Below are 144179 nucleotides of genomic sequence, written 5' to 3'. Positions count from 1 at the left end.
AGTTAAGAGAAAAGTAATCTCTATTTTGGTGTGGAATCTGACAGCAGATGTCAGATCCACCTTTGCCTTGCTGAAGATATGACCCTTCAACTACCCATATGAGGGAAAGTTCCTTCCTGCAGTTAGTGTAGAAGTCTCAATGACTCTCTCAGATGAGACCACTGTGATAAAGATGTGAAGAAGGAGAAGTGCAGAATCAGCACAGGATCCCACTGTGAATTAGGGTCTAGTATGTGAAGAAGGACCTTGCTCCACCCTCCTAGGAATAACGAAGTAGTGGCAATGTGTCTGTGTCTCTGATATTCCCTTAGAAGTTATTCCATTGGGCATTAAGAATAGTTCAACACTATTATTTCAAAATAGAGTCATAGTTATTTATCTGTGACTACAGGAATGACCCTGAGCAAGAAGAAGCTTTTTCATTACATATTCACCCCCAAGAATTTTTCCAACCTCCCTCAAGTGTTAAAAATAAATGGGATCTCTGCTGAGTCTCAGAAGATCATTCCAGAAATAAGGAAGTATAATCTGGGTACAGACCCCTTTGGTAAGGGAAAACTGAGGAGTTGCACTGTGTGATGAAAAGTGCTAGGATGAGATTTTATTTCCCTTGTTAACCTCAGTAACTAATATAATCAAACTCTCAAGAAGTAGCTGTGCTTATACGAAAACCAGAACATCACACATAGATAGAAACTAAAGGTAGTTAGATTTTGTTCTTTTTTTTTATGTAAAAATAATCATGCCTTTGAAGATGGTAGAGTGGTAAAGATTTACCCCTGCTGACAATGTGTCCTCATGTGAATAGACTCTGTTTGGCATGTCACGGGTATGTGTAAATTGAAGGACCAGAAGTACATTCCTCTTCTCAGAATGGATACACACACTTGCGGTTTCTGACTTGCATGTCAGGATCAGACTTGTGTATGTAGGCATACTCTTCCTTCAGGAGACAAGCTGTCAGGGAGGATGGGTCAAGCTAAAAGATACAATTTATTTAATGTTCAGAAGGGTATCTAGTCTGGATTAATAAGAGTCCAGGATGCTGGATAACAGGGTGGAACATAACTTGTTACAACTGGTAAGATCTCCACCTGAACTTTCTTTGGAGCTTAAAAGTTACCCAAAAATTTATTTTTGTACAAATAAATCTACAATAAAATATGACAGCGAAGTACCCCTCCCACCACTCCTCACCAAAAAAACCCCAAACTCTGACTATGTTTTTTGCAGAGACTGATTGATTAAACAAATATGAAAAGTTAACCTGGTTGGATTCCTGAGACAGATGTCATGATAGATAGACAGGTGTCTATCCTCAAGTTAAAAATCTATATTGTTGATCAAAGATGTCTGAGCATATGGCTCAGTGGCTACACAACATCATCATCATCCTAGAAGATCAGTAAGACCTTTGTGCTAGAAATACTCTCACAGGAGGGAAAATAGCAAGGGTATCTTATTTTGGAACAACTGGCACAATACAGCCTTCAGCAACAGAGAGAGCACAGGCTTTACTGCTCTAGGTCACTCCTCCCAATGTGTCACAACAGATGTTTTGTTACTTAGCAGCTTAAAAAAAACAGTGACAGGACAATTGTTGTAAGAATTGCCTTCCGTAGCTTTGAAAGCAATGTAGTTTTAGAAAAAGCAACCTGAAATGTTGTAATAAGGTGAAACAGTTGCCATGTCAAAGAACTAACAACAGATCAAGTCAAATGTGCTCTACATCTTTACCAGTGTTAATATGGCTGCTAAGGAAACACGTGTACAAAAGCCACAGAACTAAATTTTGCTAATTAATTCAGCAGAAATTCTTTATTCTTTGTCAGGTTGGGGGATTTAGTAGATTTGGTAGTGTGACAAAGAGGATGACGGAAAACAGATGTGTTGACAGAAGGGCTCTGTATCAGCCATTTAAAAATGCTATTTCTGCATTTTGTAGGACAGAATCCTCAAACAGCTTCAGTGTTTATGGATAATTTACAGGTAAATAAAGCTTAGATTGTCAACCTAGAGAACAGAACTAGTACTGAGATTCCTCCAAGGGGTCATATAGTATAATTAGGAAAATAAAAGCTTCAGATACCTTCAAACATGAAGTAGGAACTAGCATTCAGTCACACAAACTCACTTCTCAACAAGGTGCACCAAATAGGTTTAAATAGACCACTCTTTGTGAGTAAACAGTCAACTAAGACACGTGGCTAAATAACAAATGTTCATTATTAATGAAGGCAGAATTAGAAATATGTCACAAAATTGATTATGATTAATGCAGTGCAATATTTGCACCCAAAAGAGCTGCTAATGTTTTTCACTTTTCTACTTATTCCAAATACTGCAGACTCACTGCAATGAATACAGAAGATATTTTGACATTGTAGATATCAGTTTAGCCTTCTAATCAGTGCAACATATGACAGATTTTGGTATGACTTTACATAGGAAAAAAAAATTTGAAAAAATTGTTCATACTGTTTTAGTTTGTTCCAGTTCGGAAGCATTTTAGGGACTGTCAGAAACAAAAAATTCATTTTGAAACTTTATAACCTTCAACCATAACAGAGAATGAATTGTATTCTCTTAATTCTTGTGCTCTTCATTAACTATTTTCAATAAATTCTAGTTGCAAGTGTAGAAGTATCTCTGCAAAGCTTTTCCTGTACGTATCTGCACAAAAGCAAATAAAGAGACAGACTAATTGGCAGAACCCACTGAAGCTGTTTTTACAGTCTGTGTGCTGCTAAAGCAGTGTGGAGGGGACTGAGTTCAGAGCAAACAATTGTAATGATATAGCTTTATGCCTAAATACTGGTTAAAATAAAAAAAAAATTAGAGCATCTAATCTGAACATCTATATGAGAAAAGCCCTAGAATTTCATTGATTTATTTTTTTAAGTCCATAATTTCTTAAGGGGGTATGTAAGAGCCTTATTAAAGGCTCATTCACATGAATAGGTATATATATAATGAATCCAGTGAAGGTCTTTATGTATTGAATTATTTGGGAGAAGAAGTTTTAGAACTCTTTCTTCACAAATGCACTGCACCCTGCTGAGAGCTGCTCCGCATTCACAAGGGAGCCACTGTTGATGCACACTGAAGACTTGGTAGTTCTACTTTGGCATCTGGCTCTCTGCAATTCATAAGATATTGTAGTTGCTGAAGACCACTTTGAGCTTTTACCAACATTATGGAAACCAATTCACATAGTTTTACCTTATTACTTAAATATAGATGGTATCTTTTTTACTTGACCAATGGAAATTTTAAAAGTAGGAATAAAATAATCAATCAATAGTAGATTACAAGATTAAGAAGTGCTCAAAGATAACTATTTGTGGATGGTTTCAATGCATCTTTTCATTTTCACTTTTATTGCCTCAAAACCATAATGTCAAGGACATTATTATTTCTCATATAAATAAATATAGTAGAACTAATTCTTGAGCATCTTTTTCATGTTTTTCATGCTAGAAGCATCCTGAAAATCATGAAAAGGTTCACATAATGTTATGTGACATCTACACAACACAGAACAGCTTAGTTGTAAAACCTGCAAAGGGTTACCCTGGGTACAGAGTTTGGCTGGAACAGAGTTAACTTTTCACATAGCAGTCTGTAAGGTGCTGTGTTCTGCATTTGGGTATCAAACAGTGCTGATAACACACCAATGTTTTGGTTACTGCTGAGTAGTTCTTGCACAGCATCAAGGCTTTCTCTTCTTCCCACTCTGCACCCCCCACACCAGACAGCCAACTCAAACTGGCCAAAGAAGTATTTTATACCATATGACATCGTGATCATAAAAATGGGGTAGAGGAAGAAGAAGAGTGTGGGAGGGTTGGGTTCGAAGGTGGTGGCTGTTCAAACACTGGCTGAGCTTTGGTCTGCCTGTGAGAGGTGCTGAGCAATTTTGCTTCCCTTTTTTTTTGTGGTTGGTTTTTCTCTCTTTTTCTTTCACTTATTAAACTGTCTTTGTCTCAAGCCATGAGTTTTCTTGCTTTTATTCTTCCTATTTTCTCCTTCCATCCTACTGGGGAGGGGAGTGAAAGAGTGACTGTGTGGGTAGCTGCTGACTGGGGTAAACCCACCACATATGCATAACACGAAAAAAAAATTACTGGTGGGGGATGTGTATGTGTGCATAATAGAGAAAGGAAGGAGGAATGGAATCCTGTCTTTCTGACCTAAAACGAGCAAGTAAAATTTCTAGTTCTGGAAGCAGTGGAAGGCAGAAACGGTGGTGAAAAAGAAGATTCTGTCTTATTTGCAAGAAAAATATATATTCAGTGTATTGCTGATCACTTTAATCCCTATGCCTCTTGAATGTCTCTTTTCTATTACAGATATTTTTTTCCTAGCATATTATTAGAATTCCCTTGGAATTTGGCAAGACTAAATAATTGTAGCCCTAAAATAGCCAAAGTATGAATGTGTTCACCTTACCATATCTTTCTTTTTTTTTTTTTTCTTACTGCTGAGGGGATGTACATTCCTATATATATATCTTGATCAAAACCATGTAGCCTTTATTTGAAATCCTAAGTATAAGTTATTACACGAAATGCTGTGCATTTGAGCACAATCGTCACAATGCTTTCACTGTCAAAGAGAAATAATTCATGGACCATTTAAAAGACTCAAAAGCAGAGAAGTAACCCAGAGATAAGCTTCTGAGAGTCAGATTGTTCCATACTTTCTCCCTTGAGTTGTTTCCTCAACAGTAGTAATAGTATCAAAATGCTACTCAGTATGGAAAAGGTATTAGAGCATCTGACCATACAATTATTTTTCATAAAATTTTAATAATTTTAAAAATACAGCAAACTCTGAACATCAGAATTTAAAGAATAATGTATTTTATTTCTCACTTGATATAAATTGCAATTTTATTATGCCCTATTATAAAATTGAAATGTAGCTTCACTACTCCTTTCCCCTCCCCACCCCAATCCTGTCGTTGCACAGCTTGTTAAAGAGTATATAGACAAACAGCAAACTTTACTTTTCCCAGGTTCCCCTAGGCAAATTCATGTCTGTGCAGTCCTTGAAGAGGAACGATATTCGGTGCTACATGGTGTTACACCACCCTGCTTTAGGGGGGAAATGACTGCTTTCAGGATACCTGCAGGATCTCAGCAAGAGGTATTGCGTCATGGCAAGGCAAGATACAGACAGTCAGCTGTCACTACTGGGTTTCTCCAAACACGGTAAAGCAAGCTGCCTCCTGTAAATGCAGAAGACCTCTGGCAGACATAAGCTCAACAGACACCAGGAGACTCTGCTTTTCCCCAACAGAAATATCACAGTTTCAACACTACACCTCTTTCCTGTTATCAGATGTGAAACTGGGCTTTGCCTATCCCCTATTTGCCCCACTGATGTACTGTAGCTGCTGTCGCCACGCATGCACTTCTTTTCCCATTCTCTTCATCCCACCACACACCTTTCACTGTGCAATGAATAAATAACATTTGAAAGATTAATAGCAGACAAATTAATGGTAAATGTTAAAGCTTGGTTCTGAAAATGCATATCTTTCAGCTCAGTTGCTAAATCCTCTTTCACAAACAAAAATATTACATAGTGAGATTATTAAGTTTATATTCAGCTGATTCTAGTTATCATTTTTTTCTGGCACAAAATAAAAGGTAAGTTTTGGCTTGTCATAACCATCAATGACAAATGCTTTTATTTTAATCAATCCTGTTGCAAGTTGTCTGCATCTACATATCTGTTCTCTAGCATATGTGATCATTAAATACATCTGAACTGAAATTCAATGATGTCTGCAAAATAATTTTTAAATTTGACTGAATATTGTGTTTTCCTGAGGAACAGAAATTTTAAAATATATACCTGTGCAATATGTTAGTGTACCAATACTACAAATACTAATCCTTGCTTGAAGAATATTAAGAAGTATAAGAAATAATGTGCAGTAATCAAGTTGTCTTGTATTGTGTTTTAATGCACATGTATTAGCATATTTTTTTTAAAACCAAGACCAGTACAACATAAAGCTATTGATCTACCAGAGTGCAAAGTACAGCATAAAACTCTATATCTACCAAAATGTAAAGTAAGATGATAACGCCATTACCTCATCTGAGAATTTTTCATTGGAAAATCACATTTGTGCTGGATTTCACGTAATCAGACAGTGGACAGTGCCTACTGGCTTGCTGCTTCCAAGAGCCCCTCAAATTCATCTATACAAAATATTATATTCTCCAATGGCATTTCACAATATCTCTCTTCTTTGAGTGTGATTTGAAGACATTGAAGACAATTAAGTAACAATCATAATAAATAATACGGCAATGTGATGTGAATTAGGTCCTTGACAAGGTAGAAAATGTGATGATGCTAGATATATCAAGAAGAAAAGAGTAAAACACAACAGAAGTTTATAGAAATTAAAAAAATAAGAAAGTAATGTAATATGATCACAATCTGTGATGTAATCATGCCTACCTGTTGTCAGAAAACCCCACACCTTAACCACTAGCACCTTACAGCTATTTTATTCCAAGTTACTTGACTCGTATTAACAAAATTATCCTGTTTATATTATGGACATGTGTATTTCCATTGATCCCAATGGGATACTCTCCTGAGCGTGATAAATCACACAGCTGTACTTACTCATTACAATTTTTAATTAACCACAATTCCATAATTTATTTCTCATTAATTAATTAAATTAATGAGAGTTAAAAATTCTGAAGGATGTACACAATCTTAAATTAAACATTAATGGCAATTAAAAATTATACGTTAGAACAGGCAAAATTCATACAAACAAATCTAACAAAGAATAGGAAATTCAAGTAGTTACAAATTAAACTGATAAACCAAATTAGTATTATCTCACAGTGAAACATTTTATCTGTACTAATCTCCTCTTCTCTAGAAGGTGATTTTCTTATTAGCAGAGGAAATTAACTCTTAATGAAGGCCTTATCAATCTACTGATCAGGATTCATTTTGATCAAAATATGTTACAATATATAGTACAATCATAAGTATTTCTAAACTAAGAAATTTTGATGGATTCATTACTGAAATAGAAAATCAGTTTCCATCTAGGTCGTGATAACTCATGGAAAAAATACTCTTTTCGAAAAGGAGAGTCAATGTGAAACCTTGCCCCGCAAAAGACAATGACACTGGCTGAGTTAAAGTTCTCAACCATACTTTAAAAGCAATATGACAACAGTCAGAGACAACTGCATTGTATATTTTCTCCTGTATTTGTCGTACTATTATCTCTTCACTACCCCTGGACCCTCTTCCTCAGTTTTAATGTGAATTCCACCTACCCTCCCTTCCTCTCCCCACATATAAAGGAGGAAAAATCCACCAATTTACTATTTTTTTCCTTAGTTCGTGGTAATGACTCATCTGGACAAATGAACATAAATGTTTAGGAGAAAAATCAGATCAGTCAAGTACTAGGGAACTAAAACAAGTGAAATATCAAAGACAGAATAAGCCACAAGATTGTTTCTCTTCTGACTTCTCCTCAACCTGTCAGAAGTAAAAGTCGGCTATGAAGTCTCTTACAAACTTGAACTCTCCCACTGCAACTTTACTTTATCAAGGCCTTGCATGGTATATGTGTTGAAGACAAAGATATTGCCTTGATGATGAGATCTGTCATGCAGTGTTAGCTTGTATGTCCCATTTACTAAGTAGAACATCTGTGGTGAAAAAAAAAGAGTTTCGGAAACCCTTGTTCAGAAGATACAGTTAGGCAAGTTGAAGAAATTTTTCAAAATAAATAAGACACAATTCAGCAAAGAAAATATGTAAAATGTTATGCTTGACTTTGTTAAGTTGAAGGATGGAGTGATTAAGCAGCAGTTCTGCTGAAATCTGTCTCAAATACTGTGGATGTGAGCCACCATGGGAGTCTGTGAAAGCAGTAGGATGCACCATTTTCCTTGGTGATGTCTTAGCAGCAGTATTATGTCCAGTTTTGTGTATCTTCCCATAAGAAATATAAAGAACAGTATGGGAGACAAATTAATAAATGACTTGTGAGAAAAAGTGAAAGCTCTTTTTTTTTTTTTAAATGTAGATCAGTACAGACTTAGATATTCTACAAAAAAGAACAAGGGAATAATGTGTTATCTGGGTTCACTGGGAATGAGAGGAGAAGTCAGAATGCAATGCAGAGAAGAAGATAATAATATTTGTACTGTAAAGTGCTAAAATAGATTACTTACAAGGGTTATCAACTTTAGAGGGTTGTTTAAGAACAGTTAGACAAACAGCTTAGCATAGTTTGCTTTGCCTGGGTATAGGTGCAGGGATTAGATCAAGTCTTGCCATTGATACTGGCTCTGTTTTTTATGGTCTCTAAGACGAGAAGTTCAAGGTCAAATGAATTAATGCAGAAATTAAATGTAGGTCAGATGTTGGTATTAAAACACAATCTGGAAGTTTAAGTACCTGAGTGTTTTGGAAATGAAATCCTCAAAGGCCTTTAGGAATATCTGAAGAGAAATAGTAGATGAAACCATTAATGTAGCTGTACATAAGTGATGCAGTAACTGTGCAAGAAAGAAACAAGGAAAGCCCACTTTTAGGAAGCTCAGTTATCAGTGAAATGGGAACTGCCAGTCTCTAAGTGCTCCTCTGTAAGAGGAGTCTCAGGATCTCCTGGAGATAATCAGATGAAGATACAAATGTAGCTCACGTACATGAAAGTGTATTAGCATCCAGCATGGACACGGTCATTCATTAGTAAAATGAATCTAAATTGGGCTTAGTTAATCTTAGAGGAAGAAAAGAAATACATATTAACTTCCAACCTTCGCTGATTTGTCATAGCTTTCCTGGACCGTGCTGCTTAAGCAAGTCTTGCATATAAAAACAATGCTCAGCTGAGAATAGAAAGAGACGGCTGGCTATTCTGCCTGAGAGAGTAGGGAAAGACTACTGTGAGGTGTCTGCATTTGCTGGTTTCTGTGTAGGATCATTTGGCAAGAAAGGAGGAGAAGAGAGAAGAGACAGAGAAATTCCTTATTGAAGATTTTGGTCAGATTTTTTTTTTTTTTTTACATTAGTGGTTACAGGATTAATTACATTATATTAAAAGCAAACAGACTATGCTAAACTCGCCAACCAAAAGTAATTGAATCATGGAAATGCTTTTTTTTTTTTTTCCCTCCATATAGATAGTATTAGTACTAATCCAGAAATAGAATAGTGAAAGTAAAACTTGAGGCAATCCATCTGTTAATATGATTCATCAAAAAAAAAAAAAAAAGAGAAAAGCCTGACAGATAAGAAGAGGAAACAGTGAAGAAAGAGAGAGCAGGTTCGGGATCATCTGAGGAACCTAAAGGTGCACAAGTCCATGGGTCCTGATGAGATCCATCCGCGGGTCCTGAGGGAACTGGCGGATGAAGTTGCCAAGCCACTGGTCATCATATTTGAGAAGTCGTGGCAGTCTGGTGAGGTCCCCGATGACTGGAAGAGGGGGAACATAACCCCCATTTTTAAAAAGGGGAATAAAGAAGACCCAGGTAACTACAGGCCGGTCAGCCTCACCTCTGTGCCTGGCAAGGTCATGGAGCAGATTCTCCTGGAAACCATGCTAGGGCACATGGAGAGCAAGGAGGTGGTTGATGACAGCCAACATGGCTTCACCAAGGGCAGATCGTGCCTGACCAATTTGGTGGCCTTCTATGATGGGGTGACGGCATCGGTGGACAAGGGACGAGCAACTGACATCATCTACCTGGACTTGTGCAAAGCTTTGGACACTGTCCCGCACGACATCCTTCTCTCTAAACTAGAGAGACATGGGTTTGATGGACAGACCACTCGGTGGATAAGGAGTTGGCTGGATGGCCGCACTCAGAGAGTGGTGGTCAACGGCTCAATGTCCAGGTGGAGACCGGTCACAAGTGGCGTCCCTCAGGGGTCCGTGCTGGGCCCGGCCCTGTTCAACATCTTTGTCGGCAACATGGACAGTGGGATAGAGTGCACCCTCAGCAAGTTCGCCGACGACACCAAGTTGTGTGGTGCCGTCGACACGCTGGAAGGGAGGGATGCCATCCAGAGGGACCTTGACAGGCTGGAGAGGTGGGCTTGTGCCAGCTTCATGAAGTTCAACCAGGCCAAGTGCAAGGTCCTGCACCTGGGTCATGGCAATCCCAGGCACAAATACAGGCTGGGCGGGGAATGGATTGAGAGCAGCCCTGAGGAGAAGGACTTGGGAGTGCTGGTGGATGAGAAGCTTAACATGAGCAGGCAATGCGCCCTTGTGGCCCAGAAGGCCAACCGCATCCTGGGCTGCATCAAGAGGAGCGTGGCCAGATGGTCGAGGGAGGTGATTCTGCCCCTCTACTCTGCCCTGGTGAGACCCCACCTGGAGTACTGTGTCCAGTTCTGGAGCCCCCAACACAAGAAGGACATGGACCAGTTGGAGAAGGTCCAGAGGAGGGCCACAAAGATGATAAAAGGGCTGGAGCACCTCTCTTATGAGGACAGGCTGAGAGAGTTGGGGCTGTTCAGCCTGGAGAAGAGGAGGCTCCGGGGAGACCTGATAGCGGTCTTCCAGTACCTCAAGGGGGCCTACAAGAAAGATGGGGAAAGGCTGTTTAGTAGGGCCTGTTGCAATAGGACGAGAGGTAATGGTTTTAAAATAGAGGGGGGTAGATTTAGATTGGAAATTAAGAAAAATTTTTTATGATGCGAGTTATAGAACACTGGAACAGGTTGCCCAGAAAGGTGGTGGAGGCCCCATCTCTGGAAGCGTTCAAGGCCAGGCTGGATGAGGCTCTGAGCAACCTGACCTAGTCAGGGATGTCCCTGCTCCTTGCAGGGGGGTTGGACTAGATGACCTTTGAAGGTCCCTTCCAACCCTAACCATTCTATGATTCTATGATTCTATGAAAATGAGAATTCCATTCTTCTAGTCTTTGTCATGATTTTTTTTTTCACCCTCTAAAGTCCATTATCTTATACTGCATGAAAATAATTGAGACTATTCATAAATACTAACCTTGCTCCTTCAATAAGGCACAGAAGCTCCCCTAAAATGTTTTACAGGACACTAAATTTAGAATTCTGCTTTGAATTAACCTCTAATTAACTCTAATATTATTCAGTGATTACACATAGTATCGGGATCTTAACCCAAAAATTAGCCTTCGTGAATAGCATGTGTGAGCTATTCCAGTAGTTATGTATAACTAAATATTAACAAAACTTATTTTCTATTGAAATACTAGTAGGAGATAAGAAATTAATGGTTCAGGCATGTACTTTTTGATTTTCTAGTACCACTGTCCAAAATATTTATTACAGTACACATGGAGTGTGTACAAAGTCCTAGATGGCAGTTTGCTACAGTTAGTGATCACATTGTGCTTTGTAATTCAAGCTGGAGAAAAGTTGTAATGTTGTCATTGTGGAATTTGTTCATATTTAGAAAAATATTTTACACAAAATATTCTGATTCATTTTAAGTATATTACAATACAAATCCCAGAATAAATTAATTGTACGACAGGACAAATAGGACTCGAGAAGCTGAGCTTGTTAGTAGTGACCAGAGATCACTATGGTTGAGAATACTACCCTGCAGCTTCCTTTCTCTAGCTTGTACTTACAGCTGAGAGGTGGAAAGTAACATTACTCACCAAATAGCTCTGTCATATATCTTAATTTTATAAGTAGATCTATTCTAATAAAATTCTGTTACATTGAGTAATTCCTATAGCACAGACTTGAAGGAGAAACATGATAACAACATCAACTGCAATTCTTAAAGAGTTGCATGAATTTCTCAAGTTTTGAAATGCAAAAGGTAGCATTTTATTTTTTAAAAAATTTTAATTGTGTAGATCTTTTATTTTTTCCCTCCTCAACACTTCAGTGCAATAGGATTGATGTTTGAAGTTTTCAAAATCTACTTTATCTTTTCTTGTTTTTAAACTTTATATGAAACATAGAATTCAAAAGACCTCATTGTTGAATTTCAGCAGAGTTCTGACATGTTACATCTGTTTAGGGTCTTTCCCGTAGTATCTGTTTCATTCAGTGACATCAATTACAATAAAGAAGGTGGAAATAAGAACAGTAATCTTCAAATTTTCACAGATCTGTATGTTTCAGAATGGAGGTTCCAAAATTTTAGAAAATTAAAACCCAAGCCAATGACAAAAGAAAACTTTTTTTCCCCCCATGATTTCTGTTGGGAAAATATGATTTCTATTTTCTGCAAAAAATGTTTTTGTGAAAATTCATCTTTGAAGAACATACCATCACATTTCTAGCCATTCATAAAGCCCTAAAGTCTCAATAACAATATATCTGGCTGCAAACACAAGAAATGTTCTCCCCCAGCTGTCATTTCCATAATGCTTATTTACAGATTTCCAGAATGTGTAACTCTATTCATGGTGAGAGCTTAAGCAAACTGTGCTGAAAATATCTGGTGAAAGACAGAACAGCGGTCTTTGGTCCCAGCTTTGGCTTTGCAGCCGACACTGAGGACAAGGCAACACACAGTTGCAAAGACCTCATAGCAAACCAGGTATTCATTCAAGAGTCAGGTAAGACATCTCTTTCCTCAACCACTCTCCTTTTCATTGGCTGAGGGAAAGAGAGCTGTACCAGTCTTGGCTGTGCTGGGCTTAATGTCAGCTGAGATGTCCCAGCAGCAAGAAGATGCGTCAGATAAATGGATCCTTTGTCTACCAATTCCCTTGTGTACTATAAAGAATGACATTTCTAATAGTGATTCTCTAAGGCACACAAAAAGCTCCGGTAGGCACTGAAGTGGTCTCCTCCAAGCACTCCTGCAACAGGGTTAACCATCTCCTTTAGCAGACTTCAGAGGCGATCTTCTATGACCTGACTTTTGATGCCTGCTTTTCAGCAAGGTTTTGGTGGTTATTTTTCAGCCATACTTGGTTTCTTCTGCATAGGCTTAATCTTTGTGCAGTTGCTTTCATTTCATTGATTTTGCTGCAGAACAAAGTCTGTGTTTGCATTTCTGCAGACACACATGTGCACACATAAAATCAAAATCCACAGAAAAAATGAAATTGCAAGAAGTTAAATGAGGAAAAAGGAATAACTTTCTAGGGAAGATGTCTACCTACACAATGAGATCAGCTTTTCAAAGAGAAATAATAGATCTTTTTTTTTTTTTCTGTTAATCATTAATGATTGAGAATAAGTATTTTGTAGGTTAATTGCTGATAAAGATAGAGACAAAGATAAAATGCATATGCAATCAACTCCTAATTCTCCAAATTGCTGTGGCAAATATTATTGATGTGGGAAGATTTGGCTCATATTTTTGCAGTACTGGAGAAATGTTGGCATATATAATAATACTAATTCCCATTGCTAAAGATGAGAGCATAGGGTAGAAATTATCCATTTTTATTTTTATTCTTTCTTGTAATGACAAAGAAACAGAGGAAAAAAGATTTTAAAAGGAATTGTCATGGTTTCTTTTCATATAAATTAAAACCTTATTCACATCACAGTCTCTGTCAAAGCTTGTATCTCTCTGTGTAGTGGCGGACTATTGATGAACATGTTCATTATTTTGAGAATTAATGTTTTGTCCAGAGTATTTCAACCATCACTGCTAAAATTATTATCTTTCTACTAAAATATGACATTTGAAAATGCACATGCAAACCAGCAACTCATTCTGAACACTTTGTACGCAATTAAAATCAAACACATTCTTAAAATACTGCCCATGTAGTAGCTTAAAATATTATTTCAAGGGAAGAACAAAGCAAAAATATGCTCCCAAGAAAGAACAAACATGAATTATTGGTACAAAAGGGGCCTCACTTAAATTGCAAATACTGTATAATCTCATCAGAGCAGAGGTATTTATGGTAGGCTTGCCTGCTGCTAACCATAATGGATCTTGGATAAAAGTTGCTTTTGAGTGCTTTTGTGACATAAATGTTAAGGAAATGATAACACTATAGCTTTGCAGACTAAAAAAGCAATTTTCCAAGTCAAAGTTTTGATTCTAGAAGTCATTAGTAGGTAGGACGACTCACTCAAAAAAAAAAAAAAAAAAAAAAGAAAATAAGAATATTCCAATAAGTTGTAGTGATTTATACTATGTGCATCTCAAGCCCCTTCCAGACATATACAAAAGGAATTCTTCACAGAAAGCAAACTATTTTTTTCCTTGTGTTTTCATTTGGATTTCATTTAATCTTGAATGACTACCTGTCAGCTTATTCAGAATTCCATGTTTTATTGAACTTGATTGCAGATCACCTAAGATACCTATGACGGAAGCACGGCCAGCCCTCATCTTATCTCTGCAGGAGACAGCTACATTTCCACCTCTTCCTCTTGCACTTCTCTGCCCTGACTCTGACAGTCTTCTTGACTGTAACTTCTTCTTCTACCTCCTCCCACCCTCCCTTGTGCTCACTTCCTGTTCTTGGTCACATTAAGGATATTTATTTTGAAGAAATGTAGACAGGGAAAAACCAGACCCCTAAGAAAGCTAGTGAATTAGAAACTCCTCTGTTGGCTATAAGTAAATGAACTCAGCTATAGTCATTATTTTTTACCTTAAAGATTGTATTGCTAATTGAGGAATAGAGTATTAAAAAAAAGATAACACATTAGGTTTAAATGTGTATAGAAGATATCAACGTAGTTTTGTAACCAGACATTTTTATAACCCATCTGGAAGGTTAAGCTGTAATAATAATTCTGCTATGGTCATAGGGTTATAACTGTTGAGATAGATTTGATATAAGTGTAAATTAGCTATTTTTCCATCCATGGAACATGTTTATGTGCTGACCAAATATGGGTAATAATGATTGGAGAATGAATATATGTATAAAGTATATAAAATAAGGAGTAGAAGGTTATTTAAGGATTTTGAGTGCATGTGTGCACCATTTTCTCTTGTTCTTATCTGTTGTTTTGGCTAAAATGTTAAGTTAAAACCACAAAAAAATGCTTCATAACAAAGTAAAGCAAGGATCACTCATCTCTGTTTTCTGCATTGATAAAAGTTCTTTTAGCAAATAATGATGACTTATAATTCATGGGTTTTTTTTTCTGGATTAACTGTGTCTCTCTATATAAAAGATTGTACAGTGAGTAATAGAGAAAAACCAACAAACAAACTAAAATAAATCCAAACTAATAAATGTTTGTAATTTATCCAAGCTGAATTAATCTGACCCACAGCCCAAATTCTGGCTCCGTTTTTCACTGTAGGGTTTTGTTCATGTTGACTGAATGCAGAAAAAGGGGACAATAGGAGCATAGGAAAGTTGAGATCACTGCTTCTGGGTCTTGTATCAGCTTAGTAATCCGTAGGTTGGAGGATCGAGTTGCAGGAAAAGTCCTGCACTGTTTCTGCAGTTCTATAATGGAAAGTGCTTGATTGCTGTGTGGAAATGATGAGTGCATGGATGGAAGGTTTGTAGGTACTGTAGTGGAAAGGACCACGATCTGTGCTGGCAGCTACACCAGAGAATTCATTACAAGATTCTAACCAACTTGTCATGGCCACAGCCAAAATAAATTTTTGTAAACACATAGAAATTTTCTGATAATGCCAGAATCACTTTGCTGTAACTGCCAAAATGCAGTTTTGGCAAGCTATTAAACAAAACAAAGTAAAGTTTAGGCAAAGATTAATTTCAGCAAAAGAATGCGTAATAAAGTTATAAACTCACAAGTGTGTATTATAATGGAAAATCTTATAATAGATTTCACTGTTTTCACCAACTTCAATGATAATGGCAAGTAACGCATAGAAACAGGGTAATTACCTTAAAATTCTGTTGACAATGCCAAAAGAAAAAGATTTTACCTCTCAGTTTTGTAAAAATAATGTTTATGTCGGTCTTGTATATGAAATATATTTTACCACACTATCATCATATATCAGCAAATGGTCAGTCCTGTGCTACTAATCACTACACAGAGTGCACACTCATCTGATCTTGCTGTACTTCTCGTTTTGAAAAGATTAAGTATTAGTCTAATAATTAATGTAGCCATGTTTATTATAATGAGACTATTAACGTGATTTAAGTTATTCACTTGCTTAACTATTTGAAAATTTGGAAATTAAAACTGCAAGAAAAGTGTCTTCATGCTGGAAAGAGGACTGAACAGCCTTTTTTTCCAAAGCTCACCAAGAGCAAAGTTGTACCAATGGTACTGTTACAAAGACACTTTCACTAACCTTAACTTTTTCCTTGCATCTACAGGTCATCTTTCATCTTCTACATAGGTTGTATGCAATTGTGTAGAATAATTGTCCTGTCTGTAGTCACAGGGGGTCCCTGGTCCATACCCAGGAGTTCTGTATGTTGTGGTTTGTTTTATATCGCACAAATAATGAGTGAAATAAAACTGAATGCAAGACACTACTTACCCCAAAACCAGAGGATTTACACAGGCAGAACTTTTTAAAGCAAAACAGAAATTCTTCTTGTTTTAGATGCTATCACAGATATCTGAGGGAGAAGCAAGAACTGACCTTTGCTACGTGTGTGTTTTACAGGCATGAGTATGTTGACCCCTTTAATCTTCTTGGTATCTGTTCCTGTCATAGAAATCCACTTGTGTGCCTTGCACAAAACATATTTGCCATACACATGCGTAACTTTATACACGGTCTATCTGACAACATCTAATTAAACTTATAACATAATCAGTTGGATAAGTGGCATTATTTCTGATCACAAAAAAAATACAGAGCCAAGTCCTCAGATATTGTATGTAAGGCCACAGTTTTCAGCAGAAGTATGCTGATATACACCAAAGAACCTGGCCCACAGCTTATGCTAAATGCTACATTCTGGTGCCACATAGCTATCTATTTCACAGCTAAGCAGTGTTTCATGTTACTATTTAATTATTGAGGAAGGATATTTCAAGCTTGTGGTACTTTTGTGAAATATCTGCATTAAACTACACGCTAGATGAAACCAGTCAGATTAATAGTTTATACAGGAGTCTTGCACTCTCACAGTGAATGGTAAGACCTCTCTTTCTGGGTAAAACTCCCTGTCAAAACTCTCTCATTGAGCTAATAGGTGCAATTCAGCCATCCATAAAGTAGTTGCAGAGGGACTAGCAGTGGTCAAGTATCCTGTGCTTTGTCCTCTTGCTTAGCAAGATGCTAACCTGCAAATGAGGTCTAAAGGGAATAAGCGGCAGTTTGTATCTGTCCTTCACTTTGAATATTCCTTAGGACAAAATCTGGTCCATGAAATGAGTATTGCAAAGCTCAATTATCAGCAATGTTTTCCCTCCAAAGCTATGGTTGCTTTCAGGTTCCATTTCAAGAAATCCAGATGATACATGTAATTAATGCACTGGGAAAATTAATGCTCGATTATGGTTTTCCTCATGTCTGTTTTACAGATGACTGAAACATAAATTAACTTCCTTTTCTTTTCTGATACATTTATATAGTTCAGGAATACACTTCCATCACAAGAAATGTACCCAAATGTAAGGCTTTGTTCTGCAAAGAACACATACGTTTAAAAAATAACAAAGATTTCAGATGCCAAGAATGTGTTCTGCCTCAGTATGTTAGTCTGTTAGATATCTTTTAGAGAAAAGACTGAAAACTGAAGAAAAATATGCATGCAAAGAGCTTTGTTCCTTAAATATCAGCTGTAGAGAAACACGAACTTGTTCAGAATAACTCAGCAAGATTGCACAAGTACAGCACCAGAGACAATAGATGGCAGTCTTAATCCATTGTGTTGAAAGTACTGCAGAGACATCAGCATCTCTTACCCCTCACCCAACAAGTCACAGCTATCTTTCAGCAGTTTGTAGGTCAATGCACAAACATATTTGAAAAGTTCATTTTGAAGATCTTTTCTTTCTACAAGTCTTGCTTGATTTACATCCGCCCTGCTATCCCTATAAATGGATACCAAGGTGAGGACTGACAGTATCAGGAAGCGGATGGTTTCTTTGCATTTAGCTTAGGAGGACACTGCAGGATTGTTGCAGCATGAATATAAAGTAATAGGCACTGTGGATATCCAGCCTGATGAGCAAATCCTTGGTCGCCACATAGATAAGCACATGGCAAACCTTTCTGGATATATTTGCCCTGGACAGTTCACAGAAAGAGGGAGAAGCCATGCATCTCATGTCCCTTGTCCCTTGCCTGGACAGCATTGCCTGTTGAGAAAGTCATATAGGAGGGCATATCTGCCTTCCTTCACTTAAGCCACAGCATTTGTGTAAACTGATCAAAATTAATTTTGCTATAGGCTATGACAAGTTTCTCTGCTTTCTCTCATGAAATGCTGACTAAAGGATGGGTCCCAAAGGCTTCTAAGGCTGAACAGTGATTTTCTTGTTTGTATGCAGAGAAAGGCTAGGGTTTTCTTCACTCCTGTGAAATGATACTAAGAAATAAAGTCCTGAAGGAAATTTCTTCCTTCCCCTCCACCTTGATTAGAAATCTTACACAGGATTGCTAAGGGGCTTAATTAGTTAATAAATCAAATAAATCACTGCTATTACAAGCAGCTGCAAGCTTTATCTCCCAGTGGTAGTTCGTTCTTCTGCCTTCTGTGAGTAGAGCTGTAGAGCCAGTGGTACAACTTTCTTATGCTTTCTGCAGTGCATCCTGCAATTTAATCCTGGAGCATTTTTGTCACTAGTGAAGAATACACTGAAACACAACGTGCCTCATTATCATAACCAAACTCTGGAGCATGGTGTAGGTCTACATGATACTTGCCAGAGATATCTCACTATCGTTATATCTTAGACTACAGTCTGTGTGGTCAAGTATCGTTGTAGACGCTGGATGGATGGGGAAAATGCTTCTCAACCACTGACAGAGAATAAAATTTTATAGAAAAGGTTTTGGAATTTTTATATAAAAAATTCCAATGTGCTTGGTTATTTTTTACAGGAGCTCCCTCTGAAACACAGCCAAGGGATTTCTGGTTAAAGAATTGCCACGGGAGAATATAATCTGGGTTGCTGTTAGCAAACGTAGATGTTCTAGAAATTAGAGGAAAATACATTTATACAATGTTGCTAATTGTAGTTGCCCTTGCTAACCAAATCTAATAAAAGCTGTGTAAGAAAAGGGGAAAGAATAAAAAATGATTCAGTGCATTTCAGGATTTGATTTAATTTTCTCGTGGCACTGCAAATCAGCTTAACTTGTTAGGCCCAATTTGCAGTTTCTTCTATTTTGTTATAGGAATTAGTAAATTGTTGTTTGTAACCAAAACTTTAATAGGTCATTCATAAAATGAACAGAAACAGATGTCTGACAAATTGGATTCTTCCTTAGTTTTCCAGATATAGAGTTTGATCTTTACTGTATCTCAGCTTGTAAGGGATTCTACATAAGATCCTCATCCAAGATTTCAGACCCACTGTTACTTAGAGAACACATTCTCTAAATTTTACGTGGTCATTGAAAGGAGTGCATGGCACTGTGATAATTTTTTCTCTCTAGAAAACAAGTGGAAAACCATTGAGAACACTGAGTTCAAGCAAGTAATGAAGAATGCATGGAAAATTATTTTTTACTTTCCCTTTTGACAGGCTTTATAGAGTACTTGCTGTGTCAAACACCTGAGCACTTTAAATACTCTGGCATTGGAATGCTTCAAGGTAGATGAATGACCATTTTGTGATGAGATTTGAGAGTACACAAGATTTGAGTGCAGCATATGAGACTATGCTCACAAAAGTCTGTGGAAAAATTACTTTCCTTCTACAGCTACTCAAACAATTCCAAAATGTGACATGCGTAACACATACTGTGTGCATGACTGTACAGCAGTCTTGAAACCTGCTGCCTAAACATTTTTCTCAATGTTTTCTGCAGAACACATTATTTTGCTGATTTCTGTTTGTGAAAACCAATATTTTTTTCATTACTCTGCCATGATTTACATTTCGTATATACAAACAGCAGCAACTTGCACTCATGTACTCATATGTGCTGGTTTGCAAGTATCTCGGGTTTCATTAAACCGTGCACAGGAGGAATAACTTATTCCAGAAATACAACTGGGAAGTGAGTACCTGGTTTCAAACCTATGAGAAATCAGTGATTAACATGTATCTCTCTAGATGATGATACCTACTGTGTCACGTAGAAAACTCTGCTTGTCATACTGCTGCCATTATATTCGGAATGTATTTCTACACATTGCAGTTTTTCAGTCAGTAGATTTAAAAAAACCTCTTAACTTTCTTCCTTCTACAGTTGGATGGTATGATACAAGCTGGAAGAAATTTATTTCTATTGAAATATGTCTTTAACTTTTCATATACACACTTTGATTTTCATATATGAATCAGCTTGTAAACAAGTCTTCTGGATAGCACTGCAGAACAGATACCAAAAGACAACAACAACAACAACAAACCCAAACAAAACATCTAAAGAAAAAGGAAAGGAAGGCAGCAAGGAGAAGCACAAGAGACAACGGAGGGAAAATGATCTTGAAAACATGAGAAGGATGTAGCTCAGCTGTGTTGCTCCATAAAGTGCAGAATCTCCCTGCTCCCCAGAAATCATATATCTCTATTTTTATGCCCTTTTTGCATCCCTTTAATTCCTAGGAAAATAAAGAGATCAGAATCTGGGTAGAGCATAGAATTATTTCTGGTCATGTTGGACAATGCAGGAAACCTATATGATAGACTGTTGTCTCTAATGACTGAACTGCTGCATAGTACTGAATAATGAAAAAAACCCGACTCTAAAATCAACTCTACTTTGTGAATAGTTTACTAACAATTAAAAGCCAAATTAATTGGCTCACTGTGTGTGCCCTGAATTGTTCACCCAGCTCTTTCAGTTCATCAGCACATTTGTTATTAAGATCTGTTTAGTTTCATAAGCATAATTCTTAATCAGAGAGTTTGGTTAATGAAAATCCAGTAGTAGAGCTGCTTGGAATTTTTCAGCAAAATATTTTTATGATAGAAAATACCAGTTACAGAAATAAAATGCCGGTTTTATCTGGAAAGATATGATGTTGATGAAAAATTCATATGGAAAGTCTTCTCAGGTTCAGGACAAATTTTTTATTCTACAAAAACGGAGAGAGAGAGAAAGAGAGAAAGAGAGAAAGTGAGAATGAGCCCTGAATAACATAGGACAAGGACTTTGCCTACGAATCTACCACATGCCAAAGCCACCAGCTGATTTATCACTCTGACTGGACTATTAAATTTTAAACAGAAAGTAATAACTTGATTGACTCTGTTGCACTCATCATTGAAAGGTAATGATACACTGCCTGACCACACACTGTATATGACCAAAAATAGGTTTTACATCTATATATATATATAGGTGACTGGCAAATTTGCTGGGGCAGGGGGGGCAATTAGTAGATAAAACAACCAAAACAACTAAACCACTCCTGAATGTGTTGCTAAAATCATTGTATCAGTATGAAATTACTAATCAAAATGAAAGGCAAAAAGAAACCACTACTATTACAAATTAAAGACTTAGCTTATTCCACCTACGGCTAATGAAAAGTAAAGACTAGCTACATTTATATATTTTTCAGGCATGTTAAAAAATATAATGTCCTGTTTTTTTCAGGAACAGCAAGCTGCTGTAGCTGCTGAATATCTCCCAAGGTTGTGTGGGCTTTATAACTTTACTGGACTTCTCTATACCCTAGTCTCATCAGAAAATATTCTCTATTATGAGTCACACCTATTCTGAAGTCTGGAAAAAAATACGAGCTGGATGATAACATGGTTAGCAGTGCTTTGTTTGTGAGAATGTCCTTCTAGCAAGCTCCTGTATGTCAGCATGAAAACGGAAATAACATTTCTTTTCTGTCCTTGAGACATAGATCAAACAATATTGTCAGAAGAGAGGTTTCGCTGTCAAACATTCCTGTGATCCCACTGGAGACTGCGCTGCTAAGCTTATGTATCCTTCGGATCAGAGAACATATCTCGCTATGTTTTGTGAAACTGCTCTGTCTATAGGTTTTGGTGCTGCAACCATGGCATTTATTAATGACAGAGTACAAGGAGAAGGTGAGAATGCTACTGGCCTTTTTAGCAGGTTTTGTATTCTTTCCCTGGGGTTTTTTTGAGGGTGTTCTTTTGTTTGGTTATTTTTTCTCAAGGATGAAATCTAGTTATTGGATAATTTTCAGGACCTAGTTCTATTTTTAGTTAGTAAGGCTTTTTTTTTTTTTTTCCTTGAAGGAGATGACTTGTATTTTTGAGAAATTAACAATCAGAAATATTTCAATTCTTTTCTGTAACAGGAACTATATACGTATATCTTGCAGTAGCTTAAAATAGACAGGTACAGTGCTTTATTCACAAATACTAGCATACATATTTATAATGATTTGACCATAGTCACCCAATTTCTTTTGACTTTTTTTGCCACATCACTACTAATGTGAACAAAGTGTGACAAGTAAACAATACACGTATGTGCTACTGATGTGATCATACAGTGAGAACAAAAGCAGTATTGTCTATTAAGCAAAAGAAAACAGCAGTGTTAGTGACAGAATAAACTGCTTGAGCTTCAGAAGGTAGCTGATAAGGAATGTTTTCAGTAAGTATGTAATACTGTATGTGCATTTGTGTTTCTTTTCCAACTGTCGTAGAAGAGTGGTGTTGCTGTGTCCTGGCATCCTGATGATCCTAACTGAAAAACTGGACAGAAAGTGTATGCCTTCTTCTCAGAACTCTTGTGGACATCTTGCAGATACCTATGCTGGCAGTTTGGGGCTGGGGAGGAGGTCTGCAAGGAAGGAAAGCGGTAGGGACTGTTGGCAGATTTTGCCTTGACATGGAAATAGGATGCAGTCGTATGACTAGTCTGAGCCATGGATGCTTGTGATCCACTACCTAGGCATCACCTTTGGGCTGATGCCCCTGTAAGGTGTGTAAGGCACACTTTTCATACTGGAGGATTCTGGAATTTCTCCAGTAGCTTGATGGCTTCCAAAGATTCCTGATACATGTTACAACTGAGGACGGATATAGAATCATGGAATCATATGACTACATTTCCCCAGCATAAGAGTGGCTGAAATACCTTTTGAGATATTTGCCACTTTCGGGATTTTATATTCCTAAGAGAGAACTTTTAAAGTCTGGAAAGCACACATAATGTAATTACCTGAATCATAGCAGTCTCTTCAATGACATCTGCCCAATTCTAGCTGTCAGATGTTTTAATGAAATAACAACGCCGTAGGGACAAAGAGCATTTCTTTGTCTTGTAACAGCGACAAAACAAAAATCTGCTTTAATTTGTAACTCAGACTGTGGTTTTTTTGTCATGGACCAGAGCTGACAACCTAAATTAGAGTCAGCTGTAATGCAGATGTGTGTGTAGAGTGACTCCAAGGAAGTCTATAGGTTTTTCTGCAGCGTGCAAGGATTTCTCTAGTGACAAAATTTTCTGGCTATGTAGCTCAGATTGGGTAGCCCCGCTGATTATGGCTGGAGGCTTGTTCCTCACTGCAAGAATACTAGCTGATAAAATTGTGCTCTGATAGTAATGCTTTTGTGTATTAGCCCTTGCAATATAATAATTCTCCATTTTGCAAAGAAAAATATATTATTAGCCATTATTTTTTCTTCTCAAGGAAGGAGAAGGAATCTACTGTGATCTCAACTTACTTGCTTTTAAAAAAATATTGTTTAGAAGGAAAATGAATTAAAAGAGAAGGGTGGTCTTTTTTGTTTCACAGACATAGAAAACTTCTGTTTTCCAAAGAAGATCATGTTCAGTCTGTTCCCATTGAAAATGTTTAACTGTATTAATATGATCTCATAAGTAACTTCTTTTTTTAAGGAAAAAATATAATTCAACTTTTTTTTTTTTTAAATCGTCTTGTCACATTTATCAGCCAATACTTCTGGTATCGGCTTATGAAACTAAATATGCTACTTCAAACTGCTTTCCGAAACAAGATAACTTCATTTTTGCTCCTCAGTTACTGAGGTGAACATTATTTGCTGCAGCATGGCTCACCAATTTATTGAGTACTTACTTTTTCAATTGCTCTTTTTCAAATTTGGACAAAACTGTGTTAACTAGTGTTGCTGCAAGGGCCTGCAGATCTGATCTAGTATATTACGTACTACTCTGAAAATATTTATAGTTCTTTTGAAGAAAATTGCCTACTAGAATGCTTGGATTTATTTGCAGTAATGCTTTCCTTGAAATTGTGGATTTGCTCAGCGTTTCTAGCTACTGCTTTTGACCACCCTATGTAGGCAATAACTTTTATAGAGAATGTTATTTTCTCTATCTAAGGTCAGTAAGAGGTTGTTGATAGAGAGTCTGAGCTCTTTTTGGCACGAAAGCCTGTTAGTCTTCTTTGTGCTATACCATCCTGGAAAGTATATCCTTAATCCTCTTTGCCATCAGAATTAACTATTACTGCCAACATGCATCTGAACTCTCAACTCAAGCGAGCTCAAGCCATTGCCAGAATAGATAACAGAAATCTGTGTTCTTCACATGTGCCAGACAAGAATGAGTGACACTGTGGCTCTGCAGCTGCCTGCATAGGCAGCCCCCATGAGGTGCCTGGCAGTGGAGGAGCACAGTGTTGGCACCCGGGTTGCAAGCTGACACAGACGGACATTGTGGATACAGCAAGGAAGGATTTCAGATACTGGGGTTGCCAGCAAAAGATATAAACTGAAAAGTGGGAGTCATGGGGAAAGAAAGAAAATGAGGTCTTGTCGTAGTTCAGCCCCGATCGGACCAGACTACGCAGTCTCTCTCTCACTCCCCCCACTCTCCGAGAGAATAGGGAGAGAAAATATAAGGAAAAATGGCTCAAGGTTTGAGATAAGGACAGGGAGAAATCCTTAAAGTTACCGTCACGGGCAAAACAGACTCGACTTGGGGAAAACTATTCATTTATTACTACAAACAGCAGGATAATGAGACAGAGAACAAGATAACCTCCCTCCACCCCTCCCTCTTCCCAAGCTTAACATTATCTCTACTACCTTTCCCCCCCGAGCGGCACAGGGGGGAAGAGGGAATGGGGGTTGCAGTCAGTTCATCATACGTTGTTTTACGCCGCTGCTTCATGGTCGGGGGAAGAACTCCTCACATTCCTCCCCTGCTCCATTGTGGGGTCCCTCCCACGGGCCACAGTCCTTTGTGGAACTGCTCTGGCGTGGGTCATCTCTTCCACGGGTGCAGTCCTTCCAGAACAGCTGTCCCAGCGGGCCCTCCACGGGCCACAGCTGCCTTCAGGCATCCACCTCCCCCGGTACGGGGTCCTTCACGGGCTCCAAGTGGATCTCTGCTCCTCCGTGGACCTCCATGGGCTGCAGGGGGACAACCTGCTCCACCATGGTCGTCACCACAGGCTGCAGGGGAATCTTGGCCGGGAGTCGCATTACTCCTCGCCCTCCTTCTGAACTGACCTTGGCGTCTGCAGCCGTTCCTCACAACAGGCTGGTAGATGTCTCTCAGGATCTTTTTTTACATCTTATTCACTTCTCATCTCCTCTCCACTTCTTGCAGCCGGGCTGGACCGAGTCAGGCCCAGTCGGCTGCCTGGCGAGAGGCCAGAGGGTGAGGCCTGCAAGGCCCATGAGGCCTGCGCCTCCCCCTCTGCGCCTCTGCCCCCGCTCAGCTTCTTCACATCTTCTCTTCTCTCTCTTTTTTTCTGTTTTCCCCTTCTTAAATATGTTATCGCAGAGGCGTTATCACGAGACATTCTGCTACCAATCGGCTCGGCCTTGGCCAGCAGTGGGTCCACCCTAGGCCTGGCCAAGTCCCCTGAACAAAGGGGAGCGACTTCTAGCAGTTTCCTCCAGAAGCTACCACCTTAGGCCCCCCCCTCACTAACAAAACCACGACAGGTCTTCAGAGGGAGGAGTGATCTGTGGGAGGTAAGAAAAGTAAATTTTCATCCAAAGTCTCCAGGAGATTCTCATCTGTCTTCAAAGTTTTCTGTTCTCCCAGACTAGCTGCTGTCCCAGCTGTAATGTCTCCCGTCTGCTCGAATAGAAACTTCATTTCAGGCTTACTGTCTTATTCTGCTCCACCACCAGAACTGAATTTTGTCTACATGGTTCACAAACCTTGAACTGACACTGAATGTGACTTTCAAGCCATTGTATCAGCAAATCTTGTTCAGTTTTGGTATTACCATTGGTGTACTCAATTTAAAACTAATCTTTTAAAGTAATATTTAAGTTAGATTTGCTGATTATTTAGACTGTTACTGAAGTCACTATATCTATATTTGTGCATATTCATACTTGTACAAACAGAGAGCTTTATCTTCAAACAAGGATGCCCGTAGTCCCTGTTGTAACATTTTGTAGGTCACTAGAAAACTCATTGAGTTTCTGCAAGCACAGTCAGTATCAACTGAGTTTTCATATTTAGTAACAAACTAGATAGCATATCTTTTACAAATGTAAGTGTATTTTGTTTCCTATATACCTGTTGAAATATGCAAGGCACAAATAAGCCTGTCTTTGGAAACAGCACAATCTACAGATGGTGAGTCTTTCAGCTCAAGTTGAGTTTCGTGACACTGGCTGTCCTTGCTCTTATTAATAATCTTCTAAAAAAGTTGTTTTCATATGCAATTCAGGCATCTGTTGTTTGTTTGTTTGAATCTAAATATGACAATTAATTATTTGAAATTGCAAATACAAAAAATTCTTGTAATATTTTTAAACTGTAATCATTGTTTTAATAAGTTGGTTCTCACTGTAAGAGAAGTTTTAATTTGATATGTAATAGTGGGATATTACTTTGGAATCACGTGAAACTGGAAAATATGTCCTATCTGCTTCATCAGTTATTCAAAGAACTTCAGATAGTCTCTAGTTACTTTCTCATTTGCATGTAAAAAGAGCACATAATCCAGTCAGTAACCAGATTGTTTTCTTAAACACTATGGCATTTAGTGTATTTGATGCTGTATTAGCCCCTTCAGAAATAAATTTACCATATGAAACTAATCACTTTAAAGGTTTTAGCCAGTGAGATTTTCATGTCTCTTGCTTTAATTGCTTATTTAGTTTATCTTAGAGTGCTTATCATGCTCACATATGGGCCTCTCAACTAGTAAATATGACAGTAATCCAACTGTACTGGATGTTAAAATTTGAACGCTAGCTTATATTTAACCAGTTGTCTTATAATCTCAGTCAATATAGATATTACTGTGATTTACTAAACCAAAAATGCATTAATGGTGGTACTATCAAAATACAACATAATTGAAAACATACAATCTCTTGAGATGATTTTCTGTTCTTAAACACAGGTGAATTTTTCTTATACAGGACTAAGGGGACAGAATTTGGCTTCAGGAAGTTAAAATATTTTTGTCTTTTCTGAATCTGTATTTGGCATCTCACATACAATGACCAATTTTACAGTTAGCTGCTCTATGCTACCTACTGGTTTCCTCACTGTTCTGTGTGGTAACATTACACAATAGCTGTTTTATCACAGTGAAACTACTTCTGTGCCTTTAAGATGTTTACCATAAATTTGGGCAGCATTTATTACCTAATTGTTAGTCTAGGGTTACATATATATCGATGCCATTAGATTGTTGTTCATAGGACACTCAAAAGCAGGAGGGAGTAGCACTGAGCAAAGAAGAATGCAGCTTTTAGTCAACTATATATTTGCTCTGAAGAAAGTTTTGCAGTCTTTATGTCTTGATAATGTCTTTGGGGATGATTGCTTTATTGGCTATGCTATAAGTCAGTTGGAGGAAGGACCTTTTTTGTAGTTAATTGCTGTATGTTTGTACAGTGACAAGAGCACAGAAATGGTGGTCCTTGGCATGGGTTCAGACATTACTGCTGTGATAGAAATGTTTAATGGCAATTTATTATCCTTATAATTAAGATATTTAGGAAATTACTTGTTCACAGGTTTGAATATTGAAAACCGTAGGCCAGTCATTCTTAGTTGTACTGGAACACACTTATTTGCTAAGTATAAAGCAATACAGTTTCCTGCATACTTCTGGGTTTGAACCTTGAAGATGCTTTTGTGATTTTTTTTTTTTTACTTAGTGAAAAAAACTATTTTCTGCTGTGCTGTACTGTCTAGAAGAATATGGGAAATTGGTTGTTGGTGATGTTCTTTTGAGGAACTCCATTTAATCAATTTCTTTTTTAATACAGCTACAGCTTCAGTCTGTTAAAAATGTTACTGAGATTGGGATACACATATGCACACTACTTAATGACTAATTCCTACATATCACAAGCTCACTTTTGTTACTTAAAACTCTGGCTTATCTTTGCAGATAGTTCAGCTTCTTTAGTTTTTCTCTTTATGTAGAAAAGTTTTGAAATTCCTATGTTGTCCTGTCTCAAACCATCCTATTGTAATTTCAGATGCTTTCTGCCGGTTACTTTAAGCTGACCATGCATTTCAAGGCAGTTCTTCTAATTATTTTTTTTTCCACAACAGTAGACAGAAAATTTATTTTAGAATACTTTTCTGTATATAAGAATTTTAAATAATTAGGAAGCTCTGATTTAAATCTCTCCTTAACTTTCTGATTTGCAGGGTAATCCTTCTTATCATTACATGGCCTTCTCTTTGCCTTGTCCTCTTCAGTTTGCTTTCTTTCAATACAGAAGAATATTTGAATGAAGTTAGGAAACATAAGTTCAACTTATACCTCCTTTGTCTGTGGGAAGTGATTCTCTCATTCAACATTTTTGGAAGTTTTTCAGAGTAAAATCAAGATTAATATTTGTGTCTTCCCCTTCTGAAGAAGACAGGGTGTCTTATTTTATACTGGAAAGATTGAGTGGATTCGTTTCCTACAAATAGAGATAGACAGACTCTTTTTCTTATCAGCACTTTGCTTTTTCATTTCCTTTCCTTTTTTTTTCCTTTCTTTTTCTTTTCTGTTGTTTTTTTTTTTTTTTTTTTTTTTTTTTTACCTGCTGTGGATTTCCACAATTTCTATAAGGACTTCTTAATTTGACTTCCTCCTAAGATGAGAAATACGGACTCCTCAATGTTCCTTAAAAACAGTTTTCGTGACTCAATATATTGCCCAAAAATTCCATATTAATGTTCAGCTGTGTTCACTGTCATCAAAATTAGTCTTCTACAACACCAAAACCTTCACAGCCATATCAAACCACTAAAAAGACTTGTCAGTTTTTCTCATGAGGGCTTTATACATAGATTTTGTTGGGAAAGCTGATTCAGTAAACAGTAAGCTAGTACTTTAATAGCATCTTCAAGATTCCAAGACTTGGAAAACCAGTTCTGAATCTAACCAGTTCAGAAAATATGTATTTTACAAGTAGGAAGGTTCCATTTACATTTTTTTTAAATAAACTATGAAGGATTACTTCTCATTTTTATCTCCATTTTAAATACATTATCAATATACTCTCAAATGAAATTGGGGCACTAGACTTAAACACAATAGACAGATTTATAATCTGACTCGATTTTTAGCAAATTACTTCATTCTTTTGTGCTTCAGTTCCTATTCTGTAAAGGATCTTGCAATGCTTCTGTCCTTAGAAGTGTATTGTGAGGATAAATTAATGAACACTAAGAAGTGTTCATAAACAAGGAGATGAAGAATTTACAAATGGATAGTGTGATGGATGTGGATAACAGGAAAAACTTCATAAGTGATGAAATTAGTACCTGATATATAACAGCAGATTCATAGGGTATGACCAAAACATACTTTCCATTATGAAAGATAAGCATAGCAGGCAATTGTTTATATACAATTATGATAATTTTAATTCTTTCTTTTAAGTTGAGTGTGTATCAGACATTTGCATCCCACAGGTAAGACAACTTTTAAATATTAAGTGTTTGTAGCATTAAAACTTTAATAGGATTTGATTTGATGCGTAACAGGAAAGTTATACAAGCTCGGTCATCCTCTTATGTGACTATTGTTATTAAAAAGCGCACAGAATTTATGATAGAGTATTTTTTAGATTTACCAGTTACCAGAGCAGAACAAACCATTTTCTGTGCTTTATAAATGAAAACTATTTATCTTCTCCCTTGTATCTAAACCATATTTCACAGCTCATGAGACGCAAATGGGTAGATGCTTTCGATAAAATGTTCCTGGGATTTTCTCTGTTTGGAAATAAAAAAAAAAAAGGAAGAAAAGAACATAGAAAGAAAGAAGGGAGGTTATGAAAATAATTAATCTTGGAAGAGAATAAAAATTAACAATTCTGAGTTTTACAACTGGCAAAAATTACATAGAGTGAGGGTTAACTGGCAAAATACCAATATATTACACTGAATGCAATGAAAGTGAATTCTAGCAGATCAGAATCCATGTTTTTAAAATGCAGTCCTTTTTTCTCTCATATATTTATTGGTATATATTTGCTGGTAAAATATTTCATTCAAAGATAAATCTGCAATAGATATGAAACAAGTGGTAAGTATAGACTAGAAAGTGAGAGGATCTGGAAGAAATGTATGGAACTAGCAAATTAAGAGAATTTTAGAATCTTCATAACTCTGCAAAAGAGAGGAGGTCAAATGCTTCTGGTGAGTAAAAAAAGAAAAGATGCAAGTACTCTAAAAAAGAGAGAATAGTATGGGAGTAGGGAGGAAAGAAGGCAGTAGAAGTGCTTGAAGAGCTTGAGCCACTTTGGCAACCAGAAAAATGGTAAAATTTCCCAGGCTTTATCCCATCATTCCATGGATTCTAAATGAGTAGCTGGCTTTTACCACCTACAATAACAATTTTGTGAGGAGTGTACCAAAGCTGCCCAGGCAGAGGAGAGTTGCTACCCCTACCATTTCACACTATTATCAGGTTTGGGATATGTGAGTCATGGACCTGCAGCTGCTCTTAGGTTTGCTAGGGACTGCATGCATATCTGTAGGTCTCTGAAAGGCACAGTCTCACTTTCCCCAGTATTTCCTAAAATTCTATTCCAAATGCAGACATGAGGCTGTCATTCTCAAAACACAAGTGCCAAACTGCTCCTCACAAAAGCTAATAAACATGATGATTGACCTACTAGGCAAAGTTCAGGTGCTCAGTTTTATAAATTTAAGTCAAAGTCATTGAGTGAAAAAAAAAATACAGTGATACAGTTTGTATCACTTCGGAGTGCCTGGAGAAGGAATTACAACAATAATAGTGCTGGTAAGGTTTAATTTTAATTCATGTGCCAGAGGGCTGCATCTCTGAAGCAGATCACAGTGGATGTTTTTCTTCTTTTGTCTGAGTTCAGCTGTGTTTCAATGCAGATAGGATTTCTTTTGTGTTGTTTGGTGCAAAGAATTGAAACAAATTCAGGGGATGAGGGAGAGAGAGATTATAGCTGTTAAACATAGGATTTGGAGTCAGGAGAGCTGACTTTCTGTGTATTACTTCCTTTGGTCTCTGTTGTCCTTCTGTATAAAAATGCAAAAGTGCTTTGAAATCCTTTGCTTGATGAATACTTATGTCATCTACAACCTATGTTTGAGTTTCTTCATATTACTTCTGCATTCCTAAGCATGCACAATAATTCAATACTTGTAGAAAGTCAGGTGTCCATGGTTGCATTTTGAAAACTATTGGGATACATATTTTTGGGCTGATTTTTAGGTGTAAGAATAGCCATATAAAAATCTACAGATAAAGTTCAATAAAGGGAATTATCTGATTTACTTTATTAGAACTGAGTGTCATTTGGGTACATGTAGGTTAATGACAATTACAATTATTCAGGTACAAGCTTTTAAATTAATTCCATCCACCAACTGTACTAATACTTCAGATACTTACAGCTTGAATGCTCTCCGAGAGGATGAAAGTTGTCCGTATAGGCAGTTGATTGTTACAGACAAAAAGCGGCTTCCCCTAGACGGCCTGCATTAATTCAATGTAGTTTTCATTAGTGAAAATAAACAGAAGCTAGAGTTTGAGATGACAGGTTTTTTGGTAGTCATGGGTATTGCTAATGCTCAAAAGGAGGAGGATGAAATTCAGTATTCTCAAAGTGAAACAAGAAAAAGCTATAAAACAGTTGTCTGGAAGCTGGCTGGTCCCTTGATTATTTAAATAGGGTAAAAGATAAGAAGTCCATACTTCTCAGTAGCCTCATTGCGATTGTATTCTAATGTCTCATTAAAGAGAAACCCAACATTTTTTCCATTCTTATTTGCTCTTTATTTTTCTCTAAATCTGTTGCCTATAGGGCTATGCTGGTAAACCTGCTGATCTGATTTTAATTCCTAATGGACGACACTCTATATTAAAAAATATTATTTGTATTACATGCTCAGTATAGTTACCAGAGCAGTGCAGGTTGTAATTTGAATGCTGGATATTCCTATAGTTGTATCTTTTACTTCAGATCTTCCTTGAAAGGGTGTGAAGTCCCTCTTCTTTGCATTTAGTTCTGGTTCACCTGTGAAACTTCAACCCTTCTTTGCAGCTGGGCTGATCTCTTGGAATCATTTGGGCTCAGCAATTCTTGCAAATTAAGCCTTTATCATGCAGTGTAATGAGAGCTGCATCTGTGGAGAGAAGTGAGTATCCTGGGAGTTATGGATCTCATCCTGGGCCAGCTAATTGCACTTCTGTTCTATCTGAGCCTCTCTACATGAAGAAATTTTACCAGCTACATTTACAAAGTGCTGTAACTACAGCTTCCTTGGAAGACACTCTGGTTTATCCATTAAAATGGCTTTACACAGTTTAACAGAAATGAATATTTAATATAAATGAACTGAAAAATGCACTTCTGAAATAATCTGTACAAGAGGTGCAGTCCCCTTCTGAGCAAATTCTGTCAGATGTGCCAGTTAAGTGTGTGAGTTCACATTCACACGTTTGAATTTATTGTCTTCCTACTGTAAACAAGGTTTGTAGTATATTTATTGATGAATTTTAGCAATAATGCTGAAGACAAATGCAGGTTCCTAATTTTATATTTTATTTTAATTTTTCTGTATTATATAAGTGCTGGTTTACAGCTTATAATAACAAGACTTTAGCTCATGAATAAAACTCTTAAATATGGTGTTAAAAATCTTTTTTTTCCCTTTCATGTTCAGTGCCAAATATAAGTAATACTTTTCAAGAAAATATATATGTGGGTATAGCACATAGCTGCACCATGAGGGTTATTAAAGACCTTGTCTATCCATTAATAATGATTTCAAATTTAACAGGATGACGAAGACCTTACTTAGTCTCTTAAGTTTTCAGTGTTCCAGAGAGAGATAGCCATAAATCTTTTTTCTTTGGAGTGCAGCAGTTTTGGCTTAATCTGATGAAAAATACTATCACTATCCAGTCTGACACAGGCCAAAACCCACACTCTCCTCAATGTAGCACTTACTTTAGCAATCAAATATTTTGAAAATGAGGATCACATTCTAGAGCTAGATATATCAGTGAATTCCACAAAGGGTAAGTATTTACAAGAAATTTAACAATTATTCTGATAAAATCTCTATCCTGCATTTAGTCATGTAACTGCAGTATATTTCCCTGTCAAAGTTACCAAAAATTAATCTTCAATGCAAAGGATACTTGGACAAAGGCTTTACTTAAGATGAAATAAAATATCTAACTAAAAAGTCCTCTGTAAACCAGGGAAAACTCCTTTTATAAACCAAATTTATCTTAAATTATTTTCTCTGTGTTTTTGCTAGTTTTTTTTTCTGAGATTGATATCACAGAAATTCAGAAGTTCAGTACTGAGTGCTCCAGCACCTAGGTTTTTGATGTTCACATTCAAGTAGTTGTTGTGAGGAACTTTATGCATCTGGATAGCCTTATTATCTCAAATAAATATCACAGTTTTAGGCAAATAAGGCTTGTAGAGGGGATAATAAGCTGGTGCAAATATGCTGATTTCCTCTGAGCTCATAGTATCTGCCAGAAGATAGGAAGACAAGGGCACAAGAAAACAAAGGGGCAAATTTCACTGCTTTTAGTAGCCTAGGCATGGTACATTCAAAAACAGCTTTTTTTTTTCCCTAGTGCCACTTGACCATTGATAAAATTTTAGTTATATTTTCTGTCTGATATCCCTATATATTAATACATATTACTGCTTTTCAAAAATATTCCTGCACCAGTGCTACATGAGGTTTAGTTTCTCATTACGCTGTGCTCTCCTTAAAGTTTATACAGTTGGGAAGAAATTTACATTGAGTAATTATTCATAGGTTTCACATTTAAATGAACTCTCATTTTATCATCACTTCTTTACCCATTATTTTCCTACATCTTCAGCATTGTTACTTTCATATTTGATCATAACACTTCAACTGTGATTGGCTAAACTCTTAATACACTATTTAGTCTTATTTCCAAATGACTGAAAGTGTTTAATGTGATACCCGATGACCCTGTTTGTTTCCCATCACATGTTTTACTGCAGTGTGAAATGGTTGCATATTACTGCTATAGCTTGCAACAAAATTCTGATTAGCTGTAGCACTTGCATTTGTAGCTTTTCCTACAATGTGCATAATTTAATTATTAATAGAATATTCTTCATTTTGTGTTAATGGCAAGGTTTTAGTACTGGTGAGAGAGTTCATTCATTGAAATAACTGATTTGGCATTCAGATTTAAAAAGTATTTGATTCATGCAACTAAGCAATGTGCAACATAATGTTACACGGTCATGTTAGTTCTAGCAGTTTCCAGTTTTGAAGGTCTTTACCTTCCTACTTTTCTCTTCTTTTTTTTTTATGGAGGCATTTTGTACAAAATGTCAGATGTTGTTTCATTATTAGCATGTTTATTAATCTATTTTTTCCTTCTACATTTCTCTGTTTCTTTTTTTTCCCCTCAAGAATAACGATTGCTGCAATTGGGTCACAGAAGAAGCTGTTATTGAGGGAGGCAATTTTGCTTGAACTCATTTAAAAATAGAAGTTCATGCTATATAATCGCAGGAAAGTTGCATGTGGTAAGCTCAAGCACCAAACACAAATCAATGCATTCTAATCAGTTCTATTGGCCCCTTTGAAAAGCTATTCATGACGTCTGTAAATACCTAGTGGCTGAAAATAAATTATAGCTATGCTATCTCACCAAGATAATACACGGAATAAAGAGGCTCTTAAATGCCAAAGCAAAATTGAGATTGCTAGGTGAATTGTTTACAGTGTATTTTTATCTTAAAGACCTTACAGAATTTTAAGGTCAGAGAAAAAATTCCTTTGCTTCCAAGTACCTTCATGAAATGGTTTAAGTATCACACATTCACAGGTGTACAGATTTTCTGTTCATGTTGCCAAACAATTAATCTTTTTTTTTTGTTTAAGTCAAAGAAATTGGCACTTACCCTCAGAAAGCAGCTATGAAAAATTACTGTTAAATGCAGAATGCTGAGGAATAAATGTATATTTTGCAACTTTCTGTAAATATCTGAAACTCAAGTAATTTTTTAATATCACTATGAGAATCAGAAAGATGTTCCTCTCAATTTCTAATCAACTCAAGGAATTATGGATTCATGCACCAAACTTAAAATATATATTAATATTCTTAATACATATTCATAGTTATAGCAGGAGCTACAGTGGAGCTTCTAGACTAGATTAAAATCAGTAATGAACATCTTTCATCCTGCATGAGAAAATTTAAATGCTCCAAGTTAGTCTGCTTTACAAGAAGGAAATTTCTATTATTTTATATTATTACACAGGTCAGAAAACAATGCATTATATAAATATAAAGATACAAAAATTAACTCGAAAAATGAATTGTGAATGTAATGGAATTAATCAAAATGCTAGGAAGTACTTCAGAAAAGAGATCTATTTATTTTTGATTTTTTTTTTTTCTATTTTCTTTGTAACTTTGACTATCTGGCCTATCAAACTCAGTCTACTGTATATTAATGCACTGTTCATATAACACTCAGAAAGAAAAAGGAACATAATCCAATTTCTGCCTGGAATAAAAAGCCCTAATAACTGTCACATTCTGATCAGTTCTTTAGCTGTATTTTGTTCTTTCTGTATTTTACTTGTTCTGGCAAGGATACACATAAATTTTAAGCTTTCCTTAAACTTAAAATTTCCTGTATAACCTGTAATGATCTAACATATTTCCTTAACTCCTAAATTCTTACCTTCATTAAAATCTGTGTTCTGTATTAAAAATGAACTCCTATTAAATAATTAATAAGCTACAACAATTCTTCATTGATTCTTGTTAAAGGTGTTTTTATACTAAAAAAAAAAAACAAACCCCAAAAACCGAACCATAAAGACACTGCTTCACTTGCATGTTTTTTCATGTACCTAAAGCAAGGAAAACTACCTTTCAAAAGTTCAGATTATCTTTTTTTTTCAGATTACCTACATGATTATTTTTTTTTTAGTATAGATATATAGGCAGTTGCTTTCATTTTGGATAACGAAAGCAGTCAATTTTTCAATTCTACACCTCCAAGAATTTAAGCAAATACGGGCATATGTACTTAGCAAAGAAGGTGTGTGAAATTATTTACACTGTTATATTTCTCTTTTCAGTACACTTTGACTTGAGTTGTTATTCCCTGTAATGCACGCTTTCTTTCAGAAACATAAAAATACTGCATAACATAACAACAAAGTTTAAAAAGCTGAAATGTATAATGAAATTTAAGGCAAAATTTTTTTTTTTAGTTATTGCACTACAACTAAGAAGAAAAAAAAAGATTCAGATTATACCTAGTGTTTTTAGGATACATTTCTACTTTTAACACATTATTTAGTTGGCAAGTAGATAACACTAAGTAGAAAATCTAAAGAATGTGAACCTTCTCAAAGTCAAATCTGGAATATGTCTTGCATGGCATTACAGTAATAGCAACAGTAATGACAGCACCAGGAAGAGTGGCATAGAAAGTTGCATAGATTATTAACTTCCTGTTTGTTCTACTTTGTGACTTTGCACAAAAGTTTTATCATCTTCGCATAAAGAAACACTAGGTCTTTGACTATGACTATTGCACAAAACACAAATGGAAAGGTCTATAACATTGTTCATGTCTTGTTTCCTTAGTGTGAACAAAGGGGAATAGGAATTCCTGAGCATTTCCAGTCACAGAAAAGGTGCAAAATATTTTTTTTTTAATTGTTGTATTTATCTCTTGAACTGCACAAGGAAGATCATTAGCACTGCTAAAACAATGTTTAGTTCTTCAGTTTTAAAAGCATTATCCAATTACAACCAATTAATTCTTACAATAGGCATAGCACAGAGAGGTATTTTCATAAAAAAAAAAAAAAAGTGGAGTTAATTAATTTAAGGATATGTAGCTAATCAAAGGCCTTGACAAACCTGAAGATTCTCTGTTGTGTTTGTATTCTCATTATTTCTTTGTAGATATGTTGAATAATATCTTCAGGTTTCAAATAAATATAAGAAAATTTACATTCACTGAAGTCAGCAATCAGAATTAATGGAAACATCTCTTCCTTTCATATAAAAATAATTTTACTTCAGTTGTAGATCACATTTATCATGAATCATGCATAGCCTCTAAGAATAAAATTATGCATTTGAACATAGGAGTACAATTTGATGTTAGTTATGTCTTATTTCTTTCTAATGCAGAAGGCAGCAGAAGGTGAGATTGTGGGTTTTAGGAAAGTGTATGATGAAGAAAAATTTGCAATAAACTTTCCTGTTTAGAGAAAGAATTGTTCCTTGAGAGGCTATACTATTCAGAAGAAATAGAACAAAATATATGTATCCATGTAACAAAATGTAAAAATATATTGATTTTTTTTCCATCTTGGAGAACATCTGTGGCCAGATGGTATTAAACTATAACATACATGGAAGTATATAATTTTATATAATACATGCTATTTTATTCAAAAGAAGTGACCTCAAAATAATCAAATGTATCATATATATTCATTAACAGTTAAATTCTGTCAAAGCTGGAATTGGCAGATTTCTTCCTATATTGTGGCTTCTATTCTTTGACTGGTGGAGTCTGCAAATTCTATTAGAGACACTAAAATAAGAAAGCAAGCTCGGTTACCGTAGTTACTTACAATTTTTTCTTCAATTTTCACTTCGGTCACACGTGTCAGTAAAGCACAAGCAGTCATGTGTTTCTGAAGAGTGGTTTCAGGAAGAAAGTGATCAAATCTTCTGTGACTGGTGTTGTAAAGATCCTTAATTTTTTTTTCCCATATATTTTCATTATATGTGACATAAGTGAAATATGGTACCAAGTATTCTACAGGTCTAATTATTTCCTTTATATATGACACTAAAACTATAAAGCATAAAGAAAAAAAGAAAACATAAGAATTAGATTCAGAGTTGCTGTTCATTCTTATGGAATGGACAACTATTGCTTTAATACTTTCAGGTGAAAGAAAAAAGAAAATATTGACATTTAATATATTTTCTTTCTATTTTATATAGAATATATTAAAAAAATTAATGGATTAATATATGTACTAATACAATTATATAAAACAACATTTTGCAGAAGTAGATATGGATTCAAACTTTTGATTATAGTATTTTACTGAGTAACTATTATGAAAGATATGTTACCTATCAAAATATAATTTAATTTCAAAAAATATACTTGGATTTTCAGTCCTTGTGTAAGATTCCTGACCTAATTGCTCCTTGCTAATTTTTCTCTTCTATAATAAGTACAGAAGATGTTTTGACAGGTTTGTGAAAGACTGAGCAACACCTGACATACTTGTGCTCAGAATATTTCAATCTATACAGCTTGCTGTAGGGAATAAAAGCCCATCATCTTCCATATACCTATCTTCCATATATGTAAATATATAAAACACACACATGTAAGTGTTTATACTTCTTATATAAATATACACATGTACACATATGAGTGTAGTTTTTGATCCATCAAATAATAGATCTAGACAGTTTTCATCTTCCATGTGGTGAATGGAACGTAAGCAAAGAATGGACACTCCTGTGAAAATTTGAAATGAAAAGTGAGAGCGATCTTCAAGAAACCAACCCAAAATACATATCACCCAGTTCTAGTTGTGAAGTTATTTGTACGTGGGTTTTGGTGTTACGGAGTCATAGAATCATAGAATGGTTAGGGTTGCAAGGGACCCTCAAGGGTCATCTAGTCCAACCCCCCTGCAAGAAGCAGGAACATCTCCAACTAGATCAGGTTGCTCAGAGCCTCATCCAGCCTGGCCTTGAACGTTTCCAGAGATGGGGCATCTACCACCTCTCTGGGCAACCTGGTCCAGTGTTCTACCAATGCAGAAGTGTTATAACCACACTTCACTATTTCTACCCCTTTTATGAAGCTTTAAGACAAACACTTAGGAATTAAAATTAAGATAAAATATCTCCTTTCTGAAAAACTTCCTTTCCCTAGAATGTCTTTCTTTCTCAGGCTTCCTAAGGCTCAGTAAAGCACGTTGCTGAAGAAAACAGAAATTCTGAAACTTTCATAAGTTCTGTTTATAATGATAGAGAGTGACACTACATGACCGTTTACCCATGAGAGGAACAGTGCCACTGATTGGATTAGAGTAGGAGAGACTAATGCAGTTATGTCCTTAAGGGTTAGATGAAAAATGAATCTTTCACCTCTGCAAGTGAGCACAAATAGCAATTCAAAAGCATTATATGTGTGAGGTAGTTTGCAGGCTCTGTTCTATTTGTCACTGGAATTGGCTTTAGAGCATTTGGCAAAGTCTAAGTTGTTTCAACCCTGCATCATTATTCCAAGGTCCCCTTCTGTGCTTAAACTTTAAAAGTAGTTTGGGGGCATCTAGAAAGAAAGGAGAAATCATAACACATTTCTACAGTTTACAGGGATACTATTACTTCTGAAAACAACTGCTACTTACAGTTCCATAGGACTTCAATACTATGCGATTCACAGTAGCATGTATGAAAAATCTCTCAAGATTAAGGAGAAGATTTCCAAGACACCTAAATGAACAAGCTGTCCAAGCCTCAGTGATAGGCACCAGACCTCAGGGATGCAAATAATTTTCTTGTATAATTTGGTAATTGATGAGTTTACTGCTGTATGGATGAGCATTTTTTCCAGAATGTTGCTACTTGTCCGGAAAATTATTTGGAAGATTGGATTTTGGATATTTATAAAGACAACCTTAAATGATAAAAAGGAAATTCACCCCTCTCAGTCCATAATCACCTGAGGGAAATCTTATCATGAGATAACATGGATGATTTCATTATTTATTTTGATGAATGGTAGCCAATTTTTTTTTCTCCTTGTAAGTTGTTTGCTAATGAAAGCTTATCTATTTAATAGTATATTATTTTCATTTGCAAGAATGTCTTGTTTAAATCTATACCTCAATTGTTTTGCCAACAGTTGTATTTTTATTTTTAGTCTATCAAAAGTAGATTGGCTATCACTAGTCACCTATGGTAACAAAGCAAACTGGCCAGTTCTTTGAGGTTCTAGAATCTTTTTTCCATTTTCTTAAATTATTTTCAATCACAGATTAATGAATGTGTAACAGACAAAAAAGTTCATATATTTTTTTTTTTCAGTGCAGTATATGGGCTTTCACAGATGGTCTGTCTTCAGCAAGGGTACATTTTCACATAACACACAGCTAAGGTGACTCACTAAATTCAGGGAAAAGATCACAGTATCCTGTGGCCTGCTTCATTGGCTAGATTCCACTCAGAAATGTGCACATATATATAGTCTCATTAATTTTTTCTATTATTACATAAGTAACAATCATCCGGTACCATTACTGACAACAAAAAAAAATTCTCCTTAATTTTCTCCTGCTCATAGAGAACAGTCAATCAGGGCTCAAAACTCAGTAGAAGCTTTCATCATGAGAATGGTTAGCAAACTGCACAAACTGGAACTAGCTTCACAAGTTGACATGTGAAAGGGAATCTGGAGTGGTGGTTGTGTTGACTTAGAGAAATTAAAGCTTCTTGTCTCCTAATGCCCAAGAACCACTCAAAAGGTGGACATGACGAGTATGTAAATGCCACAAAAGGCTTACATCCTTAAAGAGGAGCTGAGAGTGTTTCTGAATAGTACCTAATAATGAGTGTGAACAAATTTAATCAATCTGGAAGAAAAATAACAGCTATTGGCGATGCAGGTTATGAGACTGTCAGCTCAGGACTGTTTCTAATATAAATCAAATACTTATGATCATTATATTAGTAGTTAAAACATATGAATTCCTATGATCTTCTTCTTATTTTGAGAGCCTTACGTATTGATTGCTAAGTTATTTTCATTTACTAGGGTCACCTTATTGTTTCCCAATTACTTTTTCTCTCTTTTTATCTTCAGGAAAATACAGTATGATCATTTTTGTCACTATTTCTGGAAATGGTTCTGTTTTTTGTTAAATTACTCTTGATGCCTTTTCAATAATTCTACTGTGTTTTGGTTCTGGTGCTTTTTTTTTTTTTTAATCTTACAGCTATCTGATTCCCTAGATGCTGTGAAGGTTCATGAACAATACAGTTGAATTCACAGGACAGATTCTCATGATTTCTTCCCAATTTTGTCTAAACAGAGACTATTCCCATGTAAGCATATTCTCTGACGTACTGTAGTCCTGATTAAATGTATGTGCTTGATTGTCACATTTTTCTCATTAAATAGCAACAGCATAAGATCATTAGACACATCAGTATTCTCATTAAAATGTAGTTTAATTTCCATTCTTATCTAGTAATCAGTCTTATTGCACCCTTTGTTATGAATATTATACTTAATACTTTTTTTTAGCTACTTTGGCTGTTTCTTGCTTTAACAGGTTGCTTCTATTTTTGGTTCTTCTTTTATTTATTTATTTATTTTTTACCAAAAGTACTAAGTCAGGTATTAGAACAGCAGACTCCAGAACTATATGGAATAGACTGCAGCTCCTGTCTGTGGAAGTATAAAAAATATCCATCAACTTCAAAAGTCCCCTTCTAGCTCTTTCCTTCCAGAACCTAACTCTAAGAAATGTGTTTAATTTGTAACTTACATTTTATTTACCAGTATCTATTTTTCTAGTCTGAAGCAATTCAATTAAAATAATTAATTTCATAAGGTGCTAAAAGACTAATACAACTGGTGCTTTTATGAGTATCAATTTCTTGAAAGATCCCTGTTTATTTGAATAGAAGAAATAATATGTGAATAGAAATAAATTTGACATTAAAATCTAGAATTTTAAGGACTAAAAAATACAAACCAATGTAAATTAAATTTTACAATTGTCTCAGTAACTTGCTTTGAAGCCTAAGAACAGTTCCTAAATTGTTTAATTTTTCTAAGCCATTCTTTAACAGTGCCTTGCAGTCTTTGATTTTTTTTTTCCAGAGGGACTGGCAGATGCTGAAAGTTTCAGAAATCCAGGCTATTAAGAAAATAGTTCCATATTGTGACCTTCCCTCCCTGGACCATGTTAGGCAACTCCTACCATGTACAAAGTGACTCTGCAAACTGGACATACACAGTCTAAGAGTGCAGAGCAATTATTTTTCAGTAATACACAATATAGATAGCTGGGACTAATAAACTCTTATGCTAATACGCTAATATGCTCATCATCCCCAATGAGACAGTTAATGAGTCTCTGCTCACCCAGCAGGCATCAGCTGGGTTAGAATGGGTTAGCCTCCCTTGTCCCTGGGCACGGGCAGACCCTCCATGTTGCTGAGCTGTCAGCTTTCAGTTCCCTTTTTTTCTTTATGTCTTACACTTGTTCATGTTGGCATTTTTTCCTTGAGCAGCTAAGTATCACTGTCTTGACAAGGATACTATTGTCTGGGCTTTTATACATCTCAGCTTGCCTGGCTTTAGCTTATGTATGTTCAGGTCAATAGGCCTCAGATCACAAGCAACTGAAACCCTCGGCTGAGGGTTACAATATTTTTTCAAACAGATGATGTTATGGATGAGATGGACTATGTGTTTATAGGGATTTAAAGTCTCAAATCCATGCTGACAGCCGTAACATGTATTTTGGCCAATAATTCCATCTAAAGTATTCTGAGTTCCCCAATATTTTTTCTTGTGCAAAGACTGCAAATCTAGCAAAGGGCTTAGATGTTGCCCTTAGATGTTGTCAGTCTGACTTTCCGTAGCATATGTAAAAAATTGGTAAATATACCTCTCACCATTAGGTCCCAGATCTAAATCTTTAATTGCTATTATTAGATGTTGTTTATTATTTTCATACATGTCCCCAAAAAACTAAAACAGCAATATTGGAGAAGTGTATTTGTATGCACTTCACACACATAAAACCTTAAAGTTACCATGCAAAAGAAATGAAAAATGGGCTTTGGTGAGCTTGAGCGCCATTTGTAATAGATAGATTGTGGGCTAACTGTATAGTAAGTCTAACTCTACCAGGAAGAGGTACTAAGGCTGTAGGACTAAAATGCTTGAGTAGGATATTTGCTTCCCTTGGAAAGGACTCTGCATGAAAAGGATGCTGCTGGGTCCACTGCAAGGTGCTCATAGAAAACGTTCCTCTATATCTTTCCGTTCCAGGGAAGGATTGTGCTATTCTATGAGGCAGGAACACTTTTTATTTGAAGGATAAACCCTCTAGATTCCAAGAAACCTGATCAGTACTGATTGCAATAGTCCCAAAGTAAAAAATTGTGCATTTTTTTTCTTCTCTAAAACACTTTTCTTTTTTGCAGATATACTTAGGGTGAGGGGAAGAGAAGGATATGAAACTGTGCCCCACAAACTTGTGCCTCACATACAAAAATTCTAAAAAGGGGATTAAGATTGCTTAAAGTTTTTTTTTTTAATAGAAAATAATTATTTTGTAGTATAACTCTGCGTATGAAACAATAAAAGATATAACTGCTAGATTTCTAGTACTTTCTGCAATTTTTTTGTCTTCCTTTGGACATCATTACATAAATGACCTATAACGCTATTTCAGGGAAGCAGACTAATGATTTAGCCTCTTTTTTGTCAGTTCCTAGGTCTCTGGAAATGAGTAACAAGAATATGACAGAGTATTTGAAGGTCTTTTGGGCTCTAATTACAGTTTAACATGCTTTTTCTGTGTTCTCAGATTTGCTTAAAATGTTGTTCTTGTTGGAAACAAAACCTTTAACAGTTGAAATCTGTTCTTCCTTTAAAAGAAATTGGGTAACATGTACAACTCAAGTGACTAGGAGTAACTTGCCATACTTCTATAAATCACACATCATTTTTCCAAGAAAGGAAAGAGTAAAAGAAAAAGCAAACCTTCCTTTGTTTTACTACTGGGCCTAGAAATTACTGTACAGCTGCAACAGAGAAATGAACGAGAAGCAGATGATTAATGTGTTCAGCTTAGGTTTTTTAATATGCTGTATGTATTGGAACTTTTACTTAACCACTTCAATATATGCTAATCAAACTTTGTGACTGGATGCTCACCGGTGGCAGCTGCTTGTGCACAAGACTGAGAACAAAGCAGTCACTTAACTCTATGCTAGTTCTTTTTCTCTTACATGCACATTGGTTCTCCTGCTGATTTTGGACTGTCTAAGTTCTGGCTTCATGTCAAAACAATGTTGTGAGACCTGATTATCTCAGGTCTCAGCAAAAGGAAATTTGCTATATAAATTGTAGGATACCTGTTTGCACAGAAATACAGTGCTACATTTTCTGCTAGAGATTGCTAGCTTTCTTCAAAAGAGAGTGAGGCAGCTCACTAAGGACCATTTGCAACAGGCACCTAGGGGTACCTTGCGTGCCAGCCCCACTCTTACATCTCCAAGTGCAGGAGATTTAATCCGTACCACGCAGCATGTCCTCTATCAGTGTTTGCTAGGGCAAGGTGCTTTCTGATCACTGCCTTTCTTCACTTACATTTTTGAAATCTCATTTGGAAATAACAGGGAGCTGGAGAAAGACAACTCCCCAGCCCAAATTAATTCCATTTGAAAGCTCCTCCTGGCTTTGTCTTTTAGAAAAATAATTCTGTCATCTGCAGCAGGAGAGAGAAAAGGAACTGAGCTATAGAGCACCATCTGGTCCAGTGGGTCACTGAAGACCTTTTAAAAAAATCCCCGCTGTTATTTTGTGCATATGTTGGTTCAGCTCTGTCTAACATGATATTTAAGGTACTAATTAGCTAGTTTCTTCTCACTTGCCCAAAACATCATTAAATTAATCTTGTCGCTATTGTGGTAAGTGTGAGTAAAGACTAACATATATTTCAAATGTAAGAGATTCCTATTCATTTACAAAGGAAATGATACTGAAATGATACTGAAATGTGAATATTCCTGGGTATTAAATATTCTTTTACATGCAAGCTTTTTAATGAAACATCTTTGATATCTTACTATGTGACAAGTCAAAAATTCTGTTCACAGCTAGGATATCCTGCTGATATTAAACTTGAGTATCTCCAGTAGCCTAGCATCTCCTACCCAAATGTAAATTTGCTTTTAGTGTCTACCATCATTTTGCCTCCTAGTTACACTTTTTTACAGATCCAAGAAAATGAATTGTTAGTTTACATATTCTGACATGAAAACTGGGTTCCACTGCCTCCCTGTTTCCCCCTAGCTGAGTAATAGCCCCCTATTTCCTGGACAGGCAGCATCACCGGAGGAGATGCAAGTGTCTGCGAGAGTGTGGATCTGCATTACCAAAGTAAACAGCTCCTGGCTACCATTTTAGCAAGGAAGCAGGGAACAAAGCTGGAGAACTACTGCAAACTAAAATAACTCTGTGTGTCTTTCACAATTTATTTATTTGCTTGCTTGTTTAATTTAGACCCATTTCCCAAGCAAGTCTGTCATGTGCTACAGTAAGCAGTTGAGCTGGCACAACCGAGCGCTTTCTCTGAGATTGTTTCCTCTGAATTGCAGTCTGCACCCTGCTGAGATCAACCAGGAAGAAACACAGCAGCGAATCTCAGCTGATTCTCTGCCTCCATCCAGCCAGGCTCATCAGTGAAAATTGAAGGGAGCCTAGTGAGGCACACACTTTCCTTAACTGAACAGGCCCTCATGCACTTCTACAGAAAGAAGGAGCATTATATCCAGCAGCTTTGCTTGTTTATTAATAATGAATATCTGGCAATATATTTGGTGCAGATTCTGAAGGAATTTCTTGTCTCTAATGTGCTGCACTGATCACTGTAAACCATAACACACTGTTTTTTTTTTTTTTTTACATGGGAGATTGTCCTTAAACATTTTAAAAATGTAATAATAAAAAAAGACAAGAAAGTTGCTTTAACGTCTGCAACAACACCACTGGTTGCACATCCCCCTAGATGATTACTGATGGCATGATTAGAGTATCTAGTCATTGTTTTTAGGTACCCTTCAGTGGTTCTTAACAACACTTAAAGCTTTGCTTATTTAGTATAGATGGGTAAAGTCTTCTAAGGCACAAAGACCTTACTGGTCTAGAGAAGCAAAAATTACAGAATTGGATTAACATAAAGATCCATTTTTTACATCTTCTATGTTTATGTGTGTGTGCATGTGAAGGAAAAGAGGGAGAGAATTATATTCATGATTTCCTAAAATTATTTAGAAATCATATTTCAGTTTATGGTGAAAGCACAGACTATTCTGGCAAAACTCTCAAATTTACATTGAAGTTTTGTTGGTGTGACTATTATCTCTTAATCTTCTAAATCCCTCTGGTTTTAGTTTTCATATTTGCATCTTACAAAAACTAATTAAGAAATTCTAGCAAACTCTTCCTCTTTGACTTAAGTGGATTCTTTATTCCTAAAATACTAAATTAAACTGTACTAAACTAAACTATATTCAATTATATTAAATTATTCCCGTATTGCGTAAAGGCCAACTCTCTTGTCACCTAAGTTTTGAGTTACAGAGCTGGAAACATCGTGAAAAACAATAGTGTGCATGACTGTTCAGTTAAATAAAAACGGTGAATTTTCTTCTGAGAAGTTTGAAGCAGAGAAAGCATTAGGATGACTTTGTCTACATCGTCCTGATGTGGGAACATCAGAAACAGTTTATTATTAAGCAGTGGGTAGGAACTTCACTAGTGATGTCTTTACAGTTCTCTTAATTTAATATTTAGCTTGTTTTCTCTGTTGTTCCATACTAGTGACTCTTTCTTTTAATGAACAGGCATGTTTACAGTTCCCCAAGTTCCTTCTGGGACCTTACTTTATCATGGCCTCTTTCCTAATATTATCTTCTTGAACACCATTCTCCCTAAACACAATGTTACTGCAGGACAGGACAGGACAGGTAGGGAAAAGAGAAATAACTATGAAACAGGCAAACCAACCTAAACAGAAAACTTCTCTATTCAATGTTCCCTGCTAAATAACACCAGGCTATCCTGGTCGGCAGCTGCCTTAGTTGTGAGACTAATAAAACCAGGGTGGTTGACAAATTTTGGAGAACATGAAAGGAAATTAAATTCTGTGAGGTAAACCAGCTGGTACTCTGTTCTTGTTATCATACTGTGGCACTGTCCTTCAGCACAGTCCTAACTGTGATAATAGAGATGTAAAGTACTGGTAAAGGACTTCTACGAAAATACCACTTGGCTAACTAGAAATAAAGAATTCTGGAAAAAAAAAAAAAAACTTAGAAAAATCTGGTTAATTAAAGAAACCAGTAAAATCTACACTAATATAATCTTCTTGTGTTAATAATTCTCCTGGCTCCCACATTTCAGTTATCTGAAATGCATTTGACAATACTTTGACTCTTCACATTGTAGCAAGAAGACACACAAACTTGGAGAGCTGTATTAACAAATATATATTTTATACCTGTACATTTGTCAATAAGTAGGTTGCTTTCCTGTCCTAGTTGAGATAATGAGTCTTGCAGAGGTCTTCTAGAACCATACACATTACACTGAAGAAATAGCATCTGCGATTCAGAAGGGCTAAGTTTGATTGCCAGTCATCTGTTATTATGAGTTGTATTTTTTTAAAATGCCTTCAGATGATTTTGTCTTCTTTCATTCAGAATGCAGATGCCAAGAGAGTTTGATGTCTGCTTCTGCCTAAAGCAACAAGAGCCATATTGCAATATTTACAATATAGTATATATATTATTTGAAGCCAAACTTGTCAATTGCCCATATAAACTTTTGTTACTAATTTTATATGAAATGGAAGCACTCAACTGTATTTAAGTGAGTAGAGGAACCTTTTTATTTTACTGGAGAGGACAAATTTAGATTCACTTACAGGTAGCCCTTCTTTTGTAACTTTTAAATTATTCATTGTGCATCAAAAGTGAATACATCTGAGGAAAGTCATTTACAGTGACAAGGTATGTAAAGTAGTATCAATGTCCATATAAATTTTAAAAGCTAACATCCTACCCATTACTGCAATGAAAGATAAGAGAGGGGAAAGAAAAAAAAAAAAAAGAAAATCTTAAAATCTTTGGAAAAGAGCTACAAACTGACTCAGTCTTCATCTAAAATGACTACTGGAATAACAACTTGATGTTTACTTTACTCCTCTTTTGTTATTCCGAGAGGTACCTTGACAGGCTGGAGAGGTGGGCCCGTGCAAACCTCATGAAGTTCAACCAGACCAAGTGCAAGGTCCTGCATATGGGTGGGGCAATCCCAGGCACAAATACAGGCTGGGCAGAGAATGGATTGAGAGCAGCCCTGAGGAGAAGGATTTAGCTGTGCTAGTGGATGAGAAGCTTAACATGAGCAGGCAGTGCACACTTGCAGCCCAGAAGGCCAACCACATCCTGGGCTGCATCAAAAGGAGCATGGCCAGCAAGCCGAGGGAGGTGATTCTGCCCCTCTACTCCGCTCTGGTGTACTCTACTCCACCTGCAGTACTGCATTCAGCTCTGAGAGCCATAAAGATGATCAGAAGGCTGGAGCACCTTTCCTGTGAGGACAGGCTGAGAGAGTTGGAGCTGTTCAGCCTGGAGAAGAGAAGGCTCCAGGCAGACCTTATAGCACTCTTTCAATACCTAATAGAGGCCTACAGGAAAGACGGGGAAAAACTCTTCAGTAGGGCCTGTTGCAATAGGACAAGAGCTAATGGCTTTAAGATAGAGGGAGGTAGATTTAGATTAGATATTAGGAAAAAAATTTTTACGATGAGGGTGGTGGAACACTGGAACAGGTTGCCCAGAGAGGCAGTAGATGTCTCATCCCTGGAAACATTCAAGACCAGGCTGGACAAGGCTCTGAGGAACCTGATCTAGTTGTCCCTCATGTCCCTGCTCCTTGCAGGGAGATTGGACTCAATGACCTTTGAAGGTCCCTTCAAAACCTAACTATTCTATTATTCCATGATTCTACGATTTTATATGAGTTGTTGCTTATGAGACTAAGGACATTGTACAGCTTTTCAGGTCTTGCTAATGTGCAGGGACAGGAAGCTGCGAGGTATATAGCCAGAAGAATTGAGTCAAACCAACCAAAAAGAGTATTTCATGCCATAAACATCATGCTCAGTATATAAGCGGGGATCGCCTGGGGGAAGAAGGCATTGATCTCTTTCTCCCTCTCGCTCCCTTGCCTGCTGCTTGGTTTTGTTTCTGGATTGCTGCTTGGGATGGGCTGTATCGGTCATTGGGACATCGAGTAGTGAGAAATTGTGCATTGTTCATTGTCTATATTTTAGTATCCTTGATTTTGTTATAATTGTAATTTTCCTTTGCTATCCTTTTAAACTGTCTTCATCTCAACCCAGGAGTTTTCCTTTCTTCTCAGTTCTCTCCCTGATCCTGCTAGGGAAAGGGAGGCTGACTGAGAAACTGTGTGGTGACTAGGGCTAAACCACAACAGTCTTTTTTGGTGTCCAGTGTGGGGCGTGAAGGGTCCTGGCTAGACTAGTTGGGAGATCATCAGACTTTAATCTGAGAATCCAAGTTTCAAGCCCCTGGTCAGTCTCAAAGGATTGAGATAAGAACAGGTTTGAACAGTGTGTTGAAAATAGATTTTTTACAAGCATTCAGTATGCTGGTTTGGTCATCGCTGGATACAATGTTGTTTATTTGCTCCAGTACACCTGGAATTGACTGCTCCAGGAGTGGAAACACAGCCATACCATTTGCCATGGGCTGATCCAGATTGCAGGGGAAAAGGGTGAAGCTCCAGAACACCTGTAATACACTGAGGACACGATGGTATGGGAAAGCATAGCAGAGAATTTTTTTTAAAAAAGGGAGGAAAGTAATCCAAATCCTTCTGAAAGCCATTTTCACCATAAAATGAAGCAAAGTCAACTGGTCTAGATATCCAGTTTCTAGGAGTGAAATAGCAAGATGGACATTGTCACATTCCAGTGGATGCAGTCAACAAAATAACAGCTATGTCTCCACCAACTAACAAACAGGAAACACAAGCATTCTTGGGCGTTGTGGGCTTCTGGAGAATGCATATGCCAGATTACAGTATGGTTGTAAGCACTCTCTATGAAGTGACCTGAAAGAGGAATGATTTTAAGTGGGGCCCTGAGCAATGGCAAGCCTTTTCAACAAATTAAAAGGGAGATTGTTCATGCAGTAGCCCTTGGGTCACTCCAGACAGGACAAGATGTAAAAAATGTGCTCTACACCACAGCTGGAGAGAATGGCCCTAGCTGCAGTCTTCGGCAGAAAGCGCCAGGGGAGACCTGAGGTCGACCCTTATGGTTTTGGAGCTGGGGATACAGACAATCAAAGGCCCACTATGCTCCAACTGAAAAAGAGATACTGGCAGAATATGAAGGAGTTTGAGCTGTTTCAGAAGTGGTTAGTACTGAAGCACAGCTCCTCCTGGCACCCCGACTGCCAGTCCTGGGCTGGATGTTCAAAGGGAAGGTCCCCTCTACACATCATGCAACTGATGCTGCATGGAGTAAGTGAGTTGCACTGATCACACAGTGAGTTCAAATAGGAAACTCCAGTTTCCCAGGAATCTTAGAAGTAATCACAGACTGGCCAGAAGGCAAAGATTTTGGAATGCCACCAGAGGAAGAAATGGTGGTATTTATAAGAAATATAAAACGTATATAAATATGTATTTGCTATTTATAAGAAAGAAGTCAGAGAAAGATCATGAGTTCCAAATGACTACGCACAGAATTTTCCTCTCTCATTGCATTTAAAATATTTCTGAATATATCCATGATAAATTATTTAGTCTGTCTGTGGAATGTAAAGAGAAAATGAACTGCTGGGCAGATTTAATGACAAATTTGTCTCTCTGTGCTTAGTTTTTTTTTAGGTTACAGTGAAGTTAAAGGAAAAACATATGTGGTACAGTAACAGCTTGAGCATTTGCTGCCTTGTCAATCAGGCTTGTAGATGATTAATTATGAGTGTATGCAGAACCTTTTAATATATTTGACTGATACACGTTGCTAAAAGGTTATAGAACCATTTAGCAGAAGATTTGTGATATGTATTGGCATAACACCAGTTCAAAATTTAGTCAAATTGCCTCAGCAGCATCCGGACAATCCTCCAAAAATGCTGTATGTTTAGCTGCATCAATTTTAATGGAAGTGAGGTTCAGATGCACTAGTGTGTGTGGCATTGTAATCTGTATGAATCACTGAGAGTGTCCTCTATGGATACTACTAGCCTTTTGTTTAGGGTTTTGTTTTGTGGGTGGAAAGTACTTGATCTTGGCTTGCCAAAATGCAATTTTGCATATAAAAAAAAAAAAAAGAAAAAAAGTACTAAACTTTAAACTCTTTGCTTTGAATTACATTGCAGACTTTTGAGGTAGGGTATAGAAAGTACTAGAGTAAAACAAGCAAACATTTATGAATTCCAGTTTAAATACATACATGAAAGTAACAGGGAATTAAATCAATGCAAAAATATACATTTGATTTCAACTTTCTAGCACTAATTGATCACATAACTTTTGTAACTCATAAAGCTTTAAAGTGCTATCCAAGGAAAGAATTAACAGTGTTAGCTTTACAGTAGAGAAGAACTGAGGGACTAATTGTCAGCAATTCTCTCTAAATTACACATGCAATTGAAAGCATGCTATGAATAGAGCTAAGATGTTCTAAGGAGTAATCCCCTGGCTAAGCTAGCATTAACACATTTTATTATCTACCTGAAGGCATCAACTGATGCCTCAGTCCAATGACAGAGTAGTAAGTGGGAGCTCAGATGGTAGTAGTCTATCTCTTCTATTGCTTTTATCACTTTTATCACTTTTCCTCTAGGGTGAGAGTCATCAGCATACAAAGTCCTGAGAATCTGAGAAATCTGGGAAAAACAGAGGAACTGCAATACCACCACTACTCTGCTTTGTGGTTGTGATGGAGGCGCTTGCAATGCTGACAGTGTAGTGATGGTGGTTGGTCACAGGTTTCACATCCAGGAACTTCTCTTACTTTTCATTTACTTCCTTCAGTTTGCAAATCTCCTGCACACTCTCCTCTAAAGGAAAAGAATCAATTAAACATTGAACTGTGGAGCAGATAGAATAGTGACAGAAACAAATATGGGAAAGGAGAGGGACAGCTACAATAAGACAAACTCATCCCTTTGAGTATTGTGCTTTCCCCTGCATTTTAACTACTAATAATATTGCATAAGATTTTATAAAACCTTAAACAGCACACTTAGCTCCTCGTATAGAAAACAAGTAAGATATTTGGTACAAAACACTGTTATTACCTTCTATTTTAAAACTTTCAGACTTTCTTTTTCTTTTAAGTTACTGAGTGAAATATAATTTTAACATACACTTCTGATTTTGTGATGCAAGATCCTGTCTCCTCATTTGGGGCTGCAAATGTTTTGAATTTAGCTTTTTAAGCCTAGAGATAGTACATACCATAGACAAAAAATATTTTGTTAAAATAAATACGGTTGATGTGCAAGGAATAAACATTTAGATTCTTCCAGGAAGGTTCTGAGATGTCTAGTCATCTAATGCTACTTAACTTTCAATATGTTATAATTTCTACCTTACTAAAATAACTTTTAACATCTCCAACTGCTACTGAATACATATGTCTTTTGGTATAAGACAGATAGTAATAACAGAGTTTATTGAATAAAACAAAAAGACAAAAATAGAGAATTCTGCCTGCTTTAAGTTAAATAAAGATGGATAATATAAAATAAATAATAATAAATATAAACAAGAATATTTTATATATTATTAATATATATTACACACATAAACTATGAAATAACGTAATAATAAAACTTGTAATGATCCGAAACTAAACCAATTAATGGTCTTATCTAAGAATTCATAGCAATAAATGCCCCTGCTCAGCTTATTCCCTTTCTAATAAAGAAAAATCTCTTCAACATATTACAAGTAGAAAAAAAAAAAACCGAAAAAAAACCCCAAAAATATTCACTCGGCTTTTCTATCTTTTCTTAAAAGGATAAAACTGCACTTTAAATTAAGCACCTAAACAGAAATCTAAACTGACTATATTACTAGAAATCTCCATCTGATAAAAATCAATACAGTTATTTGAATCACAGATTCATCTATCTTCTTAGTTAAAACCAAATAATGTTTTCTCTTTCCAAACTGTTTGGAGTTTAAAAAAAACAGAAAACCTGCACTATTTTATTTTTCAGTGACTACTGCTCTCAACGCTTGGTAATAATATAAAAAAACTGAAAAAAAAATCAGTTTGTGATCCTTTTTTTTTTTTAACGGATTAGCTCATGAAACATAAATCAAAGGAATGAGTTACACTCAGCAGGATATTTAGATTCCTATATATGATTAAGTCACAGTAATAGTTCTGTGGATCTGTGTCTAAGCACGTAGGATCAAAATGGCAATACCCTTGCCACTACATTGCTTCTCAGAATGCATTACTGAGTTCCAGACCACATTGGTTTTACTTAGAGTTTACTTTCAATGGAGTCTGCTAGAAAACATTGGAAATTACTCTTAGAGATGAAATTTTGTTAAGTGTAACAATGTTGAATAATTTTTATTACTTTTTTTTTTGCTTTGTTTCTGTCCTTTCCTTTTGTTTCTCCTAATTTTCTTCTGCAAGCTATAGACCTAATGAACATGAAACCAACAACCCTTGCATCATGTTGTTCCACCTTATAACAAGCCTGTTCAAGCTGTTTTGTAGCTTGAGGTAAACAAAAAGTTAAATGCTGTGCAGTTATTGTAAGATTAAGATTTATATCATTAAAGCAGAACTCTGAAGATTTAGCATTTCCCATTGGGCCCATTAAATATCACTTTGTTAATGCATTAATCATGTCCGTAGCTGCTGGCATGATTACATTCTTCCCCATTTTCCCTTATAACTCATGAAACTTTTCAGTGGGAAAGAATGCATTCCAAAATTTACACCCTGAATGGAAAGACAAGACATCTGCATTTAAATCACTTTGTGCGTAGCCTGAGATATTGGCAGACTGAGATAACGTCAGCAACTAAACACGAAGGATAAGAGAGCTTGTGTGTGCCAGTGAGAGACAGAGAGAAAAAAAATATGTTTAACTATTTTTAAAAAAGAGTGAATCCACAGAACCCAGGGCTTATAGGAAGTAGCAGTAAGAGCAGAAAACCCAATTTACACAAACAACAGATATATAGCATCTTCTTTAACCTACTTAGTGTTTTCCTGAAGATATTCAGAAGTAAGTGGGTGGCAGTCATTTAATCAAGGACCAGTGTAACTGAACTGTCAGAGACTGGGAATTTTTTATTTATTTTTTCCCCCTAGGACTGAGTATGCCCAAAGTTTATTCAACAGTACAGTTGTGGCTTATGAACTCATTCCCTAAAAGCTACCAATGTTTGACCTTTAAAAATGTTGGGGGTCTCAATTTGAGAGACTTTTTATTTTTTTTTTCTGTAAGTATGTGAAGTTTACAGTCTTCTGGAAATGTTTTAAAAGGTATGTGGACTGATGTCTAGGAGACAGAAAGTAGGTGAGGTTCCCACCTACTTGATGTGATGTGCAGGACTATTGATGTGCAGGACTATTCAGTGATTTGGGTGGATGGTTTTATTATTTACATTTAAAGGAACAAATATGTCTCACTTCCATTTCCATAGCTAGAAATAATTTCTCCACCAGCCTGCAGAACAACACAGATATTTGGGAGTCCAGTTAAAAACTTATGGATTTGTTAACTCCATTTCTAGCAAACTGATTGCAACAGATATAAGATTATAAGGTTCACTGCCTCTTTAGATGATTAAGATCTAGAGTACACCTTTTGGGCCTGAAGACTTGATGCCTTACAAAATCACGTTAAACTTCCTATTAGCTTAACGGAAGACTTAAAAGTGTTGTCAGAACTTTGATAAGTTACAAGGATCTAATCTAGGCTATGCAGGTGCCTAAAATTCTGTTTCATTTTTTTTTTTAATTCCAGAAAGCTACATAATAAAGAGGTGAGTAGGAGACAAATAAAATAAACAAAAGAAATAAAGTTAGAGAATACAGAATTAGAAGCAAAAAGCAGATAGATTAGGATATATGTATACGTACATCAGTCTTCCATAAACGTGGAAAAGTACTGCTCGGTTTCAGTCCTATCTTTCCTTTTTCTGAAAGGTGTTGCAGCCATTTTTTAGTGTTTTGATCATCTTTCCAGTAGAGGGCTACTGAAGTATTATTAGCACCTAATTGAAACATACAGGCGAGCTATATTTTGGCAAAGCTGGTAGAAAGATATGAGAGGAAATAGTACAAGGAAGAATGGATGTGTGGATATGAAGGGACAGAAGGCATTGCAGAGAAGATGTTACAGAGTCTATACGTCATGAGTATAATACTTGAGAAATCAGAAGCAGCGGAAGAAGTAGATACTGAAAAAACTAATTATTTATGCAGGAAATCAATATAATTAACTGTTAACCAGTGTTCAACAGAACAATGGATTAACTAAGCAATCACATAATCAAAGACTAAGGAAACAATTAAACAGACAATTCAAATTATATAAATCACAGCTAATTAATCAGTCAGGTAGTAGATACATTAGGTGAATGATCAATAAATTAATCTATTCATTAAGTAATAAGCTAGTTAGAGATCTGCACAATTAAATAAACAGAAAATGTTGAGCTCAAAGAAAAATATCTGAAGGAGTCAGACAGTTAGAAGCATGCTAAAAGGTGAGTTAAAATGTCAAGAATGGACAAAACTGTCCAGGAAAGGAAGGCCGATGTAAAAGATGCATGGCAGCGGTGGATGGCATGGACAGGATGCCAGCTTTAGTAAACATGCAAGTGAGCTCTTTCCTGTTGGAGAACATTGCTGCTGTGATCACTGACATTAATAGGCCATGCTTAGAAATAAGAAGCCACATCCTTATTTCTAGGATTTTGTGAATGCTTAGAGCAATTTCCAAACTTTTGGTCCAGAGTAATATTCACTTGTGCGGCAGTTTGTTTAATAACACACGGTCTTGCCAGGAGAAAATATATGACATGATCAGAAGGATCTTTCCATTAAGTGAGGAACAATGACTTGACTACTGTGATACAAATGTTCTGTAACATTAAATTTTAAATGTGGAAGAGATTTCTAGAGTTTTCTTCCAATGCTAGTATCTCTAAAAAGTTCAATATTCTACTTTGTATTCCAATAAAGTAAAAATAATTTGTGTATTAGGTGTGCATGGCAAGGTTTTGGCAGTGTGGGGGGCTAGAGGGGTGGCTTCTTGAGAAGCTCTAGAAGCATCTCCCATGTCTGTTAGAGCCAATGCCAGCCAGCTCCAAGATGGACCCACCACTGGCCAAAGTCAAGCCCATCAGTGATGGTGGCAGAGCTTCTGTGGTAATGTATTTAAGAACGGTGGGTGGGGGGGAACCCCTGTGCAACACCAGCAGCAGTCAGAAGAGAGGAGTGAGAATGTGTAAAGGAAACACGTCTGCAGAGATCAAGGTCAGTGAAGGAGGGGGAGGAGGTGCTCCAGGCACTGCAGCAGAAATTCCCCTGCAGCCTGTGGTGCAGACCATGGCAAGGCAGGCTGTGCCTCTGCAGCTCATGGAGGCCCACGAAGGAGCAAAGATCCACCTGCAGCCCATGGAGGACCCCATGCTGGAGCAGGTGGATGCCTGAAGGAGGCTGTGGCCCCATGGGAATTCTGCACTGGAGCAGGCTCCTGGCAGGACCTGTGGACTCATGAAGAGAAGAGCTCATGCTGGAGCAGGTAGATGTAGCTGAAGGAGGTTGTGATCCTATGGGGGACTCACCCAGGAGCAGTCTGTTCCTGAAGGACTGCACCCCATGGGAGGGTCCCCACACTAGTGCAGGGGATGAGTATCAGGAGTCCTCCTCTTGAGAAGGAAGGAGTGGCAGAGAAAACTTGTGATGAACTGACCACAATCTCCATTCCCCATCTCTCTGTACCACTGGTGGGGGAGGAGATAGAGAAAATCAAAAGTGAAGTTGAGCCCAGGAAGAAGGGAGTAGTGGGGGAAAAGTGTTTTAAGATTTGATTTTATTTCTCATTGTTCTACTCTAATTTGATTGGTAATAAATTAAATTAATTTTCATGAGTTAAGTCTGTTTTGCCCATGTCCGTAACTGTTGAACAACCTCCCTGTCCTTATCTCCACCCACATGACTTTCATTATATTTTCTCTCCCCTGTCCAGGTCAGGAGAGGGAGTGATAGATCAGCTTTGGTGGGCACCTGGCATCCAGCCAAAGTTAACCCACCACAAGCTGATCGAACTTGCTTTTTCTTAAACACTTTATTCACATGCACCACTACTTTTCCCGTTGTGCATATAAAATTTCTTCAAATGTACATGGAGGTGCAAAACCTGTTGATTGAGTTAAATACTAACTGTATTGAATCACAATATTTGAAATATATTTTTTTCCTAAGAGAGACAAAATTCAAATATATTTGCTTTTACAGTATTTTAATGATTCTAAGCAACAAAAAGCCTGGTAAGTAGCTCAAAAATCTCTGTAGGGATAGTAAATTTTAAAAAACAAAGTAGTCAGAAAAGTTCTTGTCAGGTTTATCTGACGAATTCTTAACATCAAGTAAAGACGTGCCTTTAAAAGAATAAAGCTAACGCTTTCTTCAGAAAAGCCTCAGTAGTAGATAATCAGGACTTTCTCAGCTAGACATCTATATTTTGTCATAGTAAATTTGATTGTACTGGTAAGTCTCTTAAGAACACTGAAGGAAATGTTCGTAACAGAAATTAAAAAGAAAATTGCAAAATCCCATGGTTCTCCTCAGCTTTGAGCCATTCTGCAATGGGACTTCACACACTCCACCTGTCTACTCAGTTCCTTCTCAAAAAGAATCCCTCTAAGCTGTGCACGGATAAGGGAGTTTGAATAACCTCTCTGCAGTTAATTTCTTTTTCTAGGCTGTACAGATCTCTTACTGAAACCTTATTTTGTGAAGTGAAACATCTGAAGGAGATTAATGCTGTTTGGAAATAGGGTAACACATGAAGTGGATGCTCTGTTATGTAATCTTCAAAATTAAAATATAAAATTTTATGGTATTAGCTAGACAATTCTATTATTTGGTTTAATTTTTAAAAAGATTAAATAGCAATTCAATGAACTCTCAGGAAATACAATGTTTTGATGGTCTAGACAGATGGCCGCAAGATAGGTATATAGTTTGACTTTGTAGTACAATAAAGCATAGCTGTATAAGATACACCAATAAATGCCTTATTTACTTCCTGTGATTCCATATGACCATGAGTAATCTCATAATCTGCTTTATATGCAATGAATTAAATTTCTGGTAGTTTCTGTGTATGCTGTTTTTGACTGAGAAAAGACAATACATTCCTCTAAACGAGCTAAAAAGTACACTTTTTTTTCTGTTTTTCTGTTGCATACTTATTTGAGAGGAAGGTTGAATATCACTTCTCTATTTATGATATTAAAACATTTCTAACTTTGCTCACTACGACAAGATATGGTTTTACAATTGACGAGTTTCATAGCAGTAAAACCGCTAATTAGAATAGAATAGAATAGTAATTAGTAAAACCACTTTACACTTTACCATTAGGAAAATGACTAATAATTTTATGTAATATTACAGCTTCTTATAAACATAACTATGGTAACTAGGATACTGTTAAGGGCAAGAAGTGGTGACAACTCTGGTGACACTTCACAAAAAAATTTTCAGGTATACAGATTATCTAAAAGAGATTTAATTTAAGAGAAAGAAATACCAAAACCTAAACATCTAGTCAGTGGAACTATACTCTTTTTTGGTGTTAGAGAACAAAATAAAGTTATGAATAATTGTGGCAGAAATGAAAATTTTCCCCATTACACTCAAAATGTTCTTAAATAACTTTTTGGCAGATAAGATGCCAGCACTGCATAAACATGTAGCAATTGGATTCAGTTAAAAAACAAACCAAACCAAACCAAACCAAACAAAACAAAACAACAATGTTGCTTTGCAAAGATAATCTCAGCTTCTATCACTCGCTCGGATCTTTCTTTCTGGAGGAAAGCTCCTGAGAAAGTTGTGGATACGCAGCTGGAGAGTCCTTTCATTTTGCTTTACATCTGGGTATGAAATAAAAATTAGTTTGCTCATGCTGATTGAAGATTTCTAATATTACAGTAGGATGCCAGATAACCATGCTGCTTCTCTTACATCTGTCAGCAGATTTTTGGAGTTCATTAACTAGGAGCTTTTGTCGAGACAACTTTCATCTTTGAAGGCGATGAACTGACACTGGCTTGCATGTCATCGCTTTTTCTTCTCTGTGGGGCTGCAGTTGGAAATGCTTTTCAACTGCGCTCACACTCAAGGATTTCACAGTTCCTTTTCTTTGATGCCTTCTATGCGAGAGGACAGGGCTCTGTCCAGGCTACTCTCCAGCCCACAAGCAGTGCCTCAGTAATGTCTGGAGTGTGCACTGATCGGATATGTATCCAGAGGCCCACAGATTCCTCAAGATCAAGATTGTTGCCAGGGCTATTCAGGCAGAGTGTTTGCAGTCTGCCCACATGCTGGGGACATGTGAGGGAGACAGAGCATAGCATCAGGGATCATTTTTTCGGGACAGAATAGACGGAGTCTTTGAATTTGCTTGAGCTGTAGCTATCTTGCTGAGAACTGCTAAGGGAAATGTTGAAAGTGAAAACTCATTCCAAATGATCCATGATATAATCACCTTGTTCAGTCATTGTACCATCATGCATTTCCAAAGGCAACATTTGTTTCTGTTCTTGTCTGTAATCTTTATCATCTCATCTCATCTTTTAAGACTGTTTGCAGGTCTGCCCTACAGGTTTCCAAACTTGCCATTGATTTTATAGAATTCACTTAATCTCTAGACACTTTTCAAAAGCAGTATGAAATGCCCTGCTCCTACAGATTGTTTGGGTATTTTTTTCCTGATATTTTAATTAAAGAAATAATTGCTGAAACTTGAAATAATTTTATGCTGGAATAAAGCACCAAATCATAACCAGGTTCTGTTATGCCTTGCTCCCAAATGCACTAGGATACTAGCTGACCTTGCTGGAAATCTATCTTTATTAGTTTTAGCCATAGAGTTTTTAAAAGCTTCCTGTACATGTAGATTCTTTGGGAATATTGTCACAATTATTTATTTGTAAAATACGGACATATTCCCATGCAATCATTTCTTTCTCTCTAGTTTTAATCCCACATTCAGTGAATTAAGATGGATGCCATGAGACACACGAGAATTCAAAGCTAGAATTACAATTTTTTAAACTCTGAGTCTGAAAAGTGTTGAGAATCACAAACCACCATGTAAAGTGAGTAATTCTTCAACAAGAACTGGCAGATACAGTATGTAAAGTAGCTTATGAAAATGTACAGTGTGTTGCAGGGTACTCGCTTGGGGACATTATTGGTTAAAATTTTTTTCATTAATAGCATTCTACTGGAAGATATAATGGATATTGATGCAGTATCTCCTGTTTCTTCCATTTCAACAGGTATTGAGGGAAAGACCAGAGGCAAAATGTTTCACGTCCTCTTTTTCTTCCTGTCAGAACTGTTTTCCTTGAAACCTTACAAATACAAAGGAAATCAATGCAGAGGCTTGATGTGAAAGTTTGCAGAAACCTTTGCACATTTGAACAGTGAAAGAGGAATGCAGGAAGCCTGATTTCTTTTTTTTTTTTTTTTTTTTTTTTTGCGGAGACAGTGGGATAAATGCACCGTCTCTATAAAAATGTATATCTTTCAACTATTTTCAAAAAACTATATTTACTAGGCAGCTCTGTTTCAAATATTGCATAGTTGTTCCCTTTTGGTTTTGGTCAAAGGCAGGGCAACTGCAAAGTATTAATTTTACATTTCTGAGGATAGTTTTGATGGTTATTTTCTAGCTAGCTAATATAAAGGCAAGTTCATCTTCCTTGTGAATTTAACTTGTCGCCTCGCATGTGCACATACTCATTGTATGTACTCAGCAGCACATACCTACATAAAATGTGTGACAAATCATTGCCATTCAGGAATCTCTCTCCATTTAACATGAAAATAGTTGGTTTTGATGTGTAAAGAAGAAACTCTTCTTCCATCATGCCACATCGTATGAGGAAGCAGCTTAAAATAAGGAAAAGTCTAAATGGTTACTAAAATTAATATTGTCAGATATAGTGCAGATAGTGCTTCAAAAGGTTGTAAGAAAACAACCAACAGTTGTTCTGAAGCACTACATTACTATATCATCGTAGTTTTGGTTAGTTTTATTTTTTTTTCTTGCATAGGGAATAAATATATTTTAGAAACAGAAAGAAAACCTGTATTAATGTAAGAAGGCACTCCTGCTTTTGTAATTCCCATTGAAAGGATAATAAAATCCAAGAGGAGCTTTTTGAAGATATAAATGTTTATTCCCCTTTACAATACTGATATTTCTATTACAGGTAGGAGCGTATTACTAGCATTATGTAGTGATTCATTCCCATTCAAAATATTGTAAATGATTTGTTAACTATCACAACAAAAAGAAATTGAAGCTAAAATACTAGAGCCATTTTGGTTTCAAAAATGTCATTAAAATGATTGGCAGAAATGGAGAGGAGACAAAATAAGCTAACTTGCTTTGTCTAACAAAAGAAGACTGAATGGAATATCACTGATCTATATGGGTATATCATTATGGCAAATGTTTGAAGCAAAGAAAAAATGTAGACATAGCAAAAAATGGCATAAATTTTCAGTGAACAAATTTAGGTTGGAAATTAAAGGAAGTTTCTAGCAATCAGTGGAATGAGGATCTGGAACAGCCTGGGGAAATTCAAAGGAGCTGCAGGAGCTAAAAATAGTTGATTTTAAGATAAAGCTCAATATATTCTGTAGGTCATTAAATGAACTATTTATGTACAATAAGCAGGGTGCTCAATTCAGTGACCCAAGACATATTTTCTTGTATGAAGGTTATTAGTCATGTAACAGCTGTCCTGTTTTCTTGAAAATCCCCTACAAATGTGTTGCCACATTACAGTGGTAAGTAAGGATGCTCTAAGACTGAAATGAAGCAGCAAAATCAGATAGAAAATTAAATTACTTTTATACAAGTTACTGTATTAATGTATGTTTTATCTTGAAGCATATTCTTCCAGTTTTACAGAATGTGTATTTTTTAGTCAGAGGAGTCATTTTAAAATCTGTTTAGGATTGTTTACTAATTTGCACTTCAAATCTGCTGCATTTTCTACAGTATATGACAGTTCTAGTTTCAGGGGATTGTAAAAAAATCATGTATACTATACTATCTTAAAATAAAAGTGGCATTTAATTCTCAAATGAAAAAAATCTATTTTTAAAGCTTATTTCCTATAACCTGATATGTAATAATGTTGAGATCAATTTAATATCATTTCTTCTACCATCAGAGTTTTCAAAATGTAATTTCTTAATGATCTTTTATTTTCATGAAGAAAGTTAATCTGAATCACAAGGCAATCTAATTTCAAGGAAACTTGCAGATAGCTTTGATCTGAAATGTAGTATATTATTAATAACAATCCTTTTCCTCTCATCAAAAGGATAAAAATGCGCACATTGCGTATAATTTAACATTCATTTTCAGGACCAATATTATATAGTGCCCTTTTGATTCAAGCTTGCTTGTTTTCTTTTTGACTCATTGACTAGGAAAAAAAAAGATAGAAATGCAGAAGCTAAAAAGGTAATTTTCTTTAAATTAAAAGACAAGATGTTAATGATCTCAACTAAGTGTTCTCAGCAGGGATCTTTGTAACTAGAACTTTCATTACTGAAGAAGCGTTTTAGACATTCAGGCTACTAGGATAAGTGAATAAACCAAGATTACAGAAATTACTTTAGAGTGGTGGCTTGCAGCCAACAATACGCATCCCAGCAGTTATTTACTGCCATGATTATTCAACAGACACTCTTTCTTATCTCTTTTTATTTTACTGTAATTATCAGGAATGTCTTAATATTAGAATTATTTTTTCTATTTATCTGTATCTCTTTAAAAATCTAGATTTTGTAATAAAAATACTTTATTTTAAATTTTCATTACAAATTTTAAAATCGATCAGCTTGAGATTGAGAGATGTAACACTGAAGCTGTATTACTATTGACCCTGTTACAAGGAGACTAGAAATGTCAATGATGCCATGTAAAATCAGGAAATGAAAGGATGAACACACATTAATATTCTATGTAATCATCAAGCAATTAGTTCCATAAAATGTTATATAGTATATAAAAATGTAACTGAAAAATCACATGTAAATACTTCTTTAGTATTTCATTATCTTGATTTAGTAAATTAATTATCTGTAATGTAAAAATGGTTATTTTTAATCATTTAATCCATTCTTTGCTATTTTTACTGAGTATCACCCATTTCTTCTTTATTAAAAACTTGAGTCTAGCTAACTTTATTCCTACCATTCATTTGCTATTATATGTTACATATTCTTTAAATGGTTGTTCTGCAAAATCTCTTTTCAAGCCAGTTTTCAGTTCAGATCTTTTTAGCAGTTGGGCTGTTCTAGAAAAAGATTCCACTTGTTTAAAATGAAGGGAGGGGTACTCCAAACTCTTCTCTGTCAATCATCAAAGCCATTTTACCCAAAACTTTAAACAAATTAAATAAAATTTGAAAAGCTGGCCTATTGCCTCATCTGACAGAGCTCATCACATCATGGGATGTGATCTTCAAGCTCCATCTGAGGTCCTTATGCTTCTGAATCCTGAGATTTTTTTCCTGGAGATTGCTGACCTCAAACTAGGGATGAGGTGCATACATGTGAGATCAACAAGTCTGTGTCTGTGCACGTGGGAGGGATGTAGATATACTATGTGACTATACCTACTTGTGTTTGTAAAATCAGATATATTTACTGTAGACTTTCATGTCTTCTTCTGAACATACTCCAAAAAGTAAACATGTGGGTAGCACCAATTATGTTCCATAGATCTGACAAAAGTAAAAAAAAACCCTTTTAAATGCACACATCATTATAGGCATGTCTTAGTTTGTTGGTGTAAGCTTTCCAGTTTCTTGAAGTTTTCTGAAAAGTAATAAATGTCTGGTTAAAAAAAAAAATCAGCTAGGGACATTTGGCTTATTTAAGCCTCAAGTTTATAAATGCCTATGATATAATTGTGATGTTCGATGCTAGCGCATTTGGAGCTAAAAACCCAATATTCACTATGTTTTTCAAAAGAAGATATTCCTTTATACACCCTACATGCATTAATTCCTTCCATTGTTTTGGCAGTACAACTTGATCCTATAGATAGTATTGACCCTCAAAATATCGAAGTCCACTTTATCTAAGAAACTGTTGAATTTCATAGGCAGTAGTCAATTTGTGGTTCCCAAGATTCAGCTTTATAGTACCTATAATCAGACAAGTACATGCTTTTGCTGATTTAAGTATAGCCAGGTAAGGTCTTCTGTTGGTTTGAATATGCCTTTTTCCCATGCTTCTAATCTCTCTTTTTTCTGCCTAAGTACATGTGAGCTTGTATCTTCTGTCTTTTTTTTTTTGGAGGCTCCACTATTACTTTTACAACTCCGGTCACATCTCCAGTTAATTTTTTTAAGATAACTTAAGTGAAGATTTAGTAATGCTTTTTCTCCCTTTTATCCATGCTTTCTATTTCACGTAATCTGAGGAGCATTTAGGGCAATTCTAGAAATTAGTGATCTTTGTGAAATAGGCCACTTCAGCTATTATTTTTTCATTGTATATGACTTAGTAACTAATTTTTTTTTTTTTTTGGCAATTCATACTATTTTCCTCCTTTCAAAACCAGTGGCAGTGATCTGAAGTCTTAAGAATTTCAGAAAGAATAAAGATTTTAGTTTCTGACAGGATTCTGTTGAAATTCTGAAGATATTCTTTATGTATAAAAAGTCCTGCAGATATTATTTATATACATTTTATTACAGACATTCTTTTTGTGTATCTAATATTTTCATTGTGTATATGAGCCACCATGAACGATTTTAGAGGGACTTGAATGAACTCGGCCTACTATAATTTGATCACATGTTTATGTTCAGGCAAAATTTTTAATAACATTGGTTTTACGCATGAGAAAATATAGTACCTTTTCCACTAAATGAGATTGGGATGCATGGTATTACAGAACAATGTATTTTCTCTGCTTTGGGGCAAGGTGTTATTGCACCATAGAAATTTGAGATTTGAACTAAAAACACTAAAAACTCAAGTATGGGTTTTGGTTTTTGGTTTTTGTTTTTTTTTTTTTAACATCTCAGAAAACAACATTTTAATTCATTTTAAACCTATGCTACAAACTATGAAACCTGAATTTGTCTTTTCACTTGGAAACACCATTGTGCCCTGTTAATCCAATGGTAAAGCAGCAGGCTTAGAGGGCTTTACATCTGTGCTCTTTTCTATGAATAAGTGTCCAGTATGATGCAGTGATTCTATTTCATTTTCTAAATTGTTCAATTGAATTTTATTGCTGTAGCACAAGCTGCTCAAACAAAAACTAGCAGAACTTTCCACTCCTAAGTTTTCCCATTTTTTTCTCTCTCCAGACTTTACAGCTCAGGCTTTGTTGGTCAAGTGGATAATTATGAACCTTTTTTCATGCTCCACTGAAGTAATAACTCCATTCTGTAGCTGCTGTAGGATATGTTTGCGCAGACTTGTCTTTTGGCCCCTTGCATGTGTTTGATCATCTCTTGAAATTAGTCACAGAAACGAGATCTGAGTATAGAGAAGATAAGCAGCTTTTGATCTTGAAAAGAGACCAACTTTATGGTCTCTTCTCTTTTATGACTTGCACAGTTGTACTACTCCACAGGAACAAAAATAAATGAATTTCAGATAAAAACTCTAAATCAGGACCATTGATGTAAGACTGCAAGTTTCCTAAAAGAAAACTTATAAATAAAACAAAGACTTATAATCCAGGAGTCCAACTCACTACAGGTCTATTTATTTAAGAGCTCTTTTACGTGAAGATTTCTTTTGAACCCATCTTGCTTTGTTGGATATAACAGCTCATAAGTATTGAGTACAACAGAGGCATTTGCTAAACACTTCTTCATAGGCAAATTCTCCTTGACCCCAAACATAAATTAGACAAGGTATGCCTATTTGAAAGGTTGTATCCACATGTGTTTCTCTGAAGGTAAAACTGAAGTTGCATATAGGGTACATAACTGTTGGCTTTGACATAGTGGTAGTTTTCTTTAATTCTTAACATGCTCTTTCCACTTTATTTCCACTTAATATTAGTTTCTGTTAGGTAAATATTTATTTTGTTCTCTTTATTGGAGACATAACTGGTTCTAAAAAGACTCACTCAAAATGGATGCTAACAATACATTGTGATGTTTGAAATACACAAATAGTGATGTTACATCACTATTTGAAATCTAAATCTTTGCCATCTTAATTGGTATGCTCCTAATACTTTATGTTACTCTTCAGAAACTCAAAGTAGTTACAGCAGCAACATAAGTTAACTCAATAAAAGTATGTAGTTACAGAAAATCACAAAATGTTTTAAAAATTGAATCACAGAATCATAGTCATAGAATAGTTTGACTTGGAAGGGATCCTCAAAGGTCATCGAGTCTAAACCGCTGTCGTGGTTTAGCCCTAGTCACCACACAGTTTCTCGTTCACCCTCCCCCTCCCTAATAGAACATAGAATCATAGAATAGTTTGGTTGGAAGGGACCTTTAAAGGTCTTCTAGTCCAACACCCTGAAAGGAGCAGGGATATCTTCAACTAGATCAGGTTGCTCAGAGCCCCGTCCAACCTGGCCTTGAATGTTTCCAGGGATGGGGAATCTACCACCTCTCTGGGCAACCTGTGCCGGTGTTCCACCACCCTCATTGTCAAAATTTTTTTCCTATTGTCTAATCTGAATCTTCCTCCTTCTATATTGAAACCATTACCCCTCATCCTGTTGCAACAGGCCCTACTGAAGAGTTTCTCCCCATCTTTCCTGTAGGCCCCCTTGAGGTACTGGAAGACTGCTATAAGGTCTTCCCGGAGCCTCCTCTTCTCCAGGCTGAACAGCCCCAACTCTCTCAGCCTGTCCTCATAGGAAAGATGCTCCAGCCCTCTTATCATCTTTGTGTCTCTCTGGACCTTCTCCAACTGGTCCATGTCCTTCTTGTGTTGGGGGCTCCAGAACTGGACACAGTACTCCAGGTGGGGTCTCACCAGGGCAGAGTAGAGGGGGAGGATCACCTCCCTTGACCTGATGGCCACACTCTTTTTGATGCAGCCTAGGATATGGTTGGCTTTCTGGGCTGAAAGCCCACATTGCTGGCTCGTGTTGAGATTCTCATCCACTAATACCCCCAAGTCCTTCTCCTCATAGCTGCTTTCAGTTCATTCTCTGCCCAGCCTGAATCCCTGATAATGTCAACTTATGATATCAAGATTGAGCGAGTTGATGCAACATATTTTTTTCCCTTCCTCTAATTTTCATAATCATCTGTTGCTGGAGGTTGATGTAGCTTCTGGTTTTGTTTTTGTTTTTTTTTTTTTTTGTGGCTGCTCTCTCCTGCTCCTCTTAACAGTTACATCAAACTGGCCTGTAGATGAATGCTGTGTTAGTCCATTTCTTCTAGAGTTTAAATTAGGAAACTGTGCATTTTGTCTGGGCTTTAATGGTTCCTGTCTCCAGGTTTCCTTTCCATGCAAGCAGGATGCATAGGGAAGTTGGAAGGAATTATGATACAGATCGGGAGCATGTGGGTGTGGAAGGGTTCCAGACCCTCTGCCCTCTCCTACTCTGAATTTATGCTATTGAGAACAAAGGGACATAAAGCTTCCAGAGAATGGTTACCTAACTCAAGAAACATAACACCCTGTGAACAGAAGTTTTAGAAGTAGATTTTTGTTGGGTTTGCTTAATGTGGATTTTAACAGGATTTGTGAACTTCCTTTTACATGTAAGATATGGCCATGGGAACTGTGCTTTTACAGGGTCTAGTGTACTGAACTGAGATGAGGAAATGCAAACTAGGTTTTCTACTTTTGCTGTACAATGACTTGAAGCAATAATTTGCATAATTTGATTTTCAGTATTTTATAAGTGTGTGTTCATTCTGAGATAAAGAGATTTGTTTTATTTTCATCATTGTAAGGCAAAGATTAAGTCTCATCCTGAAATTTTTGTGTTGATAACAGTTCCTATAGGGTACTGCCTATATTACCATGACATAGTGTTCAACCTACAGAAGGTGAGTGTATGGGAAAGATGTATCTGTCTCTAGCTTCCTTGAAAGGTACCAAGGAATCAAACTGACCCAAGAATACCACCAAAGATATGATGTCTCTGTGGGTTTGGTCTTGATGTCACTTTAAGCTGTGAACTGTTCGTTTATCCGGAGTGGGTCTGATATTTTTCTCACAAAACTTTATTGAAAAGGAAATGTAGCATTAGCTTCCTTTCAAATCCTTCTAGACCTTCCATGACTCCGTTTTATCAAGGAAACAACACCTCTGGAAATCCTCCATCTGCAAGGAATGTTATCTGAGCATTTTTTTTTTTTTTTGTAACAACTAAGCAATCTGGAACAGATTCATTATGTTCTCCTTTACTCTGTACACTCATGCAATGACCATGCTCCATCAGGTATAAAAAGGTTCTCCATTTTCATTAATATAGCTCTTTATGCACACTTTAATGGAATTTGTAATGCAAATTCCCTCTCCCACGGTACCTGTTCATAATTCAGTCATATTCTCCATAGCTTTAATTATTTATAGCCCACCAGGATTTGTTCTTTGAGGATAGGAGCTTTAACAGAGCTATGTTCACTTAATTACATACAATTAAGCATTACACTTTATGGAGAAATCAAGGATATAAGAGATCAGGATAAAACATATTTCCTATAAAATGTGGGTTAAGAGTTTTACCCATAACACAGATTGTTTCTATGAAAAGTCTTTACAGTTATGTTACTTATATTGATTTTAACTGCATCTTGTCATTGTTAAAAAAAAAGTATACGACAGTGTCACGTTCCGATTTTGGATGAGAAGAAGGCCCCCTTGCACTCTAGCTGACCTCAGACAAGTCTGGGTGGCTAGGGGCGGCTGGACCAACCTCTCACACAGCGGCACGTGGTTTTGCTTGTATTCTTGGGAACAGAGTTAAGACTCAAAACGGAGTCAAGAGCCAGGTAACTTTATTTACCCAAGAAAAAGTTCGTAAATGCAAGAGAAAAGAGAGAAAGAAAGGAAAGAGAGAGTAAAGAAAAGAGTTCCAGTTGCAATAGCTACCACCATGGAGCTGCGGCATCCCAACAGTCCAGTTCACTCGGTGAGGGAACGTTCCGTCCAATGTTGATTCCATCGATGTGTTGTTCCCTTCATGTTTTTTCCCCCTTTCATGTTGGTTGTTTTTGTCCTTTTATTGTTCTTTTCGTTGCATATTCATTGTATTCCAAGAGCTGGTTTGCCTAGCCGCACCCCTCACCTGGCAGTGATACGCATGCCCATTACCATCTCTGAGCCCCTCTGTTTTTTTCTTCTGGCCTCGGGTTTGGGCCTATGCCGGGGTCGTAGGGCTAGATTTCTCAGAATCAGCTCTGCATTAAGGTTTGCAGGACAACAGGAGTTGGCTTGCAAGATAACAAGAGTTGGCTTGCAAGATAACAGGAAGACTCTAGTCCTATGGTTTAACTGAAGTTCCATTGTTCGGGTGGTGGTTTGATGTTTGGATAATGTTGAGACAAATATTTAACACAGTCTTTTACAGACAGACAAGTTCATGCTTTTGAAGTAGTGTATTCTCCCCTCTAAAAGCAGTGATCTGATTTATTAATTAGATCAGTTGGCTGCTAGAATCTACTTGTTCGCCAAACAAGACTTTAGTGGTCAAAGATTATTAAAAAGTCTGTTTAAAATGTAATCATCAAGCACAAGTCACTCACATACACTATTTGATAGCAAAATAAGCTTTTGAATGGCAAAAGAAAATTATGTAAAGTTGGAAAGTAATGGTGAGAACAGTTCTAATGTAGACAGGTTTTGAATAGTCTTTAGATCACTAAAATATGAGATAATTTCAGAATTACCTGAGGATCACTATGACACTTTTCTGGACGTTGGTTATTTTGCAGACTGTGTTCTGGGAGCCTTTGGTATAATAGGTTAAACTACTTATAAAATAAGTATTTACCTATGCAAAAGTTAAGTCTTTTATTGAGAATGGTAATGTTATCACTGAAAGTGCAAAGAACTTGCAGGCACTTTGTAGCAGGCTGAAGACTGTTCAAAAGTTTTTAGGATCTATTGATTACATCTATGGAAAAGGCAATATATTCTTCACTAAGTTGTAATTTAATAAGGCTAAAGCATAGGATTCATAGAATAGTTTGGGTTGGAAGGGACCTTTAAAGGCCATCTAATCCAACCTCCCTGCAAGGAGCAGGGACATGTCCAACTAGATCAGGTTGCTCAGAGCCCCACCCAACCTGGCCTTGAATGTTTCCAGGGATGGGGCATCTACCAACTTTCCGGGCAACCTGTTCCAGAGTTTCACCAACCTCCTTGTAAAAAATTGCTTCCTTATGTCCAGTCTAAATCCTTTTGTTTTGAAACCATTACCCCTTGTTCTACCCCAACAGGCCCTGGTAAAAGTTTGTCCCCATGTTTCTTATAAGCCCCCTTTAATTACTGAGATGTTGCAACAAGACCTCCCTGGAGCCTTCTCTTCTCCAGGCTGAACAACCTCAACTCTTTCAGCCTTTCTTCATAGAAGAGGTGCTTCTATATTTTATAGAATATTTGATAGAATTCTGCAGCTTATAAAATTTAATTTTGATGGTATCCCTGAAGTTTTATGAAACATATTCTGCAATCAGAACATCATATTTCTAGCTGTTGTACCATTTAATTATTTGAGTGTAAGTAAAAAGTATAGCAGTTTTTGCCCACTTATCTTTGAATGTGTTTCCAGTCATTCAGTATCAATGTCATATAAACCAGAAAAGATACTTTTCACTGAAGAAATAAAATATGTTTTCGGATTTGTGTTTTTGTTTCAGAGAATAACTGAAAAAGAGCTAAATTTCATTAGAATATTCCTGCGACTTAAAGTACATGTCATCGTTGATAATGTCAGTAGGCATTTTCCTTATATGTAGAAATTTCACTGATAACTATTCACTTCCTTGTTAAGAAAGGAATCTAAATCCAGTCTTCTGATATTAAAACTTAAATAAGTTTTACTTATTTAACAGTTGTCCAAAATTCTGCATGTTGGTGATTTTCCTTAGTGTCATTTAAAAAATACTAAGGAATTTGAATATTATGTTGAGTTTTTAATATACAGAGTAAGAAGTCCAATATTTAGTAGCTCCTTTTTGACAACCATGACATGGCAACCACCTGACATGATGAATATATTACATTGGACCTCTGACCAGACCACAGCAAATAATTAAGTTAAATTAGTTTAAATATTAGTGATTGAACTTTGCCTATTTTACTTAATATTGTAAAGATATAAGACTTCTTACAATAAAAAAAGATTGGGCAGATGTGCAGTACAAGTTGGAAATACTCTGAGAATAGTTTAGCAGTAAGAATATGGAATAAAAATGTAAAATAGACCTCAAATACTTTTTTTTTCCATGCATGGATGAAAGAACCATTAAAGCTACAATAGCTCTGGATGGAGGAGTGGTGGATATGAACAAACAAACAGCAGTGCTCCTAACTTTTATGACTAAACTACATATGTAGATGTTATTGCTACTTCATCCAGAAAAGTGTTTGTTTTCTTGTTAAACAATCCCTGCATTTTAAAATATTATTTTGACTGTAATAACTTTCAACAAAATTAGTTATTTTTTTTTAATTTCTGACACAAATTGAAAACGGAAATGCTTTAGCTACAAACCCCTCCGTTGAGAATTGTAACTGTTTCCTGGGATGTGTGTGTCTTTTGTAGAATGTTTCATGATCTACTTTCAGATACAGAATGAGCCTTAAGTTCAGAGAAACACTCTTGAGGTGTGCACGGCTCCATTTGCTGCCTGCCTGTTGAATGAAGGATAGTTTGAGTCCATTCTCCAGACGGTTTTCCAAGGAGTTGGGAAAGGAGGTCTCTGTAGAGTGCAGACACTTATCCCAGCACAGTACATGACATTAAAATGTAAACAGACTGACATTCTATGTCACCTATGCAAATGATTTCTTCATCAACAGCTACAGGCTATATCAAATTAACTGTCTACTACAGATAAAGAAAGATACTGCTGAATGAGATTTCATCAGACTGCATACATCACAGAAAGAGACTTCAGGTTCTGCTACTGCTTCTGCTGTGCTGGTGCCAGTCCTTCACAATGTTAGGTCAGTGCCTTCTTTTCTATTGTTTTCGTCTCTCAACTTTCCTATACCACCAGTCACTTTTTATAAAGCTCCTAAGTCATATGCAAAACTAATTTCTTCTATCCATTCAAGGCTTCATAACATTCATCACAGAAACTTCACTCTCACTTCATAAGTCTTATAGTAGCCTTCAGAACTTCTTCAATCTAGTTTGTGTTATCATTAAAATAAGTTCAAGAAAAACAACACATTCTTTGTCACAAGGTCACTTATTCACTGATTACTCCCCAACAACTTACCTAGCCAGATACTTCAGAAGGAAATTTGCAGTTGCTGATAAGTTGTAGCCAGTTTCAAGAAACTTTCACAGAAGATGCCCTTTTCCCCCCGCTTAATTTCCTACTTAGTACTACATGAGAGTCAGATGCAGTGTTCTGCTAAAAGGTGCAGAGTATAGGTATGAATTTTTAGCTATCATGGCTCCTAGGATATGTAAAGTCATTTTCTTGTATTGGTATCTACATCTCTGAAGCCACCTCTCTTTAGACTGTATCTTCTATGATGCAGCTGCTAGCCCATGAACCAAAGTTTCCTGAAAGTTAGGCGTCTAATGGTATCTTTCCTCTTTCTTTTAGAACAGAACAGAACAGAATATTTTTAATTGGAAGAGACCTACATGATCATCTATTGCAACTGCCAATTGGATTCCATTCCATCTTATATTTCTATTTAATAGCAAGTTTGTTTTTATGTACACATAAATATCTATCTATATATGTGAAATTATTTAGTATATATATATCTATAGGTTGTGGAATGGTGTCCTGGTTTGTTTAAGCATCTAGGCTTGTGATCAAATTATGTTGGCTTAGCAATAAGAATATGGGATAAAAATGTAAAATAGACCTCAAATACTTTTTTTTTTTCCATGCATGGATGAAAGAACCATTAAAGCTACAATAGCTCTGGATGGAGGAGTGGTGGATATGAACAAACAGCAGTGCTCCTAACCTTTATGACTAAACTCTAGTGACCAAACTCATATCCAGACCCTTTCAGAAATTTATGAAGCCCTAAGACATCCCCAATATCCATGCAAGGTCGTGGTTTCCTATACAGAATGTGGAGAACAGGTGGTACCCACAAGAAGACTGATTTGGGCACTACACATTTTATCTGCTTATACGTAAATGTTATTAAATTCTATTTAGAATCGTGGAATCATAGAATCATAGAATGGTTAGGGTTGGAAGGGACCTTCAAAGGTCATCTAGTCCAACCCCCCTGCAAGGAGCAGGGACATCCCCAACTAGATCAGGTTGCTCAGAGCCTCATCCAGCCTGGCCTTGAATCTTTCCAGGGATGGGGCTTCCACCACCTCTCTGGGCAACCTGTTCCAGTGTTCTACCACCCTCAGTGTAAAAAATCTTTTCCTAATATTGAATCTAAACCAACCTCCCTCTATATTGAAACCATTACCCCTCATCCTATTGCAACAGGCTTTCCTGAACAGCCTCTCCTCATCTTTCCTGTAGGCCCCCTTGAGGTACTGGAAGACTGCTATAAGGTCTTCCCGGAGCCTCCTCTTCTCCAGGCTGAACAGCCCCAACTCTCTCAGCCTGTCCTCATAGGAAAGATGCTCCAGCCCCCTTATCATCTTTGTGTCTCTCTGGACTCACTCCAACCGGTCCATGTCCTTCTTGTGTTGGGGGCTCCAGAACTGGACACAGTACTCCAGGTGGGGTCTCACCAGGGCAGAGTAGAGGGGGAGGATCACCTCCCTTGACCATCTGGCCATGCTCCTCTTGATGCAGCCCAGGATGTGGTTGGCCTTCTGGGCTGCAAGGGCACTTTGCCAGCTCATGTTGAGCTTCTCGTCCATCATCACTCCCAAGTCCCTCTCCTCAGGGCTGCTCTCTATTCATTCACCTCCCAGCCTGTATTTGTGCCTGGGATTGCCACGACCCAGGTGCAGGACCTTGCACTTGGCCTGGTTGAACTTCATGAGGTTGGCACGGGCCCACCTCTCCAGCCTGTCAAGGTCCCTCTGGAAGGCATCCCTCCCTTCCAGCGTGTCGATGGCACCACACAGCTTGGTGTCATCAGCGAACTTGCTGAATGTGCACTCTATCCCACTGTCCATGTCACCGACAAAGATGTTGAACAGGGCCGGGCCCAACACAGACCCCTGGGGGATGCCACTCATGACCGGTCTCCACTTGGACATCGAGCTGTTGACCACCACTCTCTGAGTGCCGCCATCCAGCCAATTCCTTATCCACTGAGTGGATTTCATTATTTCTAAATGGATTGTTAAATACTTTGTGAGTATATTTGTATTATTTGGTAAATTCCTTGCATAAAATAGATTCTCAATAAAAATTTGAACAATCTTTTCCCCTCAACACTGAGGTTCAGAAGAAAACATTGTGAACCCACAGATCATTGATCTTTTTAATAGAGACTGTTCTTTGGAGTGATAGAAGCTTCTTAATAAATTGCAAATGCATATAGTTAAGTTAAATAAAATATTTCCAGTGTGCAGTAATCTGGCTGTAAACAGAACTCTATTCTTATAAATCAGACCTAATATTCATGGCATTTTCATTAATGTGCTTATAATAAATACAGTAAGGGAGACATAAACACATTAATAATACATTTTACACTTAATAGCTTTTGCCCTTGGAATTTCTTATCCAGTGCTTACAAAAGTCAGTGGAAAACCTGTAGTTGAATATATTTGAAGAAAACTTGAGCCAGTGTATGAACAAACACATTTAACGTAAAATAACTAAACTGCTCAACTATTGCTCTTCCTACTCTTCACTGCCTTTTGTTTCAATATCGTGACATACCAGTTCTTGTTGCAGGTCTTTGGAAAAATAACAGGAATGATACACTCTATAATTCAGATGTGATATCTAATGACGAATCCTTTTTAAAAATACACAAACAGTATAATTATATTTGTTCAGTATGCTTCAGAGCTATACATTAATAGCTGATGGAAAATGTCTGTATCAAATTACTTTAACCCACTTAAAGCAGCTGTATTTGGTGTCTTTCCAGCTCAAAAAATACCTAACCAGATTTATTTTAGTACAAGCTCTGAATTATTTTTTTACTTAGCTTTCTATGAAAGTTTAAAAGCATCTTTTTGCAAGCAATGATTTCTACAAGCGCACAAGCACACACATATGATATAGCAGAATGCACTAAACTTTCATAAGGATATTGCATAGCTTCCAGCATTTATTTCTACAGCATTTTACTTTTTGTAAGAACCGTTAAGAACATTTCTTAATAAGAATGTGTACAATTAGACAAGACGGATTAAAAATTATAGTAGTTAAGAGCTACTTAGATGTTCAGTAAGTGCTGAAGTATTTTACAAAAATTGCATGGAAATTGCTGCCATTACTATGTCTTCATCAAGCCCACTGAGGACATTTTAATCATATCTCCTATTCTCTACATAAAGGGTTATTCCGACCAGCAGCAATGTGACAAGGAGAAATTTCAAAAAGAACATGTGTTACTTTTGAAAAGAAAATGAGAGCTGGAAAGCTGAATAAAAGGCAACCTGATTTTTTTTTTCCCCTGGAGGAAACCAGTGGAGCAAATAAGAACTCAAGACCTAACTCTAAACTCTTGTCAACTCTAAATGAATTTTTTTTTAACCACCTCTGAAAGCAAACAGCAAGATATTCTTAGTCTCAGTGATAACTGCCTGAAGTAAGGAAACAGACAGTACAATATGATTCATTTCATACCTCGGTGACCTTGAATATGATGATAGACTATATAAATATAATGTAAATGTATTTCAGTGTCTGACACCTACTAACTCAAGTTTACTGGATGAAGGCAGCCTCACGGAAAAGAATACTCTTTGCTATTTCAAGGTAAGGAAGATAAACATGTTGAAGAAAGCACACCTAAGGAGTTTTGGTATCGAGTATCAAATAACAACACCAGCAACAGTGCTGTAAGATAACACAAAGAACATGGACATCATAATAGGACAACAGAAACGTGAATAACTTACACTGATTGTTTACATATGATTTCAAAGCATGCTAGAGAGCTTTTCCTGCAGAAAGGAATATATTTGCTTACTTTCACAATGTGCCATTGTTTTACTTAGCACAAGCTCTGTCAGAAATGTCAGAAATGAACTTTGCAGCAAAATTGTGCTAAATATGTTAGAACACACTAATAAGTCTATCTTGCCCTATTATGTACAAAACCAAAAAATAGATACATTTGAGAGGGAAATCATAGTCGTTTTTAGTAAGAGAGGACAAGGGGCTAAAGCTCCTATGATCATTGTCAAAAACAAAAACAACAAAAAAGAAGACATTTAAAGATAAGTTATGTATTCACTTGTAATGGTATCCCTTTAAGTTGTTGTAAGCTATTATCTGATCTGTATCTTATAAGAAATGAGCCTTGCAAGAAGCCAGGCAAGTGCAACAGTTGGTATACATGAATGAGATTTTAAGGAAATTTACATGAATTAGTTTTTATAAAATATTCCTTTAGGCAAGGACAATTAATAACTTGTGAAAAAGAATCTGGCTTGAGCAAGCTGAGTTACTTTGTATAAACAATGCATACCCTGCTAATGACTAGACCCTTGAAGAGAAGCAGAAAGATTGATAAAAAAGGAAACATCCTCTCCCAGAAGGTGCCGAAAGCTGGATGAGTATCAGAAGAGCATGAAGTAAGGAAGGATCTGGATGGGAAAGGGAGAACCAAGATAAGCGAAGAGTAACACAACAGACATGGCCCTGAAAGAGCAGGATGATGCCGTAAATCTACCAGAATGAAGAAACACCAAGATAGGCTCAAGGAGAACAGACCTGCTGAAGAAGCCCAGATAAGAAGAGATTTGGAGCATGAAAACATTTATTAAACTAAGGGGACGTATATCTTTGCAGGTGCATAACATTGATAAAGGTTGTGAATGGTCAACCAAATTCTTCTAATTAGTGTCCTCAGAATAAACTCTCTCATTATAATATGAAAACCACACTTCTAGAGCTAAAGTCGCTCCATTCTCAAAGACCCCTACTCACTGAGCATATATAGTAAATTTAAGAAGTATTGTATCTTTACTATAAGAACTAACCAATTGTAGTTAAGTAGGTGTGACTGAAAGGTGGAACTGTTATCTGAAATGTTTAAACATGTAATGCAATTGTAACCAAGTGTGCTCGCTTCGTGGATTTACCACCTAGCACCAATCTCTGTACAGAAATGAAATAAATAATTACCTCTGCTCTCTGTATTAAGATTGGTGTACTGCACACCAGGTAAAAGAACCCAGAGTTGGGACAACACAGTGACCCAAAATGAGCTGACTTTAGTGTCCAATAACTCAACACAACACATCACCTCTTCTCTCCTGAGCACCTGCCATAAGAGGTGGAACCCAACTCATGGGCTGAATAGACTCTGAACATTTTCTGGACATTTTACAGGGATGTTTCACAGACTGATGGAATGATATCTGTGTATACATCATAAGATGGGGAGGGAGAAAGTGGTTGATGAGGATGTATTGGATACTGTGCGACCCAATAGTGAGTGCAACATAAATGGTATGGAGTAACAGGTGGAGACTGGAGAGTTTGTCTGTGATAATTTTTGTCATAGCAGCCCATATGGGGCTGCATTTTGGATTTGTGACTAAAACACATCAAAGGTTGACAACACACTGATATTTTAGCTATTGTTGAACAATGTTTGCACAGCACCAAAGCCCTTTCCATTTCTCATGCTACCCCCACAGCAAGTGGGATAGTGGTGTGAAAGTTGTTCAGAGGGGGAACAGGGAGAACAGCTGACCCAAACTGATGACAGAGATGTTTCATGCTATATGACCTTGTGATCAGAATTAAAAGCTCAGGGAAATGAGGAAGAAGGAGGGACATTTGAGGTTATGGCATTTGTCTTCCCAAGTAACCTTCATGCATGCTGAGGCCTTGTATACCAGGTAGCAGTAAACATCTGCCTGCTGATGGGAAGTAGCAAACGAATCCCATTTCTTCACTTATTGAACCATCTTTATCTTAACTCAAAGTTTTTTTTTTTCCTTTTAGCCCTTCTGATTCTCTCCTCTGTCCTGCTGAAGGGAGGGTAGAGGGGAGGACAGTGAGCAAGTGGCTGGGTGGGACTCAGCTGCTAGCAAGGGACGACACACCACATCACTGTATATATATTTTTAACTCAATTTGAAGTGTGGAGAATTGTTTTCGTAAATCCACCATAAGACTAGAAGCGGTGTTTCTTTGGTGTAGTATTTATTTCCAGGAAATCTGTTGTGTGGGGTTTTTTTTTTTGCAGGGGAGAGGGGTTGTATGTTTAAAGATTTGAAGTCTCCAGATGTGCTACTTGCTGCAGAAATAAAATGTTCTTCCATGTCATTAAGCTTATTGTTTTAATTAGCATTATTTTTTCCTCACTTTCTGCAGTTGTTAAACTGATGCTGAGAGTAATTTTCTAATCTCTTTATAGGTGACCTAGGGTAATGATAGAAAATATATTCAATTATCACTTTTTATATGAACTGTACAAGGAGATAGACGAATTTGAATGCTGACACGGAAAACATGCTGCTGCAGGAATAAACAAGCTCCAGCTTAAATGAAGTCAAGTGTCACATGTCAATATTGACCCTGTTTCTGAAAGAGCTTTTTGACCCTAAAGTCGTCAGACAAGGCAAACAATAGTGATCTGCATTATTAAAGGCATAAGAGAAAATGGAAGAAAGCAGGTGGAGATATAGTGGAGTTTACAGAGAAAAATAAAACAACAAATGTGATATTAATCTGAGATATTAGTGTTAGATCTCTGTGGTTATTACGCACACAGAGTGCATTTACCTACTACATGTTTTACCATTCTAATAGTTTCTATGGGGCATCATTTTGTATCGAACAGAATCTGAAGATTAAAATTTGGTACTCTTGAGGAATGTTGAAATAATTAAGAGAAGACTAAGTCATTTCTGAGGTAATTTTTTTAATTGATATTTTCTTTAAGCAGATATGGAAACAAAAGTCTTTGTTATAAGAAACAAAGATTACGTGATCCAATCCAAATGCAGGAAATTTAGATTATGTGATCCAAATCCAATGCAGGAAATATACCTTCTCTAGAAAAAAATCTTCTATCCTGCAAAAATACCCAGCTGTGTAAATAGACTGATGATCTATGCAGCTACATAATTTGTTTTTAAGTCAATATGAAGAATTACTATACTTCTAATCTCTCCATAAAATTCAATTAAAATTGAAAACAATTCTGTCATAACATTGGAATTTGTGTAAAACATAGTGATTTTGTTTGTGCTTATTGATGTTGGTGTAGATTTAAGGATTTATAAATAGGAAGAAACAAATACACCAAAGTCAAATCTAAAGATTGAATTACCTTGCTAAACTGCATCTCCATAACAGAGTACATAATTTTAATACAATACATTCATACTGTGTAAATGCTGTTTATGGAAAATGAAAATGTGCAACATTAGTGGTTTTGTTCATAAAATATTAGTGAACTTGTTTGTAATGTTACTGTATATTATTAGAGATTGAAAAATAGGGAAAAATATCACATAACAAGTAAAACAGGTTCCAAATTTATTTAAGTATTCATACATTTCTAAATCTGCATGCATTTCCCTCACGGTGAAAATTTTAACATGAAAACAGTGGTCTAACCCAGTATCTCTTAGACAGCAATGAAAAACATAGGAATAGAAGAAGTGTATATTAATACTTCCCCAGAAGTGTCTTTGTTTGTAATCCCAAATGGTTTATTCTGTACAAATTTGTTCAGCCAAATAAAACCTTCTAATTTCTGAGCCAAATAAAAGCTTCCAATTTCTATAGCCCTTTGAGGATAGGAGTTCCAAAACTCTGTAGAAATATTGTTGTGTTTTTTTTTTTTAATCTTTCTGCCTGTTGGTTTCATTTGCATCACATGACATTCTGCATAAGAAAAAATCATTCTTCTTGATATCCAAGATTTAGTAGACATGTCTTAGTAGAGCAAAACAATGCTCTGCTAGTGTTTACCCTCCTCTGTGAAAAATTATTATTTATTCCAATCCTTTGTTTTGTACCTTTTACCCAATATTTTTCCACATGAGGATTTTCTTTCTTTTACTCTGGCAATTTCCTTTTGGTAGATCCCGTTGGTGAGGGATGCTGCTGAGTGTCTGCAGGAAACTGCCACAGCAGCCACCACCCAGACTCCCCTACTCACTAGCACCTTTGCTGGCAGATGCCTCCAGACAGCATGCCTCTCCATGGATTGTTTGGCATCTCTACCCTTAGCTAAGCCTATTTTTACTTTTCCCCAAGTCATATTTATCCAGGTGACTGTTACTTCTATTCTTTATAACATCTGCCACTAGTTTACCGGTATTGGCATCTGACTTGTTCATAATTCATAAAATCAATAAATAATGATGTCTTCATAGGGAAATAATACTGACATTTTCCTCATTAAGCTTGCTATTTCAGCCCAGAGGGCATCTAAGTTACTTGTTGACATGATTACTGTTATCAAAACATATAAGGATTGTATTATAATAAAAATTGCAATGTAAAATATACACACTATACACAATACATAACTGTAAGATTGTTTTAATATGTATCATCTCTTCTCTAATACCATGATCTATTCTAACGTTCATAGTAAGATTTTACCCTGTTATTTCCATTTCGTACTCACTGCAGGATCTTGGTGGGGGAATTGTTCCTCCCATTTATTTCTTACACTTCTAGTTTTGGGTAGAAGAATTCAGCTAGAACTCTATTTCTAAGCAAGTCTTGCCATATCTTTTCTTCTTGAACTGAATAAATGCTCATCTGGAAGGTGGAACGTGTCTTAGTATATGTGGGCAAATCTTTTCAATGCAGACCACAGTCAAGCAAAATTTTTAAATGTAGGTAACTTTTAATAGGTGGGTAATGCCAAATGGGCTTAGATGTCTTTTTGAAGTGTCTTACATATTTGGTTGGACAAGGACAGTTGTGGCTTGCTCCCTGCTTTAAAATGAGAGTAATAATATTGCCAGTCTCACCAGACTTTTATGTCACAGTAAATGAGTTAATGTTTAATGCATTCAGATACTATAGTAACATCCTCTCACCTTCTGGCTGCAAATAACCAGACTTGGAAAATATAATTTGCTAATTAATTCATATCATATTTCCCTCAGGAAATTTGTACAATAAATCTTCCTTTATGTTATTGTGTGGCAAAAAGTGTCAATCTCTTGCCTACAATTTTTTTCTTCATTAAAGGAAAGAATTAAAAGTACATGGTCAGTTTGAGTGACTTGGAAGGCTTTTCTAGATGTAAATATTTCCAGCATACTGTCTTAAATCTCTGTAGTGGTTTTGGCTATGTTAGAGTTAATTCTCTTCAGAGTAGTTCATATGATGCTATGTTTTTGGTTTGTGACCAAAAAAAAATGTTGATAACACAGGGATGTTTTAGCTATTGCCGAACAGTGATTACCCACAGTCAAGGACTTCTCTGTTTCTCACACCACCCTGCCAGTGAGTAGGCTGATGGGTGCACGAGAATTTAGGAGAGGACACAGCTGGGACAACTGAGCCCAACTGACCAAAGGGATATCTCATACCATATGATGTCATACTCAGCAATAAAAACTAGGAGGAGAAGAAGGAAGGGAGTGGGTGGGGGAGGGAGATAACAGGCTGGAAGTCACGGCATTTGTCTTCCCAAGTCATTGTTACATATGATGGCGCTCTGCTTTCCTGAAGATGGCTGAATACCTTCCTGCTGATGGGAAGTAGTGAATGAATTCCTTGTTTTGCTTTGCTTGCCCACACAGCTTTTCCTTTATGTACTAAACTGTCTTTATCTCAATCCATGAGTTTTCACACTCTTGCCTTTCCGATTCTCTCCCCCATCCCACCGCAGGGGAGTGAGTGAGTGGCTGCGTGGGGCTGAGCTGTCTGACAGGGTTAAACCATGATAATCTGTTTGGAAGAAAGGAAGGAAGAGGGATACAAATTATTCTGGCTCCTTTGATATCATGGTGCATCTACAGGATGTACAAATCTCAGTAAGCAATGACTTTATAGTGTTTTGCCAGCAGTTATCCTGCAGAAATATGGAGAAAACAGACTGTGATATTTTTTAAAGACTTATCTTATTTGTCAGCCACAACTATATGGCTTAAAGGATTTCCACAGGATTGTGATAGTTTAGCTTTCCAGGATAGCCATTAATATTATATTATATATAATATATATATATTTTTTTTTTTTAAAACTGTACTCACTTAGGGTTAATCAAAATTTCAGATCTATCCAGGTAACACATAAACTGAAAGTAAAATTTGGAATAAAAAAGGAGTTTGAAATGTAATTTAAACTTGTTCAGACCCTATCATTTACAACAGAGGCTCTTCAGATGCTCAGTATTTTAGATGCTGTACTCTTTTGATGCTAGAGCTTGGAAGTACATATAAAAGATTCCTTCCTAAGGAACAGACTTTCTTCTTTCAATGAACTATAAAGCATTGGAAATTTTACAAAGTGAGCTGCTTTATAAATAATAGCAATGAAAGCAAAAGTTTTTCTTGCAGAAAAATAATAATTCACATCCCTTATAAAAGTAAATGTGATTATTAGTCTTATCATTTGAGGCATATTCAGCAGAGATAGGGATTTTTAAATTCTATTGTATTAAGCACTGGTTGACCTAATTTTGAACACTGCAGAGTTTTGATTGGCTGTTTTAAAAAATTATTAACTCTTGCTGAAACAAGAAATTGCTTCAAGGATCATGAAGAGAAAGAAGAGTGTATATAATTAAAGAGTACGCAGACAGGCTTTAATTAGCCCAGTATGTTGCAGAGGAACTTGATTATTGTGTATACATACAATGAGGCATGGTAGGAATATGATGCAAACCCCAGGGAGAAAGAAGACCAAAGTCATGTTGGCACAAAAAGAGACGGATAGAAACAGATGGTAAATAAATTCTGTTTAGATATTAGAAGGAAACCTCTAGAAAGTAAAGCAGCATGTTTCTGCAGATGTAATCAAATCAGAAGGTCATGGAGAAGAATAACAGAAAAATTCAAAATTATTTTCAAAGTGAAGCCCATTACATTTGTAAAAGCAACTGTATAATACAATAGCAATCATACAGACCTGGAGGCCTCCCAGTCCTGTATTTCCCTAGTTTTGTATAGTGATTCTGTCCTGAATTCTTTGTTCTTATGAAATTCATGCAAACATACACAGAAAAGAGTATTTGTCTATAAAGAGACTTGTATGCCAAACATTATTAGTATTTTACTAAAATAATGTTTGCTTAGAGGAGTAAAATAGTTAATTCATCTGTAAAAGATGTCCCAAATTTAGAAAAGTGTTGAAACACAAGCATTACTTAAAGCTTACAAATAAGTCTTACAGATTCCAATGTTACCAATCTTGTCAATAAAGTGTGTATTTGCATTTTATTCTGTGATATCCATATAGTACAGAAATAAAATGAGTGAATAAGAAAAGCTTATTGCAATAGAAGGGAAAAAGAGAAACTGTTTCTGTCTTTTCATCCACATATTTCAATTTATTCTTATATATCTGAACTTCTGATAATATTTTTATTTTTGTATGCACCTAGTGATTTGAATTGTTTCCTTTTTAATTATATATCCTTAGAAAGACTGTTTTCTTGAGTTACCAGAATTTATTCTGCTACCTTTAACTTCAGGTTAATAAATACATTTTTTAATTTGTGGACAAAATCTTTTTTTATTTTACTCTAGAAACATTTTTTTAGGGTCTTACTTGGTTTTACTTGTTATGCGGTAGTGGAAACAATGTAGATTTAAAAACTACAGAACTCTACATATTCCCAGGCTTGGAAGAGCTTCCAGCTTCTCAGCCACTATAGGACTGAGTCACTTGTCAAATAAATTCTTTTGCTGTTACAGAAAACTGTTGCTTCTCTTTTTAAGCAGTTTTCTCTACAGAATCACCAAATAATTATATCTAAATACTGACAGTATGGGCTGAGTTCATGACAAGAAATGACCCAGTATTCAGCCATTGTAAGAAGAAAACCTTCAAGAAGATTCAAATGTTTCTTGTCAAAAGATTTGAGTGTCTGCTCTATTAAAAGTTTCATCACTCTGATATCATTTTGATATCAACAAAGAATTAGCATAAACTAAGAAAACAGCAAAGTTGAGCACTTACAGGTCTGAAGTCCTACGATTCTGAACCCAAATGATGCTTGAGGAGGCAAAAATCCTAAATCCTTTCTAAAAAGAGAATGCAGACTCCTTAGTAATTTTACAGCAATTGAAATATACTTTTGGAATCCAAACATACACAAATTTTGATCCACAGTAAGCTTGTGTCCTGGTTTCAGCAGGGATGGAGTTAATTTTCCTCTCAGTAGCTGATGTGTTTTGGATTTTGTATGTGAAGAATGTTGATAAAAACACCCTGATGAGACGAGTTGTTGTTAATAAGACTAAGGACACTGTCTGGCTTTACAAGTCTCGCTAATGTGCAGATGCTGGAAGGTGGGCAAAATACAGACAGAATAATTGATCCAAACTGGCCAGAGAGAGTATTCCATGCCGTAAACATCATGCTCAGTATATAAGTGGGGGTTGCCCATGGGTGGAGCATCTTCTTCCACCTCTTTCTTGCTCACTGGCATCGTTCCTTCTACCTTGCTGGTTTGCTTTCACTCCTTTGCTTACTGCTCGGTTTCGTTTACGTGATCGCTGCTCGGGACAGGCTGTATTGGTCATTTGGATATCAGATGGTGAGAAATCGCATTGTTCATTTTGTGTATATTTATGTCATTATGTTTTGTTATTATTGTAGTTTTCCTTCACTATTTTAGTAAACTCTCTTCATCTCAACCTACGAGTTTTCCTTTCTTCCCATTTCTCTCCCCCATACTGCTGGGGAGGGGGAGCGAGAAACTGTGTGGGAATTTGGGCTAAACCATCACAGCTTGGCATGAATTTGTGCCTACTCAGAAGAAGCTAACTGGAGTCAAGAGGCTAAATAGTTTTTAAGGGAAAAAGTATTTGTAAGTATTGGTGTTACTAAATTGTGGTGGGTTGACCTTGGCGAGCTGCCATAGAATCATAGAATCATAGAATGGTTAGGGTTGGAAGGGACCTTCAAAGGTCATCTAGTCCAACCCCCCTGCAAGGACCAGGGACATCCCTGACTAGGTCAGGTTGCTCAGAGCCTCATCCAGCCTGGCCTTGAACGTTTCCAGAGATGTGGCCTCCACCACCTTTCTGGGCAACCTGTTCCAGTGTTCTATAACTCGCATCGTAAAAAATTTTTTCCTAATTTCTAATCTAAATCTACCCCCCTCTATTTTAAAACCATTACCTCTCGTCCTATTGCCAGATGCTAATCCAACTGCTAGACATGAAAAAGCTCCCGGGTTGAGATAAAGACATGGACATCACTTACCAGTTACCATCGTGGGTAAAACAGACACAACTTGGAGAAAATTATTTTAATTTATTGCCAGTTAAACATAAAGTTAAATGGTGAGAAACAAAGGCAAAAGCTAAAACTACCTCCCCCTCAACCTTCTTCTCAGGTTGAACTTCACTCCTTCGCCCAGAACTCCTCTAGCTCCTTCGTGCCAAGCAGAGCAGGGGAATGGGGAATAGGGGACTGTGATCAGTCAGTAACAGTTGCTTTCTGCTGCTCCTTCTTCCTTGCACTTTTCCCCAGCTCAAGCATGGGCCATCTCCACAGGCTACAGTCCTTCAGGAAAAGCCTGCTCCAGCATAGGTCCTATGCAGGACACAGTTACAGCCAGAAAAGCTGCTTCTGCATGGCATCCTCTTTGCAGGCTGCAATTACTGTCAGGAACCTGTTTCAGTGCTGATCCTCCACATACCTTAGCTTCCTTCAGGAAATATTCACCTGCTCCAGTGCAGGATCCTTCATAGGCTGCCACATGCATATCCACCCTTGTCCTCTCCATGGGCTGAATCTCTGCTATGGTGCCTGGACCACTTCCTCCTCTTCCTCCTCCTTCTTCTTCTTTTATATATAAATAAGTATACTATTTTTAACATTGTGGGCTTGAGGGTGTTCATTTTGGGAACTGTTTTTTTTATATTTATCTTGTTATCTTTAAAAGCACATGCTAAAAAATAGAAATAGGAGCATATTGTTTGATTCGGCAATTGTTATCTGAAAATGAAATTTATTATGTACGGACATGGAGGTTGGTGACAAGTGGTGTCCTTCAAGGGTCCATACTGGGACCAGTACTGTTAGACATCTTCAACAATGACATAGACAGTGGGACCGAGTGTACCTTCAGCAAGTTTGCAGGTGGCACCAAGCTGAGTAGTGTGGTTGACACGACTGAGGGATGGGATGTCATCCAGAGAGATCTAGACAAGCTTGAGAAGTAGGCCAATGCAAACTTCATGAGGTTCAATGAGACCAAGTGCAAGATTCTGCACCTGGGTTGGGGCAACCTCCAGTATCAATACAGGCTGGAAGATGGAGGGATTGAGTGCAACCCTGCTGAGAAAGACTTGAGGGTACTGGTAGATGAAAATCTGGACATGAGCTGTCAATATGTGCTCACAGCCTAGAAGGCAAATTGTATCCTGGTCTGTATCAAAAGAAGCATGGCCAGCAGGTTGAGGAAGGTGATTCTGCCCCTCTAGTATGCTTTTGTGAGACTCTACCTGGAGTACTGCATCCAGCTCTGGAGCCCTTAGCACAGGAAAGACATGGGTCAGTTGGAGCAAGTCCAGAGGAGGGCCACAAAGGTGATCAGAGGGCTGGAGCACCTCTCCTATGAAGAAAGACTGAGAGAATTGGGGCTGGAAGGCTCTGGGAGACCTTATTATGGCCTTTCAGTGCTTAAAGGGGGCTTAGAAGAAAGACGGGGATAAACTTGTTAGCAGGGCCTATTGTGATAGGACAAGGGGTTATGGTTTTAAACTAAAAGAGGGCAGATTTAGACTAGATGTAAGGGAGACACTTTTTATGGTGACAGTGGTGAAACAGTGGAACAGGTTGCCCAGAGACGTGGCAGATGCCCCATCCCTGGAAACATTCAAGGCCAAGTTGGATGAGGCTCTGAGCAACCTGATCTACTTGAAGGTGTCCCTTCTCCTTGCAGTGCGGTTGGACTAGATGACCTTTAAAAGGTCCCTTCCAACTCAAACTAGTCTATGATTTCATGACTATATGACATAAAACCCACAAAAGACCATAGGAGACTTTTCATTGATTTAGTGGACTTTCATTAGGCTCTCTGTAGAATTCTGCACATAAAATTATGCTTTAATTGCCTCTTGATACAGACACAGAAAAGTAAAGACATCTTTCTATAAGTAGCCTTATAAGAAACCTTGAAAGAAGTAGTAGAAGTGGTAGATAAGAGATGTGAAATTCAAGATTTTTTTTTTAAAAAAAACCTTGTCATTCTTACCAAAGTGTTTTGGCACTATTTTCATTCCACTGAGTCACTCTAGCAGGTTGGCATCAACAACAGAAAAAAACAAGAGACATGCATAGAGACTAAAACAAATGACATGATGTGAATCATCCAATTTTTTTTTTTTTTAAATAAGGATTTAAAGAAAGTCAGGGAAGTTAAGTAAAGTACAGTATCAACCAACATACAAAACAAAACAACGTTTATTTTAACTACTGGATGTGAAATAGTGTAACACATAGAAGCCATGATAAAGTTAAGAAATTCTAATATTTTACATAGTCAATATGTATGTTTTTATTGGCATCAGAATAATTTTCATTTTTATTTGTTTAAAGAAGAAATGTACCCTATTTTAGAAATGCTTTGTAAGATCCCTTAGCACCTTTTAAAAAGAAAATGGTTAAATTTAACCACATAAATATGCTACTTGATTATAGTAAATACATTTATTTTAAATGTGTAAATACCAAGTTCTGAAAATCTCTTAGAGACTTTCCATTTGTTTTAACAAATTGTCCTAAGTTAAACAGAGCTAGAGTTGACTGCTTCTTGTGCTAGATGTTGTATTGATCTCCAATCAGTGCATCAATACTCCTCATTTCAAAGAAAGAATTGTCATCAGATTTGTTTTGTTCCTTTTCCAGTCACTGACACTCCACATATAGACAGATTTTTTTTTTCTGTGTTCCCCTCATTACAGAAGGTGCTAATAGTCACAATTGCTAAGGACTTAGCTAAAATACTTAATAAACTATTTCAGTAAGTAAATGTAATTTGAGATTATGTTCTAGGATAACCTAACAACCTCAACTCTGATGCTGAGAAGATCTGAGAAACAAGAGAGATGAAGAACTTCTTGAAGTTTGCCCATAACAGCCAAATAGTTTATTTATTGATGTTTTGCTTGTATGCACAAGTGGTAAGTTGCTTAGGAGTTAAGTATGGGCTATAAAAGATGCAAATAGCTGGTGTTGTGCTTGTTCTAAGTTTCTTATTGCCATGATCAGACTGTTGTCAGAACCAGAATTTGCTTCTCAGAAGTAATTTGTAGTTTGTCTATGTCACACATCAGCAAAGATATCCCTTCATAAAGTGCATTGCTATGCTCTGCAAGCATGAGCATAAGGAATGCACCACCAATAAAAAATGCGGTTTTCAAAGAAAAAGACTATTTATAAACTTCCAAGAGAAATTTCTTCATACTGATCTTTAAAAATTATGATTGTGACTGGCTAGTTTAATTGCAAGTTTGTGATTAGCCTTGCTGATGATTAGTTTGTAGGAATGATTATCCGTATAGGAGAAAATACACGTTTATATAAAATTAGAAGCATTTTAAAATACTGTATAAATAAACTTATACGCACTGAGTGTCTAAAATCCTTCATGTTAAAGATGTAAATGAGGGAAACTAAAGCAGAATCATTCTACTGATATGGTAGTGTTCAAGAATTTTAATCGTCCATATCCTTTTAATGTAAAGTTTGTGTTAAAATTTTTTTATAAAATACAGAATTGTAAAATACTAAAGGTAATTAATTAATTATGTTAAAAATGTTTCACTATAACAAGATAAAAGTATGAAACATGTTAAAAAGGAACAATCACATTGTGTAACATTTCAGTTTGCATATGCAAATTCAACTCATGCTGGGGTTGTTTAAAAGGCTAGGGTACAGCGAAACCTTTCATCCTTCAGAAAGCACCAACAAAAGTGTAGCTCTTCTTTGGGACCACTTTCATTCTAGCCAAAACCCTTTTTCTGTACCACAGTTTTTTTAGACATACTGTGGAAATAAAGGAAGTTCTGTCTTTTATATCTGCTGTCATGTACAATACTGTTGTAAAATGACAAAGCACCCCACATTCATATCATAAAGCTTGCTGTATTTTTATTTGACAATCAGAGAATAATTTTATTGATGATCTCATGAAATATCAGTTTCCATTCATTCTGTTATATCAAAGTGTTGAAACTTCATCCAAGTCACCTAAAGGAAAGATTTTTATAAAGTTATTTTTGTCACTAGTGTAGCTTTGAACAGAAAATCTATTTTAAAAAAATCCCTAAATACTGAGGGAAATGGAAAGAGTGTAATTCAGTCTAGAAATTCATATTTTATATTTCTGAATGGCCTAGCAAAGACACAGCCACATTACTTTTCTAAAGCGGTGCTGCTCTTGGTAGACAAAAAAGACAGCTTAGTACAAGAGGACCCAACAAAACTTTTCTTGCACCATTTCTTTTCACAGTATCCTAAAAACACTACCTAGGACTGTCACCACTGTACTTCATTGCCTCCAAGCTATCTTCTGTAACAATAAGCAGAATACAAATTTTTAAGAACATTTAAAAATTATTAAACCTGTACATACACAAACACTGTTGCTTTCTGCTGTGATAGTGTACACTGGATAAAGGTATTCATAGGAAGACAGCAATTTAATTTGCAGTAATTAAATTTTAATTTCATCGTAGATTTTGGCGTGCCATTCAAGCATTTTTTCCACAGCATTCCCTTATACATTTTTTAAGAACTGAATTGATAAAACTGTCGGTGTATTAGTTTATTTATGTGCACATGTTCAGATAGCAGATCAATAAGCAAGAGTTCCTAAACATGTATATTGTTATTATCTGTTTAACAGACTATTATTATATATTTGATGGATTAATGTGTGTGTGAGAGAGAAAGTAAGAGAGAGAGGGGGAGGAATGAAGACATTTGTGTTTCATAAACATGAAAATACTAGCACATTTAATGCACACTTCTGTCACTAGCTAACAAATTTAGACAAAACTTTCACAACTGCTAAACTGACAGAATACATCTATGAAAGGGAAGACATCATAAAATGGAAAAGATGACCATCATTATTTACTGCTGGTGAGTGAGAGTGCATGAATCTTTCATATTAGGCTTTCACTCTGAGACAATGATGAACTCCTTGCTGAGATGTCAAAGTCCTTTGTCATCACCTGGCATAGAGAGAGAACACCACCACATCTCCAGTAGACTGGGAAGCTCCAGTAGATTCACTCACAAAATTTAAGTGAGAGAAAGATTTAAAAATTTTTATAAAGCAAGTTGGTGCAATGTGTGGGTTCTATGCTAGGTGCAAGGGGGCCAGGTGAAGGTGTGGAAGTATTTATATGATAGCATTGCACAAAAAGAAGGGGAGTTGTGCAGCTGAGATGTACATGTATATAGAGCAGATGTTGGAGTAAGATTTTCATGGCATCATGGAAGTCAGTGTTCCCCAATATTTTCCTAAAGGTAATGCAAGTGTAGGGCTGGGAAACCAGGCTAGGTTGTGCACAGAAATCTTCTATACAACATGCGATCTCTATAGCACTGATATGCCTGTTTTCAGTCCCCTCCAGTCTCAGAGATCTTTAAAGGGTAGACAGGTCCATCAGGTATCACTGAAGGAGTATATTATAACAAATCTATGATAGCTTGCAGATGTCATTGAAGACTAATGAAGCTGAATAGAAGTCAAAAGTAGAGGTGCTTTTCTCTCTCCCTTACTCCCATTTTTTTTTTTTTTGATGGCATTACATGTCATCCCTCGTTACATGTATTCAGATAGACATAGATTTCAGGTGTAAAACAGTAGAAAGGTGCCCTCCAGACATCACATATTCTTGGTTATTTTTCCCCCTCTTTCTGTCTATGCATAATGCTTTGTTAGAGGAAAAGCATGGATTTGCTCTTTGATTTCTAAAGGGAGATGACTATTGAGATTACAGATGAGAAAGCAGTCAAACATGTACACATTAATTTTCCTGGAGGGCGCTAAGTGTCGTCTTCATTGGTCATTTATTTGCTGCACTTCATGCAACTGGAACAATAGTGTGTTCCTTTGTAAGCCATTTCAGAGATGCCTCTTTTGACTTCTGAGGGAGAACATAGAATATGAGATAATTTTAACAGTTTGGAGCCTCTCAATATTTTCCAGAGATTCTCAGGCCCATCTAAAGCTCCAGTTTCAGTTGAAATGAGCTCCTGTTCAAGGAGTTATTCCTAGCCAAAGGGGAAAAAAAAATATTGAATATTCCAGAACGTCACCAAAATAATGACATTGTGTATCCCCTCTTGGGATGGGAATAAATATGAGATTACTTGAGAGATTAGTTTAATACAGCAAATTTGTCTTGATGTTAAGAGTCCTTGATAGGAATTTTTAAAAACAAACAAAATCCTCTAAAATTTATGCCCCACTTATACTGAATGCTGGAAGTGGAATGAGAAAATCTTAACAAGGTGGTGGAGCTATTAGTTTCTTGCTGAAGTTCTTAAACAAATTTCAAGGGAAAAAAATCCACCAAGGAGTCTTAAAGACTCCCCTGCTTAGGAGGGAGATGCTTGAAACAACTTTTGCTTAACACTGAAAAGGAAGCACACTCAGGCGGGAAGGGCTCACAGGAGGTCTCAAGTCCAGCCTCTTGCCAAAAGTAAGGCCAGCTTTGGGATAAGCCCAGGCTGCTCAGGGCTTTTTTAATAGCTCTTAAAAACTCCAAGGGCAGAGCTTGCACAGCCTTACTGAGCAACTTGCTTCACTGCCTGACAGTCCTCATTGTTAAAAAGATTTCCTGTATCCTGTCTGAACTTCTCCTCTTTCACCGTGTTGCCTCTAGTCCTCCTGCCATCCACCACTGTGAAGATCCTGGCTCCATCATATTGTTGACCTGCTTGTATGTACAGTCAAGTAGCTGTTACCCCCAAAGCTGTCTCTTCTCCAGGCTGAAAAAGCACTGGTTCCCCAGCCTCTCCTCACAATGTAAGTGTTCCAGTCCTCAACTAGCTTAGTGGTATGACCATGTGCCTGCTCCATTACTGTTTTCAGTCGTCTCTTATTGGCCACTGTCAAGGCAGGATACTGGGTTACTTGGATTTTTGGCTTGATTTGTTATACACATTTTTATACCTTAAAACCGTTGATGAGGTCTTGCTGTTTACTGTATGTGTGTTATACTGTGCATACTGTACTTTAGGACAGTTGCTGTTCATATATGTTCATACAAAGGTAATATACACTCTCCTTAGGCTATACGATCTAACTAAAATATTAGGTAATAATGATACTCAAAAGTTAAAATAAAAGTTTGACAGGCTAGTAACTCAAGAGATACTTTTTATTTCTCTATTTTATTTTCCCTAATATCTGATTTCTGAGCTATAATACATTACATATATCACATTACACATTTATTCATTCAATACAAATGATATCACATGAGAAAAATACAAACAGAAAAAGATTAGAGCTGAATATTAGTTCCCAAAAATTATCATCTGTGATACTTTCTAGACTTTTCTCATTATTATCTATCTTCACATAGCCAATTATGTACAGAAATTATTTTTTTTTGTGGACTTGTAATATTAACTACATTTTATTAGGCCATTAATATCCATTAGCAGTGGGCACCCGCTTTTCTCTTTTCATCTTTTTTTTTTTTATTCTTACAAAATCTGAAATATACTAAAACATACATTAGTCTTCTATTTGTGTTAGTAACTTCCAAGTTCTTTGTAAGTAATATACACAAACTATTAACAAAAAATATTTAAATGAGTGTTCCAGGGAAAGCAATCCCATATACTGGTATAAAAGTGGCCAGCTAACATGATTTGTTGCTCATGGAGTATGGGCAACCTGGAAGTGTTTGAGACAAATTCAGGATTTTGACATTCATTATATACCATGTACTGATTTGTCACAAAATACTTGTAATCATGTAGCTGTCTAGTTTACACAGTATTAATATCCATTACATATAAAATGTGCAACGAAAATTTGTTAAAATAAATTATCACATTGAAGTTTAAGTTAAGTAGAAGGTAGTACTTTCTAACATAGTACTTTCACACCATTTCATTATAAATGTGGGACTTACTGGCATAGTGTGTTGTGGATGCCAAAAACATGAATTGTTTATTTAAGTGAGAGAAATTTCAGAAGAAAAGTTCATGAAAGACTGTTATACACAGAAGTGTGGGTATAACACCTTGTACAGAAGTGTCCACGCTGAAATTCCTAGAAATGCAGAAGAATAAGTGGAAGAATATTGTTGTATATTCCCTACAGTCTGATACACTTCTAGTTCCTGATCCCACCAGACGTAGTATACAGGGATGGCTAGATCTTTGACCAGACTCAGTATAGCTATTTGTGTGTTCTAATTCGCCTTAAAAATGTTGTATTTGTATTTTCGAAAAGCCACAGACTTATGTGTGGAACACTGTAGACTGTAGATTAAACATTAGTGTACCAGGAAAATAAAATAAGATCCAGCAATTAGTTTGATCTGATGTTCTCAGTGTAATGTAAATCAGAAGCATCTCTGTTAAAAACAACAAAATAGAAGCGATGAAGAAAGCACAATGACACTGCATGGTTACTTTGTATTTGCTGGTTTTCAGGTTTGGATTTTGTTTGGGTTTTTGGTTTGGTGTTTTTTTTTTTTTTGAGGGTGTTTTGGGTGGGGTTTTTTTTGTTTTGTTTTGTTTCTATTGTGAGCCATATAAAAGAAGTTAAACTTCCTAAAGATTATTTCCATCTCTACCTTCTTTCTTCTTCCTGATTTTCATACAAAACCTGGGTTTTTTTCCCATATCTAAAACTTACTTTCAGACTGAGACCTACTTATTATTTCTCCATACTTTCCACTGAAATGTACATTTGATATGTTACACTCCGTTTCAGAACGGTGTCTTGTAACACAAGATTTCTTTCTCAAATTGTCAGTCATACTACATGAAGTATCATGTTTGCACTCCGATGCCCTGATGCACCTGCTTTCATCAGGTTGTCATAGTTTAAAAATTCTGTCCACAGTGAAATTTTTTTCTAGAATATTGGATGAATATGCTGTTGGAAGGTGGAGTGTGATACTTTTCATTAGACAGGATTTTTTCCCTAAGGAAATAAAAAAGAACAGAAGATCTAATTGGAAAATCCCTATTACTTTAAGCCTGATCTCCAACTTGTAGGCCTCAAGTCTCTCTGGCTATAATTCTCTGGGTGAATAATAAAATTTTATATTTATATTATGGTATGCATTACTTAAATAGCATAGTTTAGAACTATATCTTATGTAGTTTTATACATATATAAAAAATAACTCCATATGGTCTGCTGTTCATCTTCAAATCTCAGATATGATTGTAGTCTGAAACACTATTCACCTGCTATCTTAGCCAGAAACATACTAAGCCAGCTGGCTTGGAGTCACTAGCTTGGAGAATCATCCTTAATTACTTTTTTGGCACTTCCTTATCTCACTGCTGTAGAGAGCAGGTAACTGTACAGTGCTTGCCAGCATCTTTATCCCCACATGTGGGTTCTTACAACTGAATAATAATATGAATGGGACTTTCACTTTTTTCCTTTTATTCTCTAGTGTAGAAGTCACACAACTGTTTAGTCCCTTGTGATTTACTAGTTGGATAGCTAAATAAACATAGAAGAGATACAATTTGGCATCTTCAAAATGTTATATTACTGATTTTTAAATTAGCAACAGAAGAATTTTCCTTATGAAGTGCAAAGTTAATTCAGTCTTTCACCTCAATATTGTGTCTATATTGTATTTTTAAATGGATTATGTGCCAAGAGTTTTTGACTGACCCCTCTAATTGCTTTCACACATATTTTCTGCTTAGCCACTAGCAGAAAATAGTACTTGATTGGTGTAAACTGATCAGGCAGACTGCAGCTAAAGGATTTTTTATTATAATATAGTCTTTTGGGTCATACTGTTCTCTTATCTTCATTGGATCTCTCACACATCAGATACCACACGACATTTTATAACTTTGACTAGAAATAAATAGCTGTGTGCAGCCACTAGGTTAAGTCCTGAAAATTCAAAAGACAGACTCACACTAAAATGTGCACAGACTAATATGAAACACAGAGGATGCCATAGAAAAAAAAAAAAGTCTTATTAAATAATCCTAATTCTGGAGCTGGACAGTTATTTCGGCAAATAATAATAGCACCAAGCCACTCTGAAAGCATTAAGAAAGATCCGTGCCTCCTGTTCTTGAGACAATTAATAAATGTGAATTGAAATCAGAAATTTAAGGTCCAACTCTATGGGTATTTTCCATGGAACACTGGTCATAAGCACCCTTGCCAACAGCTGTTTATGTATTCATATTGAAAGCCTTTAAAACACTGAAGCACTGGTGTTGCTGCAGCATGTCACTGTGGTACTAAGCTCTTCAGGTCTGAATTTAAAACATGCAAATAAAAAAAAATAAACACATGTTGTAGCGTACAATAGCCAGTGGTAACCAGGGCACTGATAAGTGAATGAGTCTATTATTCTCAGACTAAAAGCATGAGCACATTAGATATTGCACTTGGTACGTGCATTAAGATAAAAAGCCGTATCTCAGAAGCTGACATTATTTCTAGAGCTTGTTAAACTGGTGGCTCAAATGGGCAATGAAGTCTTTTCAATTTTCAGATAACTCTTCCAAAGTTCTTTGAAAAGTGTTCTGAGAAAACAGTACTTAGTGAAAACAGGTATTTTAGAAGACAGTTTTTGCTGGAATAAACTTTCATCACATCAGAAATACATCACATTCTATTTCCTCTTTTGTTCTTGCAGCACAATTGAGAAAATAATAAAAGAGGAGAGAAAAGGAGAATGAGTCTCTGTGATCATACTGCAAGATAATTCTAGGTCAAAAAACAGCTAAATTACTGAACAGGACTTGAGGGTTGAGGAAAGTGTTTTACTGCATGTTACTGATCGCCAGAACTGTGCAGGCACAAAGTACTGAAATATCCACCCTCAATATTCTTTTTATAAAGTAAGAAAAAAGCAGAAAACCTCATATAGTGTTTGGACAATAGCTAATGTAGAACTACCTGAAGTAGTTCCTTTGGATAAAAATGGCAGTCAATTCATTTCAGGAAGAACTTTCTGATGTTATAACACTACGACAGAGATTATTTGGGCATGGTATTAATCAAAATGGAGTGGGCACTACCCGTTAGATACAGAACTATGAGGTTTCCCGTGGACTTACAGTGAGGTGTTAATGGAGTTTTATTTGACCCTGCCAACCACTCAACATGTGTGTGCCCTAATACAGCTCATAACAAAGGACATCTCATGTGATTTATTTAAACCGTTGCCTATTTAAGAACCTCTCCTAGTATGTTACTATAGCCCACATCTAAGAGAAAGGAACCCTATTCCTAAGGAGGGCGAACTGGGTAGGTAAGATTTGCTTGAGATGCCCTTAATATTATCCAAGCCCTGTAACTTTTATCTTTCATCAATCTTAACTGATTACTCATTTTTAACTAGCAGTATCAGATAACACAATTGTTTAAAACTTGTGCTGCTACTTGTACCAGTGTAAAGGAGAGAGGAGGAATCCATGAAAAGGCAGACTGGCTAAGAGTAATCTCTGATTAAACCACTTGTGTAACTGCTAGGTTTAATCAGAAACAGAAAGAAAAGAGTATAATTTTCTTGTGCTGTGAGGTTTAGGGTATTTATTTCCTCTGAAAAAAAAAACAATAAACAGGAGAAAGAATCACTTCAGAGGTGTGTTTTGGTGTGTTTATTTTGCTAATTACCCCCAGCTTCCTCAGTTAGAATGATCAACAGGAATTGGTGAATACTTTGTTATCTTTGAGGGTTCCAGTAACTGCTTTTTCTTTTCCTTTTGTTACCAGCACACCTTTTTATTTCAACACTTCCCAACTGCTTCTTCCTCTCTCTCTATTCTGACCCCAGCTTCTTCTTTCTTCCCTCCAATTAATTTTGAATAAATCAAGCCTGTTTATTTTTCTTATGGAGAAGCCTGAGTCCATTAGAATCCATTAAAATTAAAACCTTTGGAGATATCTCATCAGGATATAATACCATCCTTTTTGAGCAAAGAGAAGGCTAGTTAGAGCATGCACTTTTCTCAGGATGGGACACAATTTATTTAGTAAAGTTGAATATTTCATGTCGATAGTTTTCAAACGAGTTCAGATATTTTTATTAAATATTTGTTAATCCTTTAATCTGAAATCAGATTGCACCTCTCTCTTTTTTTTTTTTTTTATGACAGCAGGAAAACTATGAAAGCTTAAATGAGAAACTTTCTGGAAAAGTAAGGTTAACAGATTTTTTGGAACTTATGCTGTCTATATCAATATGTAAAAATATAGTAGACATTCATTTCACTAGTAGTTCTAGTACTTTTCTAGTATCAATCCAAAATGAAAAGAAAGGAAATTATGTAATTAATCTTCACAGCTTGCTGCAAAACAGAGAGTCTTTTTTTTTTCCCTCTTCTTTGTAATTATTATTTTATTTTTTTGGTAAATGGTCAATTAAAATCTCCACTTGCTACTTTACAAAGCCATGATTGTCACTGTACCAACATATGCAGATAGTAATTGCTGTTTCATTTGCTGGCTGTACATCAATAAGAGTTAAAATTGTTCCACTGAGGTAGCACAAAGTTTTTTAATAAGTCAGCATTTTTGAGCCGACAAAAAATATTAAGATCTAAATGTAGGTCAGCGTATTTTATTTCTTGCCCAGAGAAAAGTGACTGCAAATTTGTCACAAATTTCTGGTACATAACAGTTTTAATATCCAAATAAGTCCCCTCATTAAAAATCAGCTATTTTATGCATAATATAGAAAAAAAAATTAAATGTAAACATAATATATAAAAAACTAGTAATATCAATAATTAAAACTGAAATTTAAGTTCTATTTTTTTTTGTACTTAATTGTTGAGTTATTATTGAAAACACTGAATTTTTATTCAAAATTATGAGAAGAAGCCATTTCATAAAGTCAGATCATATTGCCAACCTGACATTGTGCAGGGCAAAAGTATGCCTGGATTCAAAAAGGAAAATTCATGGAAGACACAAGGGTGGCTGTTAAAAGCAATGATCTAAGTGGTACTTAATAAGTAATTGACAGAAGCTGGAAGGGTATTCTAAAGAGCTACGCTATAATCAAGCTCTTTCCTAAATATCTGCTGGTGGCAACTGTCAGAGCAAGGTTGGGGAGCGAGATGGATATTGTGGCTATGTCTACATTACTTCATAGTCTGTTGCAGTAGAAGTGGATCAGTAAACTGAAGCAGCTGGTGCTGTGTTGCCTAAATCTAACCTGTGAGCTTTATTGGGCATTTATTTCTGACTAGATTTAGTCTGCTCCCGTGTATGGATTACTCTTTGAAACTTGAGGTTCAAAGTGTCTAAAGGAAAGTTGTCCCACACACCTCTGTTTTCACGATTGTGGGTCCTTTGGAGACCACCTACAAAAATGCCAGATCGACCTTTTACCATCTACATAATGCCAATGGCTTTAGCATTGCCACAAGGACTCACAAACCTGGTTTCAGTTCCAGTCATGTTTCTCCCTCAGTTATCTTCCTCCTTACTCTGTTCCTGCACATTTCTCGTCCACATTGGTGGACAAGAAGCTCAACATGAGGCGGCAATGCGCCCTTGCGGCCCAGAAGGCCAACCGCATCCTGGGCTGCATCAAGAGGAGCGTGGCCAGCAGGTCGAGGGAGGTGATTCTCCCCCTCTACTCTGCCCTGGTGAGACCCCACCTGGAGTACTGTGTCCAGTTCTGGAGCCCCCAGCACAAGAAGGACATGGACCAGTTGGAGAAGGTCCAGAGGAGGGCCACAAAGATGATAAAAGGACTGGAGCACCTCTCTTATGAGGACAGGCTGAGAGAGTTGGGGCTGTTCAGCCTGGAGAAGAGGAGGCTCCAGGGAGACCTTATAGCGGTCTTCCAGTACCTCAAGGGGGCCTACAAGAAAGATGGGGAGAGGCTGTTCTGGAGGGCCTGTTTTAATAGGACAAGGAGTAATGGTTTTAAAATAGAGGGGGGTAGATTTAGATTAGATATTAGGAAAAAAATTTTTACGATGCGAGTTATAGAACACTGGAACAGGTTGCCCAGAGAGGTGGTGGAAGCCCCATCCCTGGAAACGTTCAAGGCCAGGCTGGATGAGGCTCCGAGCAACATGATCTAGTTGGGGATGTCCCTGGTCCTTGCAGGAGGGTTGGACTAGATGACCTTTGAAGGTCCCTATGATTCTATGATTCTATGATTTCCAGGTGGTGTCATAATACCTGCTGCCTAAATTGCCTCTGAATTGGTCATTGGTGTAAACAAAGATTGCCTTAGTGATGCTGCACAACCAACAGTGGCTCCAAAATTTTTGGATGTGAAGGGATAAAATAGAGTTCATGTGTTTTTGTCCTAATGTTGCCATGTTTATGTCAAACTTTGGGAACATAAATCCATGTTCAAGAGAGTAACTATTGAATAATGAATGTAACCTCATACCTCTTGATTCTCAACAGGAACGGGTTACTGGTATAGTGTGAGTAAGTCCAGCACAGGCAAAGCTGTGATTAAGGTTACCAAGGCTGTTCTCAAAATTCTCTTCCTTTGTGGATAGTAAGTGGGAGACATAGATTAAAAATATCTAGACTTTGTGACCTGGACCCCTGAACTAGGCAGGGGTGGCTAACGTGTACTCCATTCCTTTCTAGTGCCTTCACCTGGCTACTACAGATTTGTAAACCATGTAAACAACTCATGTGACACACAAGCCTCAATATACCAAGAAGATGGCTTTGTGACATCTCATCAGGCTTTCCCAAAAGATTCATCCTATTCATATTTTCCATATCTCTGACCTTAAACTCACAGGGAGCACTTGAACAGAGAGGGTAATGTATGACATTGGGGTACCTGCCTGCAATGCAGGGCACATGCATGTCCTTATCCCACTGGGTCATGAGGCCTCACTCTGACAATGAACAAAACCTGATATAGTTGTACTCTAATATAAAAAAATGTATCTTGATTCCACAAGCATATTTTAGTAGAAAGTAAAGGGACCTCTGCACACCCTTAATATTCAGCATTTTCTTAAAATGAGCCTTTGATACAGTGTCCTCTGCAAATGTCTCTAAAGTACAATGCAATGCTGCCCAGAAAGAGTTCAATTCAGAAAGAGTTTGCTCAGGTTCCGGAGGCAGTTACACATTTACACATCACTCTACTTAAAATAATGTTTCTTATGTGTATTAGGAACCATTAAGAAATTGGCAAATCAAGTTTTCTCTTACATTTTGAATCTTACAACTTAGGTGAGAAAAAAACTTGTCACCAGTTCTTTGAACAATCTTGGCTGTAATTGTAAATCCATAAAAAACAATTAAATTTTTGCTATTCTTTTCTTACATATTCTTTTCTTACAAATGGAATAATTATCTTCTAAACAATTCTTTTTAAAAAAAGTTTTGGTAATCAACAGCTTCCTGAACTTTTTTTTTTTCTGATATTCCTTTTATTTGTAGTGAAATTACTCATGACAAAAGAAAATATTTAGTTTGTATTTCAATTCTTGTTGATGCTGATCTCCACTTTGGCTTTGGAATGAAATATTCTGGTTTGTTTCCTCATGAAAAATGTGAATTTTTAATAAAAGATAAAAACTTGTAGATTTTTAATAATAAATATCTATTCACTGAAATCTAATGTAAAATCCAAGAATGATCTAGAGAATTTAGAGACATAGTGTTCAGATACCATCTTCCAGTTCCCTGAAAAGAAAGAAAATGAAAGATACTTTGTTCATACAGAAGTGAAAGTATTTCTTAATATTTTTTCCTTTATCTTTGAACAAGAGTATTTTCATCTTAGCTTGCATCTAAAATAGTTTTAGCATCTTTTCAAGATTTTAAGAGTCTCATTCTTTGTTACTGAAATCAGTGTCAAAATATTCATTGACTTCCAGAGACATAAGACTTGTTTCACACTTGTATTAATTCCTCTGTGATTTTAGTTTTCATCTCCCTTCTCCCTTCATGTCCTATGTCCAACATGTTCCAAGGCAAGATTTTATTTATTTATTTATTTAAAGGAATTCTGATTAGAAAGACAAGTAAATTTAAAATTATTTCCTTTTGGACATCTAAAGGGAAATTCACTACTGTGTAGGGCACCAGCAGAAGACTTATGCATAACTTAGAATAAAGTATAAGAAGTACGTGAGTGACACAGACATCTTGAGCTGTACCTCTACGTATAGGAGAATTGCATTCTTATGTAATTAGTGTTTTAATATTAAATATCTTTAAAAATGTTATGGAAAGAAAAAATTTATACAGGTCATAAGGTGGGCTGGACTGGTCTCCTTTGAATGTATAAAAAATTAAAATACATTTAACTTCACTTTTTACTTTCCTGTGTCATTCTGGTAATAGAAATCTTACCCAAATTCCTGGCAACAGATGAGTGTGAAATAAAACAGTTTGCAAAACCATATATATTTTCTTCTTTGTACATATATATATACACGCACACATTAAATACACAGTCTTAGCATACTTTTCTATGGAAACAAGCTTTATACCACCTTGCTTTCTGTGAATGTAACAGCCTGCCTCCATCAGACCAATCTGAACTGGATTTAATAAAAGAGGTCTCAAAGACAATTCCATTCTTGGAATAATAATCAACAACAAGATATAAAAATGTAAGAATAATTAACTCCAATGGGCTTTTTTGTTTTTCCATTAGCAACAATATGATGAACAGAGGGACATGACAGTATAGTAACTGAGTAGGTAACCCCAGTATGTTTTAACAAGGCTTTGTTTGAGAGAGGTGGGGAGCTTAAGTAATTGAAATGGAAACTGGAAGCACACCATCTCTTTCAGGGCTAAGTATATAAAATCTTATTTTTTATATTGACTTCAGTCTTTTGTAACACCTTCTGAGGAAATAGTATTTGTTCAGGTTTTGTTCTATTTTCCTTTTTTTTCTGTTCGTATTGTTCTCTCTTTATTAACAAATACTCAGAGATTCACTGTCAAAGCTTAAAAAAAAAGGACCCCCAAACAGCTGATTATTTTATAAACATTGTTTAGATCTGTGAGAATAAAAGTGCTACTAGTGATACTACTAAGCAAGTTTTTCCCATTGATTCCATTTCCTACTCAGAAAAAATTACAGTATATTCCACTCTTTCTACACTATGAGGTACTGATTTTGGCCAGACACAACTACTAATACTTGACAGTGCAGTGCTGTGATATGGTATGATATATTATGATAGAATATGATATGACTGAAGCTATACAAATTGATGCTTTCTTATGTAGATATCTATTGATGTTTATAGATTCTCATTATTGTCCTGTAGATTCTCTGCATGGTCTTTCTTGTCATGAAAGTCCAGGCAAGCCCTTAACAGTTTTGGGTATGACCATGACTCGCTGTGAGTTTACATATCAGGGTAGCTATGTAGTTCTGCAACCCTGTAACACTTTATGTGCTTGTTCAATTTGTGATCAAGTAGGAGACTCCAAGGCTTTTCCATATAAATCCTGTTTAGCTAGTTGTTCTCCTCATGTACTCAGGCCACTTGTTTTCCAGTTAACCAAGGTTGTTTTGAACTCCAGTTCTGCAGTTCTGTCTTCTAACATTAAAAAAAAAAAAAAAAAAGCAGAAAACAACTTTCCCAGCTTGTTATCTTCCGAAAATATAAAAAATATCTATACCATCTTCCAGATCATTAAGGGAGGAAAAGTAAAGTGGCAATGCATCTATGACAAACCACACCAGAACCCTATTTGATAGCATTGTCCATTTTTACAGTGATCTACCCATGACTGTTCTCTGAATATCATTTACCAATGACTTTAGCATCTACTTGGTAGCAATTCGCTTACAGTGGTCTAACCAGATAGATTTTTAACTAATGTGTGCTAACTGTTTTCTTCTATGCTTACAAACAAAAATCTGATTATTTTTAGCAAAATATTTCTGGGAATTTAAAGTGTTCCCCAAAAGATTATTCCCTTCTTTACAGCTAACTAAAAGCTTGCATTATGTGTTCCTTATCTTTTCATATCTTTCTGCATTGTCCTCAGCTCTAAGATTTCATCAGCCACTTCTGTGACTAGTAGGTCCAGCCATACATCTGACTTGTCTTCACACTATCTAACCTTTAATTTTCTCACTCAGTGCTGTTACTGATGGAAACTCAGTTAGCTGTACGTCAGTAGTTGACTTTTTTAATGAAGACTAATTCAGAAGGCATCGGAGCTTTGGCTTTTCAGGATCATCTGTTATTTTCCTTTGCAATGATGTATACATGGACCTTTTCCTTGATCTTTCTCATACTTTCAGTGCTTTGAAAGTGTTTGGTTGATCTTGATCCCTGATTGTTGCATACCGTTGTGAGTCTTGGATTTTATTATTTTGCCTTTAAGCACATATTGCTGTAAGTTTTTGTTTGGCTTTTGATTATCCAGCCAAAATAATGAATAATCAATTCTGATAAAATGCTTTATAGACTGTTCTGCTGTCTGGTTTAACACCTATTAGATGTTAAAACAGTTAAAGTCCTCCATAATCACCAAGTCCTTGTCTCCATATGAATCACATGCTTAGGAACAACCTCATCTGCCTCAACTTTCTTGGTATACAGTAGATCACAGATCACCACAATAATAAAAGGTACATTTTTTTTTTCTCTCAGTCATAACCCAGAAACGATGTTGATAGTTGGACCAAGGGGAGGCATTATCTGTAAGACAACTTTTCCTAGATAGCCCTACCATATCTTCAAAATAGCTTATATATTTCTATATAAATATTCTAGTTGGAATGATTCAGTCAATTTTTTGTTATAACAGCTAATTCATAGTACTGCTTTCCTATTAATACTTCTAGGTTGGTCTATTAATACTTCTAGGTCTCAATTTTATTTTCAGTAATAAACATTAGTAGATCAACTTTCAAATATTTTGAGGTGTTCTTTTTTTTCTTTCATCCCTCTTTAAATTTTGTATTTGTGTTCCCATTTTTTCCAGACCTTTGTTGTAGGATATTGTTTTTTATATCTACCTGAGGACCTTTGTTATTTTAAAGGACAACTTTAAAGGCTAACTGTTATTTTAAAGGTCAGCTTTAACACATCATCCAATATGGCCGTATATTTGTCTTTATGATGTTTCTGCACTGTCTCTGAGTAGGAGGACAGGAACAACACTGAGCATCTTTCCAGCTCTATGACTATAGAGCCAGAGTGCTCACATGTAGGAATAACTGGTTGGTAAGTAGCTGTGTTTGTACATTTGTTTACAAATAAGAATAAAATCTACAGAAGGAGGAAGGAGAGAATTCATGCTCGAAGAACACCTTCAATGTTACTCCATTATCTATGCAAAAATAAGATGACTGACTTTAGAATGTCCTAGAAAGAATATTTTCAGCTGTTTGAGAATTGATAATACCAGAATTTTTCTATTCTCTGTGACAAAATGAAGAGGAAAGAAAAAGTAGTTGAAATGTGAACTACAGCTTTTTAAAAGATTAACAATTCAGAAGTTCAAATACAAAATGTTGAAAGAGAATGCTTTGACATTTGTAAAGTGCTTCCATTTTATAGCTTTTTTTTTGTTTTTGTTTTTTGGTGGGGTTTTTTTTTTGCAACTAGAGTCCTTTCCAAATTCAATTTTTTTTGGTTGATTTTAAAGTAAAAAATGATTTTTTTCTGTTGAAAATTTTATAAGTAAATACATCTATATATCCTGTATTGCCATTACAGGAGTACTCATATCTAAAGTATGACAGCAATTGTCTATTTAATATTAAGTTAAGATCTAATGGCTGAAACCCAAGGAAGCTGAAAAAAAAAAAGATAAGAAATACTTCACTGTGCAGAACCTCATTGCTTTGGCAAGTATCCTTGACAAGCCTTCTTGAGTAAGACTTTATGCTGGACAGAATCTGCCTCCTGGCAAGCGTGGCAATGCATTTATTACCTTGGGAGAAAGACAAGAAAGGACATATGGACACTGTCAAGACAGAGAAAAGAAGAGACTGATCCTACTAAAGAAGCATTTTATCTATGTGGCACTAAAAAAGCCCTGCTGCAGCTCTGGTATTCAGAGCATGAGATGCCAAGCTCGGAGTACTTCTGTGATCAGAGCTCCTGACAGGGCAAGCAGTGCAGAGAGCCCTCCTCAACTTTGCCTGGGGCCTCCGAGAATGCTAGAAGCCTTGAATTAGCCCTATACACTGGTGGTATTCTATTCATCTTTTAAAACCTGTTATTTTTTCAATGAAATATCTAATGTAAATATTCACAAATCATATCCAATATGCAGGAGGTCATAAACTAGTTGAAGAACATGTGGAGTCTGTTTTTAGCCAAGTATGAACATTTGACCCAAAGCCTCAAGGATGATAATGGTTTTGTGCAGTGTGAAGGAGAAAGGAGAGTGCTTGCCACAGCACAAAAAGGCTTTGTTTTCTCAAAAGGCAGATGCCAGGCACACATGTGATATAACAGATGTGCGTGCCCATGAAAGGACTTACACAGTTGGATAGGTCCGGACTAGGCTCTTAAACTACTCGTAAATGGCCTAATACCGTCTAATCTTTTTTGCAGGATAACAAGCCCTAGAAGCAGGCAATGGCTTAGAATATGAAAGCTATTTTTGCATCCAGGTAGCTGGGGAAGTGTTGCGGTGTTGTTTAGTGAGGGGGGCCCTAAGGTGGTAGCTTCTGTAGGAAACTGCTAGAAGTTGCTCCCCTTTGTTCAGTGGACTCGGCCGGGCCTAGAGCGGATCTGCTGCTGGCCAAGGCCGAGCCGATTGGTAGCAGAATGTTCCGTGATAACGCCTCTGCGATATTTAAGAAGGGGAAAACAGAAAAAAAAAGGAGAGATGATGGGAAGATGCTGAGCAGGGGCAGAGATGGGGAGGTGTGAGCCTTGTGGGCCTTGCAGGCCTCACCCTCTGGCCTCCCGCTGGGAGGCCGACTGGGCCCCACTCGGCCCGGCCCAGGTGCAAGAAGTGGAGAGGAGATGAGATGGATGATGTGAAGAGAACCTAAGAAGCATCTGCCAGCCTGTTGTGAAGAATTTCTTGTGAGAGGATCGGCTGGAGACGCCAAGGTCAGTGAAGAAGGAGGGAGGAGTAATGCTGCTCCTTGCAGAGAGTCTCCTGCAGCCCATGGTGATGCCCATGGTGAGGCAGGCTGTCCCCCTGCAGCCCATGGAGGCCTACGGAGGAGCAGAGATCCACCTGCAGCCCACAGAGGACCTGATGTCGGGGCAGTCAGATGCCTGAAGGAGGCTGTGGCCTGCGGAGGGCCTGCTGCAAAGGCTGTTCTGGAGGGACTGCACCCCGTGGAAGAAGTGACTCATGCTGGAGCAGTTTCACAAAGGACTGTGGCGCGTGGGTGGGACCCCACAATGGTGCAGGGGAGAAATGTGAGGAGTTCTTCCCTTGACGATGAAGCAATGGCGTAAAACAACGCATGATGAACTGACCGCAACCCCCACTCCCTCTTCCCCCCTGTGCTCTTTGTAGGGGGAAGGCTGTGGAGGCAGAGAGTGCAGTACAGCTGTTTGATATTGACGGATTTGAGCTATGTCCTTGAACACCACTTGCTCAATAACAAAAAACAGCAACTAGAACAAGATAAGGAAATATCAAAGGCAAAAATAGTAAAGACAACCAAAAAACTATTACCAATCCAAATGAAGCATAAGGTGCGTGAACAGTATATGGATACCAATCAAATTAGATGATTAAGTGCGTGCACTTCGGGTGTAACTTAGGTAGACTATAAAAGACTAATGCTGACTAACAATAGAGGTCTCCGGAACACCATCCACAGAGTCCGTGTTTTTACTGCAACAGGAGGTAGTAGAGATAATGTTAAGCTCGGGAAGAGGGAGGGGTGGAGGGAGGTTATCTTGTTCTCTGTCTCATTATCCTGCTGTTTTTAGTAATAAATGAATAGTTTTCCCCAAGTCGAGTCTGTTTTGCCCGTAATGGTAACTTTAAGGATTTTCTCCCTGTCCTTATCTCAAACCTAGAGCTGTTTATCTTATATTATCTCCCCCTATTCTCTCGGAGGTTGGTAGGAGTGAGAGAGAGACTCCATAGCCTGGTCCCGACTGGGGCTGAACTATGACAGGAAGCTACACTGAGGGGCGGGGGAGGGGGATAGGTGCCATCAGTAGCTCTGAGAGAGGTAGTGTGATGTCACCAGTGATGAAGCACCACCCTGTGGAAGGTGGAGAGAGCAGGATTATAGCCATGAGCCCAACTACCATGAGCTAGGCAAAAGAGAAGGCAGCCTTATAGTAGGGATAACACCTATAAGTTGTCTTTCCACTCTCCCTGCGAGTGCTAACAGCAAAGTAGGGGCCACTGAGTTGCTCTGTCCATCATTCTCTAGCATGTCTAGCATCAGCACAGACTTTGTAGAGTGTGACTTCTGCTCCCTATTGCTAGTTGACAAGACTTGTCAACAGTATAAGTAGCCATCACACTGCTCCATTTAGCATAGACTCACCGAAACCTGTCATTTAGCCATCTCACAGAAGGCAGACTGGAAATTTGTACCAGAGTATTGTTGAGGCAAAATATTAAGAGGGTCTTCGTAGATGGGGGCAAAGCACATGAATAACTGCATCCTGAGACAAAAAGGCAGGATGGATTCAGCAAATTACAGAAGAATATGCCCTAATGTGTAGCCAGCTGGTTCAAGCTGCTTGGTTCAGTGAACCTGAGACTGAAATCAGGTGCACTAATGACATGCAGTTTAAAATCAGACCATATGTCTATCCATATGTCTGTCTCCACGTTCCTCAACAAACTATATATTTCAGTTTTTCCTCATCTAAGCCCTTTCCAGCAACTGCCTCTTTATTTTTGGCATATGTTTCAACTTAATCCATTTCAGTTTTGAATTGGGGTGTTGAAAGACACCTTAAATGAGAAATCCTGTTCAGTAAGTCATTTAAGTACTTGTTTGTTTTAAATGTATTTCCACAAACTTTAGTGGGGAAAAAAAAACCTAACCTGTAGCAGTATATATGTTTTCTTTGATGCTTATTCAACTGAGTCCCAGATAAAACATTTTTTTTTTTAGTATTCTGTACTTTTTTTTTCTTTATGCATTTTTTGGCTCCTACTTGCTCTTTCTGCTTTTCTGAAATTTAGCATATGCCTCATTCTTTTATATGTTGATTTACTTATTTACATCCACACACTTTTATTTCCCCCACATCTTCTTTTATGGTGCTGTGATATGGAGGCAATTTGTGGAATTTATACGAAAAATCTATTCAAAGAAAGAAGCCATCAAAAACCTTCCAGATACATTTTTTCTCTGACATGATGAGATTGTAAAGGCCTTTCTTTCCTTACTTTTAAATTGTCTGTGAAACGGTGTGTTTGAAGTTATTTACTCCCTCACTTCTCCATGATATATAGGGCAACTGAAGTAAGTGTAAATTCATTATTAGCCAACATAGGAGTTCCTGAGGCACAATATAATCTTTAATGGACTATAATAGTCTATTAAATGAGTATTTAGTAGATCATCAATATTTTTGTGTATCCTGGAGAGAGGGGCCTGGAGTGAAGGAGCAGAGTTGAGCCTGGGGAAGGAAGAGGGGTGTGTGTTTCCCCTAAGAGTGTAAGTGTTTGCTTCTTTTTTTTTGTTGTTTTTGTTTCCCAATATTCAAAAGAGTAATTACGTATTTATATTAAATGGCAAGAAATTAATTTTCCCAAATCAAGTTTGCTTTGCCTGCAACAGTAATTATTAAGAGATCTTCCTATCTTTATCTCAACTCTTGCGTTTTCTCACTGTCGTCCTTCCTTATGTTCTTCCTCATGTTCTTCCTTGTTCTGTGGAAGGCACTGTGGGAGCAAGTGGCTGTGTGGATGCACGACTGCCAGCTGAGGCCAACTCGCTATGTTTGTGAGTTGGCCTCAATGAAGGTTTTAGCACTCCCAGAAATGTCACACAAAATGATAACGCAATTGATTACTGAGTACCTGCAGGTTCATGTCCTATGCTATGAAAAGTTTTTTTCCTTTTTTATGTTTCTTAATCACACATAAGCACTGTTATCTAGAAAATGAAAATCTGCTCTGCATTTCTTAGCTAATGTTTTCTGCTTTTATAGGTACATTGTGTACATTTTTTTACAAGATGCTGTCTAGGTTTACAGGAGCATTTGGAGGAAATAGAGAATGATCTTACACTGATGAAATATTCATTGGCACTGAATATCTTTACTTTGGTTGTGTCTGTATCTCAATGAGCGCATTACATGGGAGGTGATTTAAGTTACACTTTCATGCAGTAAGTAATTATAAATGATTAAAGTAGATGAGAGCACAATTCATACGAGTCACACAGTGCTGGCAGAAACAATTGCCAACTTCTTGTGAGATATTATTTTTTCAAGCTGTCTCATAAAGGTTTTTCTGCCTTCTAACACTTCTCTTTCATATTTTATAATAAACAGTGGTGAACCTACGAATTCAATTCTTTGAGTTTGAATATACTTTCATTTACTGAAAGATGGTACTAAAGGTCAAAATTGGCAATTTTCAAGCATCTTATAAAATTATGTGTCCAACCTTTCTTTGAAGTGAACTGGGAATTGTGGCTGGGAGTATATTTTATCAAAGGACAATGAAATATATGACCGTAGACTGCTTCAGCAGCTTTGAAATTCCAAGACATAGGGGACATTGCTCTTTTATGGAACACTGATACTAAGTATTGCACGTGGTCAACAGTTATTGCATTGTCATAGGAATCATGGGGAGGTTTGGGGTATTTTCATTTTATAGAAACAGTTTTCAAATACTTCTTAAGCTTCAGCTTAAGAATTTACAGGTGTTGCTGCAGAGTTTAAGGCCAGAGGTGGCCTTCAAGGGGAAGCACAGCTAAGACATAAGCTAAAGAAGAAAATTTCAATAGGCTCTTCTTTTTTTTCCTCACACACCCTTATATTTACTTGACCTTTCACACAAAGAAAGAAGAGATGCCTGCTGTGATAATTTAAAGGATGAACCGATCCCTATATAGTGACAAGAAGTGGAGTGATTCAGAAAATGAACCACAAAAATGGCCCCAAATTTTTCCATTGCATCTGTGATAGCATTAAGACTTTTTCTTATAAAAATATATTAATTCTTTTTAAAAACAAGAAACAAATGTTTTCTATGGTCAATGATCATAAGGAAAAATGTGTCTTTTTCTTCCTGGAATGATTGTCTAGATTGCAGGGAAGAATAAAATAAACATCCCATTGTTTATGAGATCTCCCTTCAGCTTCAAAGCAGGAATCAGAAATGTAGAATATCTCATTAAAATAGAAATGTCAAGCCTAAGATGAGTACTGAAGGACAGCAAAAGGTAAAGATCCCTTTTAAATATCATGGCACTGCTAGTTCATTAAGTTGAGGCTGGAACTGTTAACTAAGTTGTCAACTGATACTGTGAAGGAATTACACTGAAACAGCACTTTGATATACTCAGGGGGTGCAAAGATTTAAATACCATCTTTTTGTACTTAATGAGAATTAGATATTGAACAAAATGTCTCAAAATGTCAGTCAGCAGAGAAATGCTGTTGAGAAATTTTTCAGGAGGCAAGTAGAGAGATGGATTCATTGTTCTTATACTACAGAAAAGATCCCTTTAGATGGTCTTTAAGGAGATATACTAAGAAAATGTAGTGAAACAATCACCGAGGAATCATCAACCTCCTCTCTCATATTGAGGGATAATCCAAATTACAGGATTCTATCCTGAGAATTAGAAACCCATTCTCTGTCATTGCATTTCTCTGCAATCAGTCTTCCTGTGTTTTAGTTTCTTACATAATTATAATGGCAACAACAGCAGAACTGATTAGATAAGTTATTTCTGTGCTACAGTGTTTGTGATTTCAACCGATATTTTTCCATCATTAATTGCAATGGGAAAATAAATATTTTTTATAAAAGAAATTTGCTGGATGAAAACTGATTTAAGCTAACTGAAATGTTGCATTTTAGCATATTCTCCCTGTTTTGGTTTTATCTGATCATTGTGTAAAAAGGATTAATAACAGATCATTGATCCATTAAGCATGAAAATTAAAAGTAATAAAAACTCTAATGTTTTGAAACCATTTTCCCTTGCAAATTAAAATACATCAAGCCCTGAACAATTTTTACACACATACACAAATTATTGAACAGTATTTGCCATTGTTTTAACAAAATAGTCTCTGGCTCACTGACAACACTTTAATAATACCAAAAATACTAGAGCAGATTGAGAAGTGTTCAGATCTTAGGTTAATAGAGTCATAGAAACACTTAAGCCTGGTAGGCAACTAAAAAAAAAAAAAAGGGATATGAACTTGGAAAAAAGTGTGGGAATGATTGAAAAAAAAGAAAGAAACATGCATCTGGAAAAAAAGAGGTGAGTTGCAAAAAGAAAGAGTCAAGAGAAATTAACTGAAAAAAAATACAAAATGCGGAGGAAAAGACCTCATGCTGTCTTCTCCTTTATAACATGGAGGCTGGGAGTTTGAGGAACTGTGTTTTTCCTCAGTAAATGAACAGAGTGGTCATCTAGGAATAGACAAGGGAGTAAACTTTTCAGTGAAATGAGGCAAGTTACTCTCCTGAAACAATCAGGAACAGATCGGACACTTAGAATCACTAATGGTGTAGTTTAGCCCTGCTCGGGACTATAACCAGCCTTCACTAAATAAAACCAGGACATCTAGGCAGGAAGGTACCTCTGGAGATCATCTAATCCAATCCCCCTGCTCAGAGCAGGGTCAGCCACAGTGAATTGCTTAGGGCTGCACTTATTTGCATTTTGAATATCTCCAAGGACGGAGACTCCACAACTGTAAAGAACCGGTTCTAGGATTTAAGTTTAAATGAGATTTCCTGTACTTCAATTTGTGCTCATTGTCTCCTGTATTACTGGATACCATTGAGAAGAGGCTGGCTCCTTCTTCTTTGCTCCCTGCTATCAGATATTTATACATCTTAGCAGGATCCCCCTGAGCCTTCTCTGCTCCAGGATGAGCAGTTCCAGCTCTCTCAGACCTTCTTACATGAGATATTTCAAATCCTTAATAATATTTGTGGCTCTTTTCTGGACCGGCTATGGTACGACCCTGTCTTTCTTGTACTGGGCAGCTCAGCACTTGATCCCTTACATTAGATATGCCTCACTGGTGCAGAGTAGAGGGGATCACCTCTGTTGATCTGCTGGCTACACTGCCTAATGTAGCTCAGGATGCTGCTGGCCTTGTTGCCATAAGGGTGCACTGCTGGATCATGGACAACTTGGGGTGCACCAAAATCCTCAAATACTTGTCTAAAAATCTGCTTTCCAGACAGTTAATTTCCAACATGTACTGGTGCATAGAGTTATTTTGGCCCCTGGTGCAGGATTTTGCTTTCCCCTTTGTTGAACTTTATTTATCTTCACCCATTACTCCTGTCTGTCAAGGTCTCTCTAAAGGACAAAACAACCATCTGGCCTCTAAACCATTTCTCACAGTTCTGTATCATCTGCAGGCTTGCTGAAGGTGCACTTTCATCATGCAAGTCATTAGTGATCTGACATTGAACAGTATTGGAACCAGTACTGACCCATGGGATACACCACTGTGGACGGGCCTCCAGCTGGACTTCATGCTAGTGATCACAATGCTTTAAGCCCAAGACTTCAGCCAGTTTTCAGTTCACTTCACTTCACTGTCCACTTATCTAGTTCTTACTTAATCAGTTTGTCTATGAGGATATGATGGGAGGCAACGTCAAAAGCCTTATTAAAGTCAAGATTAACAACATCCACTTCCCTCTTCCTTGTCTGCTGAGCTAGTTGTTTCACTGTAGAAGGTTATCAGGTTGATTAGCATGATTTCCTCTTCATAAATCTATACTGACTACACCTAGTCACCTTCTTGTTCTTCCTATGTTTGAAAATGTTTCCAGGGATTTAGATTGCCTCCAGGGATCAAGGTGGGGCTGACTGGTCTATAGTTCCCTGAATAGTCCTTGCCATTCTTGAAGATAGAGATGACTTTTTTTTTTTTCCAATTGCCAAGAGCTTTCAGATATGATTGACAGTGGCCTCACAGTGACAACAGCCAGCTCCCTCAGCATTCGTGGGAACACGCTGTCAGATCCCTGGGACTGTTTAAGTGTTCCTTAACCTGATCCTTCACTGAAGTTACTTAGGTCTAAGATGCCTAGGACTCCTGAAGGCCAATCATACTAGTACAGATCGAGACAAATAAAGCACCAAGTACCTTTTCTGTGTCCTTTGTCAGCAGCTCTCCTGCCCCATTCAGCAGTGGGCCCACTCTTTTCCAACTCTTTGTTTTGCTACTTATATACCTGTAGAAACACTTCTTGTTGATCTGCATATATCCCTTACCAGAATCAACTCCTGTTGCTCAGGCAATATCCTCGTTCATGTAAACAGGCCTCATATCACCTTAGGCTTCCTCTACATGGAGATGGACTATCCTTGGACTTGGCCGAGGTGATCCTGGATCCCTCTTCTCTCTGGGACCATGTTCTGTGATATCTTTCTAGATGTGTCCCTGAACAAGCCAAAATCCAATCTCCTGAAGTCCAGCTTTGCGATAATTTTTTTTTTTTTTGCTTTTTTCCCCCTTTCAGGAGGGGGTCACTGAAGTTAAGACTGCCAACTCAAACCCTCAATCCCCAGCCAGTTCTTTCTTGTTTCTAATTATAAGCTCCAGCAAAGCATCTCCCCTCAAGAGCTCCTTAATGACCTATGTCCAGAAGCTGTCAGAATCTGTCATCAATACACTCCTGAAACCTTCTGGTTTGCTTGTGCCCTGCTGTGTTGCTCCTTCAGCGGGTATCAGGGTGGTTCAAGTCCCCCACCGGGACAAGGGCCTGCAAATGTAAGGCTTCCTCCAGTTCCCTGAAGAAGGCCTTATCTGCATCTTCTTCCTGATGAGGCAGTCTACAGCAGATACTCATCAGTCTTGTTTACACTGGGTTGTCCTCTAATCCTGACCCCTCAGCTCTCATCTCTCTCATCACCCCTAGCGTGCTTTCCCACTGCTCTCTCACATAAAGGACAACTTCTTGTCATTCCTAAAACACATGTACCCATCCGCTGGCAGTACTCTAGTTGTGGGAGTTACCTGTGATGACAATGAAATGGTATATATAACATACAAAAAATCACACAAACTTTCTAATTAACAGTCAATTATCTTTATACAGTAAAACAAGGCAGCTGTTATGCAATCTCTGATGAAGGATTACAGTAATGATAGTATTAGGAGTATTATCAAATGTTTTTAATACTACAAAATATTAAAGGACAGCAGAAAGCACGCATTTCCAAATGCACAAATGGGGCATATTCAGTGTGGTATATGCAGCCTTTGTTTTGGGGTGTTTCACAACACAATAACTCTAAATAAGAATATTTTATGTCTACTAACGTAAATAAGAGTACAGTCAGACCCAGCAGCTGTGAAAAACTTGTAGGAAACAAGCTGAAACCAGATCTAGTGGCTTGTGCAGTAAGTTACAGTGCTGATTCAACACATGCATTGTATGTATAATAATCATCATTTCACACTTCCTCTTGGTTAACCAAATTCTTATGCTAAAGTATTTTGCATCATAGTCTTTTTTTAATAATCACCTCTGTTTCACTCTTCCCTCTGACAAGGGCTGTAAATGATTTCCTAAACATTTGTTTGCTGTGATGAATAATTATATCTAGTCAATAAAAAGTGAACGTTTTCTCCTAGTTCACCTCTTGGTATTCCTTTGTCTTACTCCCCTACCTGATTTCTGCTATGACTGATAAGTGCAAAGTACTAATGTGTAAGTAGTACATAATCAGAGAGGGTTATTATTCTGGATGAATAATGCATAAGTCTAACAGCAATGTTTTGCTATTATCTGGGAGTGATTAAAAGTGAATAGCTGTTAGTAAGCTTTGTAGTTGCCAAATTAGATATCTATAGGTATTTATTGTGCTTGTTTTCGAGTCTAATTGTTTTTGTTGCTTTTCATTGCCATATATTTGAATACATCAATATTAAACACAAAAGAGGAATAATGAAGGATTTTATTTCAACAAAACAATAGAAATTAACAGCAGCTTTCAATATTATTAAATTTAAAAAATGTTTGAATGCCTAGTCCCCAAGCTTCAAACAATGATTAAGTCCATTTTGCAAATTCAGACTAGTAACAGCAGAAAAAAATATAGTGTATCTCATTTCCTTATTCTTCACTTTATGCTTTTCATTAGTGTAAACATACTTAGTGATTTAGCAGTGGAATACAGAGGGGCTTTTTTTTTTTTTTTTTTTTTTAATAAATGGAGAGACAAAAACAAGATACTTGACTGGTGTAATTAATGAAACCTTACCAGCTGATGGTTCCCGAAGAACCTGAAGCTTCCTCATATGGGAAAATGCTACTTGAGTCCTTTATTCACTCTTTTCCAAAATTCTGAGTGATTCCTGCACCAGGTCCTTTCTTTTTTTACCCTCAAAATATCATTATGGATGTCTCTGATTTAAACCCAAACTTTTGTCCTTAAGCTATGAAACATTTACTGATAAAAAATTCCTATAAATTGGTGTGTTGTTCTAAAATGTTTTGGCCACAATGAATCTCCATTATGTGGACAAAATTTTTGCTTAAAAATTCCATTGTTTGACTTTGAAGTATGATTCATAATGTTGAAGTGCATGGAGCTGACCGTAAGAAACTTGTAACAATAGCTCGTAATACTGAAAAGAACCCTATAGAAATAGGAATTAATGAAGAAATTCATATTAGTGAACACTGTTGTTAGAAATCCATTTCATTTTTACTCATCTATAGTAATTTATACTTGTCAATACTATGTTCCATATGTACCAAGTTTCTGATTTTGCTTTTTGCCATCTCTTTTACAGAATGTTCCATACAAGTTACAGGTGGGAAGTACTGTGCTTGTTATTTGGAATTATAGAGTGTCTGTATATGTCCACAGGAGTGTGATCCTCAGGGTAGATTCATGGGTACAGACCTGGGCCCTAGATAAGTAGATGAACTTCAAAGCTGCATTGCATAGTGCTTTCTTCCTCTTATGCCTGAACAGTCTCCCATATCTCTTAAGTTCTCATGTGTGATAGATGTATTTTGCTCATAAAGTTCATGAACTTATCACAATTCATAATTCATGTTTTATAATTCATTGTAGAAATAAAGTTTCCACTACTGTTGAACACATTGAAGTGTTGTCACTTAAAGGTCACCTTTACAAATAAGTACTCTTTTACTTGAAGAAAGATTTTTAACAAGAGATTTTTTTTTTCCAGTTTGATAATTCTCATCACAATACTTCAGACTCCAAAGAATTCTTAAAAAGAAAGCAGCCTAGCTAGAGTAAGTTAGATATACTTAAAATCAGTATTGATCTTAATCTAAAGTCTTCCCTGGATGTTTATGAAAGGTTATGAATGCAAAGAGTAAAGTCTATTGATCTCCAAGAGGATGTTTTTATATAGCCAGATAAGAAAGCCATATATTTTATCTCAGTTTACAAGACTTGTGCCTTTCAGAACATATATCACTATAGAACATTTTCATATTCTTTTCCTCTCACCATGCAAAATGATATTAAGTAGGTTGAATTATTTTCTTCCGCACTGAAAAGACCAAGCTGTTAAATTTTAAACAGAAATGTGGATTTCTATCACAGAAGATGAAAAAACTATTATTTCAAGGCTGAAGAATATAACACTAAACCTGAACTCTTGACTGTGTAATAGGAAGAGTTTGAGTGATGCTTCCCAAGAAATAAGTTCCTGAGAAATTCTCTCAAGAAGAACAACACAGTTCAAATAGAAGAATAGAAAGTGCACTCCATAGTGCTTGCTTTACTGTTACCTGTGCAAAAAGCAGCAGTAGTGTGTTCCTGTATCCCACAACTGCAAATCTCTACCCTTACAGTTCATGTCTACTGCTGAGGTAGATTTAGCTCAGTAGCTCTCAGCTGATGAAACATTTCAGCTGCTTCATAGAGTGCACAGTGACTTTCTGTGCCTCTGCTTACCTTACTGGCTGGGCTATAGCACAGCATTTCTACAGTGAATAGGGGAAGACTGAGCAGCTGATGGGAACCTCAAAGGAAGAATGGCACAGTGGTGGGAGAGGGAATGAAGGGATAGACAATGAAATGGGGAAAATAGGTCAGTGACTACTGAAAACCTGGAAACCACTGAAGTATCTAAAATATTGCTGTATGCAGGGTCAGTGGTTACAGGGATTACTGTAGTAAGAATGATTTAGAAAGCAAGAAACTCCATCTAACTTTTCACTCAACATAAGTAAAATTCATAGAGGAAAATAAAAGAGAAGGGAAAAAAAAAGAAAAAAAAAGAAAAAAGAAAAAAGGAAAAAGAAAAAAAAAAGAAAAAAGAAAAAAGAAAAAAAAGGCAAAAAAAGGTCTCATTTGGCTCTGTGGGTTGAAATCAACAAGCATTATATAAAAGAAAACCAAAATAACAGCAGCATAATTACACTAAGAACTTATACTTTTATTATTAGATACTTTTTAGATTAGTCTGATACAATCAAAAAAATGTGACAGCAGTTGCTCTGAGGATGCTTGTCTATGCAAACTAAATTAGTCCAATAATTTCATCTGAAAACAAATTCTTTAGGACCTAACTTTTTCTGAAGTCATACTGAGATTATTTTTTTTTTTTACCCATTGTCTCTGTTTATGGCACTCATAATCAAAGTTGCAAAGTCTTAATTCAAAACCCTTTCCTTCTGAAATCATATTAATCTACTTTTTTTTTTTTGTTTTCACCTAGGAGAGTATCTAAACACCCATGAACTGGTGGTCTGTCTTCCTCTTTTTTTTTTTTTAATTTATTTTGTATGGATTCCCTCCTGCAGACAAAAAATGAGAAAACTTCTCTGTCTCTGATGGTGATGTGGGAGGCCAAATTCCATCCACTACTTCAGTGTTTGATTAATAGTTTATATAAATTACTATAGGATCAAAAGTATCGATAGCTAGTGTTGCACTTAAGCATAACCTTAATCATAGCCTTTAGACCACTATTCTTTGTACTGTAGAATGTAAATTCACATTTCCCAGGAAATGAAATAGCTCCCAAGATAGAAGCATTTACTTCAAATCTTTTGGGTAAAAGGAAACAACAGCACTGTCTTTTTCTATTGAGCTATTTTTTAATTTCCTCTCACTTTCACACAGATACATGTGCAAACCCCAAAACACATTCTGGTTGACTTGAAAATAGTGATATTATCTTTCCATTTTTTCTGAAAGTATGTACAACTTTGTTGGTTTGATCTGAGCAGAAGTATTGTCATTGTTCGGATAAGGGGAAAAATGTGTTATTTGCACAATAGTACTCTAGTTCCAAGAAGTTGAATGTATCAGTGTCTTTCTTGACGTAGATTTTCAACAGTGAGAGCCAACGTTTACTGATATAATGATTTTGATCATTTTCTCAATGTGTTTGTTAATGACTGTTCCTCAAGGTTGTTTTTCCAGCATCTTATGAGGTACTGGAAGTGACTTGTTCCTCTTTGTCCCTTCATCTCTCACCTGTTCACAGCAGAGAGTATAATGTTGCAATATACTAGCAACATTATACTCTTTAATGAAAACTGTACAAGTGCATTTTTAGATGCTATAAGCTATATATGGACAAATCTACCTTAACAATAATTACCTGACTGATAAATATAAGTTAAGACCTAGACGTCTGTCGTAGTTCAGCCCCTATCAGGACCAGACTATGCAGTATCTCTCTCACTTCCCCCACCCTCCAAGAGAATAGGGAGAGATAATATAAAAAAAAAAAGGCTCGAGGTTTGAGATAAGGACAGGGAGAAATCCTTAAAGTTACCGTTACGGGCAAAACAGACTCGACTTGGGGAAAACCATTTATTACTAAAAACAAAGCAGGATAATGAGAAAGAGAACAAGATAACCTCCCTCCACTCCTCCCTCTTCCCGGGCTTAATATTATCTGTACCACCTCCCTGCCCCGCAAGCAGCACAGGGGGGAAGAGGGAATGGGGGTTACGGTCAGTTGATCACACATTGTTTCCCACCACTGCTTTGTTGTCAGGGTAAGAACTCCTCACATTCCTCCCCTGCTTCATCATGAGGTCCCACCCAAGGGCTGCAGTCCTTTGTGAAACTGCTCTGGCGTGGGTCATCTCTTCTACGGGGTGCAGTCCCTCCAGAATGGCTGCCCCAGTGGGCCCTCCACAGGCCACAGCCTCCTTCAGGCATCCACCTGCCCCGATGTGGGCTCCTCCATGGGCTGCAGGTGGATCTCTGCTCCTCCGTGGACCTCCATGGGCTGCAGGGGGACAACCTGCTCCACCACGCTCATCACCACAGGCTGCAGGGGAATCTTGGCCAGGAGCCGCATTACTCCTCCCCCTCCTTCTTCACCGACCTTGATGTCTGTAGCCATTCCTCTCACAAGAAAAATTCTTCACAACAGTGTGGCAGATGCCTCTCAGGATCTCATCTCATCTCATCTCCTCTCCACTTCCTGCAGCCAGCTGGGCCGAGTCGGGCACAGTCGGCCGCCCGGTGGGAGGCCAGAGGGTGAGGCCTGCAAGGCCCACGAGGCCTGTGCCTCCCCCTCTCTGCCCCTGCTCAGCGTCTTCGCATGTTCTCTTTTTTTTTTTTTTTTTCCTGCTTTCCCCTTCTTAAATACGTTATGGCAGTGTTATCATGGAACATTCTGTCACCAATTGGTTCGGCCTTGGCCAGCAGTGGATCCGCCCTAGGCCCGGCCAAGTCCACTGGACAAAAGGGAAACTACTTCTAGAAGCTTCTTGCAGAAGCTGCCACTGTAGCCCCTCCAGACTAAATAAAACCAGAACAATGTCCCATGCTTTTTTTCTACTTAATGGAGAGTGAAGAATCAGTCTATATGATTAAATTCTTATATTTGGTGCTTATTTAATAGATGTATCTAGAACTAAGATATTAGATGGACTCCTGTACCTAGATAAATGCCCACAAATTTCAGTAGCTGTGCATAAAGTTTCAGGACTGAGCCAAGTACCACTCAGTTCTGCAAAACAGGAATCTTGGACTTATCCTTGGTATTGTAACTATTGCTCTACCGCTAAAGTGCAAAGTGCTGATTTCCTGGATACATTTTTACAAGGTTTCAAAATGGAAATAGTATTCTGACGAAGTAGCAAAAAACAAGTAGGACAAGGGTAAGGCATATTTCTCATTCTTTTTTTTTCCCTCTGAGTTCTTTGAATTGCTAGCAAAACAAGCAAGTGATACATTTCACTGTCAATCATTTGAAAAAGAAATTACTTTTCCTTGCATCTTTTCAAGACCTTTCAGTATGTATGCCCAACTGCTTTTCTTTGTTATATGTTTGTTCAAAATACGCTGAACTGCTTGAAACAGCTCTTGGTAGGAGCACAAAGGGCATAAAAGCAATGTCTTGTCAAATTTTTATTTTGAAGTGTGTGCTATACACTTAGAAAAATAATAAAATAGCGTGGATAAGTTTTGAAATGCATGGATGGTAAGGAAACATTAAAAAAATACCTTTTCAAGGCATTTTGATTTATGAGCCTTGGTTGCTTGTATGTGCCAAGAACAGTAGCTAACTGAGATGTTCTAAAACTTAATCGCCTGTCTTTCAATTACGGCTGTAGTACTAAAAGGCAGAGTAACCTTTGATACCAGCAACATCTGTCAGTAAGAAAGTGGCTGACCTACTTAAGTCTCCAGGGAATTTAAGCTCTGGAATGGTATAACCAGATAACAGAAGATGTCAGGAACACAGGTCTTACATTAAGTTTATGAAGATCAGGTAGATACTGCTTGCAGTGCATGTGTTGTCCATTTTCTAGTCACAGGAAAATCTACTGAATTTCATTTACCTTTTAACTTTGTAGAACTTAATATTATCTGCCAACATATAAGAACCAATAAAAATAATTATGGACAGATTACACTAAAAGTAAAAAAGAAAAACAAAAAGAGAGACAGAGATACTGGAGGGACTGATTAATTATTGATATTTCTGGTCCACTGGAACAAAAGAATTGATTCTGAAAATGAATGTACTTGTACTTTTAACACTTATTAGGCCACACCCATTTAAATTAATGCAAAAAAAAAAAAAGTTGAAAAAGTTGCTTTTAGAATTCTGAACTACAATTCCAGTAGTTTTTTCTCTTAGTGAAGTAAATTTTAAAGATTTAAAAACATCTTATAATTTAACACTTTGAATTACTTTACATAAATCTTGAAAACAAAATCCATTCTAGTCTCTTAGAAAGAGCATATACTATTTCATAAATTGGTAGAAAAAGATCTAATCCAAATTCATGAACCAGAAAACAAATCATCTTAGAAAATCTAAATGGGAAATCTTAAGATATATTTTACAGAAATATTTTTTATCCTACATCAGGACAACCTTTTTGCATGATGAAAGGTTGGATAATGTTGTCAATCATAGAATCATAGAATGGTTAGGGTTGGAAGGGACCTTCAAAGGTCATCTAGTCCAACCCCCCTGCAAGGACCAGGGACATCCCCAACTAGATCAGGTTGCTCAGAGCCTCATCCAGCCTGGCCTTGAAAGTTTCCAGGGATGGGGCCTCCACCACTCTTCTGGGCAACCTATTCCAGTGTTCTATAACTCGCATTGTAAAAAATTTTTTCCTAATTTCTAATCTAAATCTACCCCCCTCTATTTTAAAACCATTACCCCTCGGCCTATTGCAACAGGCCCTACTAAACGTCCTTTCCCCATCTTTCTTGTAGGCCCCCTTGAGGTACTGGAAGACCGCTATCAGGTCTTCCCGGAGCCTCCTCTTCTCCAGGCTGAACAGCCCCAACTCTCTCAGCCTGTCCTCATAAGAGAGGTGCTCCAGCCCTTTTGTCATCTTTGTGGCCCTCCTCTGGACCTTCTCCAACTGGTCCATGCCCTTCTTGTGTTGGGGGCTCCAGAACTGGACACAGTACTCCAGGTGGGGTCTCACCAGGGCAGAGTAGAGGGGCAGAATCACCTCCCTCGACCTGCTGGCCACGCTTCTCTTGATGCAGCCCAGGATGCGGTTGGCCTTCTGGGCCGCAAGGGCGCATTGCCTGCTCATGTTAAGCGTCTCATCCACCAGCACTCCCAAGTCCTTCTCCTCAGGGCTGCTCTCAATCCATTCCCTGCCCAGCCTGTATTTGTGCCTGGGATTGCCATGACCCAGGTGCAGGACCTTGCACTTGGCCTGGTTGAACTTCATGAGGTTGGCACGGGCCCACCTCTCCAGCCTGTCAAGATCCCTCTGGATGGCATCCCTCCCTTCCAGCGTGTCGACGGCACCACACAACTTGGTGTCGTCGGCGAACTTGCTGAGGGTGCACTCTATCCCACTGTCCATGTCGCCGACAAAGATGTTGAACAGGGCCGGGCCCAGCACGGACCCCTGAGGGATGCCACTCGTGACCGGTCTCCACATGGACATTGAGCCGTTGACCACCACTCTCTGAGTGCGGCCATCCAGCCAACTCCTTATCCACCGAATGGTCTGTCCATCAAACCCATGTCTCTCTAGTTTAGAGAGAAGGATGTAGTGCGGGACAGTGTCCAAAGCTTTGCACAAGTCCAGGTAGATGATGTCAGTTGCTCGTCCCTTGTCCACCGATGCCGTCACCCTGTCATAGAAGGCCACCAAATTGGTCAGGCATGATCTGCCCTTGGTGAAGCCATGTTGGCTGTCACCAACCACCTCCTTGCTCTCCATGTGCCTTAGCATGGTTTCCAGGAGAATCTGCTCCATGACCTTGCCAGGCACAGAGGTGAGGCTGACCGGCCTGTAGTTACCCAGGTCCTCCTTGTTCCCTTTTTTAAAAATGGGGGTTATGTTCCCTCTCTTCCAGTCATCGGGGACCTCACCAGACTGCCACGACTTCTCAAATACGATAGCCAGTGGCTTGGCAACTGCATCCGCCAGTTCCCTCAGGACCCAAGGATGGATCTCATCAGGTCTCATGGACTTGTGCACCTTTAGGTTCCTCAGATGATCCCGAACCTGCTCTTTAAGTACAATGGGCAGTTCTTCATTCTCGCAGTCCCTGCTTGCACCTTCTACAGCTTGGGTGGTGGGACAGGAACTCTTGTCGGTGAAGACTGAGGCAAAAAAGTCATTGAGAACCTCAGCCTTCTCCAAATCCTGAGTAACCAGGACACCAGTTCCCTTCTGGAGGGGGCCTACATTTTCCCTGGACTTTCTTTTGTCCCCTACGTACCTATAAAAGCTCTTCTTGTTGCATTTTATATCCCTGGCCAGATTCAGTTCTGCCAGGGCTTTGGCCTTCCTTACCTTATCCCTGGCCACTCGCACAGCCTCTTTGTAGTCCTCCCAGGCTACCTGTCCCCACTTCCCCCCTCTATAGGCTTCCTTTTTCACTTTCAGTTGGTCCAGGAGCTCCTTGCTCATCCACGCCGGCCTCCTGGCCTTTTTGCCCGACTTGTTTTTCACCGGGATGCACTTCTGCTGAGCTTGGAGGAGGTGCTCCTTGAATATAGACCAACTTTCCTGGGCCCCTCTTCCCTCCATGGCCACCTCCCATGGCACTTGGCCCATCAGGTCCCTGAAGAGGCCGAAGTCCGCCTTCCTGAAGTCTAGGGCAGAGAGCTTGCCATGTAGTTTCCTTGCTGCCCCGTGGATCTTGAACTCCACCATGTCATGGTCGCTGCAGCCAAGGCTGTCCTTTAGTTTCACATCCCCCACCAGCCGCTCCCTGTTGGTGAGCACAAGGTTGAGCATGGCACCCCTCCTTGTCGGCTCCTCTATCGGCTGCAGGAGGAAGTCATTGTCCACACATTCCAGGAACCTCCTGGACTGCCTGTGCCCTGCCGTGTTGTCTCTCCAACAGATGTCAGGGTGGTTGAAGTCCCCCATGAGAACCAGGGCCTGTGACTGTGAGGCTGCTCCTATCTGCCTATAGAGCGCCTTGTCTTCTCTGTCCTCCTGGCCAGGCGGCCTGTAACACACCCCCACCATAACGTCCCCTGTCCATCCCCATCCTCTAATCTTGACCCATAAGCTCTCTGTCAGCTCCTCCTCCATCCCCAGGAGGAGCTCCACACACTCCAGCCGGTTGCTGATGTAGAGAGCGACACCCCCTCCTCGTCTCCCCTTCCTGTCTTTTCTAAAAAGCCTATACCCTTCCATGTTGACGCTCCAGACGTATGTGTCATCCCACCACGTCTCTGTGATGCCAACGAGGTTGTAGCCCTGCTCGTGTGCAAGCATCTCCAGCTCTTCCTGTTTATTCCCCATGCTGCGTGCATTGGTATAGAGACACTTCAGCTGGGCCCCTGACAAAGCCGACTTGCTGGCTGGAGCTATAGGGGTGCTATTGGATTGCAGTTTAGGTTTATTTGCACTTACCTGTGATCCTTCCTCAGCTTCTGGACCCTCGGTGCTGGCACTGGCGCCATGCTGACAGCAGTGAAACATTTGATATAATAGATTAACATTTCTACTCCCATGGTTTTGATCATTTTTCCCAAAATACTTTTGGTTTTGGCACAGCAGTGCTAAACATTTAAAGCAATGTTCCTACAAAGATCTTAAAAGAGTACAACTTCTGTTTTAACAGTGTCTCATTGAATTTCTATGACAGTGCCTTACACTGATCTTTCAATTTATATACCTGAAAGTTGGGTAAAATGTGCAACCTGATTTTAAAAAGAGGCAGATCGGGCAAAATAAACTTGCGGCCTAAAAAAATGTTACCAATTTTCTGAACAAAAGAATACAGTAGCTTAAATTTATCCAATCTTAATTTCACATGAGGCCTCAGATTAAATTAAGTCAAAATGGAAGAGAATATGATATAATGTAAGAAGGGTGAGATGAATAATGCAGATTTATAAGCTGGCTAAAGTGGTTTCACTGCAAGGCAGAGGACATTAGTTGTACTGAAAGATGAACAAAGATGGAGAGTTTTATAAGTAGAGTTCGACGGACTACTCTTCAACCGCATTTAATATTTTCACTAACAAATTTGGCACACAAGCTGAAAGGAGAACTTAGCAAATGACAAAAAATTATTGCAGTAATTCAGGAAGAAGAGAATAAAATTCATCAAGTAGAAGTCATAGAGACCAATAATGAAATTTTTTTTTGTGAACAGCGGTGTGCACTTTAGCCATAAGTGACAGAAGGAAAGAGATGTGGTTACATAAGTCATAGAGTACTAGATTCATCTACACTTTTTCTAATTAATTTATGACAAGCAAGACTGATTATACTGATTGTCAGATGGTGCCAGAGCAGACATATGGGCTCTATCTTTCCATATAGAGTTGCATAAATATTCCAGATCACTCAGAGATGGTTTAGGCATCTTCATGTCATTCTCTCACAGAAAATAATTTTAGCTGAGGAGGAATGTGATTGCAGCTTACATATAGGATTGCAGTTCATCTAGCAGATAAGAATGAAATTATATTATTGGCATAAGAGGAAATGGATCCATTTTACTCCTAAAAAAAAAATTAGACTCGAATTTGGTAGACAAACAAGACTTTTTTTAATAAGCAAATCAAGGACAAGAAATTGAACAGTTTGAAGATGGCTCCTGACATTTACGAGCAGACACTGAGCTCAGTGAAATAAAATAAAACTTCTAGTCCTCTATTTTTCTATTTCCTTGGATATGAAATTTCTACAAGAAAATATGGTATCATTTTACTCAGATTACATTGAATAGTGTAGAAACATAAAATGACTGAGGTTGGAAGGGGCCTCAAGAAGTCAGCTTGTTCAGCCTCTTGCTCAAAGCAAGGCTAATTTCAAAGTCAGATTAGGTTGCTCAGGGTCTTGCCTGATTTAATTCTGAAAATTGCCAAAGATGGAGATCTTATGATCTTTCTAGGAAACTAGCACCCATGCTTAACCTCTCTTAGTGTGATTTTTTAAAAAAATTATCTTATTTTAATGCCCATAGTATATTATTTTCTCCTCCTGTCCTGTTGAGGAGAGGGAAGGAGTGAGTGTCTACACGGGCATATGGCTGCTAGACAAGGGTAACTTACCACATTATCTCTTACTGCCCTTCTTCAGCTGCAGTCAGAAATGATGGCAATATAAGTTTTATATTCCTGCCTACCTAAAATCAAATCTATGTTCCAAAATAGCCATTGCATCATATACCATGGGCTTGCATGATGTCTTACATATGAGGATGCTTACCATGCAGAATGATCTTTTCAGTTATTAGCTAAAGCTATTGAAAGATTTCCAGCCTCTTAGTATTTGCATCTTTTTATCCAAGTAATGTTTTGTGCAAAACATATAAGTAGTTCCTGAAGTAGAGATTAGAATCCACAACATCCTTATTTTTAGTTGTGTATAATGTCCAGAGTTATATCTTCTCTGGTCCTTTCTTTCTAGATCATTGAATCTTCAATTCTGGTCTTTCAATCCAAAACAGGAAGATTAAGGAGGACACAAAACCCAAGTTTATTATGTTGTGGATGAATTCACCACTCACTGAACTCAGTCCTGAGCATTTGTAAAATTGGTACAAGACCAGCAGCACATTACCAGCAAAGTTATTACTGTATTTACTGGGTTACAGGGCTGTAGTAGTCAGAAGAATATTTGATATTAAGATTCCAGCTCCTCTTGAGTGTACATCAAGCTGCTAAACTCTGACAAATTGGTATCAATTTTGGTCATCTGCAGAAGCAGAATTTTGTGTCCTTGGAGCAATAATTGGTTAACTTTTCAATACCTATGCATTTATAGGAGACAGGGATGTTAAGAATGACTGTCTCTGATTGAGACATTGCCTCAATGTAACTTGTACCACTTAGTACAAATGTAGGTACATTTTAGTGCCTCCAAATAAATATACCTATGTGTATCTATCCATGTACGCATGCATATTACCTTTGTACTCAAATATCAGCAGAAGCTGATACAGCCTGCAGAAGCCTGATACAGTTTTTTCAGTCACTTTCTTTACTTTTATCCATCTTCTGTAACCGAGCAGTTGTGCGTTACTATAAACTAAAATTTCAGTTTGGTCTTGGTAGAATAAGAGTAGTTCAACAGTCTCTGGCATACTGATTTCTGCAAGCTGTTGTTAAAACATACAGTTAACTAAGCCTGTCATAAAGATTGCCTTTTATTTTTACAGAAGTAGTTTATAATGTGTTAGCTAAGGTGTCTTGTATTTTAACATAGACTTGAGAGGCAGCATATAATAGCAGTTTTAATGATACTTTTTACAAATCATGACCAATCTAAATTAAGGTAGCCTCTGGACTGAGCTCTCTTCCGCTTACATCAGGATTAGAATATCAGAATATGTACACACAAGTACAGGAACTAATTGATATGCTGTAAATGCCCACTGAATTTGGTCTCCTGGTAACCTGGTAACTCATATCACTCTACTGTTTGCCATATACTATATCCTTCCAGAAGTTAATAAAAATTCCATTAGAATGATACATTTATCTGGAAATGATTAATTCAGATTGTGGTGATTTAGCCCGGATCACCACACAGTTTCTTATTCACGCTCCCCCTACCCAGTGGGACAGGGGAGAGAAAAAACAGTTTACTAAAAATACTAAAAACTACAAAGCTAAGAGGATATAAGGATATTAATATATACAAAATATACAAAATGAACAATGTACAATTTCTCACCACCTGATGTCCGAATGACCGACGCAGCCCGTCCCGAGCAGCGATCACAGGAACAACACCGAGCAGCAAGCAAAGAGGGGAGAGCAAGCTAGCAAGGTAGAGGGAACGATGCCAGCAAGCAAGAGAGAAGAAAAGGATACCAAGGGTGCCCAAACGGATACCCGACAAGAATGCCCGACAAGAAAAGGAATACCCCCTCCCATGGGCAACCCCCACTTATATACTGAGCATGATGTTTATGGCATGGAATACTCTCTTTGGCCAGTTTGGATCAATTATTCTGTCTGTCTTTTGCCCAGCTTCTTGCATCTACACGTTAATGAGACTTAGAAAGCCAGACAGGGTCCTTGGTCTCATTAACAACAAGTCGTATCATCAGAATGTTTTTATCAACATTCTTCACACACGAAATCCAAAACACACCGGCTACTGAGAAGAAAATTAACTCCATCCCTGCTGAAACCAGGACAGTATCCAACCCTTATTCCATACCATTTACGTCGTGCTTATAGATATACACACAGATATCACTATCTCAATCTATGAGCTATCCCTCCAATGTCTGTTGAGTTGATTTGGGCCCCATCTGTGACAGCAGTCTCTCAGGGCAGGAGAGATGGTATGTAGTGTGAAGTTGTTACATACTGCATCTGGAACTCGTAGCTGGTACCTCTGGCACGGCTGGTGTATCACTTCCATGGTCTGCAAGTTGAAGATGTTGATCTTGAGGAAGTTGTTGGTCGCCAGTTCTGGTTCCATCACTGCTGCACGTCGCTCAGTTTCACCGAAGCTTGTTCTTCACTGATGAGGGTGATTCTTTCTGCAATACCTCTGATAGAACATAAAAGAACTACAGACATGATTATATACAGTTCAAATTATTGGCTGTTTTCACCTAGAATCAAAACTCCTTGAGGTACACATCGGACTTCCCCATCCTCCCGCATCACCCACCAAGTACATCCAGGTCCTTGAGCGAAAGCAATCCCACAGATGGGTTTGCCTTTGCCCAGAGGAGGAATAACCCAGACTGTTTTCCCCAACATATTCCTTATGCACCACAGGAACTTTATCACCATCTACAGTATGTAAAAGTTCAGAATGGGCAGGGCCAGCTCGATTGATGAATCCCCGAGTGTTGACTAACCAAGCGGCTTTTGCTAAATGTTTGTCCCAGTTTTTGAAGGTTCCACCACTCATTGCTTTCAGTGTAGTTTTCAGCAGTCCATTGTACTGGTCAATCTTTCCAGAGGCTGGTGCATGATAGGGGATGTCATATACCCACTCAATGCCGTGCTCTTTGGCCCAGGTGTCTATGAGGTTGTTTCGGAAATGAGTCCCATTGTCTGACTCAATTCTGTCTGGAGTGCCATGTCACCAGAGAACTTGCTTCTCAAGGCCAAAGATGGTGTTTCAGGTGGTGGCATGGGGTACAGCCACGCCACCCAGTGGTTGCTTCCACCATTGTAAGCACATGGCACTTGCCTTGGCGAGTTTGTGGGAGTGTGATGTAATCTGCAGGCCTCTCCATATTTAGAATCATAGAATCATAGAATGGTTAGGGTTGGAAGGGACCTTCAAAGGTCGTCTAGTCCAACCCCCCTGCAAGGACCAGGGACATCCCCAACTAGATCAGGTTGCTCAGAGCCTCATCCAGCCTGGCCTTGAACGTCTCCAGGGATGGGGCCTCCACCACTCTTCTGGGCAACCTATTCCAGTGTTCTATAACTCGTATCGTAAAAAAATTTTTCCTAATTTCTAATCTAAATCTACCTCCCTCTATTTTAAAACCATTACCCCTCGGCCTATCGCAACAGGCCCTACTAAACATCCTTTCCCCATCTTTCTTGTAGGCCCCCTTGAGGTACTGGAAGACCGCTATCAGGTCTCCCCGGAGCCTCCTCTTCTCCAGGCTGAACAGCCCCAACTCTCTCAGCCTGTCCTCATAAGAGAGGTGCTCCAGCCCTTTTATCATCTTTGTGGCCCTCCTCTGGACCTTCTCCAACTGGTCCATGTCCTTCTTGTGCTGGGGGCTCCAGAACTGGACACAGTACTCCAGGTGGGGTCTCACCAGGGCAGAGTAGAGGGGGAGAATCACCTCCCTCGACCTGCTGGCCACGCTCCTCTTGATGCAGCCCAGGATGCAGTTGGCCTTCTGGGCCGCAAGGGCGCATTGCCTGCTCATGTTAAGCTTCTCATCCACCAGCACTCCCAGGTCCTTCTCCTCAGGGCTGCTCTCAATCCATTCTCTGCACAGCCTGTATTTGTGCCTGGGATTGCCATGACCCAGGTGCAGGACCTTGCACTTGGCCTGGTTGAACTTCATGAGGCTGGCATGGGCCCACCACTCCAGCCTGTCAAGATCCCTCTGGATGGCATCCCTCCCCTCCAGTGTGTCGATGGCACCACACAACTTGGTGTCGTCGGCGAACTTGCTGAGGGTGCACTCTATCCCACTGTCCATGTCGCCGACAAAGATGTTGAACAGGGCCGGGCCCAGCACGGACCCCTGAGGGACGCCACTCGTGACCGGTCTCCACATGGACATTGAGCCGTTGACCACCACTCTCTGAGTGCGACCATCCAGCCAACTCCTTATCCACCGAGTGGTCCATCCATCAAACCCATGTCTCTCTAGTTTAGAGAGAAGGATGTCGTATGGGACAGTGTCCAAAGCTTTGCACAAGTCCAGGTAGATGATGTCAGTTGCTCGTCCCTTGTCCACCGATGCCGTCACCCCATCATAGAAGGCCACCAAATTGGTCTGGCACAATCTGCCCTTTGTGAAGCCATGTTGGCTGTCACCAACCACCTCCTTGCTCTCCATGTGCCTTAGCATGGTTTCCAGGAGAATCTGCTCCATGACCTTGCCAGGCACAGAGGTGAGGCTGACTGGCCTGTAGTTACCCGGGTCTTCCTTGTTCCCCTTTTTAAAAATGGGGGTTATGTTCCCTCTCTTCCAGTCATCGGGGACCTCACCAGACCGCCACGACTTCTCAAATACGATAGCCAGTGGCTTGGCAACTTCATCCGCCAGTTCCCTCAGGACCCACGGATGGATCTCCTCAGGACCCATGGACTTGTGCACCTTCAGGTTCCTTAGATGATCCCGAATCTGCTCTTTAAGTACAATGGGCAGTTCTTCATTCTCGCAGTCCCTGCTTGCACCTTCTACAGCTTGGGTGGTGGGACAGGAACTCTTGTCAGTGAAGACTGAGGCAATTTGTATTTCAGCCATCGTCCTCCATACCACAGAGGCTTTAGCCGCTTCGCTTGCTTAATTGCAGCGCATGTCTCACAGTCGTGGATAACCTGTGCAATAGTGTCCATGGTTAAATCCACCCCTCGATCACGAGCCCATTTGTATGTTGCGTCTCTTCCTTGATGGCCTGAGGTGTCATGGGCCCACCGAGCTAAAAATAGTTCACCTCTGTGTTGCCAGTCTAAGTCCACTTGGGAAACTTTAATCTTAGCAGCCTGATCCACTTGCTGGTTGTTTTGATGTTCTTCAGTGGCTCAACTCTTGGGTACATGGGCATCTACATGACATACTTTTACAACAAGCTTCTCTAACCGGGCAGCAATATCTTGCCACAGTGCATCAGCCCAGATGGGTTTGCCTCTGCGCTGCCAGTTGCTCTGCTTCCATTGCTTTAACCACCCCCGCAGAGCGTTTGTCACCATCCATGAGTCGGTGTAGAGATAGAGCTTTGGCCATTTTTCCCATTCAGCGATGTCTAAAGCCAGCTGGATGGCTTTCACCTCTGCAAACTGATTTGATTCACCTTGGCCTTCAGTGGCTTCTGCCACTCGTCGTGTAGGACTCCACACAGCAGCTTTCCACTTCTGATGTTTTCCTACAATACGACAGGATCCATCAGTGAACAAAGCATATGGCCTCTCATTTTCTGGGAGGTTGTTGTATGGTGAGGCTTCTTCAGCACGTGTCACCTCTTCCTGTGGTGGCATTCCAAAATCTTTGCCTTCTGGCCAATCTGTGATTACTTCCAAGATTCCTGGGCGATTGGGGTTTCCTATTCGGGCTCGCTGTGTGATCAGTGCGACCCATTTACTCCACGTGGCATCAGTTGCATGATGTGTAGAGGGGACCTTCCCTTTGAACATCCAGCCCAGCACTGGCAGTCGGGGTGCCAGGAGGAGCTGTGCTTCAGTACCAATCACTTCTGAAGCAGCTCGAACTCCTTCGTATGCTGCCAGTATCTCTTTTTCAGTTGGACTATAGCGGTCCTCAGATCCTCTATATCCCCAGCTCCAAAAGCCTAGGGGTCGACCTTGAGTCTCTCCTGATGTTCTCTGCCAAAGACTCCAGGTAGGGCCATTCTCCCCGGCTGCGGTGTAGAGGATGTTTTTCACATCTTGTCCTGTTCAGACTGGCCCAAGGGCTACTGCATGAACAGTCTCCTGTTTAATTTGTTCAAAGGCTTGTCGTTGTTCAGGGCCCCATTTAAAATCATTCTTCTTTCGAGTCACTTCATAGAGAGGGCTTACAATCATACTGTAATTTGGAATATGCATCCTCCAGAAACCCACAACGCCTAAAAAGCTTGTGTTTCCTTTTTGTTAGCTGGTGGAGCCATAGCTGTTATTTTGTTGACCACATCCATTGGAATGTGACGACGTCGATCTTGCCATTTTACTCCTAAAAACCGGATCTTTTGTGCAGGCCCTTTGACTTTGCTTTGTTTTATTGCAAAACCGGCTTTCAGAAGGATTTGGATTATTTTCTCCCCTTTCTCAAAAACTTCTTCTGCTGTGTTGCTCCATACGATGATGTCATCAATGTATTGCAGATGTTCTGGAGCTCCACCCTTTTCTAATACAGTCTGGATCAGTCCATGGCAAATGGTGGGGCTGTTTCCACCCCTGGGGCAGTCGATTCCAGGTGTACTGGACACCCCTCCAAGTGAAAGCAAACTGTGGCCTGCATTCCGGTGCCAAAGGAATGGAGAAGAACGCATTGGCAATATTGATGGTGGCATACCACTTGGCTGCTTTTGACTCCAGTTCATACTGAAGTTCTAGCATGTCCGGCACGGCAGCACTCATTGGTAGTGTAACCTCATTTAGGCCACGATAGTCCACTGTTAGTCTCCATTCTCCGTTAGATTTTCTCACTGGCCATATAGGACTGTTAAAGGGTGAGTGGGACTTACTGATCACTCCCTGGCTCTCCAGTCGACGAATCAGCTTGAGGATGAGGATTATGGAGTCTCGGTTGGTGCGATATTGCCGCCGGTGCACCATGGTAGTAGCAATTGGTACCTTTTGTTGTTCAACCTTCAGCTTTCCCACAACGGAAGGGTCCTTTGAAAGTCTGGGCAAGATGGACAGCTGTTTATTTTTCTCTGTCTCCACGGTGGCTACACCAGAAGCCCACCGGTGCCCTTTTGGGTCTTTGAAATACCCGCTCCTGAGGTAATCTATAGCAAGAATGCATGGAGCATCTGGACCAGTCACTATGGGGTGCTTTTGCCACTCATTCCCAGTCAAACTTACTTCAGCCTCCAATACAGTCAGTTCTTGGGATCCTCCTGTCACTCCAGAAATACAAATGGGTTGTGCCCCTTTATAGCTTGATGGTATTAGGGTACACTGTGCACCAGTGTCTACTAGAGCTTTATACTTTTGTGGGTCTGATGTGCCAGGCCATTTAATCCATACAGTCCAATAAACTCTGTTGTCCCTCTCCTCCGCCTGGCTGGAGGCAGGGCCCTTCTAGTCCTGTTTATAATATTTTCTATTCACTTTCTGTGAATATGAATCAGAAGTTCCTTCCATAGGATCAGAGGTGAGATCAGCCCTTCTGCGCTGTCTGGGGAACTGCCCACTGGAGACTGGAGCAGCAAATTGCCTGGAAGAACCTCCCTTTGTGATTGTTTTACCTCGCAACTCACGTACACGTGCCTCTAGGGCCGAGGTAGGCTTTCCATCCCACTTTCTCATATCCTCTCCTTGGTCACGCAAGGTAAACCATAGGTCATCTCGTCGGGTGTACCGTCTCCCTTAAGCAGGAGAAGGATGAGGTCTTCTTCTAATAGCTGAGATATTAGTCCGTGCAGGTGGGGAGCAAGAATCTTCGAGTTTCTGACACACCTCAGATAGTTTTTCTAACAGTTTTTTCAAACTGGCTTTCAGATTTCTCAGTCAGTCTTTCTATAGCTGAGACACAGGCCCGCATCGGGGAAGAGAGATTGTCTTCATATTGTCGGAGCTGGTTAGCCACTGCACGTACTGGTGGCATCTCATCATCTTTCCAACTCATTGCTGCCAATGAGTTGGCATATGATGATGGTGCACTCTGTACAAATTTCCGCCACATGGGTTGGGTGCATTCAATTTCATCTGGATCTACGGATGTCCGTGGGTCATCCAGGTTATGATAAATCAGCTCCCGGAGAGCTAATTCCCTCAGAAACTGGATACCTCTCTCCATGGTGGTCCACTTGCTTGGGTGGCATACAATATCTTCCTTAAAGAAATACCTGTCCCTCACACCTGACAGGAGTCGCCTCCAGAGGCTGCAGGCTGCTGACTCTCCTCCAATCGCCCTGTCAATGGCTGCTTCCCTAGACAGGGATCCCAGCTGCCTGGCTTCCGTGCCTTCTGATTCCAGGCTACTGGCCCCTCTGTCCCAGCATCAGAGCAACCAGGTGACAAGTTGCTCACCTTGATTACGGCTGAACTCTTTTCACATATCTCGCAGCTCACTCAGGGATAGGGACTGGGTGACTACCTCCCCTTCTGCGTCTCCCTGATCATGTGATGGGCCTGGTTCACCATCATCTTTCACTATGCGAACTGATTTTTTGGTGTATTTCTTATGTACAGGGGCAACTGATACTGGTGTAGATTGCTTTTTTGGTTTCTCTTTGGTACTGCTTGCTGAAGTTTGAGTAGCCACAGTGTCTGGCGTGGGGGCTGAAGCAATTGCAGTGCCCGTAGCAGGGGCTGGGGTAGCTGCAGTGCCTGCCTTAGCAGCTGAAGTAGCTGCAGTATTTGTAGCAGCAGTTTGAGTAGCCACAGTGTCTGTTGCGGGTGTTGGAGGAGCCATAATACTTTTAAACAATTGTTTAAACTTAATCAATATCAACATCTGAGATAGCTGCAAGAGACTTGTCAACATGAACACAGTGGTAGGGGTATCAAAAGTTAGGAAGGCAAAAGCTCAGCATGAACTCAGATTGGCCACTGCAGTAAAAGAGAACAAGAAATCCTTTTACAAATATATCAGTGGTAAGAGAAGAAATAAGGAGCATTTACACCCTTTACTTGATGCAGCGGGGAATGTGATCACTGAGGATAAGGAGAAGGCTGAGGTCCTCAACGCCTTCTTTACTTCTGCCTTTAATAGGCAGATCAGTTATCCTCAGGGCACTTTATGCCCTAATCTGGAAGTCTGGGATGCCAGGCCGAGTACACCCCCTGTGGTACAGGTGGAGACAGTTAGAGAGCTCCTTCTCCATCTGGACTGCCACAAGTCCATGGGACCGGACGGGCTCCATCCTAGGGTGCTAAGGGAGTTGGCGGGGGTGATTGCCGAGCCGCTCTCGGCCATCTACCAGCGGTCCTGGTTATCTGGGGAGGTCCCGGAGGACTGGAGGCTTGCCGATGTGACTCCCATCTACAAGAAGGGCCGTAAGGAGGATCCGGGGAACTACAGGCCTGTCAGCCTGACCTCAGTACCTGGGAAAGTTATGGAGCAAATCATCTTGGGTGAGATCACTCGGCATATGAGTGGCATCCAGGGGATCAGGCCCAGCCAGCACGGGTTCACGAAAGGCAGGTCGTGCTTGACCAACCTCATTTCCTTTTACGACTGGGTGACCAGACTGGTGGATGAAGGAAAGGCTGTTGATGTGGTCTACCTGGACTTCAGCAAGGCCTTTGACACGGTCTCTCACAGTATTCTCCTAGGGAAACTGGCTGCCTGTGGACTGGGTAGGTATACCCTTCTTTGGATAAAGAATTGGCTAGGGGGCCGTGCCCAGCGGGTGGTGGTTAATGGAGTCAAGTCCAGCTGGCAGCCTGTTACAAGTGGTGTCCCCCAGGGGTCGGTACTTGGGCCCATCTTGTTCAATATCTTTATTGATGACCTAGACGAGGGGATTGAGTGTACCCTCAGTAAGTTTGCAGATGACACCAAGTTGGGTGGCGGTGTTGATCTGCCTGAGGGTAGGGAGGCCCTTCAGAGGGATCTGGATAGGCTGGATCGCTGGGCTGAGCTGAATGGCATGAGGTTCAACAAGGCCAAGTGTCGGGTCCTGCACTTTGGCCACAATAACCCCATGCAGTGCTATAGGCTCGGAGCTGAGTGGCTGGAGGACTGTGAAGAGGAAAGGGACCTGGGGGTGTTGGTTGATGCTCAGCTGAACATGAGCCGACAGTGTGCCCAGGTGGCCAAGAGGGCCAACGGCATCCTGGCCTGCATTAGAAATAGTGTGGCCAGCAGGAGCAGGGAGGTAATCATCCCCCTGTATTCGGCACTGGTGAGGCCGCACCTTGAGTATTGTGTTCAGTTTTGGGCCCCTCACTACAAGAAAGACATTGAAGCCCTGGAACGTGTCCAGAGAAGGGCAACAAAGCTGGTGAGGGGTCTGGAGCACAAGTCTTATGAGGAGCGGCTGAGAGAGTTGGGATTGTTTAGTCTGGAGAAGAGAAGGCTCAGGGGAGACCTCATTGCACTCTATAGCTTCCTGAAGGCAGGTTGTGATGAACAGGGGTTTGGCCTCTTCTTCCAGGCAACAAGCAGGACCCGAGGAAATGTCCACAAGTTGTACCAGAGGAGGTTTAGATTGGACTTGAGGAAAAACTTTTTCTCTCAAAGAGTGGTAAGGCACTGGAACGGCCTGCCCAGGGAGGTGGTGGAGTCTCCGTCCCTGGCAGTGTTCAAGAGGCGGCTTGATGAGAAGCTACAGGATATGGTTTAGTAGCTGTGGCAGCAATGGTAGTGGGAAGACGGTTGGACTAGATGATCTTATAGGTCCCATCCAACCATGTGATTCTATGATTCTATGATTCTATGAAAAGGGTATTCAAAATTCTCAAAAGCTGTTGAAATCAACTTGGTGAGGTGGGGAAAGCTGTAAACAGATGTTCCCCCCATGGCCTGGCTTCCCGGAACAAAACAACAGGTATAGTTCCAAACAACACCCACAAGATGGCTCCCGAAATACCCAGGAGGAGCTGCCTCTGCCTTCTCGCTCTGCACACTGCCTGCCACCATTGAGTACAGATAGGAAACCAGTCCCATTACCAGTGATCTCACCAAACCAACCAGTGCCACACAGCAGAGTGATACCTTTAATCCCAGAATCGATAAGCCGTGCATAAACACCAACAACCAGCATATACGGCAAGTAGGGTGCTATCCAATACAGCTCTAAAAACAACTGTGAGAACAAATAAAACAACATTGTGCCCAGCGATGACCAAACCGGCTTAATGAACACTCGTAACAAATCTGTTTTCAACACACTGTGTTCAAACCTGTCCTTATCTCAACCCTTCGGGACTGACCAGGGCTTGAACCTTGGATCCTCAGACTAAGGTCTGATGATCTCACGACTGATCTAGTGAGGCCCCTTTGAGCCCCACGTTGGGTGCCAAAAAGACTGTGGTGGTTTAGCCCGGAATCACCACACAGTTTCTTATTCACCCTCCCCCTACCCAGTGGGACAGGGGAGAGAAATTGGGAAGAAAGGAAAACTCGTGGGTTGAGATAAAAACAGTTTACTAAAAATGCCAAAAACTACAAAGCTAAGAGGATATAAGGATATTAATATATACAAAATATACAAAATGAACAATGTACAATTTCTCACCACCCGATGTCCGAATGACCGACGCAGCCCGTCCCGAGCAGCGATCACAGGAACAACACCGAGCAGCAAGCAAAGAGGGGAGAGCAAGCTAGCAAGGTAGAGGGAACAATGCCAGCAAGCAAGAGAGAAGAAAAGGATACCAAGGGTGCCCGAACGGATACCCGACAAGAATGCCCGACAAGAAAAGGAATACCCCCTCCCAGGGGCAACCCCCACTTATATACTGAGCATGACGTTTATGGCATGGAATACTCTCTTTGGCCAGTTTGGATCAATTATTCTGTCTGTCTTTTGCCCAGCTTCTTGCATCTACACGTTAATGAGACTTAGAAAGCCAGACAGGGTCCTTGGTCTCATTAACAATAACTCGTATAATCAGAATGTTTTTATCAACATTCCTCACACACGAAATCCAAAACACACCGGCTACTGAGAAGAAAATTAACTCCATCCCTGCTGAAACCAGGACACAGATGTATTTTTCTGCTGTTTTTGTTAACATTATTGAAGCACTAGAAGTTTATATAGAACAAGGCGTCATGCATTTTCATTAGGGAATATTAGGGAGCAGCCTTTTACTTTGTAATCAGGTCTTATTAAAGGATGTTACTCACAGAATCATGCAATGGTTTGAGTTGGAAGGAACCTTAAAGATCATTTAGTTTCAAACCTGCCACGATGGAGAGGGACATCTTTCACTAGATCAGGTTGCTCAGAGCTCCATCCAACCTGGCCTTCGACACTTCCAGGGAGGAGGCTCCCACAACTTCTCAGGCAACCTGTTACAGTGTCTCAACACCCTCATTATAAAAAAAAAATTCCTTTCCGTAAGTCTACAGACTTACTGATATTACCAAAGTCTGAATTATTATTTTTGGAAGTACTGCTAAAATTTTACCCTTGCCTATTAGGCAAATTTTATTCTCATCACACTCACCTCATTTCAAAGTTGCCTTCTCAACCCTTAATTGCCTATGGACACAGTGGAACAGGTGTTCATAGGTGTTCTCTATTAAAAATCAGGTCCTCTGTTCTTCACCTCACCCAAGTCCTCAAACTGTAGATTTTCTATAGAATACTTCTTTGACTGATGAAGAATGACAGTTCATTAACATACCTAAAATCTTCTGACAGAATGCAATTAGCCCAATTTTGCCGTTCAGATTGCATTACTCCCACCTATGATATTTTAGCCTGTGATTCCAGTATGTAAGGAACCTGTCACTTGGTGATTTGTTTGTTTGTTTTTTCCTGGGTTGTCTGATTTTCTCATCTCAAAAGCTCTAACTGTTACTTGCCCCTGTGGAAATCCAGCTCCTCATTGGTATGAACTTGCAGATATAGCTGTGAAAACATCTGCCCCTAGAATACCAGTTCTAACAAGCTCTAGTATTCCCAGACAAGGAGTTGTTTCTGTTAGTTTTTCAGGCAATGCCCTTCTCATGTGATGAAATGAAATACTAGTTATTCCAGGCTACGCCTACCAAATGCACATGACACCATCCATCTTGATATTTCTGGAACCTGAAGAAGCTGAATATATGTATGAATTGCATTGGTTTTAACACACACATTTATCTGGAACAGTTATGTGAATCAATCTTTTATCTAATACATTCTCCACCTCCTGATTTTTTTACCAAGTTTATCTTTCTCTATGAAAAATGGCATTGACAAATTAAATTAGAATCATGGAATTAATTTCTTTGCTACAGGTGTTGGAATGAAATGGATTGTTTTGCTGTGAACCAACTGCAGCCATTAGCTCTATGCCTTACAATTGTATCTGCTCTTAAGTTGGCTTAATAAACTGTTGATTGAGCATATTTTACCTGCCACATTTTTTTTCATTGTTTAAAGTTATCAAACATTTTTTTGCAGATCTCACACTGTAATATAATGAAATGAAGGATTTGAAAGAGAACATTTTTATTAGATACCAAATATTTCTTATTTCTTTGTAAGTAAGCTTTTTCCTATCTAATTTATAAAATAAGCATATAATTAACAATTCCTATTCATGTTTTCACCTTTATCTTCACTCCCACTAAATTACTAAAATCATTAAGATAATAACTTTTTAAAAGTTCTTCCCACTGATAAAATGTCTGGGCACTTAAAGCTCTGAGTTTGTTGTAGTTTGAGTACTACTCCAAAATGCTAAAGGCACTTAAGCTAATAAACTCACTAATGTGAAACAACTACCAAGAGACAAGGCTCAAAAGGGCACATTTTATTTAATTCTTCTTTTTAGTGTGATAACATAAAGTTGAATTGATTCCCTGTACTCTTAATAGCAACTGATAACAGCTTTGCAATCTGCCCACCTGAAAAATAGAGAATTCTTGTTTTTTCTTGCAATAGTTTTTGCTCTTTCTTACCTACAGTATAAAGAATAACATTCTTCAGTGGTGAAACACTGGAACAGGTTGCCTAGAGAGGTGGTAGATACCCCATCCCTGGAAACATTCAAGGCCAGGTTGGATGGGGCTCTGAGCAACCTCATCTGGTTGGAGATGTCCCTGCTCTTTGCAGTGGGGCTGGACTAGACGACATTTAAAGGTCCCTTCCAACCCAAACCATTCTATAATTCTATGATTCTGTGAGCTGTTACCCATAAATAAATTTGAAAACTCCTATATGTAAACTAATTTTTTAGATACAGTAAATAGTGGTTTCAGTGTTTTCCTAAAAATTTCTTGGTGAAATTGTTCAGATTAGTTTAAGAAAACCCACAATTATATTTTATAGCAAGAAGGAAGTTTTGTTTTCATTTGTTTTATTTTTTTTAAATACAATAACCTAGATGTTTCTAATCAAGCCAAGGAGCTCAAAAAAAGTCTCATTTCTACTGTACTTTGAACTCTAATTCATTAGCATTGTACAATGTGAACCTCTGTTTAACATGTATGTACTGTCTCAGATTGTTACATGTTTTATTGTTTTTGGTGAGATTGTAAGGTGCCATAGTCAACCTATACAGCAGTCTGAGGTACTACTTTGCTTTCTAGGCATGAGCTAACTCATTCTGAAAGCAGTATGTCACCCTGGCACCCCTTTTAGTGGTGTGAAAGGCTACTACTGAGGTGAAAATATGTTTCCCAATTATTTACTTTTTTTAATTCAAGTTTTTACTCAATGGGAAAGGAGTTGTTACTTCTCTTTTTTTTTTTTTTTCCTACTTTTTGTAAGCTCTGGTACTGCTGTTGGCAGAGGATTGTCAGCTGCATAGAGATGCACTCAGGAGTGTTCCACTTGCTTTCAAGTTGATAGTTACTTTCACAGGTTGTATAAAAAAAAACCAAGCAAACCTTTAAGAAAAGGGGAAGACTTCCTCTGAAATAGTAGTTGTGCAGCTGGCATCTTTGCAAAATGATACAAATTATGTAGAGAATTTTGTTTCCTCTCTTCTCCTCACTCTATTTTCTTCCATTTGCAGTGCTGCACTTGCAGCATTTATCACAGCATGGGGAACGGCAGGGACAATACATGGTGATCCTATTTCCATTGAAGTTCATCATCAACACCTTAATTTAGATTCTTTCATGTCTGTACTACTAGAACTAGTTCCCTTTATATGCTGCATCTGTGGCATAATTGAATTCCTATTGTTTTGGCAAGATGCTTCTACCGCCACCTGCCCAGCCCTAATTTTGGTCTAGCACCTAACTGGAATCTAATTTACTATCAGATTCTCAGCCTGGCAAGCCACATCATTAAGTTCATGTTTCTAAACTTCGAGTGGGGTTTTTTCAACTTATTTTTTATTTAAAAATCTATATTCCACATAAAGCTGAAATACATGATTAACCTGTTTAGTTTCATGAGTTACAAACATAGACTTTTTTTATTAAATGACAACCAATGGACCTCAAATGCATGAAAAGCAACAGTTGGTGAAAGGAAGAATAGTGCACTTGTTTTCATGTGGCATGAGTAATTGCTTGTAGGTGCAGAGACAGTGTAGTTTAAACTACTGGTGGAGCACCTAACCCTTCTGTGTTGACTTTTAGTTTCTCTTGATGGCTTGTTTAACATGACAGTCACTTTGCACTCCAGAGTAGAGGGCTCTGATTGATTCAGTGTTTCTGTTTTGATCTATCAATGTTGTGTGGTCTGTATTTCCCTGCAACACAATTGATTCTAGCTTTCTCATCTTTCCTGCCAAACTGTCACAAAACCAATTAGAGCTCTTCTTCCCTTCCCTATGGACTGCCTCTCACTACAATTTCAGATTACATTCTAATGTTATATTTGTCATGTCTTTCTTACGTTCTTATGTCTCTTATGTTCAACCTGACTGTTGTGGCAGAGAATCTAAGTTGATCTGGAATTGTACGCTCTGTCTGCTGCATAAATATTTTAAATCAGCTATTTTTCCCAGATCTCCCATAGAATTATTCCATCTGTTAAAGCACCCATATGCTAAATAGTGTATAGACGACAAGGATATGCAACTGCAATTCTTTCATAGACTCTGATAACAAACTTACATGACAAGTACAATAAAGCAGAATGCATCTTGAAAAGGGTCTATGAAGCTTGATACAATCACAAAAATGTTGACTGGGAAATGCTGACATTTAATGTCCTTCTTACAGGCACCATTATCTTAATGTTATGGAAAATAATGGAAAGAGCTTTTGGTTTGGAAAAAAATTACAGTTGTTCGTACATCTCCAAATCCTTCTGATGAGTTTGGTAAGCAGTTGCTTCTGGTAATAAAACCTTTGATTGGCTTTTAGTAGCCCACTGAGAATACATATACACATCTAACTTTTTATTGTTGTGATAAAATATCAGAAAAAAAAATGCATGCAACCTTAGACAGTCATTAGAGATGGCTATTCTCAAACTACAAAAGGCAGCAGCTTTCAGAAGGTTAACATGAGCATTAGCAATCTATGACCACGTTCTCACTGAAATGTTAACAGCTTGACAAGGGGGAAAAAGGAATTCTGTGGTTTTGTTTTGTGTTTTTTTTTTTTTAATGTTCCCAGAGACTGAGCATGTTGCTGATGAATCTAAATAGACATAAGTGTACATCACAATATTTTTGCTTCCTCTGCTCTTATGAAGCACGCAATTACTGTATGATATCTAAAGGTACTTGCACTGTATTTAAGGAAAGAATAATCAATTTGGTCCAAGTGTGTTTTTCTTTTACATGACAGTGAAGATTCTGCATATTTACTTCTCAGAGTAAAACACAATTGCACAAACTCCAGCAGCTATCAACTCCTTCATCTGTTCAGTAGAGGATTATGTGCAGTAACTGTAGTTTGGACAATAGCTCGAATGTCTATAAGTACTGGCAAAGGGGATGTTGTAGTTCAGCCCCGATCGGGACCAGACTCCGCAGTTTCTCTCTCATTCCCCCTCATCCACAGGGAGAGATAATATAAGAAAAAAGGCTTGAGGTTTGAGATAAGGACAGGGAGAAA

The sequence above is a fragment of the Chlamydotis macqueenii genome, chromosome 1 (genome assembly GCF_036417535.1).
Source record: "Chlamydotis macqueenii isolate bChlMac1 chromosome 1, bChlMac1.mat, whole genome shotgun sequence".
NCBI classification, from domain to species: domain Eukaryota; kingdom Metazoa; phylum Chordata; class Aves; order Otidiformes; family Otididae; genus Chlamydotis; species Chlamydotis macqueenii.
The sequence above is the reverse complement of the archived record's forward strand: the minus strand, read 5'-3'. Positions refer to the sequence as shown.